General features: G+C 40.6%; 1 protein-coding gene across 1 annotated transcript; it reads right to left on the bottom strand.

Moving 5' to 3' along the window:
• Positions 1-8,663: 8,663 nt before the first annotated feature.
• Positions 8,664-79,500, bottom strand: LOC126473330 (DDB1- and CUL4-associated factor 10). Its single transcript, XM_050100316.1, has 7 exons — positions 79,420-79,500; positions 78,712-79,183; positions 78,521-78,634; positions 37,062-37,259; positions 36,726-36,897; positions 33,676-33,891; positions 8,664-10,841 (listed from the first exon to the last, which is right to left on the bottom strand). The coding sequence occupies exons 2-7, from the start codon at positions 78,912-78,914 to the stop codon at positions 9,591-9,593; spliced, it is 2,154 nt and encodes a 717-aa protein (XP_049956273.1). The 5' UTR covers positions 78,915-79,183; positions 79,420-79,500; the 3' UTR covers positions 8,664-9,590.
• Between the last annotated feature and the right edge of the window lie 48,546 nt (positions 79,501-128,046).

Below are 128,046 nucleotides of genomic sequence, written 5' to 3'. Positions count from 1 at the left end.
TCTACCCCTTGACATATGTGGGGAGTTAACGGTGGAGCCATCAGCAGAGCAATCCCTGTTTGGTCAGGGGGCTACAACCAACAGGGTACATGGCGGCCTCACCACAATTGGCTCGCTCTTCGGGAAAATTTTGAAGAAGGGAGGTCGGACCCTACAGGGGATCATCACATAAAGGCCAAAATGTGTGAAACTCCTTTTAGTCCGACTCTTAGGACAGGCAGGAATACCTCAGGCCTATTCTTGTCCTCGGACCTGCAGGTGGAGACAAGGATGGGGAGACATCCGTAAATGTCAAACTCAGGTTGTAAGGGAGGAGATGACACCTCCAGGGGCACCTCGTCTTGGGATTTATGTTTCTTCTTCTTCTCTTCCTGAGGTGCAGGAGGGCAGGTTACAGAGGGAGTACATGCTTCTGCAAGATCTGGAACCTAAAGAGAGTGGGCGATCTTGCGGAGCATAGATGGTGGGCCTTGTGACCAAGTGGTGCTGAGGAGAGGGAGCCCAATCACCAGCAGATGCTGAAGAAAGGGGGCACTTCTTCGGCTGGGGAGTGGGAGTGGCTCACTGATGGGAGGTCGTGGGAACTACAAGAGAGGGGGAAGGGAGAGAGGGACAAGGCTGGGTTAAGGACAAGAGAGGCAAAAGTTGAAGACAGTGATACTGATGGAGTCTCTCATACTTTTGGCAAGCCTCAGCAGACGACAGGCAATCCAGGGACTTGTAGTCTTGGATCTTCTTTTCTCTCTTGTAAGCCGGGCAATCCAGCCAGCAATGGGAGTGGCAGTCAGCACAACTGACACACACAGGTTGCAGAGCACAGGGGCTTCCCTCATAGAGTGGGTGTCCAGAGTCACCACACAAAGGGTCTGCCGTACAGTGGGAAGACATAAGCCCCAAACACAAGCACCAAAAGCACTGCATAGGACGGACATATGGCTTCACGTCACATCTGTAGCATAACCTTGACCACCTCTGGGAGAGAATCCCCCTCGAAAGCCAAAAAGAAGGTGCCAGGATCGGTGCAGTTGTCTTTGCGACCCTTTGCACATGTCGAACCAAATGAACACCATGCCGCTCCAGATTAGCCCGCAGTTCCTCATCAGTTTGCAGGACGAGGTCCCTATGAAAAATTACTCCCTGAACCATATTCAGAGATTGGTGAGGAGTGATGGACACTGGAACATTGCCAAGATGATCATAGGCATGAAGAGCTGCGGATTGGGTGGCAGAAGAAGTTTGATCAACAGGGAGCCTGACCTCATCTTACTAAGAGACTCCACTTCACCAAACTTGTCCTCTATATTTTCCACAAAAAACAATGGCTTTGTTGCAGTGAATGTGCCCCATCTGCCCTAGTACAGATGAGGTAATGGGAAAGGGTTTCACCCCAAGACGGCAAGCCTGGCCCTCCTCCCATAGCGTAGCCAGGGAAGGGAAGGCAAGGTTGGCAGCATTCAATGATCCTTCATCATTCGAAGAGATGGCCATTTGAAAACGGTCCGATTTTTGCAGCTTGATACGCTTCATGCGCCAAGCATCCACCCTGATACCACCCACTCCAACCATGGGCTCTCCCCATGGGCTCCACCCAGCCACAGCAAGAGCTGTCTGGCACGGTGGCCGTTGCTGGGAGTTCCGATGCTACAAGAAGATAAGCAACCACTACTTGGCATACATGGGGAGGGAACAGCTCAGGTACCACTTGATCCCTATGTTGTCAGGGGGCTCAACCATACGGGTACATTGGCCCCACCACACGGACTAGCTGCATGTGTTGTTGACCTAGCATGGTGGAGGGAGCTACAGTGGGGAAGGGAGACAAGAATGAAGGGTGGAGAGGAATTCCACACCGCAGATGCTAGGGAGGGATTTCTCCCCCATATGGCTCACACTAAAAACAGGATATTTTGAAGTGGAGGTCAAACCTCAAGGGGAGACCTAAATGCCAAAAAAGATGAAAGAACACGCAAAAGGAACAAAATTGCAACCAATACAGGAAACCCGTGGATAGCCAGGTCAATATAAATCGTAACATGAGGGGGAGAGGGGGGGGGGAGGAGGTGGCAATGGGGAAGGATCAAGGATAGAGAGGGAGGGGACGGGGTGAGGGAAATGCAGCCACAGAATGAAGAATGGGCTGCAATAGCTCGGGGCCCCGTGTGCGCCACGTATGACTCACAAAAGAAGTGAGCCCTCAGGGGAGGGGGGGGGGGGGGGGGGGGGGGGGGGGGGGGAGCTGATGCCTGGAGGAGTGTACATCCTCCCCTTATTCTGCATGCTAACCCACTCACCCTCAGCATAGAATCAGATGTCAGAAATCTGAAGCTTTTAGGCCTGCATCCCCAAATGTCTAGACAGACCCAGCATCCTTTGCCATCAAACAATACTGTTAACTAAGTTGTTTGACACACGTGAGATGACCATCACCTTATCAAAATTTATCAACAGTACATTGCAGTAACAATATTACAGCCAGAAGCAGACAATACCGTCTTTTAACAATGTATTATGTCTGCAGAATTGTAGGTGACGAAAAGGACTGAAAATACTGTGGTGAAATAGCAGCCAAAGCTTCATTCTCTAATCTTTCACTAATTAATTCATTTTAGTATGCAGAATAATTTTAAAAGCAGGAAAAACATGAGTGTCCATTAGGAATTCTTATTTTAATTCTTCACACAATGAACAAGATAAATTTTTTATACTGTGATAAACGATATGATGTAAATAAAACAGACAACTAATCTATTAATTACTTGATGCTCATAGGGGTAATAACACTAAGGAGATTTATAAAGTATTTCATTTCCAATTATTTGAATATTTAAGGATTAATTAGCTCCAGATGTTAAGAGAAACTATGATATAAAACAGAAAATATACGTCCTTGTTCCCCACAAATAAAAATGATAACAGAGAGAGAGAGAGAGAGAGAGAGAGAGAGAGAGAGAGAGAGAGAGAGAGAGAGAAGACAAAAGTAGTGGGAATAGAAGGAACATGAAAAATGACCATTAGTGTACCCTACTGTATGAAGGTTGAAACTTAAATTGTGGCAACTATTTATTCACAACCGATACAAAAGAGTTACATGTTTGCACCTGTTACTGTCCTTCAAAGTAGTCACCAACGTTGTGTAGAACACATTGCCAGCTATGTGGAAGGCACACTATACTGTTAGCAGAGCCCATTCTGTTGATGGTGCGAATGGAGCAGTCTACTGCCTGTCGAATCTCTGGAACAGTTCTGAAGTGAATACCACAAAGTGGTTCCTTCATCTTCAAAATCAAATCAAAGTCACAAGGACTTAAGTCTGGGGAGTATGGTGGATGGTACTGTACTTCCCAGTCCCATCGACCGAACAGAGCAGCCACAGCTTGTGCTGCACGCGCCCGCACATTGTTGTGCAAAATGATGCGTAGGTTGCACAGAAAGTGTCGCAGCTTCTTTCACAAAGCTGGTCGCAGGTGATGTTCCATAACTAACAGTAATACTGTGCACTGACAATCTGCCATGAGGAATATAATGCGTTAGGATAACGCCATCACAGTTGTACACGAGAATCAAAATAACTTTCACCATACTGGGGCTCTGGCGCACTTTCAACTTTTGCGGCAACCCATAATGACACCATTCGTCGGATTGACGTTTCAGTTTTGGCTTTTACGGTGTGGCCCATGTCTCATCCAGAGTTACGAAACGGCGTAGAAAGCCTCTCCTTAGCACACATAGCGCTCCAAGTGTGTCTGAGCAGTGTCGTAATGCATCAATTTCTGCATTTCTGTCAACACATACGCAACCCATCATGATGCAATTTTTCGCATGCCCAGACATTCCTTCAGGATGTGAAGCACAGTCATACGCACTAATTTGGTTTCCTGGGTGAGCTCACGAATCGTATGGTGTCGATCACTGTCCACTAATGCGGCAACAGCATGCCCGTCTTCTTCAGACACACTAGGATGACCTGCCTGATGCATGTCTTCCATAGTTTGCTGACCTTTGTTGAAGGCTTTTACCGAAGGTGTCACTGTTCTGTAAGGCAATGCCGATTCCCCACACAGCTCTTGAAGACCTTGATGACATTGTCGTGCTGTACGATCTCTGGCACATTCAATCTTGATCCAACTCCGTTGATCCCGTTTAGAAAACAGTGACACCAATACATTAGACTGCTTGCTCACAAGTGATTGTGTTTCCTTCGTTTGTGCGCACACTGGTGACGTGGGACAGGTGAGTTCATTTGCTCAGAGTTGAGGTAGGTATGTCAACAATTTGTGCTATCAGTGACAATAGTAGATTCCATTGCATAGTGTCTCCACAGCAGTGTTGCCACTATTTACGTTCCAACATACGTATGTTAATTGTCCCATTCTGAAGTATATATTGGAAACTTCAGTTACTGAGGAGTCTATTGAATCGATGACAATTCTCCACAAATATTTCACTCGTGTTTTCCTTCATACAGACAATTTTTTGTGAATCTTCAGTATGGCATACACACTTAATCCAGTCTTCCACTGTAACAGTATCAACGGCTTCCTTTTTACAAAAATGTTTCATATCTTTGAATATGTAGTTTCAGGAGATAACTGTTTTTCACTTGGGTCCATGTGCTTTTTCTTGGCAGAGGAAAGGGAAGGGAGAAGCCTCACAAACTTTTAGTGTATTTCTACTGCTGAGCAGTCTAATTCAAACTGTTATAAAAGTGCTTGTGGCAACTGACTTCCTCCAACATATCTGCTTTCATATAGCAGCACAAATGTACAATTTTATCTCTCTTTTAGCCTCTGATCAATTTCTACCTTTATTGTGTCTTAATCAGGAATTTTATCTATTTCTAATAGTAACACATTACCCACAACAATTTCACAACTCTTCTATAAACACATAATAAATCAAACACCATTATTTAAACTCATCGTTATTCATCTGCTCATCACTGCATTAGCTTTACACTTTTGATGAAGTCATTTTCTGATAACCCTACATGATATATAAAAAGTCTGTTTCCTTCATAAAACAGCTACTGCAAATTGCCTCAGCCCATAGAATTCTGTCAAATGTACTTTCTTATATGATTTGAACTGAGGCAGGTCTCTTCAATGTAAATGATAGGATAACAATGATTTCTTTCTGATGATTTGTCAGCAACATCTTCCTTACTCAGCAGTTACAATATTGGATATCTCCGTCAGAATCCACCTTCCATTTTCTGTGTGTGTGTATTCCAAGATTTCAGAATTCTACTTGTGTCCACCTGTGGAATTAATCCAGTTGAGTGAGACATGTACCCCATTTCATTCAAATCATTGACAGTTGTTATTTCACAAAACTTCCAAAAAGCAAACATTGATTCGTTCCAACAAAATTACAAACTGTGCCACTGGTAACACGAATGAAACAGTGTTTCCACACACAAAAAAATCTACAAAAACTATTTGTATGGTAGTATTTGGTCCTTACAATGCTACCTGGATGGCAGCTATGGAATGATGATTGAGCAAATTCTTCTCGGTGGCTGTTACAAATGAAGGGGAGACAATGGTTTAAAATCCTGACACTCCCCTCTGAAATGCCAGTTTTGTAAATTCAAAGTACTATACCAAACACAAAATGAAATCACTCATCAATTTCCAAACCCAGGCAATCTGAATCCTGCTGTGGACTATCAGTAGGATCCAGTCACTTGATTTAGGCCCCCACAGTGAAAGTCACATTGCACACAATATAGTTGGTCATACCCCAAGAGGATTACTGATATAATTAAACCATTGGTCATACCCCAAGAGTGCTATTAATGTAATTAAACCATTATCACACTGGGCTGCTACTTTTTCAGAGGGGTTCAAAATTCAGGTACTATATAGCATATTTATGATAATTGAAATTCACTGGTAGAAGTAAACAAACATACAAAATTAACTTACCTGGAAAAGAATGATTCACCAAGATTAATAAAATCACCCAGACTTTCACTCTCTCTCTCTCTCTCTTTTAGGTTGTGCGTGCGCACACGCACACACACACACACACACACACACACACACACACACAATCAATGAACTGAGGGAAGAAAGGAAAAGGAGAGTTCAATGGTAAATGCAAGGGGGTAGGTGTGGCGAGTGGTGAGGGATTTAGAAGAGTACGTGGGGAATCCTCAGGGGGCAGAATGTAACATGGGTAGTGCTAGGGTCCAGACAGACAAAATGTAAAGTACGATAGAAGCCGTGATTGTTCACTGCCTGCAATGGGCACTCAGCAGCACATGTAATTCACTTCTTTAAATAGCCGAATTCCACAGTTTATGATGTTGTGGCAAAATATTTAGCTTCAAAACTGGTGAATAAGATTTAAGTGTGCCATTGTGAGGACAAGCTATTTGAAAGATTTGATTGTGAAATGCCCTATAGTTGGTAAAAGAATTCAATTACTGATTTAGGGAGGCAATCACTGGTGAAGATTATTGGCATAAGCAAAACTGCTACACAGAGAATGGCCTAAAAGGATCTTACACAAACAAGGTAAGATAAATACTCTCCAGAACTGCAGCAAAGCGGGTTAGTAACTGACACTCATTCTTGAGTTTAATGAAAAACAATGCTGTGCAGCAAATCAGATTCTTTTCTGACAAGAACATTTATATACAAGATCAAAAATCAACCAGAAATATGATTTCTGGTTCCCACATTCCAGACCACTTCCCGCTATTGCTAGAACAAAATTTCCCACTACTCTTCATGTGCAATATGTTATTTTGTGTCCAGTGAGGAACAATCCATAGCCTCTCATTTTCTGAAACAGGAAAACTGTCACAAAATAAGCTTATTTGAAAATAATTTCAGATACTGTGAAGTTGTGGATGGAACAATGGCGTCTTAGAATTCCTCATATTTTTCAGCAGTATGGTACACTGGTCAACATGAGCAGTCAGATACAAAACTGTATGTCAGATAGTTTTGATGTTTTGGTCTAGAGAATTCTAGCCTCCTAACAGCCCTGATTTAAATTCTCTAAATTAATATGTATGGAGTGTAGTTTTAAGGTCTCCAACAAATCTCTACATCCCTATGTGACGCCATTAAGGCAGCACTCACTGACACAGAAAGTAAAGCCTGTAGCAGTCAATCATGACCAGACTTCTGATCTAACTGCAGATACAGTGCAGCCTTTCGTTCACAGTGGCTCTGGTAGCAAAAGGTTGGTAAGCCAATCATCCTGGCCACCTTCAACACCCAGGAAAGAGCCCAGGTTTGCAATCTAATAGCAGGCTAAGTGGACCTCGGGCCATCCTGCAGGAACTAGAACACAGAAAAACCTCACTTCGACCTGAGATGGAGCCCAAGACCTCCAGGTTGAGAGAGTAGTGCTCTAACCACTAGACCACCTCAGCCACTATTCAGTGACAAACAGATATATTACGAGAGCTAGTAAAATGAAAGCCAAACACCTGTCACAACACGACCATGGAACGGTCCCATTAAAAAGTAATCACCATATGCATTACGACATTTTTCCCATTGTGGGACAATACGATCAATTCTAGTTTCATAGAAAGAGTTCGGCCGCTGACGGATCAACAACCACACCTACTCTTGCAGTTTCTCGTCCTAATGTTTTTCTTCATGTTGCCAAAGATGTGAAAAACCCACAGTGAAAGATCTAGGCTGTAAGGAGGATGTTGCACTATTTCCCAACTACATCACTGAAGCATAGCCTTTGTCCAATTGGCAGTATGGGGGCAGGTATTATCATGCAACAAAATTATTGCAGCCAACAGCATTTTGAAAGACAGAGGGCAAACAGCAATATTAACAGTGGAAACATCCCACATCTCTCCCAACTAAGAAATCCAAAGCTGTTCACACAAGTTCTGGTATGATCATTATAGCTTTCTTCTTCAACTGCAGGAGCCCCTCAGTTCATCGAGTTACTCAAGCGTGGAACCACAATCAACACGCAGTGCTATGGAGACATTTTGCAGAAACTGTGATGCACCATAAAGTCAAAGATCCAGGAATGCTTTTGGACAGAACCGTCCTACACAATAATGTCGATCCCCATGCTGCAAATTAAACAAATGCTACATTTCAGCAATTCAGTTGGGAAGCGCTGCAACATTCTCTGTACAGCTTGGATCTTTCACTGTGCAACTTTTACATCTTTGGCAATATGAAGAAAGAGAAAAATGTACATCAGTTTCAGTCAGACAAAGTGCAAGGGTAGGTGCAGTTGTGAATCCATCAGAGGCCAATTGCTCGTCTCGTCACCCAGTATGATAAATGTCTTAATACATGAGCTGATTACTTTTGAATGTAAAGGGGGACTCACTGAATGATTGTGCTCTATTGAAGTTGTCCACATAAAGTGTGAAAGGATATTACATAACATTTCATGAATAAAATTTTGTTTAAAGAAACTTAAAATTTGTCCAGATTTTGTTCTCTCCTCCAATCATCGCACTCTTATTCACCCAGTCACACACCTTTTTTCCTCTTATTTCCAACCTCCAAACTAACTACACACACGGAATCAGAATCACATTCAGTTATATGCATTCTGACCACGTCCACTACTCAAAGTGCACATTATGCTCAATATGTGGTCAAAGTAAACTTTCACAGAGAATAATTTATAACAAGTTCACTGATTAATGACACAAACATACAGCATTTTCCGGTATATTACACTAAATTTATTTTGACGATATTTATCTGCAATGCCTTTCATATTACATACTGTTACATTGATATCTACACGATCAAGTGCATTTAATATGATTTGTTCAACTGCTGATAGCAATCTCTGGTGTCTACAGTAATACTCATGCACTGTTTGTCAATTATAAAAGATTTAACTTGAGATGATCCTCTCTTAGAGATTCACATTACAATAAACATTTTTTAATGAAATATGCCCACTACTCTTTAAAGATGCTTGGAATAAAATGTGTGATATGAGGTTTACAGAAGAGGAAAAATATGACTTCAGTAACAACAGTGTACCTTGGAAAGAGCTAAAATTCTCATTAATTTCTTACACACGCACACATCATAATTTTAATCAAGAATAAAAACCTGTTTAGAAACAAGAATAATTCCCAGACACAGTAATAAGCACTCAAATCTGGTTTAAATGGTAACTACTTTCATACATATACATTAATGCATAAAATGGAGTGTGCCTTGGAACACAATTGGAATTTAAATACGCTGTCATCATGCTCTTTCACAAATGAATTTTACATGCAGCTGAAAATATACATATATATAAACTAAATAAAGTCCTATCTCCTGTAGCATGGGAATTTTAAAAGATAAAAAGGAAATCCTGGAGCAGCCCACATTAATTTTGGAAATTACTCCAAACACAAATGATAAAAAAGTTATCACTGAGATTCTTTTTACAGTTACACTTGTTAAGTATTGTGGTACATCAAACATCAAATTTCAGTTCTACGATTACAGTGCCAAGCCAAGCTTATCATAACATCAACTATATCACCACATTTACGAAACATGTCCATACACATATAAACATTTTAATTGCTTTCTGCAACAGACACTCCATGTTTCACTTGAAGTCTAGTGCAATCACACCACTGGCTGATGCCACACAATTTTTCCCGTCAAACAACCTGACACGAGTAAACAGTGCTGAGGTGAAAACTTTGTACTAACAACTATATCTGTATGGCATACATGTGAGGCTAACTCATACAAACGCACAGGGGGAACAGCAGGAACACAAGACGATAATTCAGCACAGTCAGGGGAGAATGCCAGTAGCCGAACACCATAACCGTAAGGAGAGCAAATAAGCCTGCCATCAGAAGAGAAACACAGCTCCTTTATAAAACCCTTTCCTACATTTGGTTCCTCTATGTAATGAGTAAGTCGCTGCATATTCTGATGTATCTGACGATTGAGTTTGCCTGGATGATCTGGCTTTATTGTCCCTGTATTTACTCTAAACACTCTTGTAGGTCCTACACGCCTCGTCTCAGATGAAGATGAATTACCTGAAGAGCGAGACACGTCGCGATGATTTACTATAAGAATTGCACCAGAGCCATTGCTTCCATGTGGACGTATCAGGACTGCTGGACTGTTTACAGTGTTCCCTGAAACAGCAGGCCTACTTCTAGATGAGGAGGACACTTGTGCATCAGGTGCATCACCATTATCTGCTTGATTGGAATTTCTGCGAGGTGATGATCCAGGCGCAGGTTCGTCATCAAAAGTCCTGTGGACTAATATTCGAAACCTTGCTGCTCTTCCTTCAGGGCCATGAGGCACATCACTCATGCTTGCATCATTTGCAACTTCTTCAGATATTATTCGTCTAGCTGCACTAGCTGCAGAAGACAGCCGGAACTGGAAGCCACGAGGCAGAGAATCTTGGTCCAAAGAAAACTCATGCTCCATACGTTCCCTTTCACGTTCTCGCTCGCGGCGTATTCTTGCCTCCCTTATAGCAACCAAAGCTTCCCACACATCAGCTGAAGAAACATGAAGCTCGACACTAGCAGCTGAGAAACCACGACTAACACTCAATTCTGATGCGCGTGCAAGCAAATCGTCTGCATCACGTCTTAAACGTGTTTCGAATGACTCATTTTCTGTAGATGATGCAGTCTGAGATGAACCACTAGAAGCACTAGCACTAGCACCTGCACGAGTTGAAGGCGCAAAACTACTCTGCCCTGTGTCGTTATTGCCTCCACTATTTTGACTGTGCCCAGGTCTCAACAAGGATGATTCCTCTTCCTCAGCTTCTTGAAAATCTACTTCACTCTCCGTGTCAGGATAATCTAAATCCTGAATGTCATGAACACAAGTCCACTGAAAAAAGAAAAGATGGTCAGAACTGTAAATCAAAACATGAACACAAAAAAAAAAACATTAAAATGAAACAAATTTCAGCTTGTGAATAGCATCTTTTGGTTTTAAATCACAGAATATTAAACAAATCCGCAAGGGACTGTAATCAGTTCTCATATTTTTTTAAATAAATGAACATTTTATGAGTCCTGCTTCACATAAGAATCAAGAAGCGTTTTTAAACCGTTTTAAAGGAATTTCCCAAGAAAATTTGCCATTCTTCTGAGAGTTAAAATATTTTGGATTAAGAGTAAATACTAATCTTGAGAATTAACTGTTTGGATATAAAAATTACCAAAGTAACATTTATTTCTTGTCTGTATTAAAGTAAAGGCAATTTTAAAACCCAGGCTTTGAAATGCCCTTCCTTTTTGCTTTATATGACAGTGCACTACTACAGAAGTTCCACACACGAGACTGTTGGAAAATGCACCGAGATGACACATCATCATGAGACAGCAATACGCACATATGCAGATGGCAGTTGTATCGCATACACATGGCACAAAAGGGTGCCACATTGGCAGAACTGTTATTTGCACTTAGGTGATTATTCATTTAAAAAGGTTTCTGACACAATTATTGACACATGACAGGAATTACCAGACTTTCCCGTGGGATGATATGAGGAGTTAGACACAGCAGAATTCCATTTTGGAAATCATGAAGTAATTCAACATTCAGAGATCGACAATGTCAAGAGTGTGTAAAGAATATCAAATTTCAGGCATTACCTCTCACCATAGACAACACAATGCCAATGGTCTTCACGTAACAGCCGAGGCCAGCAGTATCTGCATAGAATTGTATGTGATAATAGACAAGCAACACTGTGTGAAATAACCACAGAAATCAATGTGGGATGTACAATGAACGAATCCATTAGGATAGTGTGGTGAAATTTAGTGTTCATTGCCTATGGCAGGAGACAACAGTCATGAGAGCCTTTGCAAAGGTAAGTCCTGATTTCAGCTGGTAAGAGACGATGGTAGGGTTCGACTATGGTGCAGACCACACAAAGCCATAGAATCAGGTTGTCAACAAGTCACTGTGAAATCTGGTAGTGGCTTCATAGCGGTATGGGCTTTGTTTACATGGAATGGACTGGGTCCTCTGGGCCAACTGAACCAATCACTGACTGGAAATGGTTACATTCAGCTACTTGGGACACCGTTTTCAGCCGTTCATGGACTTCGTGTACCAAAGCAGCAATGTAAATTTTATGGATGGCAATACACCATGTCATCAGACCACAATTGTTCCAGTTGGTTTGAAGAACTTTCTGGGCAATTCGAGTGAATGAGCTGGCCACTCACTTCGCCCGATATGAATCCCATCAAACATTCATGGGACATAATCGAGAGGTCAGTTCATGCACAAAATTCTGCACCAGCAATACTTTTCGCACTTATCGGTGGCTATAATGGAAGCATGGCTCAATATTTCTGCAGGGTACTTCCAACAACTAGCTGAGTATATGCCATGTCAAGTTGCTGCACTACTCAGGGCAAAAGGAGGTTCAACGCGATATTAGGAGATACCCCAAACTTTTGTTACCCCAGTTGAGCTGTTATGGCTGTGTACTACTGATGCTCCCTAGATGCAGAATTTGTGATTAAATAGTGTGTCATATACCCTGTGTATGACTGATATGATTTGCAGGGCCTTATGAGTCATCTTATATGGGAATACTAATTCAATTTAGAGGAGGATGTAAGAGTAAGTGAAAAAGTATACAAAAGTGATTTTTGAAGCCTTTCAAAGCCATATTCTTAGCCTGTGATGAATCACTATATATCACACCGTGGACAAACACATGCAAGATCATCTTGAGTAACTGCACATGGGATGCAATGTCCAGTGTCTACAATTTTAAAACAGGTAAAAACTGACTGTTTCTTATTAATTTTACTTTACTTACAAATCACTGTTCCCAATAATGTTATCTAAAATTATGTCTACAATTTTGTTACAAGATTAAAGCCAACTGTTGTTTGCTCTCAGTGGTATCTTTCAGTGATGAAACTGCATTCATTTTTCAGAATCTGTACCTGTGACAACAATAACTACCCCCAAAAAGTGTAATTCACATGACAGAAGTAAAATTTCAGTGCCAACCACTGAGATTCTACAAGATCCCTTTATTATAATCCTATATTCTAATTATAAGCTCTACAGTGTGTCCCAGGAGGAAAGGTCAATATGACGGGAATCACCATTCAAAGCAAGAAAGTCTAGTAAACATAGGTTCTAAAATGCATCCCATAAGAGCTATGAGCACTACTACATCTTCAATACCATGAAATAAATCTATTTTACCACATATTCTTTCTTTTTCATATATTGTACATCCCCCAAAACACACACACACACACACACACACACACACACACACACACACACACAGGCACAGACACTTCCCTCCATTACCAACTTAGCTGTTCCTTGATGTCTCACAAGGGTTCCTAGCCACTCATCCACTCTTTTAGGCAAGTTGTGCTACAAATTTATTTTCTCCTCGATTCTATTCAATACTCCCTCATTAGTTATCTGATCTATCCATCTAATCTTTGGCATTCTTCTACAGCACCATACTTCAAAAGCTTCTATTCTCATCTCGTCTGAGCTGTTTATCATCCACATTGATATCTATACAAGGCTACATTCCAGACAAATACCCTGAGAAAAGACTCCCTAAGAGTTAAATTTATATTCAATGCTAATAAGTGCTGTTTTAGAAACGTTTTCCTTGCTATCACCAGTCTGATTTCATATCCTCTCTACTCTGCCCATCATCAGTTATTTTACTGTCTGATATTAGCAAAACTCATGTACTACTTTTAATATCTCATTTCCCAATCTAATTCCCTCAGTACAGTCTGGTTTAATTCAACTATATTCTATTATCATTGGTTTACTTTTGTTGCCACTCATCTTTTCAAGATACCAGAAGGTTATAATTAAACTGACAGTGTTCCTAGTGCTGCAATGTTGGCTGTATACATCGCAGGACATTAAAACATTGTACGTATATTCATCAATCAGTGCACTCATGGAGTATACCGGAAAAAAATAGTTCCATTTTCTGCACATGGTGAAAATATAGTGCTGTGAGCAGTCATAATGTGAAATGTTTCCTGTTTTTTACATCAGTACACCGTTTGTCACTTGGTGACAAGTGCTGATTTCTCCTGTGAAGTGACTGTAAGTGTAAAGGGTTGAGAAGGTGAAGTTTTCCACACAAAACACATTGGCTATTGAGAAGAAAGACTATGCACCGCTGGTAAAGTAGTTTTCTCTGAACAGCAGCAATAGCAGTGCAGCACTGCAGGAATATTGTCGACAGAAACACATGCGAAGAGACCCCATGTCAACAAATGAGCTCAAGAATATGATCAACAATTAATTTGAAGAAACTGATGAATTAGGTGATGTAGCAGGGAGAGGCAGGTGGCCCATTCCCATGTTGTTCAAATGGCTCTGAGCACTATGGGACTCAACTGCTGAGGTCATTAGTCCCCTAGAACTTAGAACTAGTTAAACTTAACTAACCTAAGGACATCACACACGTCCATGCCCGAGGCAGGATTCGAACCTGCGACTGTAGCGGTCTCGCGGTTCCAGACGGCAGCACCAGAACCGCGCGGCCACTTCAGCCGGCTGTTAGTTGTTGATACAGTTTCTGTAGCTACAGCTGACTGTGCAGCACATGGCTCAAATTCTGCAGCCAGTGCTCGATCTGTGTCAAGGGAATTGGTTTTCAACAGTTCAAAAGATTTTGCAATGAATTTTACACTGGTACCCCTACAAAATTAAGAATGTGCACCACACGAGCTCCAAAGAAACGCTACAATGCCGTTACTTTGCCATTCATTTTTTGGCGTGCATGGAAATGGATGACATGTGGTGGGGGAACATTTTACTCTGCACAGTGCCACGAATGTACAGAACTGTCGCAAATGGGTTTATATTTCACCAAATGCCAGGCAGGAACATCCTCTGCACTCCAATTATGTGACTGTGTTCTGTGGTTTCAGAAGCTCCTTCATTCTCGGTCTATTTTTCTTTGACGAGATGACATCTCATGGGTCTGTTAAGTGTGCTGTGACATCTGCACATTATAGTGATCTCCTTGTACAACATGTGATCCCATCTTTGCAAGAACACAACTGTGTCCACAGCACTATTTTCATGTAAGATTGGGCAACACCACACATTGTCTCCCAAGTGAAAATTTGCTTCAAGAAACCTTCAGTAACAATCACATCATCTACAGGAAATTTCAGGATGTGAAGCCTTCCAGATACTGTGACCTATGGAACGCTGTAAACATGGCGGCGAGTGAGTGACGTGCGTTAGCTTTGCTCGCAAGTTTACGTGAAATCTGGAGGTGTTTTAAGCAGTTAGGCTAGTCTACATATACTAAAGCCGTATATCTACTGCCGAGTGTCGTATTTTATATCACATACTGAGCACCAATTACAAGGAATCGCACTAAAAATGGAAAATCGCCGAACAACGCGCAGTGCAGCCAACGGCCAGGCCGACGACAGCGCAGGCGTGGAGTCTACACCGGGAGCTGCGGCCGCTCCGCCCGGGATCGCTGACATCGCCGCACTCGTGAAGGCTGAGGTGAGCGCCGCGCTGCAGGCTAAGGAGACGCTCGGGCTCGTTGTTCAAACCATCACCGATGCTGTCACTGCAGCAGTGACGGACAAAATACAGAAAACTCTAGAGGCGAATGCGAGCGAGATCCGTGCACTGGACACATCGTTAAAAGCAAGTGAGGAGAAAGCACGACTGCTCGAACAGAAATTGATCGAGAAGACGGACGAGCTCGAACAATATCAGAGACGCAATAATCTCAGACTGTTCGGCATTCCAGAGAGCAGCAGGGAGAACACAGATGAACTTGTGATAAACCTTGTCCAAGAACAGCTAGGCGTGCAGGTGACTGAGTGACACTGACAGAAGTCATAGAGTGGGTCGTAAGTCGCCAGGTTCTACAAAACCAAGACCTATAATAGTGAAATTTATGTCGTATAGGAAGAGATCTGAAATCTCAGAGCAAAGAAGAATCTCGCGAAGTCGGGTCTGACAGTACGCGATGATCTGACCTCTGAAAGACTAAACATTTTGAAGAGCGCGATTTCGAAATTTGGGCTACATAACGTATGGACAAATGACGGCAGGATAATGGTTAAGACCGAAAACGGAAAGAAAACAATTTGCAGTGTTAATGAACTCGAAAGCCTGTGCTTTAGAAGCTAAATCATGTCTAATCTTGCTGCCACTAAGCTGTATGTTTATATTGTTTACACTGTCAACCATATCGTAACTAATGTATTATCAAATTGTTCGTTTCTCTAAATAACTATTTTTTTTATCTCTAATTATTTTTTGTCGTGTAATATTTGTTATTATTTGTATTATCAACTTTTCGTTTCTCCACATAACTATTTTCATTTTTAATTGTTTTTCTCAGGTAATTTTGTTAATTATTGCATAAGGTAGTCTCACTTCCATCCTTAATTAGCAACCCCCCTTAATACTTTAGTTGTTATCCTCATAAGTGCAATTAATATCACACTCTGTCATAACGTGCAGATTACTCCCATTGTATTTAGCGAAATTCCTTCCCCTGCCAGCCCACGGCTACTTCCATAACCGTTGCAGACCTCGCTGACCTTGGCCGCAGATCCCGTTGTCTCCCCGGGGACCTACCTCCTCCCCCTCCCGGCCGCTTTCACTGCACAGAACTGGGAGGACACTCCCTCACCCCCCTCTCCTTCACACGCCTTCCGCATTCCTCATGCCAGACCCGCTTGTCACCGCCAACCACGACCCGCAAACATCGGTCGGCAGCCTCCTCGGGCAATCAACACCCAAACGCACCAAGCTGCATATTGCACATGCAAATGTCCAGTCTCTGCCAGCTCACTTCGACGAGTTCAAATGTATATTTCAAACTGCTGATATACATGTAATACTTTTGTCAGAGACTTGGCTCAAACCAAGTATTCCTACAACTTCCGTAAACCTAGATGGCTATATCTTTCTCAGGCACGACAGATGCAACAGACGAGGGGGCGGAGTAGGGGCGTACATACGCTCTGATTTGTTACCTACAGTACTACACACATCCGACAACAATGTAGATAAACAAGTGGAATATATGTTCATAGAGATCAAATCACTTAACAGAAAGTGCTTAATATGTGTCCTTTACAAACCTCCTAAAGTAGATGGGTTCGCCTGCTTCGAAACTGCCCTCTCTAGTCTCGAATCGTCATATGAACATGTAATTATAGCTGGTGACACTAACACTAATTTTCTGTGCAATAGTCCTTCCACTGGGAAATTTAAGAGGATGCTTTCTTCCTCAAATATGACGCTACTTCAGCTGGCACCTACTCATCACACGACTACCAGTCACACTTTCATAGATATATTCGCAACAAAATCTCCGAACAGAATAATCCGCACTTCTCAAATATCTGCGCCTGGCATGTCTGCCCATGACATCATTTCCATTACGTATTCACTAGAATGCCCTGGAAAGAAACAAAAACTGTCTACATACCGAGACCTCAAACGCATAAATTTGCCTGAACTCGAAACTGAGGCACAAGAAATAGTTTGGGGGATGACCTCTACTCCCCTCATGGACATAAACGACAAACTCCACGATTTCACTAACAAAATTACTCAACTATATGACAAATATGCTCCAATAAAGACCAGAAAAGTAAAAAGGCAACCTGCACCTTGGCTGACTGATGAACTAAAACAGCTCATGAATCTCAGAGACACTGCACATCGAGCATACAAGATACACCCTACACCTGAAAATCACGCTGTATACAAGTAGAAACGAAACAAAGTCAGTCAAGCGGTGAGAAACGCTAAGCTCAGACATGCCCGTACATTAGCTGACAATAGATGTAGACCAGCTATCCTGTGGAAAAATCTCCGTAGTCTCGGTTTAGGCAAAATAAAAGTTGCAGAAAATCCCATGGTCCCAGCTGAAGAACTAAACCGATTCTTCACATTACCTGCAACCAAAATTGATCCGCAAAAAAAACAGAGAATCATTGACTACTTCTTTGGGATGAACGACTGTAGCAAAGAAAAATTCTATCTACAGCACGTCACTTGCAGTACTGTCAAGAAAGCCATAATGCGGATTAGATGAGCATCTACTGGACATGATGGTATCACTATCCAGATGATAAAACTTATTATTGACCAACTACTGCCCTCTATAACAAACATTTTCAACGATTCATTAATCACAAGTGTTTTCCCTGAGGCCTGGAAACTGGGACAAATTAAGCCACTGCCTAAAAAGGACATCGCCACAGCAGCCTCTGACTACCGCCCCATCTGCCTTCTTCCTGCACTATCAAAGGCCTTAGAATATATAGTTCATGACCAGCTCACCAACTACCTAACTACTAACAACCTACTAGGCGAATATCAATCAGGTTTCCGTAAACATCGAAGCACAACATCCGCTCTGATAAAGGTGACAGATGACCTGAAACTTGCCATGGACAGACAAGAAGCGACTATCATTTGCTTCTTAGATTTCAGCAAAGCATTTGATACTGTCGACTTCGACATCTTACTAGCCAAACTTAGCGGTCTAAATTTCTCACCAAGCGCAGTGCAATGGTTTCGCTCATACATGACGTCTCGTCAGCAACGCGTCCTGTCTGGGGATATAAAATCACAATGGTGGCAGGTAGTGTCAGGCGTTCCCCAAGGCTCAGTATTAGGTCCTATACTATTCTCTCTTTATGTCAATGATGTGTCATCGGTCCTGACCTATTGCAAATACCATATGTATGCTGATGACCTTCAGTTGTATCTAAGTGCGAAACCAAGCAATCTCAAGAAAGCTATTGAAAATTTCAATACTGACCTCGATGCACTGTCAAAATGGGCACAGGACATAGGTCTAAAACTAAACCCATCTAAAACCCAAGTGGTACTTGTTGGTCACTCTAAGCTCATTAGCCCAAAACATCGGGAATCCGTACCACCTCTTATCCTAAATGGAACAAATACTAACTTCTCGCCCTCAGCAAAGAGTTTGGGAGTAATAATAGATGAAAATCTAAATTGGACAGAGCACGTAACTGCAGTGTGCAAAAAAGCATCAGCATCCCTTCATGTCCTACAAAAATATAAAAAACTCTTCCCTTTCGATCTGAAAAAGAAATTAGTACAAACGCTTATACTCCCAATCATTGACTACAGCGATATTATCCTACAAGGCCTCTCTCAGGAAAATTCCCAACGTCTAGAACTGGTCACGAATGCCTGCGTCCGATATATCTGTGACGTTCGACTTTTTGATCACATTTCACCAGCATATGCAAAATTGTCCTGGCTGCGTGCAGACAAACGCAGAGATTTCCATACACTCTGTCTCGTCTACTGCCTTATAAATGTACACTGTCCCTCATATCTCTCCTCGTCCCTAACACTCATGTCAGAACAACATGACAGAAACACACGTTCCCATCATAATAAAATCCTCTCCGTTCCACTGCATCGCTCAGTCACCTTCTCCAAGTCCTTTACAGTAGCGGGAAACCGACTCTGGAATAACCTCCCTCGTTATGTTAGAGAACTTAAAAACATGACCGGCTTCAAAAAACACTTAATGACGTATCTACTTAAGCAACAGTAATGCCTTCCTCTGTACATGAGTGCACTTCACCTCATTACTTCCTTCTCACCCCCTCCTTAAACCTCCCTTACCCAAAACTCGCTATACTAGTAAACATCTACTTTACACACTAAAATATTAATGTACATCTGCACAAACCTTCATTACTATTGCCAATCTTTCTCATGTTTGTCATTATTATTTGATTTTTTTACTGTTATTATTATTGCTTTCACCATAATCTGTATGTATAGCACATGATGTAAAAATACTGCCAGCATTTACTTTATTAGGTCTTAGTCGTGTTTATCATTATTATTTGATTTTTTGTTTTACTGTTATTATTATTGCTTTTATCATAATCTGTATGTATAGCAACTGTTGTAAAAATACTTCCGCATTTACTTTATTAGGTCTTAGTCACTACTCTTTATTCATATTGTCACTAGAGTAAGTTAATTTTCTCATTTAAACTTTGTTCATGATGTAACTCTGATGTGTGAAATGCTGCATGTGTGGAACACTGGTCCGATGTAAGAGAGGGCCTGATGGCCCTAATCTGATCAGGTTAAATAAATCCATGTGACTTCTGGTCATAGGGATATCTGAAACATTGTGGCTATCAAGAATATATCCAGACTGTTCCTGATCTGAAGGATAGAATAGGATGACATATTACTAGGACTACATCAGATTTGCTGCGAGCAACTGTCGACTGTGCTGTGTTGCGGATGCAACATGTTGCTGAAATGGGAGACCATATTGAACACATGTTGTAACTTGTGACCATACCCTATTAAATGAGCCAGAACTACCATTATCATAGATTTGATGATTCTCCCCTCTTTTTGCACCCACACCACAGTCTCACTGCTTAAGGAACCATGTTTTCACCTGGTGGCACAAAATGGAACTATCATTTGTTTCAGCATACTCCGAATGCATTGTTTAATGAACATACCTAATTTTTTTTCAGCATCCTGCGATGTAAACAGCCCACACTGCAGCACTTGAAACACCATCAGTTTAATTAAACTACCCAGTACCATCAATCTGTTACAATTACAAAGTCATTGGCAAACCTCACAGCTCTTCTCCAAGAGTTTTAATTCCTTCTCCAGAGCTTTTGCTGAGTCCCTTCATTGCTTGCTCAATGCACAGATTGAATAATACTGGGGATAGAATCTAACTCTGTCTGATTCCTTTCTCAACTCTTGCAACTGCAGTCTGATTTGTGTAGAAGCCTTTTAAACTTTCATTTCCTGCATTTTACCCCTGACATATTCTAAATTTCAGAGACTGTAGATTGGTCATCACTATCAAAACCTCTCTCTAAATAAACAAATGCTATAAATGAAGGTTTGTCTTTCTTTAACATTCTAAAATAAGTCATGTCACTATTCCACCGTGTTCCTACATTTATCTGGAACCCAAACTGTTAACACCGAAGGTCAGGTTCTACCAGTTTTTTCTATTCTTCTGTAAATAATCTGAGTCAGTATCTTGCAACCATGACTCATTAAACTGATCGTTTGGTAATATTCACACCTGTCAGCACCTGCCTTCTTTGGAGAGATTATTACACTCTTCCTGAAGTCTTAGGATATTTTTCCCATCTCATATGCCTTGCCCACTGGGTGGAAGGGTTTTGCCATGGCTAGCTCTACTCCATGGGAATTGTTTCAACTTCGGTCTTTAAGCGGCCTGTCAGATTCTTCTCACAGTATAAAATTTCTCACTTCATCTTCATCCACTTCCTCTTACCTGTCTTCAAGTTCATTTCCCCCATACAGCCCTTCTATATGTTCCTTCCATGCTTCCCCCTGTTTGCTTAGAACTGGTTTCCCACCTGAGCTCTTGATATTCAAAAAGCTGTTTCTCTTTTGCACAAAGGTCTCTTTAATCTTCCTATAGGTGGTGCCTATCTATCTCTTAGTCACACATGAATCTAAAGTCTTGCATTTGTCCCCTAAACATCCCTGCTTAATCGTTTTGTACTTTCTGCCAACCTAATTTTTAGACATCTGCTTTGTTTGCTGCATTTTTGTATTTTCTCCTTTAATCAATATGCAGAATATCTCCTTTGTTGTACAGAATTTCTACTAGGTCTGCTACTCATTCAAGGTTTCATATCCTTAATTTCCAACCTTTTTGCAGTTAACTAACAGTTCATAACCAAAATATTAGTCCACACCTGCTTCTGGAAATTTCTTACCAGTTAAAAATCTGATTTCTAGATCTCTGTTTTATCATTATCTAAACAACCTGAAACTATCTAATGTATCCATGTAGATTCCATAGATACAATCTTCTTTCATGGTTCTTAAAGCAAGTTTTAGCTCAGGTAGGTGTGTTTACTATTCCTTTCCTCCAACCTATATTCTCCCACTATCTTTCCTTCCCTTCCTTTTCCAACTGCCAAATTCCCAGTTACACAACACATCTAAATTTTTGACCACCTTAACCATATGAATAATTTCCTTTACCTCCTCTTACATTATTTTAACCTCTTCATCATCTGCAGAGCCAGTTGGCAATTTGACATTTCACCAGGCCATAATTGTTCGTGATTGGTTTGAAGAACTTTCTGGACAATTTGAGCAAATAATTTGGCCACCCAAATAACTCAACATGAATCCCATCGAATATTGATGGGACATAAGCAAGAGGTCAGTCTGTGCACAGGACAAGTACAAGGCTATAGAAGCATGCGTAACTAGAGGAAAGACACACTGATCATCCACAACTTTACGAACACTGCCCACTACAGTGTTTGATGCTGACAGGTGGCATTGCAGGCTGTGATGCAAGTATGTAAGCAGAGCAGACACAGATGGGGGATCACTCTAGCAAAGATAGGGCCTGCAAATGGGAAAATTCATTGAGATAAGTGACTCTGACAAAGGGCAGATTATCATTACACAGAGCCCGTGAACAAGTATCTCCAAAACAGTGAAGCTAGTCATATGTTCACGTTCTACTGTCGTGAGCATCTACAGAAAGATGTAGGACAGTGAAACTACAACCATACACTAAATAGTTGGATGTCCATGACTCTTCACAGAATGTAGGGTTTGGAGCCTTGTCTGCTCTATAGAGCAAGACAGATGGTGATCTGTGGCATCTCTGCCAAAAGAGCACAATGCCAGTGCACACCCAGTGTTTCGGAGAACACCATTCATCGTATATTGTTGAACATGGGAGCTCTGCAGCAAACCACCCCTACATGTTCACATGTTGACCCAATGACATCATCTATTACGACTGCAGTGGGCATGGGACCATCACGATTCGACCATTGATCAATGGTCATGTGTTGGCGCTTTGGGTAAATCACATTTTTGCAACACTAGGTTGATGACTGTTTCCACAAATGCTGACTTTGAGGTGAACAGTGACTTGAAACATGCAGTGCACCATAGTCATGTGCTGGTGGGAGCAGTATTAAGCTATAGGAGACATTCTTCTATGCTCGTATGGGACCTGTGGTAGTAATCGAAGACATGTTGACAGCTGTGAACCACCTGCATTCCTTTATGCTTGATGTCTTCCCTGATGACAAAGTCATCTTTAAGAAGTATAATTGTGCTGTCTCAGAGCCAGAACAGTGTTACAGTTGTTTAAGGAGCATTATAGTGAACTCACATTTATGTCTCAGTGACCTAATTTGTCTGATGTAAATCATGCGGAAACCATCTGGGTCCCTAATGGGCACCATCACTGCATACACAAATCAGTGGCCTCTTATTTATGTGAATTATATGACCTGTGCATAGACAACTAATCCACAAACCTACCAACAAACTGCCAGATACCAATAAGCCAAATCAGTGATTTATTTCATTCCAAAAACTGACAAACAAGTTATAAAGCAAGTGGTCATAATGTTTTGGCTCATTAGAGTGGATGCCACCTACAGAAAAATTAAAGAAATCTTTGGAGAAAAGCAAGAAGGAAGGAAGTTGTTTAACATACTAAAGACAGTGTGGTCATTAGATTATGGAAGTATGGTGAAGAAAATCGGACACGCCCTTTTTGAAATAAATCATTCAGATAGCTGCCTGGAGCAATTTAGAGCACTCATGGAAAGTCTGAATCTGGATGACTGGAAGGTGTTTGAACTTTCATCGCCCTTTGAAGAAAAAAAGAAGCAACTGTATGAATACGAGGAACTCTGACAACAAGCCAGTACTACGCAAAGAAGGGAAAGCTAAAAGGTGTTAGGAACATATAGGTGTTAGGAATATATAGATAATCTATATAAGGATAATGAACTACACTATACAAAGAGAAGAGGAAGTAGGTGAAGACGAGATGAGACATTTCATACAGCGAGTAGAATTTGACAGAGCACTGAAATCCTCAGTAGAAAAAAGGTCACTGGAAAATACAACATTCTCTCACAATTATTGAGATCCTTGGGAGAGCCAGCCATGGCAAAACTACTATACACAGTGCGAGGGATATATAATACAGGAGAAATACCTACAGACTATGAGGAGAATGTAATAATTCCAACTCCAAATAAGGCAGTGCTGACAGGCGTGAATACTACTGAACTAACAGATTAATAAGATATGGTTGCAACAAAATGGCACAAATTATTTATAGGAGAATGGAAACATTGTTAGAAGCTGACATTGGAGAACATCAGTTTAGGTTCCACAGAAATGTAGGAACACGTTTGACCCAACGAATTATCCTGAAGACAGGCAAATCTACGTTTATAAGCATTTGTATATTTAGAAAAAGCTTTTGACAATGTTGACTGGATTACACTCTTTGCAATTCTGAAGGTAGCAGGGATAAAATACAGGGAGTGAAAGGTTATATACAGTGTGTACAGAAACCAGGCTGCAGTTATAAGAATTGAAGGACACAGAAGGAAAGCCATAATGAGACTTGGTTATAGCCTATACCCAATGTTATTCAATCTGTATGCTGAGTACGCTGTGAAGGAAACCAAGAAGAAATTTGGGAAGGTAATTAAAGTCCATGGAGAAGAAATAAACATTATGAGATTTCCTGATGAATATGTAATTCTGTTACGACTGCAAAGGATTTGGAAGAGGTGTTGAGCACATTGTATAGTATCTTCTAAAATGAGCATCAACAAGAGTACATAACGATAATGGTATTTGGTCTAACTAAATCAGGTGATACTGAAGGAAGGAAGGAAGGAAGGAAGGGTGGAAGATATGCAGATGATCCATTTGGACAGAACCTGGAAATTTTTTTTTTTTTTTTTAATATTCTGAATTGGTGTTTTTGGTTCAATTAGCTGCTTGTTTAGAGAACACTCTGACACCCTGTGTGCTGCTCCAGCACATGATGCTGGGATAAGCATAGTTCCCACAGTAAGGACTGCTGACCAATGGATGCCTTGGTGAGTGTCTTCGCAACCCTCTACCACTGGACACCTAGGGAGAGAATCACATGAGGACTGTGATGCAAATAGCAGAGTGGCCTACCAAGTTGGGCTTGTTCTCTCTACTACGGCTTCTCAAACTGACAATTTGTCCTTTCCTACCCTGTTATTAATTATTCTTTACTTTGTGTGTAATGGCCTTCCCCAATGTTTGGTGTCATTCACAGGTGTGCCTATGTACCCATTTTCATACAGAATATACCTCACAATTGCCTGGGCAAATCTTCCTCTTTTACTTGTAAAAACCTGCATTGTATGCCTGCTCCTAAGCCTAGACATTCCCATATGTACGTCTGGCACCAGAATCAGGAGGACGACCACCAATTGATCCAATAATTACTGTCCTCTATGGCTGCATATTGTTATGAGACTGCTGTCAAAGGGTGAGGGTCATAGTCTTATTAGTAAGCAGACTTTAGCCCTTGGCTGTATCTGGCTTTTGTAAGACAGCACTGCGAGGCATGGAGTTTGTCCGTGACATCTGGCACATTTCATTCTTGCCGGGCATCTAGCACTAATGTGTGCTGCACATGAGCGCACAACGACGAATCCCACTGTCTTCAGCCACGCAAAGTTCTGCTGACTGCAGGCCTCCCCCAATGCTGCCCCACTATGCCTGTCCAGTTCATCTCCTGTCGCTGTCCTCTTGACATCCAATGCTGGGACAACCTTTCTGCTGCTGTCTCCTGCACAGTCATTTCCATGAGGGTCTGAGTGCCAGCGATGGGAGCACCTTCACCTGGTCATCATGACTGCCGCAGTGCCTTCTCTCTGAGGGTCATGGGTTCTGTCTGGCTTTGCCACTACATGATGTGCTGCCATCTCTGCCTCCACAGTGCACATACTGGTCATTCCCTTTTCGCCACTTCTCACCAGTCTGTCTGCAAATTACTGGGTTGGTGTAGCTGCATTGAAAACGTGGGAACTTTCCCTCTTTCTATGAGTTATTAATCACTTTGCTTTAATTTTATTGTTTCTAGTGCAATTGATAGGCCCCTCTGTTTATAACCATGTCTTTGACATGATTCCTGCAGGAAAGCCCTGCTTAAGGGGATGGTGGTGACCCCATAAAGGCTCTATCGAATCAAATACAGAAAATCGTACATAAAAGTTTACAGTTGGAGGCAAGATTTGAATGTGTGCAGCCACATCAAAATCAGATTCAAGTGACCAGAAAGCGAGGGCCTAAAGTGGTCAAGGCACGTATAATTGTCCCATCATCTACTGTTGTGAGTAGTTTCCCAATGGTAAACTTTATTCCCTCATTCTCAGGAAAATCTAATGAAAATTGATTACTTTCTTGCAAAATGTCTGCAATGCTGGCTGCATTTGTTCTTGCCCAAACAGTTTTTTTATTAAACGTGGCACAAATAAAGAACACGGGCATGCACACACGTACATTGAATCTGTTGATGCATAGAAGAATAGAGAGGGATCTAAAACTTTGGCAAAGTGTTTAGCAGAGTGGTATTCGGATAAATGGGGAGTCACTTACTGTCGCGATAAACAATTCATTCTCTGACAGAGACTGAGGGAGAATTCCAAGACAATTACTAACTGGATCAGAACTAATTCCTGTCAGACATGCACCCTCAACAGGAATACATTTCATAATTAAGTACTAGACGAAGCAGTTTGCTTCCCACTGTTATGTGAAAAAGCAGGGCAACTTGTTTCTACCACTTCAAGCCATAATGAGCTGTGTTGTGTATTCACTAATGAAACTAACTGCGGACAATGTGGGAGAGCAGGTCATAACACCCACAACATCAGATTCCCTGCTGCCCCATTTATAGAGAAGTAGGATGCGGGCATAAACTGCCCTCGGAAGCAGAACAGGTCAAAATATGGTGAAGATAGCTTTCAAAGTTACCAAAGAAATGAGAGCTAATAAGGGAAATGATCAGGGGGTGGGGTGAGGGGTTAGTCGTAGCCATCCTGCCCCCATTAAGAACTGTACACCCCATCAATATCCGTGGGGTACAAGGGGTGGCACCAAGTGATTGTTTCAGAAACAATACGAGGAAGACAAGCAAGAATTTTAGTTGACACGCGCAATAAAGCAGGCACTGAAGCCACCCCACTGCTGTATTAAATGTTGAGTATCTGAAACAATTAAGCCTACGGGAATTTGTTTTGTTGGGCCAATAATGGATGAAACCACTTATAAACTCAAGATTGTGACAGTAGGAAAACAGAAGCAGGATTTTGATGTTATGCAGGGGAATGATTTTCTGCACCAGTCCTTAAAGTGCGACTGACTACTGGTCACATACTGTTGAATTCAGTGAAGCAATTAATCTTTTCAATGGCAGTAGTATGCACACATTCGAGAAACTCAGAGGGATGGGGGCAACATATCTCCCAAGTTTCTATACAGCTAGGTATTTTGGTGTTGAAAGCCAACATCAAAGTAACTATATGTAGCAGAAGAGGGAAAGTCCTCTGGGTGACAGTTGGAATCCAAGAGCTTGGCAGAACTGTCTGTCTGGTTGATCAGTTCATCAAGAATAAGTTTCTCTACCAGCTACAAGACATATGAAAGAGGGTCTCTGTGAAGTCAAGGTAATAGGTGAGAAATTGTATGTTCCGGTTGGGTCGGATAATTTTGGGAAGAAAGATGCCTTAACACCATGTGGAACTATACTGGCCAGTAAAAAGAAGATAACTACTGATGAGTTACTTCCAAAGGGAAGAAAACAGCTTCAGGAGAGTAAGAAGAAGAAATCCTTGCCTATAACAGAAATTTATACAATCACTGCATTGCTTAAAAGTTGCTAGTAGGGGAAGTAACTACACTCATCCAAGTTTAAGCGAGGTTTTTTGTATCCGGTCTTAGAGGAATTTGTGTTGTTCTCCGAGGAGAGGCAACATTTGCCAACTACCTCAAAATTGCAACCATGGATATCACACCAATAGCACAAAAACCTTAGAAATCCATATCTCTTGCGGTCAGTAGTTGAAGAGTGTTTTCAGCAATAGCTTGAAGTTGGAATTATACAACATTCCTCCAGTCCCTAAAAAATCTGTTAATGGAGGAAAGACTTACCATCTACGTGAGGATATGACTGCAGTAAACAGTCACTATGCTTGATACCTACCCATTGCCTCGTATCAGCAAAACTCTGGATAAACTAAGGAATTAAAAAGTCTTTATCACTTCAGATATGAAATCAGGCAGGGCTGACTACATCCCAAGACAGGCTGTAAGTATCTTCCAGGCTATATGAGTTTTTAAGGATGTGTTTTGGCTTAAGAAATGCACCCACCACATTCCAGTGATTTGCAAGCTTATTATTGGAAGCTTTAGACCCAACTGTGTGTTTGCTCTGTCTGGATGACATTCTTGTATTTTCCCAAATGATTGAGAAACATACTACAGAGTTAGAAAGTCTGTTAAGATTACAAGGCACACATTTCAGCCTGAATCGGAAAAATGTTCTTTTGCAAAATCACAGGTTCAATATGGGCCAAATTATTAGCTCGTCTGGTGTAAAACCTGACCGATAACTAACAAAAGCAGGAAAACTGTCTAATTTTCCTGCCCCCACTAATGTGACAGAATTACAGAGTTTTCTGGTTCCTGCGAATTATCATCATCATTTTGTAAAATACTGCAGTAAAGTAACAAAGCCATTAATAAAGCTGTTGGAAAAAAGAAGCAATTTTTGAGTGAACCATGGAATGCAAAACAGATGTGCTACTGAGTCCCAGAGTATATGTAACCTTTAAATAATATTAGGTGTTGGGACACCTGATTACGAACTGAATCAGGGGCTGCGACCACGGCAAGATGCTGAAGCAGTTCCCAGTCAGTGAAAGGTTCAAAATATGATTCGCCTGGGTGGGGAGTGAAACAAATGCAGATTTCTTCAACTTGTCATTTCTGCAGTAGAAAGGTAGCTGGATAAGAAGAGGCTGCTGATGCTTTCAATGTGTATCACAAGGTTTTAAGTAAGAACCGATGCATCGGTACAAAGACTAACCTGAAGCTCAAGACCTGGAACAGCTGTTGATCATTTGCAGCCCAGAAGAATAAGGACCTTGCTCCAAACCTGGGAGGAAGAGGCATATATCCTCTGGGAGGAGACTCAGCACTCCCAGAATTTCTTTTTACTTTGTTTAATTAAATAGCAAGACTTAACATGAAGTCGCTTAAAAGTGATACAGTTGGTCTGCAAAGGATGTCACTTAAAATGACGCAGGGCTGTTCGGTTATCCTGAGAGCTACTGCAATGTCTGTGGTCCACAACAACACCAGCCAGAGGTAGAGAGGGCCTGCAGAAAGGGGAACAGTAGTTATAGCGGCGGCGTGGGTGATTGCATCGGAAACGTCTTGCACAACTTCGTCAGTGCAATCTGGTCAGTCCATCTGGCAACGGCACGGAAGTGACAGAATCACTGGAAAGTGGTCACTGTCACAAAGATCATCATGTAATGACCATAGTGATCAGTCAGTGAAGCCACATGACAGTAGGAAAAAGATTGTTAGCCCAATACGTGAAAAGACGCCACAGGCAGCACTGAAGTGGGTAGGAGTACCATCACTGAGAAAACGCAGATCATGGTCAGTATAAAGCCTGCCAAGTAAAGGCCACTACCAGATGAAGCGGTACTCCCCCACAGGGATGATGCACATCCCCAAGTAGCAGAGAAGGGGGGAACATTGTTGGATTAAAATGGTCGACTCTAGTACGTAGCCTGTCTGGAGGTATGTAAATGTTGCAGATGGTGATTGCTGAGTTGGTTTGCACTTGCACCACTATTGCTTACAATGTGGTATGAAGAGGAATCCACTCACTGAAGGCATTTTGGCGAACCAATGTACAGACACCTCCAGATGCCCTCTCAGGGCCAGCACAGCTTCAGCAGAATGCATGATAACCATACAGCATTGGGGAATGGCCACCACTGAAATGCATTTCTTGCAGGGTAATGCATAATGCAGAAGAAGAGGAAATGAAGTGTTGTTGTTCTAGCTTGGCTTTAAGCACTATGGGACTTAACATCTGAGATCATCAGTCCTCTAGACTTAGAACTACTTAAACCTAACTAACCTAAAGACATCACACACATCCATGCCCTAGGTGTTGTAGTTCTGGCACATGTGGTAATAACAATCACAGTTCCACTGAACGAGCACATTACTTGTGTCCAGGTTAGGAGTGGAGGGGCCAGGAGGACAGGTAACACCCCAGGATCGCTCACTGCCTGTCACGAGCATTGGTTCAGATTCTCATGGCATGGAGGAATGTGGTGCCTGCAGAGTCATTGGATTAGCCTCATCCCAATTCTTCTCCTTCACATTGTCTGGTGGCTGGGATCCTTGTGAGGGCCTACCTGCAATGAGCATGTGGACAGATGAAGAGCAGCAACCTTGGGACCTACAGGGCAAAGTTTCCTCAGCCACTGTCTGGCATTGGGCATCTTATCTGTGGTTTCCAGCAAGAGGGTTCCCAAGAAGAAGCCTTGTCACTGGTAGATGCCGAAGGAGGAAACTGCTCCCCTGGTCGAACATGAGAAGTGGTTCCCGAATACGGTGCCAGGAACTGCAAGAAATGAGGTGGGGTGGGAGAACCAATTTCAAAAAAATTCAGGTACTGGCAGTGACTGCCTTGACTTTCACATAATTGGACATCATTTCAACAGGATGCAAGCATTCACATTTTATTACATGCCTCAATACATGACAGACTGTCAATAGGTTTATTTTCCTGTATATTCTTTTCTTTCATGAAGACTGGGCAAACCAGTGAAATGGAGAATGGTGTTTGTACAACTGACACACGGAGGTGGTTGTTCACAAGGACTGCCTCCACGGAGTGATCATTCACAGTTATCACATTTTGGGTCTGCTGTGCAACAGGACAACATATGACCAAAGTGCAAGCGTCACAAGCATCTCGTGGGCAATGGGCATGAAGTTTCACATCACAGCTGTATGTCATGACTAATTTTTTTCAGCAGACATTCTCTTCAAAGTTAAAGGTACCTGTCTCTATTCTATTATCCTTGGAACTTTTTTGGGCATGTCAGACAAAATGTACACCTTGCCACTCAAGATTATTTCAAAGCTCCTCGTCTATTTGGAGCATTAAGTCTTGTGGAAGATGATTCCGAGGACCATATTCAAAGTCTTGTGTGGGGCAGTTGTCACTGGTATGTCATCCAGATGTTCACATATTTGAAGAGCTGTAGACTGTGCAGAAGAAGGGACTTTAATCAATAGTGATCCAATGTGCATTTTTCCTAATGACTCAACTTCTTCAAATTTATCTTCAATCTGTTCCACAAAAATAATGACTTTGTCACAGTAAAAGTATCCCTATCAGATCAAATACATAATAATATAATATGTCTGCTTGTGTCTGTATATGTGTGGATGGATATGTGTGTGTGTGTGCGCGAGTGTATACCCGTCCTTTTTTCCCCCTAAGGTAAGTCTTTCCGCTCCCGGGATTGGAATGACTTCTTACCCTCTCCCTTAAAACCCACTTCCTTTCGTCTTCCCCTCTCCTTCCTTCTTTCCTGACGAAGCAACCATTTGTTGCGAAAGCTAGAATTTTGTGTGTATGTTTGTGTTTGTGTGTCTGTCGACCTGCCAGCACTTTCGTTTGGTAAGTCACATCATCTTTGTTTTTTGACAAATACATAATAATTATTGTATAAATTGTTTCAATCCTAGCCGTTAGGCTTGTCCCTCTTCCCACAGTGTAAACAGGATAGGAAAAGCAGCAGGGTTTTAACTGTCAGCATTGAAGTTTTGATTCCTGTCTAAAGAGAGGGCCAGATCGAAATGGCCACTGTTCTGGTGTAATTCAATACATTTCATAAGCAAAAACTCTGTGATGCAACCTACTTCAATCGAGGGTTGTCCCCATGGGTTCCTCCTAGCTGCAGCAAAGGCCACCTGGCACGATGCCCACTGTCAGGAGTTCTGATACCTCAGGAAAACGAGCATCTACACCTTGAGATGTGTGGGGACCTAGCATTGCAGGCTTTATCAGTCTGATCCCTGTCAGGAGGTTCAATCAAAAGGGTGTGTCAGATTGGCTACAGTGTTACCTTTGAAGTGCAAATAGCAGCCTATGCAGGTATTGTGCTCAGATGATCTTTAACATTGTACGCAGTAGGCACTATTTACATTTTTCTTCACCAGTTAGTCCGCACTACAAAAAAATTTGGAAAATGAAGGTCAAACACAGAGAAGAATTCAAAGTTACTTCAGCCACAAGAAGGTGAGTGAAAGAAGATTCCAAGATTGAAAGCAGAAATTCAGGAATAGCTGGTCAACATCATAGCTGCCACCATGAGAAAGTGAGCAACAAGCAGAATGGACAGTCAGAGATGAGAGACTACAGCAAATGAAAGGAAAGATGTATTCCAATAGTTTGGGGGCCTGTGCTCAACAAATCAGGTACTCATGGAACAGTTATGAGGCCCCAGAGGGGTACTGGAAGCAAGTGTGTGTAGGGGAGGGGTGGGGGCGGGGGGGTGGCTGCAACAAACCAGTCTTTGGACTGTGGACGACAACAGCAGTAGCAACAGCAGCAGCAGCAGCAGCAGCAGCAGCAGCAGCATCAGCAACAACAACAACAACAACGACTACAGCAGCAGCAAAATATCAAAGCTGTTTCAAGTAAAATCCACTAAGGCTAAATCCTCTTCCCCCTGAGTACATCAATTGAAAAATACTTTCAAAGTTATTGTAAGAAATAGTATGGAGTTACCTTCCAAACCTAATTTTGAATCTGTCATTCTCCTCATGTTTGTAATTGAAGATATGAAGGTTACTTAACCAATATCTAGATTCAATTAATTCCATGCTTTTAAAGTTTTCTCACCATAGTCTCACATCTGCTATGTCTACATCTATAGCCATACTCTGCAAATCATCGTGAAGTGCATAGTAGAGGGTACGTTCATTGTACCAGTTATTAGGCCTCTGTGGGTGCAGTAATTACTCTAATCTTAATCTCCTGATCATTGTGTAAGCAGTGCATAGTGGGTTGCAGTGAATTCCTTGAGTCATCATTTAAAGCCAGTTCTTGAAACTTCATTAACAGACTTTTTAAGGATAGTTTATGTCCATCTTCAAGGATCTTCTAGTTCATTTCCTTCATTATCTCTGTGACACACTCATACAGATTAAACAGACCTGTGACCATTTGTGCTGCCCTTTTCTATACACATTCAGTATCCCATCAGTCATATATGGCATAGGTCCCACCCACTTGAGCAATATTCTAGAACTGGTTGCACAAGTGATTTGTAGACAATTTACTTTGTGTACTGTTTGCCCTGCCCCATTTCATGAACTCATTTATTACTTATAGGGTGTCTATCGTGTGTTATCCACCCGTAGGAACAGTTTGTTCTCTGCTCTAGCTGATTTCTCTATACGCATTAGAACCAAGGTATCTGCCACTGGAGAGTTTACAATTCACTAAAAGTGATGCACTATTTGTCTGCCTTTTCAGGAGATCTGTGTGCCTTCAAATATCCATACAGGTGAATTGTAGCTCCCATGAATGCTGATTCATTCTGTACTTCTGAACATTTGAACACAATGAAAGGTTCAGTATTAATGAAAATTATCAAAAAGTATTCAGGACTGTAAGTACCACAACAGCAATAATCAAAATACATACAATGTGTAATGAACCTGTACCAATTTAGTGACCCACCTCAGATGTTTCATTATTACTGATGTTACGAGAAAGTGCACACCATCCCTGTGGATGAATCTGGAGTGATGAAACAACTTCTGCATCATCACCCTTTGGAAAGTCTGCGACAATTTCAACCCTATTCACCTTGCGACTCTTTGAAAATAGGTGTGTGTAAGTAGCAGCAACAGGAATTGTAGTCTGACTTAGTTGCATTAGGCGGTACATGTTGGGCTAAAACAAAAAAAATAAGGTAACATAGTGAAATATTTTGTCAAAAGCTCTCAGATAATTAAAGTATTGGCACATGAAGTTACTGAGAGAATTATCAATTTTTATCTTCATAACACAAATAAGACTGACTAATGAAGTATACACATCATCAATATTAACAAACAGGGATGAGGACAATTCGAGCATACAAATAAAGAGAGTATATAACATACAAGATGACTTAAGAATACACTTTTACTATAGCGGATTTTATCTACCACTACTAGGTGTGGTAGTAAAATATTACTTTATCCCTTTTTTCCGTAAAAAGTGTCACGTAATAACACCACTTCATAAGTAAAATAAAACAGTAAGCAGATGTTGATATTTCAAATTTTATAGCACTGCTTTACTGTTGCCCATCAGTGTAAGTCCAGTGTCTTAAACACCACAGAATTTCACATTTTGTTTGTTATTATAAAGAGCAAAATTACAATTTATATAAAGAAAAAAATGGCAGTCTTAATCAAAAGGTTTTGAGTCACAATGGAAACATATCACCTAATAAAAATACCTGCAACAAACATGGATATGAAAGAGAATGCCCACAAAAGTTCAACTCGAGTTAAAGCTACTGGCACTATTGAATACAATGGTGTGAGGTGAGAACCGTAGCATGTTGAAGTGGACTGTTTCACAAAACAGTTAAGAACCTCATTCTTGAATACTTCTTGCAAGTGGAATATATCTACTAGGTTGTCTTCTCTCTCATACATGATCCATTTTAACCACCAGCAAGGTCGATGATAAACAAACTCTATATTTGTTTTCACATGAAAGTAATGAACTGAATATAAACTTGTCAAAAACATTTACATACTTTCCTCTCACGAAATTCAGGAAAATCAGAGAAAAACTGAAATAGGATAGTTCCAAGGAGCCAAATCTTTCAGTTCTCAATATTTGTAAACTGTAGGTTGATCTACTTTTTATGGCCAGCTTTCTACTGAAATAAGACGAAATGACAATAATTGATGAAATGCCATGGTCTCTTACAGTGCTCATGCGTCAATACCTCTTTCCTAATATCCTCCAGGTCACAGTAGCTACCCTGCATACCTTGTGGAACTTATACCATTGAAAGAAAGAAAATAAGTACAGAATTGCTTAAGGAAGCTTTCTGATAGATTTCCACATTGCGCAAGATGTCAACTATTAAAAAAAATTTGTGCTGATGCAAGATTTGAACTGTGGCTTTTGTCTTTCATGGATAATGCTCTATAGACAAACCTACCCAATCACAATTCATGATCTAATTCCAGAAGTTCAGCCTGCTAGCTCTTTTCCACTGAAAGTCAGTTTCCTAATGGAAACAACACTATGCAATTTTCAAGTTTATCCTTTCTTATCAGGATTATTATCCTATCAAAGTATGCTGACATATCCTTGCCATCCAGATTTATGTTGTGTTGTCTTGTATTTTAGAAGGAGGAAGGAAGATTGAGTTTAACATTCTGTCGACATCAAGGTCATTAGCAAGTAGCACAAGCTCAGGGATGGGGAAGGAAATCGTCCATGCCCTTTCAAAGGAACCAGCCCAGCAATTTAGGGTAGTCACGAGAGATCTACATCTGGATGGCCAGACATGAGTTTGAACAGTGATCCTCCCGAATGTGAGTCCAGTATGCTAACTACTACACCACTTTGCTCAGTTGCATTTTACAACTTTCTCAGTTTTCTTATTTGTCTTCATTACTACTTTCTTCTTCTTCACACCACTTTTGATCCACTTGTACTTTTAGGTTTACACCATTCTTTGATTATCTTTGACTTAGCTGCCAGCCCCTTTTTAAATCCTTTTTGAGGAATTTCATTTTTTATTTTCGTATTATCCACTTCTCATGTGATTCACTTACATGACCACAAGTCCAACAGAAACAGAGAGGATGTGGGACAACAATCCTTAATACTTGGAAGAAGCCCTGAAACATACACTTCTAATAATACAACACTGAATGTAGTCATTCAACTTAAGGCAGTTAATATCATAATCTGAATGAATACAACCAATAATTACACAAAAACATAAAAAATATGATAACATGTAAGAGGATGGGAGTGGATGAACAGAATCATTCAGCAACTGTGTTCTACTGACTGGACTGTAAATAAAAATGGTCTGCATACTTACGGTTTATAGGGTGCTTCTGAATGTACACGCATGCTAAGACACAATTCTTACAATGTTTAAAAAATGAGGATGTCTCACTTACCTGACCAAGGTGTTACATTACAGTAAGCCTAAGCCTAGCAACAGCAGTGTTGAAACTCAACAACCTTACAGCTACAGCACCACTGATTTACATATGCAACTACTTTCTGTTCTGTCTGTTCTTGACAGACCTTATTTCTCTTCTGGTTGTTAAGAAGTACAATACTTTCATTTGCCTGCAAGGAGTACTACAGAAGACAAGATTACTATTTACAACGGGGCTGTGAACCTTACTCAGAATACACTACTGTCACAAAAAATTTAAGAATAATGCATAAACTTAAGAAAAAACAACATACACCTTGAAACAAATGCAAAAGTTTGTGCATATTTCAGCAACAGTTCCAAAAAATCTTCTTTTTACAAATGTAACTAATAAGAATTTGAAATATGTAGTACTTGTGAAGAAAAATCTGTGCAGCCTCTTATTCACACAATGAAATTCCCAAAACCAAACTATCATGCCGCAAATACCTTTAAAAACTACATCACTGCTTAACACTACCAAGCAATGTCACAGTCATTCATAAACAAAATGAGAGTACCTCTTGAAACTATAAACAGATAATAATAAATAATATACCTTAAATCCAGCCAAGTCCTGTTGCAATGTTGTGAGATCAAGGTCATGAACAATCATAAGGTAGCCACTTGTTGTACAAATTACCATCTTTGTAGCATCCGGGTTAAGGCGAGTTCTCATTAACCCATTTGTATGAAATACTCTGGTGTACACAAAACCAGTTTCTGTGTAGCTGGAAAGAAATTGTAAGTTATCAGTGCAAGGCAATACTGTGCCCACCATTTGACAAGGTCCTATATTTCTCTCTAAAAAGAAAATGCCACCCAAGGGTGGTTTCAAAATGTTCAGTATGTGTTACATACATTTGGAACTGAACTTGAAATAAGATGTTCTCACCTGTTGATGTCCCAAGTGTAAATGCTTCCATCAAACCCTGATGTAACAAGAAGACCATCTCGTGGTGAAAATTCAATATTTTTTACCCAGTTTGAATGTCCATGCAGAGTTCTTATCTGTGACTTTAAATTTCGTGCATCCCAAAGTGCAACTGTGCTGTCATCACTGCATGTTGCAAAAACTCTAGAATCCAAAAACCTGTAAGAAAGTATCAAAGACTTCACTATACTGGTGAAAGATTACCTTTCTTCTCTTGACTGACATCATCCCTTGCACAAAGATTTTTTAATTAATACTGCCTCCCATTACCGATATGGCAATATGTAACTACCACAATGCAAAACATGTCATTGTACAGGTTGCACATATTTAACTGAAATTCACATACAATTGTACATTAAATCTTAGGTGGGAGAGAGGAAGAGGGGGGGGGGGGGGGGGGGGGAGGGGCAGCCACATACAAAGCTACAAATATCCAAAAGAATATACACAAGATTGTGACTTCGAATTTACGAAGATTACCGGTATGCCAAGTTGGAAAATTACACTGTGTAAAGAGAACATCAGTGAATTAAAATCGGAACACTGGAAATAGCAAAGTCTCATTAGAAAGGCAGTGGGCACTTCAGAACAGCTAATGACAATACAGTATATTTTTCATGTAGGACAGATAATTCCACATTCATAGTGTTGCGTTGTTAGTACACAAGGGATGGACCGCAATGATTGAATAAAAGCCTGCCAGTAACCAAATAGTACTAGTGAAATTCAGTACTAATCCTTGCAAGTTAAATGTTCTACAGGCATATGCATGAGCTTCAACATCTTATAATGAAGGGCTAGAAAAGTTTCACAAGTCTCTTTTCAACCGCCTTGAATTGATAGTCAAAAACAAATTTAGAATGGTTCAAGGAAATTTTAATGTTAAATTAAGAAAATGTGCCTCATCGAATGAAGTACTTGGCTATCATGATTTAGACAAAAATTGATGGAGATAAACTGATTCAGTTCTGCCAGGAAAATAAGTTTATAATTACCAACACCTTCTTTAACACCATCCACAAAAACTTTGCACCTTGACCTCACCTGATGGAACTCACTATAATCACACTGACTATTTTTTGATTGGCTTGAGATTGAGATTGTCCATTAAGAACATTAAGATGCTTCCAGGTGCCGACTAGGGTTCTGATCATTGACTTCTTATGTCTTGAACTGAGAATGAAACTGACAAAATGTAAGTGGACACTTCCAAAAACAAGAAGACTATCGCAAAACGCTGAAACGGAAATTTTTGGATATCAAGTCCAAGAAAAACTTTCATCGAATCAGTCACGTAATATGACATCTGCATGGAAATCCAACCTCATGACAGAGATGTTAGTTGAACCTGCTGAGAAAGTAGACAGGAAAAAAAGAAAACCTGACTTACTGCCAAGATTATACAAATCACTGATGACAAACATTACTGAAGATGAAGAGGTTGCAGGGAACTCTGCAGTACTACAAGTTATCTGCGTTAATACAGAGAAACTGCTACCGAGAAAAAAATAATTACATCAACAAAACCAGAAAGAGAATCGAGAAGTCCTGAGATGAGGCACACATTCAATAAAGTAAAGAAACTAGCAGATGCTTCAAACAAAGAACATGGGCTCTAGAAGACAAAGATAATATACTGCTACCCAACAGTAACTGGCTGCTGATCAGTGGAGAACGTACTGCAAGATGCTGTACAAGGATAACAATTGAAAACTTGGTCATGTAAACATTCCAGTGGAGAGGAATGCACCAACTCAAAAGAAGTAGTCTGAAAAGTTATAGCTAAATTTAAAAATGACAAACCACTTGTACCTGACCTTATTACTGTCGAAATGATAAAAGCATCTGAAGATCTTGGTTTGTAAATCAAATACGAAATATGTAAAAGCACATGGAATAACGAAACTTGAATAGAAGACTGGACCATGTTTATAATAATTCCTTTTCATAAGGAAGGACAAACACAACACTGTGGGAACTACAGAACTACTTGATTGAACAGTCCATGGGTGTACTAATGGTCCATAGTGTCCTACAGGCATAATATTTCAGCGATTCGGTATGGCACCATCATCAAGGGCATTGATAAACTGAGCTCCTGAGGGCACATGGATGACTTGTATCCCCTCCCACCACAAGTCGTTCCATCTGCGGATCGTGCCCAAGGGCACACTTCAGCACTCAGGGAGAGGTGCTTGCGTTGGCGTCTCTGGTAGCATCGATGTAGTTCCTCTGCCCGCCTGGTTACCAGATCATTGTTTTTTTCTGCGTACCATCTTAATTTCACCTAGTGCTGGTTCCCAAGCTTTACTGAGATTATAGCCACAATCCCAATGGATAAGGTTACCATGGTGCAAATTTCGATGGGTTCTCTAATGACGCTGTCCCAGTATTTGGACGCATGCACTAAAATCCTGGTATGCTCATACTCCATACCATTATTCTTTGACAAACAGTGCTACACAGCCGCCGACTTGTTGGGGTACATTTGTTGAGTGTGCTACTGGTGCTCTTAGCATTGACCTTCAGAGGTGTGCACTGTTTGTCAAATATATGTCATGTCACACTGGCACAGAAACTGATACACCCTGGTCTTCTGCAAACTGAGGTCATATCTGACACTCTCCAATAATGCTCATGGTTTACCAGGCAGGGAAAAAACAGTTCTTATGCAATGCTTTTTCAGTATGGGCAATGCTTTTTCAGTATGGGCTTGACATTTCCCAGCAGTCTGCCAGTCTACAATATAAAGGCTGTGGCTACATCTTCTCTCTGATATCTTCTGTCTTCACAGCACGTACTGCAGTGATGGGGCAAACAGCATTCCTCTGCACAAGGTCGTGGCAGCTATTTGAGTGCAAATACAGGCCAGTGTGCATTCTCTTTCGATACATGTTGTGCAGAGGGTGCCATCAGCTCTTCTCTTGACCATTACATCCAGGAGTGGTAGTCTTCCTTATTCTTCTGCTCCACAGTGAATTTGATATTGTGATATATTGATTTCAGATGTAGAAAGAGGTGACTGAGTCTGTTTCTTCTGCAGAGCCACATGATGAACTTGTATTCCACATTTATGTTATAACATGAAAAGGAAGTGGGTTTCTATTTGAATGATGCCAGGGCCTTCCTTGAAGTGCTCCATATACAAATTCAGAACCACTGGTAAGAATGGTCAGCAACTCCCTCCATTTGCTCATAGCATTCTCCATTAAATAGAAAATATGTGCATGTTAGGACATGCCTGTAAACGTCAAGAACACACAGCAAGTAACGATCTGGTGACACAGTAACTACATCGGCGTTATCATTGATGTCAGTGCAAGTGTCTCCATGAGTGCTGACGTGCCCTCAGGTGTAGATCAGAGAGAGATTGGCTTGTGATGAGATGGGATCGGATCCAAGTCAGCCACGCACCCTCCAGAACTGAATTCATCAATGCACCTGACAATGGTGAGATGTCTTGATTGCCGAAACATTGTGCCCTTTGGACACTATGGACCAGCAATACACCTGTGGACTGTTTGATCAACAAATATGCTGGGAGAAACTACAGAATCACAGAACTACTAAACTGATTTCAAATGCCAGTAAGATTCTTCTAAACGTCATACATGAATTCCTAAGAGCCTGCTTAAATACAGAAATATCATCAAAGCATGCTGTGTTTGTGCATTATACAGGAACACTCAGTAATGTAGAGGATTCAACACCCCCTCCGTTCTTTACTTTCTTGGACTGTAGCTAGGCATTTCACTGCTTTTTGTGAAAGAACTGTGGAATGGTGCTAGCAGAAATTACTCTTATCAGAAACTTTTACTCTAATAGCACGGCAGCAAATCACACTAGGTAAGTCCTTTTGGACAACGTAAAGGAGTTAGACAAGGGTGCATCTTATCACCAGTTCTATTTAGTACCAATGGAAAACGTTATAGCTAGACTGGTAATTGGAGGATGAAGAATCATTAATTTAAGATTCACTCGCAGCACTATGCTGTGGGAGAATCGTAAGTGGAAATGAAGGAACTACTACAGAGAGTTAGGAGTGAAAGAGAGGAGGGGAGGTTGGCGAAGAGGGGGGAGGTGGTCGGCAAGTGGGGCTAAAGAGGGAGACAGGTGCACGACGAGGGAATGTCGTCAAAGACATGGGGGTCCAGCGAGGGTGGAGGCCAGTCAGGGCACCGGGGGCCCGGAGAGGGAGGGGAGGTCGATGAGGGCCACAGGAACCCAGTGTCAGGGTCGGTGAAGGAAAGGACAGGGGGCGAGCGGAAGGAGGCAGGCAGGTGGAAGCAGGAAGGCGGAGGCAGGCAGGCAGGCGGAAGCAGACAGGCAGGCACGAGATGGGCAAGCGGAGAGAGGCAGTACAGTACAGAAAATTGTGAAAATAGTAGGGTAGAAGAAGTAAGTGGGAGGGTAGTTGGGAGTGGGCACATAGAGAAGGGCAGTTGAGGGATAGAGTGGGAGGACTATGGGTAGAGGAAGTGGCAGAATGGTGGGGGGGAGCAGAGGTACCGAGGGGGGAGGGAAGTCGGAAGGGCGGAGGGGCCGAGGGGGGAGGGACGTCGGAAGGGCGGAAGGGCGGAGGGGCAGAGGGAGGAGGGAAGTCGGAAAGGCGGAGGGCCCGAGGCGGAGGGGCCGAGGGGGGCGGAGGCGGAGGGGCCGAGGGGGACGGAGGCGGAGGGGCCGAGGGGGGCGGAGGCGGAGGGGCCGAGGGGGGCGGAGGCGGAGGGGCCGAGGGGGGCGGAGGCGGAGGGGCCGAGGGGGGCGGAGGCGGAGGGGCCGAGGGGGGCGGAGGCGGAGGGGCCGGGGGGCGGAGGGGCCGAGGGGGGGCGGAGGCGGAGGGGCCGAGGGGGGGCGGAGGCGGAGGGGCCGAGGGGGGGGGGGCGGAGGCGGAGGGGCCGAGGGGGGGGGCGGAGGCGGAGGGGCCGAGGGGGGGGCGGAGGCGGAGGGGCCGAGGGGGGCGGAGGCGGAGGGGCCGAGGGGGGGGGCGGAGGCGGAGGGGCCGAGGGGGGGGGGGCGGAGGCGGAGGGGCCGAGGGGGGGGGGCGGAGGCGGAGGGGCCGAGGGGGGGGCGGAGGCGGAGGGGCCGAGGGGGGCAGAGGCGGAGGGGCCGAGGGGGGCGGAGGCGGAGGGGCCGAGGGGGGGCGGAGACGGAGGGGCCGAGGGGGGGGGGCGGGCGGAGGGGTCGAGGGGGGTGGAGGCGGAGGGGCCGAGGGGGGGGGGGGGGGGTGGGAGGCGGAGGGGCCGAGGGGGGGGGGGAGCCGCAGGGGCCGAGGGGGGGGGAGCCGCAGGGGCCGAGGGGGGGGGAGCCGCAGGGGCCGAGGGGGGGGGAGCCGCAGGGGCCGAGGGGGGGGCCGAGGGGCCTAGGGGTGGGGGGGAGCCGAAGGGGCCGAGGGGGGGGGCCGAGGGGCCTAGTGGTGGGGGGGGGAGGCGGAGGGGCCGAGGGGGGGGCGGAGGGGCCGAGGGGGGGCGGAGGGGCCTAGGGGTGGGGGGGAGGCGGAGGGGCCGAGGGGGGGGGGGGAGGCGGAGGGGCCTAGGGGTGGGGGGGATGGCGGAGGGGCCGAGGGGGGGGGGGGGAGGCGGAGGGGCCTAGGGGTGGGGGGGATGGCGGAGGGGCCGAGGGGTGGGGGGGGAGGCGGAGGGGCCGAGGGGTGGGGGGGGGAGGCGGAGGGGCCGAGGGGGGCGGGCGGAGGGGTCGAGGGGGGTCAGAGGCGGAGGGGCCGAGGGGGGGGGGAGGCGGAGGGGCCGGCGGGGAGGCGGAGGGGCCGGCGGGGAGGCGGAGGGGCCGGCAGGGAGGCGGAGGGGCCGGCAGGGAGGCGGAGGGGCCGGGAGGGAGGCGGAGGGGCCGAGGGGGGGGGGAGGAGGCGGAGGGGCCGAGGGGTGAGGGGGGAGGCGGAGGGGCCGAGGGGTGAGGGGGGAGGCGGAGGGGCCGAGGGGTGAGGGGGGAGGCGGAGGGGCCGAGGGGGGGGAGGCGGAGGCGCCGATGGGGGGAGGCGGAGGCGCCGATGGGGGGAGGCGGAGGCGCCGATGGGGGGAGCCGGAGGGGGGATGCGGAGGGGGGGGAGGCGGAGGGGGGGATGCGGAGGGGGAGAGGCGGTGGCGGGGAGGCGGATGGGGGGGAGGCGGAGGGGCCGAGGGGGGGAGGCGGAGGGGCCGAGGGGGGGAGGCGGAGGGGCCGAGGGGGGGAGGCGGAGGGGCCGAGGGGGGGAGGCGGAGGGGCCGAGGGGGGGAGGCGGAGGGGCCGAGGGGGGGAGGCGGAGGGGCCGAGGGGGGGAGGCGGAGGGGCCGAGGGGGGGAGGCGGAGGGGCCGAGGGGGGGAGGCGGAGGGGCCGAGGGGGGGAGGCGGAGGGGCCGAGGGGGGGAGGCGGAGGGAGGGGCCGAGGGGGGGAGGCGGAGGGAGGGGCCGAGGGGGGGAGGCGGAGGGGCCGAGGGGGGAGGCGGAGGGGCCGAGGGGGGAGGCGGAGGGGCCGAGGGGGGAGGCGGAGGGGCCGAGGGGCCGAGGGGGGAGGCGGAGGGGCCGAGGGGCCGAGGGGGGAGGCGGAGGGGCCGAGGGGCCGAGGGGGGAGGCGGAGGGGCCGAGGGGGGAGGCGGAGGGGCCGAGGGGCCGAGGGGGGAGGCGGAGGGGCCGAGGGGGGGAGGCGGAGGGGCCGAGGGGGGGAGGCGGAGGGGCCGAGGGGGGGAGGCGGAGCGGCCGAGGGGGGGAGGCGGAGCGGCCGAGGGGGGGAGGCGGAGCGGCCGAGGGGGGGAGGCGGAGCGGCCGAGGGGGGGAGGCGGAGCGGCCGAGGGGGGGAGGCGGAGCGGCCGAGGGGGGGAGGCGGAGCGGCCGAGGGGGGGAGGCGGAGCGGCCGAGGGGGGGAGGCGGAGCGGCCGAGGGGGAGGCGGAGCGGCCGAGGGGGGAGGCGGAGCGGCCGAGGGGGGAGGCGGAGCGGCCGAGGGGGGAGGCGGAGCGGCCGAGGGGGGAGGCGGAGCGGCCGAGGGGGGAGTCGGAGGGGCCGAGGGGGGGGGCGGATGCGCCGACGGGGGGGAAGCGGAGGGTCCGACGGGGGGGAAGCGGAGGGTCCGACGGGGGGGGGAGGCGGAGGGGCCGAGGGGGGAAGGCGGAGGGGCCGAGGGGGGAAGGCGGAGGGGCCGAGGGGGGAAGCGGAGGGGCCGAGGGGGGAAGGCGGAGGGGGCCGAGGGGGGAAGGCGGAGGGGCCGAGGGGGGAAGGCGGAGGGGCCGAGGGGGGGACGGAGGGTCCGAGGGGGGGGAGGCGGATGGTCCGAGGGGGGGGAGGCGGAGCGTCCGAGGGGGGGGGGAGGCGGAGGGTCCGAGGGGGGGGGAGGCGGAGGGTCCGAGGGGGGAGAGGCGGAGGGGCCGAGGGGGGAGAGGCGGAGGGGCCGAGGGGGGAGAGGTGGAGGGGCTGAGGGGGGAGAGGAGGGGGGAGAGGTGGAGGGGCCGAGGGGGGAGAGGCGGAGGGTCCGACGGGGGGGGGGGAGGCGGAGGGGTCGAGGGGGGGAGGCGGAGGGGTCGAGGGGGGGAGGCGGAGGGCCGAGGGGGGGGGAGGCGGAGGGGCCGTGTGGGGGGAGGCGGAGGGGCCGAGGGGGGGGAAGGCGGAGGGCAGAATTTGGAGGAGGGTGAATATGGCTGAGTCTTCGAGAGGTGGTGTTTACAGAATGGTGGTAAAATTTAAAGGAAGGGGCAGAGCTAGATGGCGGGGGGCAGAGCTAGATGGCGGGGGGCAGAGCTAGATGCCGGGGGGGGGGGGGGGCAGGGCTTCATGGCAGCGGGGGCAGTGCTGGACTGTGGGGGGGCAGGGCTAGATGGGGGGGGGCAGGGCTAGATGGAGGGGGGGCAGGGCTACATGGAAGGGGGGCAGGGCTACATGGAGGGGGGCAGGGCTACATGGAGGGGGGGGGCAAGGCTACATGGAGGGGACAGGGTAAAGACAGGAAGTTAAGGGTGATATTGGGGGGGGGGGAGGGTAAGGATACAGTGAGTGCCTGAAAGGGGACGTAGGTACAAGGGCTGCACTGGGGGTCACCAGAGGGGAGGGATGAGGTGTTAAGTGAGAGCACCTGGGAGGTCAGGTAGGAAGAGGGTCACTTGAGGGGTGATGGGACAGTGGTGTGACTTGGGTTGGGGTGAGGGTGTGAAAGAGGTTACTGAAAGGAGTGTGGTAGGGGCCAGGCTGTGGGCAGCACAGGAGGGTCCCAGAGGTGGCTGGAGGAAGGAAAGAGGGAAGTCACATGGAAGAAGTGTGTTACAGTTGGGTGGGAGTTGTAACGGTGGGAGACGGGGTACACGTGGTTGGCAGGGGATTACTGGAGGGTGGCGGTGTTGGGTGTACTAATGCTCATGGGGGTAGTTGTTGGTGGCCAGGTGTGTTTGGAGGTGGTATTGGTTGCTGGATGGAGGAGTGATGGTATTAGCAAGGGGAAGAGGTTCCTACAGGGTGACAGGAGACAATTCTGGAGGGAGGTAGGTGAGATCTGCAGGGAGGTGGGGTGAGGACAGTGAATAATAGAAAGGTTGGATGTAGAGGCAGTAGGCGGAGCAAGCACTATGCCAGTGTCCTATGTCCTTATGTTACACATAAATAATTCCCAATGGTTCCCAGCCTGATACAAGCCTTATTACGTGTCACCAGTTTGGTGACTGCATGTCAATTCCACTGCTTCATGATTCAATCACCTTCTTATTTGGTCTGCGGGGCTGAGTTGGCTGCACTACAGGCATTTTCACACAGGAAAATGTGATGTGGATACTGAAAATTTAACCAGGTCTCTCTGTGCTATTAGCTTATAATGCTGACCGTTAGACCACAGAGACAGATTCATCCTGAACTTAATACAGATTCTTGATGTGGGATTTTGCAGGATAGTCAATATTTTCAAACATTTACCAATTCATGTTACTTAGCATTTCTGTTACACTCTTCCACGAGTCATTCAAATCTGTCAATTCAAAACCTGACTGCAATGTTTTGACAATGGCAGTATTTCAAGACGAGTGCCACAGCCACTGTTTACTTCATTTAGTCTGATGAGGAAAAATAAATCAATAATGATTGCTGACTTTGCAGATGCAAAAAGCTGTTAACTGTTCATCTCAAAAGTGAAATTACTGCATTTTAAAAAGAGGTTTTTTAAAGAAGTATGAGATTACATGCTATTTTTGTCGAGACTACAGTATAATTCTCTGCAAAACAATTTATTGTGTTAAGTATTTTCACATTAAACAGTTTTCAATGTATTTAATACCCCTAAATACTCCTAAACTTGAGCAATATTGTAAGACTGGACACATACATGATTTGTAAGCAGTTTCCTTCGTAGACCAACTGCTTTTTCCTAGTATCCCTCCAAAAACTCAAGTCCGCCAGTAACTTTCCCTACAACTGATGTTGTGTGACTTACTGATAGTGTAGTCATAGTTTGGATTTGTTCAAGAGCACATTTTACATTTCAGGGCAGTAAAAGAAGTTGTCAATCTTTTAACCACTATGGAATCTTATCAAGATATGAGTTGATATTTGTACAGTGTTTTTCATACAGCATTCCGTTGTATATATCTGTACCACCTGCAAAACGGCTGAGGTTATTATCACTATCAGCCACGTTATCAATCAATATACATCATGAATAGCAAAGGTCCCAATACACTTCCCTAGAGTACATTTGGACTTGCTTCTGCATATGTCAAAGTCTCTCCATTAGATATAACATTGTGTGCGCTCCCTACCAAAAAAGTCTCAATTCTGATACAAATTAAACTTTGAACTTCCATTAATAAATATTGGCTTGATACTAAGCGAAATAATTTTTCAAAAAGCACACTGCTTATAATCAACTGTCTTTATCAGGATACTGTGTGAGAAAAGTGTGAATTGGGTTCACATGATATGTCCATAGAAGACATTCTGAGTTGGCATGAAGGGGGTAATTCTGTTCATTTGACCTCTGAATTCAAGACTGTACGACAACTGGATGTCAATGAAACTGGTTGCTCTGTTTTGTACCACTTACTGTAGACAGATATGACCTGTGCCTTTTCCCAATCATCAGGCATATTTTTGTTTTGATTTTATGACTACAGTACACAGTATGGAGGCTAACTCAGATCCAAATTTTGTAAATAACCTGAGTGGAATTATATCAGGTCCTCAAACCTTGCTTAACTTTGTAAATCTCAGTGGTTTCTTACATCACTGCTTGTATCATTCCCACAGTGGTGCAATAATGAAACCGAGACAGAACTCCTGTATCTGCCTTTATAAAGGAACATTTGAAAACTGAGTTCAGCATTTCTGCTTTTGGTTTGCTACATTCAATTTTAGTTGCAAATATTATGAGAATTCCTTTGGTCTTTGTGAGAAATCTTTTGACAGGATTATGCTACAACAGTCACTGTAAGATCGACACACTGCCCATTTGTCATCAAAAAGGTTGTATCACCATCTCTCTATCTATAATCCAATGCTTTGTTTTACATTTATCATGCAATTAAGCTGCAGTCACCGTATCTTTGTGACTATCTTTACCACAAGTGAATACAATGAAGAGCTTTCTTTTTAAAAAAACCTCACACAGTCACTAATATGCCCCATTACTGATTACGGCTACTGTATTCAAAGGATATTTGTACGGGAGCTCATGATGCCTTGAACTGGTGATAAGTGCTTGTGTACGAGACTTTTGTGACACACACTATTTCAATCATATCACTCTTGCCTAGAAACAATTACCATGGCTATGTGCTGATATGCTTAGAGATTACCATACCCTGTGTTTGCTCTATGTCTTCTCAATCGTTGCCCTCTCTCTCATTTTTCTTCAACCATTACACTACCATCTCAACAGCACAGCAGCAATACTTGTTCTCAACAGAGCAAAATCCTCTCACTATCACAACACAGTCATGTTCTCTAAATCATTTTCTGAATAAGGTACCTGACTTGTGAACAATCTTCCTCAAAATTTTTGATTACTTAGCCAGTAATATATATAATACAGTAGAGTCCCATTAATCCGAACTAATTGGGGCCAGACCTTGTGCCGATTACTGATTTGTTCGAATTAGCTGGATTTATGGTGATGAGTTTCTAGAATGAAGTATACCAAGCAGATAAGTAGGTACACCAGGGTAACAAATGGGAACAAGTGTGAGAACAATGGCTCACTCTCACTCCCTGCCCTCATTGTTGTGCATTGTTGAGATCTTTGTAGTGTCTGAGGTCAGTGCACTGCCAGTTGGCTCACAAAGTGCTTGGTTATGTTAGTTATTGGTCGCTGGCACGCGTAACAGTTGTACTGTATTCGTTCAGGTGTACATATTTTCGTCATGAGTAAATGGAAATATACAACGTTAACTCTCAAAGAAAAACTGAATGCCTTGAAGCAGATAGACAATGGTGAGAATGTATCTCAACTGGCAATGGAACTGGGTGTTGGTAAAGCAACCATTTGTGATTGGAAGAAGAACTGAGTGAAGCTTGAACAGTCCTGCGTAACGTCTTCGGGAACAACACTCTAAATTCGGCAGACTGAAACACTCCCAGTATGATAAAGTGGATGAAGTGCTTTTCCTTCGGTTTACACAGGAAAGAGAAAGGGGAACTCCTTTGAGTGGAACAATGGTTCAGGAGAAGGCTGTTTACCTGAACAAGTTAACGAATGGTGATGAGTCTTTTAGTGCGAGTATGGGTTGGTTGGGCAGATTCAAAAAACATCATGGAATCTGTCAGCTAACAATTACTGGAGAGAAGCTTTCTTCTGACTGTGATACAGCAAGGGAATACTTGGGCGAGTTTGAAAAAATGATAAGAGAGGGAAAGTATTCTCCCCAACAAATTTATAATGTTGACGAGACTGGCCTTAATTTTAGGGCATTGCCAACAAAAAGCCAGGCATCAAAAGCAGAAGACCATGCTCCTGGTTTTAAAATGTGGAAAGATTTGTGTGACTTTATTAGTGTGCAGCAACACTGCTGGTAATCACAAGCTGCATTTAATGTTGATCGGCAAAACTGCTAGGCTCAGAGCTTTAAAAAACTGCATAATGAAGTCCCTGCCTGTATATTATCGCAATCAGAAAACAGCATGGATGGATGGTAAGCTGTTCAAAGAATGGTTTCACGGCCAGTTTGTTCGTTCTGTTTGGCAGTTTTCTAAGGAAAATCACTTTTCTCCCCATGCAATCCTTTTTATTGATAACGCGCCATCTCACTCCAGCACTGAAGAATTGCGAGATGAAGATATTGTGGCAAAGTTTTTGCCGCCGAATGTTACACCACTTCTACAGCCGATGGACCAGCCCATACTGCAAAAATTAAAACTGATTTACAAAAAACAAATTTTAAGAATGCTGATCCAAGATGAAAGCATTCCTTTAGTGGACAAAATAAAAATGACCAATGTGAAGGATGTTGTTTATTGGGCCATTGAGGCATGGTAGAATATTTCAGAAAATACTCTGAGAAAAACCGTGGAGAAAACAGTGGACATCTCTTGATTTTCAGGACAGCCTAGTTGAAAATGAAGAGGAAAATATACTACAAATGATACAGACAATCCCTGGATGTGAAGAAGCTAGTGAAGGAGACGTAGATGATTGGATGACAGCAGATGGAGCATGTGTGGAGAACCTTATTACTGATGCTGTTTAGTTGCTGCTGTGACTCAAGACCAGGAAGAAGTAGACTGCTGTGACGGAAGTGACAATGAGACTGAAAGCGACAAAGGAGATGCAGCAGAAGCCCTTGATCTCACACTACGTTATTTGGAGCAAAAGCCCACTGCTACACCTGTTTATTTCATGTTTATGAGACGATGGCGTAACTATGTGTCATATAGCAGATTGTCTTCATTACACCAAAAGACAACAACTGAGTTTTTGTCATCTAAAAAATAGCGATAAAATATCCGCTGTAGTTTAGTAAGTTTGTCAGCTTTTCTTTCATTGTTATGCAGTGTTTAAACCTAATGTTTCCTCGTCAATTTTTCTAATACATGTTTACTGTACTGTGTAAATTAAAATAGTGTGTATGTACAGCAGTTTACCGCACAGTTTTCCATATTTAGACTAGCATTTTTCATGTTCAGATTAACTGAACGTTCAGATTACGGGGACTCTGCTGTACTTATAAATGATCAGCACACACGCGTATTTACAAAATAATTTGTGATGTGAATATAAAATGTATTATTGTGATTGTTATGTAATATCTTTTGGGATTTTTTGTTTTTGATGATGATCATGATCATGATGATTTTGGATGCAAGGCACTCAACAGCATGGTTATCAGCAAACAGACAAAATGTCAGTATGTCATTCTCATGGGGGAGGGGGGGGAGGGGGGGGGGGGCGGGCAAAGGGTGTCTCCATATTATTAGTACTTTAGAATATATTAAAATCCGTCTCCCCTCCCCAGCAATTTAGGGATCAGGCCTGACAGTTCACAAAATTTTACAACCTGTCCTAACATGGTGTCTGTATCAGTGAGGATGATGGGCATATCTCCAGACAAACCAAGGGCTGTTCCCGATGTCAGTACACAAAACACACATCGCCAAAACATGCTGAATCAAAAATGTCACTTCAAAAAGCGGCAGATCCTACTGTGGAGGAGGAAACCATGTGTTACACAGCTATGGCCTATGCGAAGTCTGGTGAGCAACACTTTCTTCAAGCGGTGTGGTTGGCATGACATCAGCCATGCCCGTGTGGTCAACTTGAGTGACTGGTTTGTTCTCTGACACTTCCAATCATTCAGTTTACCACCGACACATAATTCGTGTGTCAGTGAATGAGATAATAGCAGCACATCTAAGTACAAAACAATCCCAACAGGTGTCTTTGACTGCTTTGTTAGCTATGTCATTTCTCTGTATTCCAATGTGTCCAGGTACCAAGCAAAAGATCACCTAACTGGCATGGTGTTGTGTCACTGTAACGAGTCATGAATGAGCTGAATCAAAAGGTCTACAGAATACATTTGATGGTCTGCTTAAAGCAAACTGCGCGAGCCAGAGGAAATGAGAAACCTTGTACTCTGATCCACTCCAGTGCTGCCACAATGCCATACAACTCCGCACCGTAATTCGTAAGTTGTTCCGGAAGGTGCACTTTGAAAGTCCTGTCAGGGAAAACAGCTGAACAATTGAGAGCATTCACTTGCCTGGATCCCCCTCTACAAACAACAATAAAACTGTGGTATGTACTTAAAACTGAAGCACATAAGAGTTGTAAAAACATAATCTAGAGTACAAGTTTTCATGTAATGTACCAAGCTTAAAATCACTTTAGGCTTCTGAAGACACCAAGTTGGAGTTTGTTCCACCTCAGGCTGCATGATCATGGGTCTGATATATCCAGGTCCTCAAGACAGTCAGCAGTGTGTTTCTCAAATGGCTTGGTCAGATGGGCCAATTCCTGAACCATCGCTCAGAGTTGGGGTGGATCACTGCACCAAATGACAATGACTGTGACAATGCTGAAATTTTCAGGACCTGTCAACCAAAACAAGAGGTGCCACCAAATCATGACTGGTGGTTCATCAGCCTCAACACACAGACTCTGAACTGGGAAGGTCTGAAGGGCTCCATTCAATATCCAAATACCCTTAGGTTGACAGTGTCCAACATCCCAAGGCAGGAAACACAGACTCATCCATAAACCACATTGCTGAAATTTAGCCATGATGTGGAAAATAGCCTATAAAACAGCGGCGGGGGGGGGGGGGGGGTGAGATACCTGTCAGCTTACACGCCTTTCCACTGCAGCATTTTAAAATATTCAATGATTACAACTCCTCCGATAGGCACATCTTTCGGGTGTAGTAGCCAGGTTAATTCAGAATCGAAGAGTAGACCCAAAAACTGCACAGTGTCCTTAAAAAGTAAAATGTTGGCACCCACTGTGAGCTCTGGTTGGTTAAACCTTTGAAGAGCATGGTTAAAATTCACACACAGTCTTCTCTGTAGAGAACTGAAACCCCGTTTTATTACCCCAAGCTTCCAGCCTCCTGACAGACAGTTGTAGTTGCCTCATTGTCACTGCAAGGCCACAGGAAGAGTCGAGACCTAAAGTCATCCACAAACAAAGAGCATTTAACAAGGCTCCTGACTGTGGAGGAGGTGCCACTGATTGAAATTGCAAACAATGTGACACTTGAGTACACTGACTTGGGGGATTCATTCTCCTGAAATAGCCATCAGATAAGGCACCGCCAAAGCAATACCAAAAGCACCAGCCCTTGAGAAAGGATTGGATAAGAAGTGGCAGACATTCACAGTCTCCATTCCATGAAGCTGGTGAAGGGTGATGTACCTCCAAGTGGTGTCGTACGCATTTAAGAGGTAAAAAAATAAATAAAAAATAAAATAAAAAAACCAACACTCCAACCAGGCCTTAAAAGAAATATTGCATTGCAATCCCCAGTACAATTAAGATGTCAGGGGCAGAATGAAAGCAGCTGAAACAGCACTGGGAGCAGCACGGATGACCGACCCAGACGAGGCAGCAGATGACTATGAGCTCGAGAGTTTTACGCACACATTTGGTAAGAATGGCACTCCAATAACTGTTTCAGTTGGTACAGTCCTTGCCCGAGTTCCATAGAGGAATTAATATTTCATTCTTCCAAGTCAAGGGGTACTGTCCATCAAACAAGATCTGATTGAAACAAGATAGGATTTCGCCTTTGGCTTCTGAGCACAGATGACGGAGCAAGGCATAATGAATTTAATCTGGCCTGGAGTAGCATCTCTGGCTGCAGACAGAGCTGACTCCAAAACCCATGAGGAAAATGGAGGATTGTAGAAATTCCCTTTACGCGAGAAGAAGTGGAGCCTCCTGATCTCTGAAGTCCTACAAAACACTTAGAACGCAAGAGTGTGTCTGGATGATGCAGTGACGGTAAAAGTATATTCAGCAAAAATTAGAGCAATGTCTTTGCCGTGTCCATTAAGACCCCATTACTCAACAAGGTCATAAATGAAGGTGTGTACTTCTCTTGCCCAAACTTGGGCATTGGAAGCTGACTGATTATTGTTGGAAGCTGCGAACTCCTTCCAGGAGTTCTTCTTCAGATCTTTCATCACTCATCTCACTTGTGCTCTCAGAGGTCTGAAGGTAGAAAGATTTTCGGTGGTAGGATGGTGTTTGAAAGTTTGCAAAGCTACGTGCTTGGTTCTGATTGCTGAGCAACAGGGACAGAGAGCCGTCTGCCATGGTAGCTACATTGGTGAATGGGATCTGTGGCAGCTCACTGGACCTCACAGATGATGAGGTCCACTATCTTCTGAGCATAATCTTGTTAGAAAATGGCCCACTGACTGTATCAAGGCCAATTTTCCTTTTGAATCTGCCTTCTTTGTGGTCTCCCTTTGACAACCATCCGAGTCAGCAAATAAACACACTGGAAAGTGATCACTGAAATGCAAATCTGTGGCCATTTCCCACTGAACTTCGGTGTGACATCACGTGCTGGACTGTTATTCAAATCACACACCAATATTTTACAAGGTTTTAGACTCTAGATATTTATTTTAAAGATTTTTGGTGTTAATATTTGCTCTAAAAGTAAGTAACATATTAGTGGATCTTGATTCACCTCAATCTTCCTTTTTGTATCATTGATTTGAGTGGTCTGTTACTAGTGAGTGTGCTTACATTGTTCATCGAAGTCTCAGCAGTGTTTTTACATTTCGCAGAGTGCAGTTGCAGCTGTAGTGGTTCATAAGTTCCGATAAAGTTGTTTGTGCACTGTTATTCAGTTATTAAATTTAGCAGTTTTCAGCATTGCCTCGTGCTGTTTCTAGTAAAATAATGGTTTAATGAACTTCTGGAAACTTTCACTCACTGTGTTTTATAAAGTTGTTTGTGTGTTGAAGTCATTTATTAAATTTAGTATGGTAGTTTTCAACTGACATTTCTTGTTTGTAGCAAAATATTTCAGTAAAACTTTCATTTACTGTGTTTAATTTCATTGAGTTTTCCAGTAGTAGCATGAATTTTTGGTTTTATATAAGAAATTTTGTGAAGTTTTTGATGTATTAGCTCTGGTTTAGTAGCATTAATAAACGCAGTTAATTTCTTAGTAGAGAGCAAAATTCGAGATTACTGATGTTAGTTCTTGAAACAGTTCTACTGTAGTAATTGTCCTTAACCTAACACAGACGTTTAGTTTTTTCAGTAACTGTTAACATTTTGCTGTGAGTGAGAAGTGTGGGCTTTGCCGTAAGTTTGAGAGTAGTGGGTTACAATGTGATATTTGTTCAATGTATTTTCATTGGGGCAAATAGAGTGGGGAAGCCAGTGGTCATTCTAGCGAGATCCTCTCCTGGAAGTACAGAATTTGTAGCAGAAATAAGTTGAGAGAGGAGCAAGATCGTAAGATCTGTGCCCTTCAGGTGCAGTTAAAAAATGCAAAGGAAGAATTAGATAGGATGAGGAGGGCGAAGGGTGCTGGGGAATGGGAAATGGCTGCTGGTAAGATGGCGGCTAGGAGGAGGAGATATTCAGACAGCCGTGCTTTGCATATAACCAATAGACTTGACCAACTGTCAGAGTTTAGTGGAGAGGAGCTTTTTGTAGCTGTACGTGTAGGACACAAGCAGTAACCCTAATTAGTTAGGGAGCCTCAGTCAGTTGCAAATCCTAACAAAAAGAAGAAGGTTCTACTGCTAAGTAGTTCGCATGGCAGTGGTGTGCGGCAGCAGTTGCAGTAAGTGTTGGGGAGCGAGTACCAGTTCACCAGCATTGTGAAGCCTAGTGAAGGGTTGACTCAGATGACTTAATATAAGGGAGTTATGTAGGAACTTTATGAAAGAGGATCAGGTAGTGACTGCGGGTGGAGCTGAGGACAGTCTTGATGGAGACAGGTAATACACTACTGGCCATTAAAATTGCTACACCAAGAAGAAATGCAGGTGATAAACAGGTATTCATTGGACAAATATATTATACTAGAACTGCAATCTGGGTGCACAGATCCTGAGAAATCAGTACCCAGAACAACCACCTCTGGCCGTAATAACGGCCTTGATACGCCTGGGTATTGAGTCAAACAATGCTTGGATGACTTGTACAAGTACAGCTGCCCATGCAGCTTCAACACAATACCACAGTTCATCAAGAGTAGTGACTGGAGTATTGTGACGAGCCAGTTGCTCGGCCACCATTGACCATATGTTTTCAGTTGGTGAGAGATCTGGAGAATGTGCTGGCCAGGGCAGCAGTCGAACATATTCTGTATCCAGAAAGGCCCATACAGGACCTGCAACATGCGGTCGTGCATTATCCTGCTGAAATGTAGGCTTTTCCAGGGATCGAATGAAGGGTAGAGCCACAGGTCGTAACACATCTGAAATGTAATGTCCACTGTTCAAGGTGCCGTCAATGCGAACAAGAGGTGACCGAGACTTGTAACCAATGGCACCCCATTCCATCATGCCGGGTGATACGCCAGTATGGTACTGACGAATACACGCTTCCAACGTGCGTTCACTGCCATGTCGTCAAACACAGATGCGACCATTGTGATGCTGTAAACAGAACCTGGATTCATCCGCAAAAATGGCATTTCGCCATTCGTGCACCCAGGTTCGTCACTGAGTACACCATCGCAGGTGCTCCTGTCTGTGATGCAGCCATGGTCTCCGAGCTGATAGTCCATGCTGCTGCAAACGTCGTCGAACTGTTCATGCAGATGGTTGTTGTCTTGCAAACGTCCCCATCTGTTGACTCAGGGATTGAGACGTGGCTGCATGATCCGTTACAGCCATGCGGATAAGATGCCTGTCATTTCGACTGCTTGTGATACGAGGCCGTTCGGATCCAGCACGGCGTTCCATATTACCCTCCCGAACCCACCGCTTCCATATTCTGCTAACAGTCATTGGATCTCGACCAATGCGAGCACCAATGTCACGATACAATAAACCATAATCGCGATAGGCTACAATCCGACCTTTATCAAAGTCGGAAACATGATGGTACGCATTTCTCCTCCTTACACGAGGCATCACAACAACGTTTCACCAGGCAACACAGGACAACTGCTGTTTGTGTATGAGAAATCAGTTGGAAACTTTCCTCATGTTAGCACGTTGTAGGTGTCACCACCAGCGCCAACCTTGTGTGAATGCTCTGAAAAGCTAATCATTTGCATATCACAGCATCATCTTTCTGTCGGTTAAATTTCGCGTCTGTAGCACGCCATCTTCATGGTTAGCAATTTTAATGGCCAGTAGTGTATGATGTAAGTGGTGAGCTGGTAAAGATAGCTACTCAAACTGGGGGCTCTAATGTGCACTTTGTGCAAACATTTCAGCATCATGATAGGCCTCATCTTAATGCTCCTGTCAGGTGTGTTTACAATGGACTGGAGAAGGCACTTATGGTGGAGGGCATGGCTCACATTGCAGTGGTGCCAGCTGAGTCTATCAATAGATTAGGTTTCTCTAAGCGTGGCCTGTAGCTCAGTAGGTATGGGAAGGGGAGGATGACAAAGCTTATTGGCGACAGTGTAGTTGGACTGGTGGGATCACTCATGGAAAAATTCCTGTTGTATTTGATGTTAGAGCTGCACCGTTTTTACACTGAAGTCAGCTGATTGGTATCCCTGGTCAAAGGAAGTCCCTCTAACAGAGGAATCACCTTCAAAAGGGGTGAGGTATTAAAGTAGTGAAAGAATTACCTTATTTCATCAAAATATAAGAGGTATTAGAGATAAAGTTAGGGAAATGCTTATAGATGTTGGCTCTGACATAATTGGTATATCAGAGCACCACTTGAATAATTTGCAATTCAGAGGCTTTACCAGGATACAGATTAGCTGGGTGTTTTTCAAGGAGTTCTTTGCGGACTGGGGGAGTGGCAACGTACGTAAAAAAAAAAAAAAAAAACACCCGTATTCCACTTGAGTCTGTAGACATATTACAGCACTGCACAAGTATTTGAATGTTAAGCAGGGGCAGTCGAATTTAGTGTAACTAAACTTCCAAATGTTGTTATTTATAAGTCCTCTTACTCTGACTTCAAAGCATTTCTGCTCAAGGTATAAGATTCTTGGTTCACTTTATAGGAAGTGCCAAAAAAAGAGTTACATGTAGTGACTTCAATATTAATTTTGTATATGACTGTGCAAGAAAAATGATGTTGGAAGATCTCCTAAATTCATATGATCTGATGCAGACTGTGTTTTCTCCAACCAGGGTGCAGGGAAACAGTAGCACAACCATAGACAATATTTTTATTCATTCAGGTTTTTGTGCTCAAACAAATGTTATAAATAATTACAAACTATGTAGAAAAACTACTCCAACGGCGAAGGAGAGTTTTTTAAACGTCGTTATGAACATGAGTGGCAGGATGTTTACAGTGCGGATAACAAAGATGACATGTACAACGCTTTCCTTAACACATTTCTCATGCTCTTTGAAAGTTACATTTCATTAGAACATTCTGAACAAGGTACTAGCAGTAAACAGCGGCCTGGGGGGCTGACTAGTGAGATAAGGATATTACATAGAACAACGTGAGAACTACATCAAAATGTTAGACGTAATCACAACTGAGCTACAATAGCTCATTACAAACAGTATTGTAAGGTGCTTAAAAGTGTTACTAGTAAGGCAGAGAGTACATGGTATGCAAATGGAATAGCTAATTCACAGGACAAAATTAAGACAATTTCGTCAGTCATGAAGGAAGTGTCTGGTCAGCAGTACAAGTTTAACAATATAAAGTCAGTTCGTAGCAAAAATTTTTCTGTTACTGATAAGTCTGATATATGTACAATATTTAACTATCACTTTCTGAGCATTGCAGGTGAATTAAATAAAAACTTACTTTCCACAGGGAATCGTGTTACACTCTTGGAAAATGCCCTTCCGAGATTGATGTCTGAAATAATCCTCTGTGATACTGACAAGGGGGAGACTGAGTCAATAATTAAATCACGAGAAACTAAGGATTCTCGCAGATATGATGGAGTACCTAGCAGAATATTAAAGTACTGTGCTGCACATGCTAATCTTGTACTTACCCATATTTGTAATTTTTCCTTTCAGAATTGTCAGTTTCCTGTACGATTAAAGTACTCAGTAGTAAAGCCACTTTTGAAACAAAATTTTTGAATGCTAGGTATCTTTTCTGACTAAATTAAGATATTTGTTTGAGTTGATCACAAAATATCGCTCCAGGAGTTGGAGCATTATGGAATATGGGGAGTAGCTTACAATTGGTTAACCTCTTACTTTAATAACAGAAAGCAAAAGGCCATTCTCCACTGTGCTGGGAATGGCTATGATGTGGGGTCTGAGGAAGGCACAGTTACATGGGGAGTGCCCCACAGATCAGTGCTGGGGCCACTAATATTCCTTATTTATATAAATGATATGCCCTGTAGTATTAGAGGAGATTACAAAATATTTCTATTTGCTGACAACATGTTGTGCGCAACGTCAACACCGTTTCAAATAGTGCAGTTCAAGAGAGAAATTCATGGCTTGTAGAAAATAAACTAACACTAAATCATGGTAATACTCATTTTTTACAGTTTCTAACACACAATTCAACAAAACCAGGTATTTTAATTTCGCAGAATGGACATGTGATTAGTGAAACAGAACTGTTCAAATTTCTAGGTGTTCATATGGATAGTAAACTGTCAGGGGAAGTCCACATTCAGGACCTTGTTCAAAGACTCAATGCTGTCATTTTTACTATTTGAACAATATGTGTTCATATACCATTCAAAGTAAGTGATAGTGCAACACAAAAAGTACTCTACTTTGATTATTTTCATTCATTTATGAAGTATGGTATTATGTTTTGGGGTAAATCTTCCCATTCTCAAATGATATTTTTGGCTCAAACAGGCAGTTCAGGCAATAAATGGTGTAAGTTTGCAACCATATATATATCCAACCTGCATTTGGATTGCACCTCATTGACTCTTGTGCAGAAAGGCAGGCAGTATACTGCTGCATCCATTTTCAATAAACTACCACAGAAACTCAAAAATCTTAGCAGTAATCCACACACTTTCAAATCAAAACTGAAGAGTTTCCTCATGAGTAACTCCTCCTATTCTCTCGAGAAGTTCCTTGAAAAATTAAGCTGATTCTTGTGTTACATTATTGATTGTGTTTACTTAAACTTATTGCTTGTCTTTTTTTGAATTCATAAACTTTTATTTGTCTGTTACCACTTTTTTGTGTTGTAATTTCATGTACTGACATGTTCCAGGACCTTGAGAATTGCGCCTCAATTTGGTCCTACGGAATTAAACATGTAAAATAAATAAAAAATAAAACTCGGTCTGCAATAGCTGGGGAGCAAAAATAAGGGGATATTCCCAAAAGATGATCCTGTAACTATGGAAAAGTGTGTCCCATTACGAGAGCTCAAAGGACATGTATTGTCTAAATGGGCAAGATCCTCGAGATTTCGACCCCTGGAGCAAGTGGTAGCTGAGACCCACAGCGCATTGTGTGCACCAATATCCTGCACGAGGAAGAATGGACAGGAGAGTGTCCATAAAAGGTCTGTTGTTAGTGCATCTGCATTCATCTCTTCATGAGGTGGAAGATATAACAAACACACTGCAATTTAACTGCAGTGTGAGAAATTCCACTGCAGCTGCTTGTATGGCTGTGATAGGACAGTAGAGGAGTGGCATCCGACATCAATGGAAACAGCCACACCACCCTAGGCCAAGTCTCCAGAAACACTGTACTTTCTGTACAGGTGGTAGCCCCTTTATGCATGTATAACAGTAACTTTAAAATGATTTTCTTGCTAGCAGATGCAGAACAGTCTCTACTGGAACAGTAGCTGTAATTCTTCCAAATGTGCCTGCAACGTGTAAGACCCTGCGGGAGATGATTAGCACTGGTTGTCCTCCTTAGTCGGCACAGGCAATTTACCCAAAATGTCAGAGGGAATGTTAGGCAGTCTCCAGCTCTCCGGTTCTTCCATGTGGATATCAAGATCGTTGACAGTAATATCACATTAGAAAGTGAGGGAGCTCATCAATCTGAAAGTTTAGCCCATACTTAATTCAATTTGGTTTGACTTTTGTATGATGTCTTCCCTTACTTATGGGAGGAGTTGCTCATATTGGTAGGGGGGACAGCTTAGTGGCCTTCTGATGGTGTGCAGTGGTAGGTGACTGAGGTTTCAAGTCCAGTGTCAATGGATTCTGAAAGATTTCAAATTGAAGTATAGCTTTCCCTCCACATGTACACCGCCAAGCGCAAATACTCATACTTGAATCTGTGGTATGGGTTTGTGTGGAGGCATCACACTTAGCGACTTGTTTCTTAAGGGCCAAAGCAAAAGCAGTAGCAAATATACTAGAGATTGTATAGCTTTAAAAGCTTTTATAGCTTCACCATAGCGTATGCATCTCATAACTTTCAACTCCAGAATTTTCCTTTCCTTGTTATAAATCCCACACTTTCTGCTCCATACTGAATGAGCCCCTGAGCAGTTTCTGTACTTTGAAGGAAGTGTACAAGAATCACCTGATCCACGAGCTGAGCTGCCACAATTTCCACGTGTGGCTCTCATTATATACCATAGCTGTATGATAAAATTGTTGACTTTTGAAGCATCACGTTTGGTTGAGAGCAAACAGTCAAACCTCAACATTAATGTAACCTGCAAGGATATGTTCAGATAAACCCTGAATGTTAAATATTAGAACAAACATTGCAGAGTTTTCCAATGTGCAATTGACTTTCATCTTATAGTTCTGCACTTCCATCTTTCATGCAACTCCACTGGGTCCACTGCCTTTATATCAGAGCATGTAACTATGCCTTTCCAGAAGTTAAGGATGTCATGTAACTCAGCCACCTCGGAGTAGCCACCCAAGGCCTAGCATCCCAGAAGCTTAGAGACTTGGTTTGATGTTATGACAAACTTATGCCCCACTACTATAACTCAGATTTTTTCACAGGAGGACTGACCAACCTAGCTTGATGTGTACCTTTCTCATGGTCCAGATGGTGAAGCCATCTGAAGCACACAACATACTAACACCATGCCCAATGATGGTCTCTGAAGTATGCCCTGAATTCACAGCAGTCGCCAGCTGTGGAAACCCCACTGCTGGTGGGGCTCCCTGGGCAAAACACAGCCAACATTTTCCTAAGTCATGGAACACTCTTTGTCAGGCCCCTCTGCTGAGGCCTGTCTAGCTTAGGTGACCCTAACAGTAGACATGCTACCACCAGAATAGTCCTCAGTGTCACTGAGGCACACAAATCCTCCCACCCAGCACTAAAGTTAAGGGTGCCTTCGGTAAGGTGGTGTCCCCAGGAGGGTGGTTGTTCCTGGTCATATGTAAGAGAGGGCCTTAAGGCCCCAATCTGATCAGGTTAAATAAGCAATAAATAAATATTATTTCCAATTATGATCCGTTCTATAACATATGTATCCAGTGCTTTGTCAGCTATTTCTCTAAGCTTTAGTCGCATTTCTTTTACATGCTCCAGCCAAAGCTACATATTTCTTGTTTCTCCCTAAAATTTGACACTACTGCCTCTTCATATAGTTTACTGAACATGTTAATATTACTTGTCTGTCTCCTACAATGACAACAGGTGTGACCGGGAACATACATACACTAGTGAGATGAGGTTTACTCGAAAGTTTAGGGTTACATCTGAGCGAAAGTCTGGTGATCAATAAAAAAAGTCCAATAACAAAGCTTATGCCCATCCTTGCCCAAATAGTTTCATATGCAGCTTCAATTTCTACCTTGGTGAACCTCAGTTTTTTGTCTGCCTCCTAGATTTCCCATTAGGCTATTCTTTCAATATAAACTTACTTTACTATAAAAATCTCACTGCTATCAACTTCAGATTTCAGCCGTCTTTCTGTCCTACAGTCGAGTTGGTGTAAGATGATCCCTGACAGCTAGCAGCACTGTTGTCAGCTTTCAACTGCGAAATGCAGACAACTACTTTAATACTGCAAAGAGAAGAGGAGAATTGGTGGTGATTGGGGGGTGGGAGTGCCTCCTACAGCTATCATGGTGAGTCACCTAAGTTAAAAAGACCTTGTGTGCAACGAACAACCAGACTGCTACCTGAGTATCAGCCTCTGATGAGTATTGCCCTCTGAAGCCTTTAGGTGACCTTAGAATTCTCAATTCTACGATACATCTAGCATTCCGCAGCCAGCCTAGTTCGTCACAAAAACTTTCAAGTGTGATTCTGACAGTTAAACCAAACGGCATCCACACTGGCATATGAAGTGCACTAAACGCAAATTAAGTTTAAGTTTTGTGAGTTTAGATCCTTTGTTGGGTCAGGGCAATCAGCTATTCCTTCATTACTGTTTCAGCTACAATACTGGCAGGTTTTTTCCATTATCTAACACCTTAGCGTGTCTGTGACAAGCTTAAAAGTGTGAGTCGCAAGTTTGGCATATAATATATATCTCACGCCTTGTCATGTAAGTAAAATTTCTCTAGTTTAGTTTTTCTACTTTCAGTAACACAGCTGCTGTTTTGTGTATGATTTTGTATAGAAGTGGTCTGTACAGTATTTTTTAAGACTTCTTTTCCAGAACACATAAAAACATCACAAATGACAAACTTTATGAACTATCCTGTACGAATTCTGAAGCTAAAGTACAGTCTTCAGATGGTGATGATGACAATTCCAACGAAGAAGATGACACCACTGATTATACTAAGCATGATTCACAAAGTGAGTGATGCTTATGGGTGTTCAACAGCGAAGTTATCATGACCCTTATACACATTAAAAGAAACGAATGTGAATAAAATTACAAGGGTGATTTGAAAAGTTCTCAGAACGGGAAAAAAGTACTTACATCACAAACTTTTTTTATTTTTCAGTGTGTCTCCTTGTAGATTAATGCACTTGGTCTAACACCGTTCCAGTGCCTTGATCCCATCTCGAAAATGAGTTTCCTTCAGACCTGCAAAATAGTTGTCAACTTCGGCTATTAATTCTTCGTTTGAAGTGAATCTTCATCCACCAAGAAAAATTTTCAGTTTTAGGAAGAGATGGAAGTCTGACGGAGCCGTGGCAACAGTTCATACCTTAGTTCATGTAATTTTGCCTGGCAACGGCATGTGTGGGATCCAGTGTCGAAAGTTGCAGCACCCACCTTGCAGACAATTTTTTCATTTCTAATTCTTCACTTAAAATGTGAACACCCTTTCAGATGACATCTGGAAAACACGAGCAATTTCACACACTTTCAATCAGGGATCCTCCATGACCATTTAGCGCACTCTTGCAATGATTTCTGTAGTAGTGACACATCTTGGCCGACCACTGCGCGGATCATCATCTAAGCTCTCCAGACCAAATTTAAATTCATTTGTCCACTTGGCAACAGTTGAATATGAAGGAGCAGAGTCCCCCAGTGTATTCTGGAAATCAGCATGAATGTCGTCTTCTTTCATACCTTTCTTTACGAAGTACTTAATCACTGCTCGAATCTCAACTTTTTCCATCTTCACAAATCACTACCCAGGAACAACAACAGAGCCACAGCTCGCTTCCATGAGCACTAACGTGGCACGTGTTTACAGGCCACAGTCCAATGAATATCATGTGAACAACTCGTTGCACTATCGTTGATCTCTCGTGGTGATTAAAAGAGCTTTTCAAACCACCCTCGTACTAAAATGTGACCATGCACGCTAACAAAACAGGAAAGAATAAAATATGCTTTACCGGAGACTAAAACACAAGTAAAACGACAAAGGAGCTAAAAGGAACAGGAAAATGTCACTGGCTGAGCCAGTCACTCTGTTAACCATTAAAACCGTCTCCCTAAAATCTTGGAAAAAACATTGGACAATTCACAAAACTGTATAACTCACATTCGTTGGAATGTTATCTAAAACATATTGCAGACTCATTAGCAAAACAGTCACAGCCCACTGGTCAGAAAATAAAATGCAGTCCAATAAAACGTATTGCACAGTGATCTGTACAGCAAGAAGTCATGCACTAGAGGGCTGCGGCCTATACGAGGACAAGTGAGGAGAACCTCATCCTATCGATGTGGGTGGAAGGAAGTACACCACGGACACATTGTGGACTTTAGTAAGTGGAGCTTACTGTCTGTCACTTCCAGCCATTCACCCCCCCCCCCCCCCCACACAGATGCAAGACACTGGAACTCAACAGCAAAGTTATAGCATGCAGGAGGATGGTATACTGAAATACTTGAGAATCATGACACACCATGTTGGCTGCTACATCCGTCCTTTCATTCCCTGTGATACCCATGTGCCCTGGTACCCAGCAGAAAGACACCTCCTCCCCTAGTTGTCTTGTTGGAGGAGGGCATCCTGGATAGTTTGGACTACTTTATCTGAGGGGCACGAACATTGTAGAGAGTCACGAACATTGTAGAGAGTGAAGGGCACTCAGAGAATTGGAACAGACAAGATATTTAGTACTGGAAGAACATATTTAGCTCTGCCAGCATCTAAGCAATATCTCCAGGTTTTGTTTGGTGAAACCCTTGTTTCAGAATTGCTTTTATTGGTAAATGACTGTTTACCAGAAATCCTCCGGATGGCTTCCCATACATGTGTAGAACAAGTGGAATAGTTTATGGAGTTTAAGAAGGTCCACGATGACCTTTTCTTACTCTCCTTAATTACACGTCAAGCCTTGGCTCTGAGGTTGTCTGCTGTAGGGCAGCACTTAAATTGTCAAACAGCCGCACACCTGCACTGGGTTGCTGAAGTACAGGTCTCCTCTTAAGATGACCTGAGGACTTTGGGATGGTTAAGTCAGCGGCACGATGGAACTCTCATGTGACACTGTTGCGAAGTTCAAACACAGCCAGGTGGCTGAACAGCGTCCAGTTAGCCCTGCTGACCATCCATTTTGGTGGGTTCTGATGAAGCAATCCTCCATTCAGTAGGTGAATGCAGATTGGGAAGTGGTCACTGGAATGAAGGTCGTCAATGACCTCCCAGTGAACAGAGTCGGCAAGGGCTGGGGAGCAGAGAGATAGGTCGACGGCCAAGAATGACCCAGTAGAAGCACGGAAATGAGTGGGAGAACCAGTGTTTAGGATGCACAGCTCTTCAAATGTCAGGAGGCTCTCCAAACCTCGACCCTGAGGGCAATTAGAGGTCAAGCCTCAAAGGACATGATGAGCATTGAAGTCTCTAGAAGGGGAAATGGTTGAGGGATTTGTTCCATAAGATCTGTGAAAGCCTCAGACTCTACTGTATCTAGGGGAGGTAATTACAGCGAGCAAATTGTAAACCTCCAATGTGCATGAATTTCAACTGCAACTGCTTGCAGGTCAGTAGCCAGAGATAGAGCAGAGGAGTGGTGCACATTGTTAGCAAACACAGTAACTCCTCCCTTGGCCCTTTCCCCAGTCAGGTCATCCTACGATGGAGTGTACTGCCCCATAGGACAGATGCCTTAAAATGTATTCCCTGCAAACAAAAATTTGCAAAGAGGACACACCTGCAAAAACATGCAAAGGGGGCATACCCGTGCCAGGAGCTTCAGTTCTTCCACGTGTCCTGAACCCATTAATATTCCACTGGAGGATGAAAACCAACTATCACAGGGGTAGCACTTTCATCCTGACTTCCTGCTGTGGAGGGGAGCCCACAATGGGCAGAGGGTCTCTCTTGAGGCAAGATGACTGTCTCAGTTCAACATCCAGGTTGCTAGTCTCTAAAGAAGAATCAACAGACATATGAGAGAGGTTGACTGAACATCATCAGGCTATTTACTGCCCAATTCCAACTGTGGTGGACATTTTGCCTTTGATTTTTTCCCCTGCATAGAGTTTGCAGCCATAACAGTGGCTGTGGTTGTGGTAGAATCAGACAGCATACCAGATGGAACTTTTGGAGGGGCAGGGAGCTTCACAATATTAGCAACCACGGCTTTTTCTGAAGTTCTGGGGGAGAAGGACAGGCTTAGAAATAACTGCAGCAGCACAAGATCATGGACAAACATAGGTACTAGTGCTGATACTAGCAACTTTCATTCGTGTAGCAGCCTCAGCGTTCGGCACTGACTCTTTAACAACTGAAGTGAAGGAGGCAGCAAAAGCTGGGGGCAGCATGGCTTTATACATTTTTTTGCCCTTATCATATGGGATGCATTTCAGTTTTAAGCTGTTTGTATTTTCCGTGCTTCCAGATACATGCTGCAGACTTGACTCCACACAGGGTGAGCTCCAGAGCAATTTACACACTTCAGTGGAGAGGAACAAGAGACACTGTTGTGGGCTGCCTTAACGCATTTGCCACAAGTAGCTTCTACATGACACCCAATAGTAGTATGCCCAAAGTGCTGGCATCTGAAACACCGCATTGGGTTGGGTACATAAGGGCACACGCTTAGGCAAAGGAAACCTGCCTACATGCTCAGGAAGTTTCTTGCTATTAAACATCAGGATAAAGATCCCTGTCCACCCTCCTCATGATATTTTGCACGTCAGTTACTCCTTCTGGAGTCCACTCATCTTAAAAGTTCCTCACTGGAAATGTCCACCAGATTCCTGCACATCACATCATCTTGCTACAACTCAAGCTGGTGTGCAGCTATTTCAATGGCATATTCCCCCAGGTACTGCGCATTTCGTAGGTTCTTTACTTGTTGGGAACTAGCAGTTTCTGCCACCAGTGCCCAGATTTTAAATTGTCAGCAATGCCTTCCAACCCTCATTGAATATAAGAAGGAGAAACTTTCATGAAGCTGCTCTCTTTCCTCTTGATGATTAAAGCGAACACTCTCACTGCCAGCATGTGTCCTGTTACTAGACATGAAACACTTAGATTTCACTCCTGAGTCAGGAGGACTGGCTATATGAGCCCTCTTACTTGATTGGGTGTCAGTACCCACCAGCAGTCCACCCTTTATGCTGGGAGGAGGAAAAGAAAATTTCGGAGGATCCATTTTGGTCTAACAAGCAGCTAGGGAAATAACGGTCCACTCGGACAGAGCCCTGCATGCCTGAATAAGCCTTACACAACTGACATGCAGCAAGTTCCCCACAGATTGTCTGCTAATGACTGTTCACCCTTAACAGCCATGCATCTCACCAGCACGCAGCACACCTTGAGATTGACATGTTTTTTTTTAGAAAGGTTTATTCCATCCTCGCTATCCAGGCAATGAAGCCAAGATCCCCATTCCCTGAGATACACAATGTTGCACCACTGTGCCACATGGTGGTTGCTGAAGAATGCTCAGAGCTTACAGTGACAGAGGACTGACGACACTTACCAGTCCCCAGCTCAGGAACCCCAGGGACGCAGAGCTTTACTCGGCAAATTAATCCTTACCTGGGGGGGGGGGGGGGGGGGGGTAGAAGTAATAGTTAGCTTAAAAAATTGTGTGTCTTTCCTAAGCTTAAAAATGACATGTCTTTCCTAGGAAGAGACGAACAGAGTACATGGACGAAAATCTGCATTGTCAATAAAACCGAAACAAAACAAATCATGATAACACTTCCATTTATTACAATCAAGTTATAAATAGTGAGTCTTAACACAAACATCCATTTAATTTACAAAATAAAAGAAAAATGCTTATATCAAAGTCAGCATACTTTTATATTTTAAGGACCCCACACACAATTCCACTAGAAGCAACCCATCTGTAGCAAATGTTGTCAATTACACAACTTTAAATAATAAAAAAATGCGAATAAATGAGATAGTACTTAAACATGGCTCCATTGAAGTGCTCAATATGTGGTAGATAGATATGGAGTTCAAAGTACACTGCATGCCCACCAAAATAAGAACGGAAGCAGTCACTCGAGGTGTAACGTATATTTTGTCCCATTCCACATTGCTGAATGCTCGCTTTCATTATGGAATTTACAGGACACTGTGTGTGTCTATAAAAGAATGAAAATGAATGACTGGGAAGGCAATCCACGAAACGTCCATCTACATTCAAATACATACAACTTTTATTCTTGAATGTCCAGTTTTAACACTAATGGTAATACTAAATGCATTTTAACTTTTCTACTATAGAGACACCTGAGAGTGATCTCAGAAATCAATACAAGACAAATGCTTAGTAAGATCCATCATATCAAAACAGCGAGTGATTTGTGTGGGAGGAAGAATGCCGACTTCTTTCCAAGTAACCTTCCATTCGTCATATTTTGTTGTTGGCAATTCACAAAAATATGCCTGCTTCTAACTTAATGTACAGCTTTCATCATTCGACATACCTTCAGGTATTTATGGAACATGAGACTTGAATGGCTACAGACTACTAAACATGAACTAAGAGAAAATGAAATAAGCCTTTACACACACACACACACACACACACACACACACACACACACACACACACACACACACACCTGAACATGAGGGTTGGGTAGTGGCAATAAATGCTGACTACAAGATGAAACCAAGTATCCTATGGTCAGTACAACATTGCGACAAAAGAATTTTAAGGGGGTCCAGTCACCTGACTCTCAGACAACTAGTTGTTTTAGAAGAACTTTAAGTCCTCTCAATGGCAGTTATTAAAGAATTAGTTACTGGTGAATCTTCTGAGTTGTATGGTTATTCATGACATTTTACACAGATCTAACAAGGAAAGGTCCCCAGAGGTGGGATCAACTTTTTGAAACCAGCTATACGATGATGATGGTTAAGGTCTGACGTACAACACTCTGCAACCATTCACCCTGGTGGGCCCTCACTTACAAGTAATCAACAAAAAAATATTGGTATTTCACATGAAGCTCTACAGCTTTAAAAAAGTAATGTTCTACAGTTTGGTAGCATTGTATAACGATTAAGGTGCAGTCCTCATATACCAAAGCTGTGGGTTTGTATTGCCTAAGTTCCTTTCAAATATTTTATATTTATTTTATTTTTTATTTTTAAATCTTTATAAGTTGTGGATCATAATGTTGATTCAGTTAATTAGTTTAAATGTAACTTTTTATTTCTATCGTCCATCACATCATTTTAATCACTGTATTAACTTTTTCATTTGCTCTCATTTTTCTTCCTATCAGTCTTCTTCCACTTGGAAGCTTTATTCGTGTGACTTTAATAATATTTATAATATTATATTTTTGTCCATGTTATTGCATTCATTATTTCTCCTCCCCATTTTGCTTGAATTTAATTTTACTTATAACACATTCTTTCACTTAAATCTTCATCTGCATTACTTTGTCCACATGTAATAAGAATTTATGTTTTAAATGTTTGTATGGCAATTACAATCCAAAAAATATGTACATCTTGTAATGAAAAATACATGTTTGACAACACTGCGCAGTCAATATACATAAATAGACTTTTTTCAGCTTTTGCTCCCAAAGTAATAGATTGGTATTATCAGATGTTTAAATATTATGACATAAATAAAGATAATTAAATTCAATATAATGGAAGGAAACATTCCACGTGGGAAAAATTATATATAAAAAACAAAGATGAGGTGACTTACCGAACAAAAGCGCTGGCAGGTCGATAGACACACAAACAAACACAGACATACACACAAAATTCAAGCTTTCGCAACAAACTGTTGCCTCATCAGGAAAGAGGGAAGGAGAGGGGAAGACGAAAGGAAGTGGGTTTTAAGGGAGAGGGTAAGGAGTCATTCCAATCCCGGGAGCGGAAAGACTTACCTTAGGGGGAAAAAAGGACAGGTATACACTCGCACACACGCACATATCCATCCACACATACAGACACAAGCAGACATATTTAAAGACTTTAAATATGTCTGCTTGTGTCTGTATGTGTGGATGGATATGTGCGTGTGTGCGAGTGTATACCTGTCCTTTTTTCCCCCTAAGGTAAGTCTTTCCGCTCCCGGGATTGGAATGACTCCTTACCCTCTCCCTTAAAACCCACTTCCTTTCGTCTTCCCCTCTCCTTCCCTCTTTCCTGATGAGGCAACAGTTTGTTGCGAAAGCTTGAATTTTGTGTGTATGTCTGTGTTTGTTTGTGTGTCTATCGACCTGCCAGCGCTTTTGTTCGGTAAGTCACCTCATCTTTGATAATTAAATTCATATACACAAAGATTCAGAGCGGAAAAAATGTCAAGAAGGAAAAAAGTGAACGCCATTGAAGAAAATAATACAGTGATAAAATTATGTGACAAGGGAATTTAAAAAAAAAAAAAAAACCTTAACTGAACAAAAATAATGATCAAAGTCATTTCAATGAAGATTTAAAAATTAAAAAGTTGATAGCACCAATAGCACCTGTAGAGATCCAAACCCACAACCTTAACTGTTATGCAACACAACCAATCTGTACCACATTACTTTTTTTAAAGCTATAGAGCATGACATGAAAATCAATTTTTTTTTTCTCACAAACACCTCTCGTTGTGAGCTGGACACATTTAGAAATGCTCCTGGAGAGCCCCTACAACTTAGACAAACCATGAGCATCTCTGAAGATCTCTAATGCAACTCTGGAAGAGATGTCAGAAATGAAAACGTATCATGGACCAAAATCATACAATCTGGAAGATTCACCAGCAGGTAAGCTGCCCAACTGGGAAAGGCTAAAGTGTGTGCTATCAAATAATTCCCTTCTGCTAAAAATGAAGAGGACAAATGTAAAAATATTCAACTCTATGATACTACAAAAATACAGCCATCCCTGTTTCACACAGGCAAACAATTAGGAATCATTATAAGAAATGGACTGCAGGGACTGTTTTCACAGCAAGGGAAGAACTTAAAACGAGATATGAATATTACCAGATTAATGAATCTCATGTTATCCACATAGCGCTGAAGATTGCTTTTACCAAAATGAAGTCACAACTTCAAATAATACCTCTAAGGCCATGTGGTGCCACAGAAATGACAACAGGGAAGGTTCAAATTCCAAATAAATGGACACTTTCTTCAACAAATTATCTGAAGTCCTTTGAGACGCCCCAAAACTATCATCATAATGAGTTGAGACATGAATATTAACACAGGGGTTGAAGGTGAAATTAATAACTTCCTAAACATTTTAAGCACTTTTGCTAACTGCTGCATGGATATCAAAAATTTCACCATCAGTCTTGGACCAAGTACTTACAGACACTGACTCCAAATGTTGCAAAGTATTTATAAGAAATCTTGGCCTTTCTAATCACTACTGTCAAATAATACAGTTAAATACAGGTTTGGTAAAACCCACAAAACAGCAGTCTTCTACAAGGATCTTCTTAGAAGTACATACTTTCATAGGGCATTAGCAAAGCAAACCTTGAATGAAGCGTATCTGGGAAACAATGTAAATGCTAAGTTCTCTAAATTCTGCATTCTGTTTAAACTATTATTGTTTTATTATTATTATTATTATTATTATTATTATTAGACATTTCCAAAAGTAGCCACAACATCAGCAGCAGCTAATGAGAATATATAGATGATTGTGGGTATTCGGAAGTCCTCCAAGAAATTCAAATTTCTCAGTTCTTTACAAAACCACTACAATAATTCAGTTTCTAAATTAGTATCATAGGTATAAAAACTGTACAGGATGGTATTACTTGCAAAACACACACACACACACACACACACACACACACACACACACACACACACACCATGACAAAACAATATGGCAGAAACTAAAAGCAAAGTAGTATGGGATGTCATGAAACATGAAACAGAAAAGACAAACAAGTACAATACATTATAAATCAAAGATAGGCGTAGAATAGCAGAAAATCCCCAGAAATTGGGAAATTTTGTAAATTATTATTTCTGGTATTGTGGAGAAGTTCCAACAAAATCTTCCTAAAATACATGTAGCACTCACACTGACTTACACAGCAAGAACAATAGTGGTCTTTTCCATATCAGAGCTTGAAGTCAGGAAGATAAAAATAAGAAGTCAGCAAGCACAGATGATGTTCCAGTTTCTGTTCGACCTAGAAGCCCCATTGACAAACATAATAAATAAGTCCTTCAGCTGACATTTCTCCAGAGCATCTAATACTTGCATGTGTTGTGCCCTCGTTAAAGAAGGGTATTAAAAATAGCAGGCAACTCTACTACTGTATGTGTTCTTTAAAAGTAACTGAATCCATCACCCAACAAAAAATAATGAGTTACATGAATAAATGCAACCTTTCTAACAAATTACAGTTTGGTTACCGAAGAGGGACAAGTACAGTACCGGCCATTAGAGACTTCACTAAAGTGCTACTCCAAGGTCTTGACACAGATGTCTGCGTTACATGCATGTTCTTAGAACTCATTCAAGACTTTTGACACTGTTGAAAATAAAATACAATATAAGCTAGTTGAAAATAAAATACAAGATAAGCTAGAAGCACTAAGTGTAGGAAGGATTCCAAATGAATAGTTACAATCTTACCCGAAAATCGGGGTGCGAAAGGTACTTTTACTAAAACAGCTGTCAGACAAGCACATAAACATAGGTATTCCTCAGGGTAATGCAATGGACAATGCTGGGCACAATATGGTGCTGAGCACTACAGCATTTGCTGTGCTGCATCTTCATCACCACAGGGTCTTCTGTATTTATTATCACTAATAAGATCCTAAAATAAATTTTAGCTGTTGAAGTTCCCAAAACCAGATAACATTACAAAGAATCACATTTCAGAATTTTTTTGTGTGATCATTTCGAAACAAGGCATTACACAAAGTTTTGCATCACACTGTTTACAGCAGTAATGCAACTGAGTAGTCTCCTCACAAGTACGTGTTATTTTACTTATGATTTAACAGTACTTGGAAAGTGCCTTGCTCAGAGCCACAATGGATTTTCTTCCACTGATCAACAACCTCCTGATGCTTTCCTTTCTTGGTGATATGTCTGCAAAATCTCAAATTAGGCCGAGGTGAAATTCGGTGAGTGAAGAATTCTTTTTGGCATGAACCTTGTAAATAATGTGGGAATTTAACACACACATATCTAAGGAGTGAAAAAACAGTATTTTGTACCATTTCAGTGTTTTGCGAACACATTCTGTTGACATCTTTGCCCACTGCACACTTGCTGTAATCAAACACACATTTCAGATTAAATTTTTCAGTGTTAGTTTGGAAGTCCACTTTCATAGCTGATTTCATTGCAGCTTTACATATGTCATCAACATACATACATCTCTCCTGTCACGCCACTTCAAAACCATTGTAATGTTTATTAACCCAAATTCCATCTCACTACAGTTTGGCTTCAAGTTCTGGCATACCTTCACTGTGCATGCAAACTGTACCCATTGTAATTTTTGTTCCTTACTGCAAATAGCTGAACAGAGATGGACTTCTGTACCAGTAGTCAACATATAGTGTGTGCTTTATAGCATACACTTACGAGAAATCTCGAAACATATATATACAACATTAGCACTCCAGGCTTGCTTAGCTTCTGTCGCACGCATGTGCTGTTGGCACTGAAGCCATGACAACTGTGGGCAGATATGTATGTTGCCAATAGTTAAAGTGTTAACACATATCAATGACCTCCCAGAGGGTATAAGACATGGAAAAAAATTCTCTTTGCTGATGGTAGCAACATCATAGTCACTGATAAAACACCTTATCTCCTATCAGCTAAAGCAAATAAAGCTCTCAACAATGTTTACAGCTGGGCACTGTGTAATAAATCAGCGGTGAATATTTAAAAAAAAAAAAACAGTATGTACTTCAGCATGAATAGGGAAAATAATTCTGTCACATCAAACGTAGATGAGAATTCTACAGATTGTGTAACAAACACAAAGTTTTTAAGGGTGAATATTGCTTCTCAATTAACTTGGAATGAACACACAAAGATACTGGGGAAAAAAGTCATCTGCATGTTTTGCTCTTAGGATTCTATTATCAGTTTGTAACTGCCAGTGTTTTGTGACGACACACTCAGCTCTTCGATAAAGGATAATTTTCTGGCGATTGAAAGACACAAAACACGACAATTTTTATGCTACAAGTGCTAGGCAGGCTCATTCTAAGGAACTGTTTAAAAACTTGGATATCCTTATTGGACCCTGCGAGTATATCAACCATCTGTTGCGCATATATGGAGAAAAAAAAACATTACTACCTTCGCTAACAGTTCTACACAAACCATGGAACAAAAGCCAGTTTGGACTTACATATATCAAGGAAAAACAAAAAATTCAAAACATCATTTTCTATTAGGGAATAAAATCTTACAACAAATTTCCCACGGAAATCACCTCAGTCATCAGTTTTTTTTTAGCTGGACCTAGGAGAGGCCATTAAGATGTACACGGGGTACAATTGCATGCATATGAGCCAGGAGTCAGTTTTCCAAGCAAGCTGAGTTAGTTCTAAGGGCATAGCAGTGTGTTCATTGTCCAGAAGTCACCAGCAGGTGTCTTAGTTTATGCAGCAAGGAAGAGCAAAATTAAGAATTATTAAAAGTTATCTGGAGCAAATTGTGTGTGAATCAAAGAACATTGTAGAATAGGGACAAACCGACTGTGAAAGTGGACTTGATAAGACAATGACATAATATTCGGGAATGCGAAGTTTGCATCTATCTGGCAATCTTGACTTAGGTTTTCCATTATTTTTCTAAATTATTTCAAGTAAATGCCAGGATGGTTTCTTCATCAAAACCATAGCTGACCACCTGCCCTATCCTCATAAATGAAAATTATATACTCTGTGTGTGTGTGTGTGTGTGTGTGTGTGTGTGTGTGTGTGTGTGTATTTTTGAGCTATTTATTTCCATTTTATTACCACAATGAATCCAGTATCATTGTCAGATCTTTGTTGAATAAATAAAGAGGGCAGATTGCAGTAAAATAACACTGCAAAAGGGAGGAAAGGAATAGAGGGATTCATATGAAGTTAGTAATATTTTTAATTAGCAATGTGCTGAGGTATTACACAAACTAATGGATAATACAAATCTTATAACGAGAAGTTCAAACAATATTCCCAGTTTAACAGAAAGTATTTTCATATTTCTAGCAAGTGAAACGGAGTGTAGGTATACAAAAAATGGTAACAGAAAATGTTAGATGAATAAAATGGAAATTTTTGGATGATTTCTTGACCTAATACAAAAAGTTAGTAATTATATAGGCCTAATGTGTGAAGTTGACGTTATGAGTCCATAGTTGAAAAACGGACTGATACATGAAGACAAGTTATATAATATTAACAGTTATGAAATGGATATATTGCTACTGATCATGAAAATGAGTTGCAGACATGCACAATGAAGAGACTGTCTCACACACTAAGGTTTCAGCCAAAGCCATCTTCATAATAGAAAGGACAGCTTGAGTGACCAGTTATGAGGAGTGCCCACTTGTGTGAATGTATGTGTTTTCCCTTCTTTTCTGAAGAAGGCTTTGACTGAAAGCTTAGGTGCGTAACAGCCTTTTTGTTGTATCTGTCTGCAACTCAACATGTCATCTTTAAGGTGAGTAGCAATCTACCCTTTTCATAACTGTTGTTGCTCCAACCTGGACATTAAACTGTTAAAATAATAATATGGACAGTACTCTGAAACAATAATGCATTCGAAATTAAATTGTCCTATTTTGCTGACCAAGAACATAACATACCAATACAACATTTATGAATGATTACCGTATACTTTCATCTAACTGAAAGTTTCCCAATAAATACTCTTTTACACAAACAACACCGTAAGATCATAAAAAACAGATCGCTACTCGAAAATAAATGAAAATGTTATGATAATTTTAGCCAAACAGTACTAAAGATTATATAGAAATTAGACATTAACCTTCCAAAATAAAATTAAGCAGTACATCATTCAAACCAAGCAACTACTTATTGTAGGTTTTTGCTGGCATATGAGAAAATTTCTGTGATTCTCTCCTCTCCCCTCTTCACATCAACTTCCTTCGAAGCATGGATTAGTGCAAATCACATTTTAAAAAATCGGCGTTTACATTTCATATAAAACTGCTTCTGAAAGTGTCTTCAGTGTGGCAGACCTTTGTGACTTTTTTGTATATGACTGCTTTGCTTATGTCTATGACAGTGTTATTAATATTGGTTGTTAAGTAGTTATCTGTGTAAAAATAAGCATTTTAGTACTTGAAAACAGTTTATATATCCCCTTGTTTTCCCATACCTGCAGATAATTTGTAAGACAGAAGCGTCCGATCCCACGTGTCGGCTTTGACCCGTGACGTAAGGGTGTTGTCGTGTGTGACGTCATGACGGCGCGGAGTTTGGTTTGAGTGTGGCTGTCTCCAGTTCTGTTTTATCTTATTTTATTTACTTTTCTGATCTGTTCGTTCTATCTCGTGAGGGTTTTTTTTTTTTTTTAAATTTAGAAACACTTATTACTTATTTTAATTATCTGTTTCCTCGAATTTCTGTTTTAGTTTATTATATTTATCTTTCTGATCTGTTCGTTCTATGCCGTGAGTTTTTTTTTTTTTTTTTTTTTTAAAGACAAAAAACACTAATCAGCTACTGAAGCATCTTTATCTTCTATGGGTTGCAGGGGTTACGACCCCTGAGGAGGTGGGTGGGTATTCATGCATGGTCGTCTTCACTTACACGTTGTAGCTACGCAAGGCGTCTAAATTTGTTTATATTTAGTGTGCCCCCCACCCAAAACACCCCATTTCCCCTCGCTTGTCCCGTTAGTGTCATTAGGCTTCTTGTGGAAAGTGTGTGTGTGTTTGTTTTTGTTTCCGCCATATTTGTGACGTCATGGGTCAAAGCAGACGGGTGGGATCGGACGCTTCCGTATTTCCACAAACTGTATACATTTTGTTTAAAACAGTATTAATGTGACTTGTCTATGGACAAATAAACTACACCTTCCCTATCCTCATATACTATATTTCTACATTCTATGTGTTTGCATCTTTTGAGCAACTAATTTTAATTGTATTACCATGAACATTCTTACATTGTTATTAGATGATCTTGGATGAATAATTACATACACTACTACCAACATTACTATTACTAATGAATGGGGAAAATCGACGAACCAGCCTTTTATGTCGCGTTCTTAAGGTGGCGGGCCATTACAAACTAACTTATATTACTACATTAAATGGTGAACAACCGGTTTAGTCATATGTATGCCTAAAAACAGGCTTACATGTTATGAGGTCATGTTACAGTAGCTTCCTTAGCAGTAGTCATACAAGTTTCACACTTTTGATCTAATGTCATTTCATTCAATTCTGTTCAATTTTATTCACCCCTTACATCATGATCATACAGTTCTTGTGCATATGATACAAAATATGTCAATGCGATTAAGTGATCTTCGGGTTGATTTATGAGACAATCAATGAATACAGCAAATTTAGAAACTATGTGGTACAATGTTTTAACTACATTTCCAGACAAAGTAATTTTATGCTGATACAAAATAACTTATTTGATTGTACCAGAATTTCAGTAACATAATGCATGTACCCACAATAAACATTACCTTTAGGAATGTACACTACAAAGCTCATTCCCATGCATCTTATGATTTATAAAATGTAAAAGATATGTGGCGTAGAAAACACACCAATGATTCCTGTCAGAGTATGTTTTTGCTTTATAAAGTCATATCCAGGAATCTTTCACCAAAATAATGTCTTTCAAACTAATAAAACAACGCATCTCGTCTCACTGTCAAGTTGCGATCCTCAAAAAATAAAACTCTTCAAGAGAAGAATTTCTGATTGTATACCTTGAAATGAGTTTGGCAATACACTGTATACTCAATCTACACAAAAAACACACTACATCCAATGATATGACAAGACGACAGAATAAGAAAGTACATAAATGAAATTTCATAGCATCTTCACATAAAAGTACCACAATTACAGAAAAATATCCTGAATAACGTAATCCAACACAGTTTACATGTTTTGTGTAATGAATGAATGTGCTCTCAGGTAGCTAACTGAATAATGCTTCTGAACCATCATTTGATTTTACTGATGTCAACAAGGCTTACAGACAAAGCTCATTGCAAATGAAACCTTCATAAATTACTTGAGAACATAATGATAAAAAACTGGAATGAAAGCATACTATGCTGAAATTTGTTTATAAACAAGAAAAGCCTGCATCAAAACATTATATAGCTTACAGCTCAAACCAACAGTAGGTCATGAACACATATATACAGAAGAATGTCTGATTCTAGCAATCAGAGAGAGTGGAGTAACAAAATTATCTGAAACATACAAAGAATAACAGGAAGTAACAATCAGAAGTACTTAATGTGATATTGTTACATTCCTTCTTGGATAACATAGTGGATAGTTTTAATTTAAAAGAAAATCAACAACAGAACTACATGTATTGCAATTTAGCACCTTAATGTGCTCCATGATACTCGACAATAAAAACAAAATTCATGCAAATTTTAAAGTGATACTCAATGCCTACATTTTGATCGAAATTCTAGACGCAAGGCTGTCTCACCTGACACAGTTGACGCAGTCACGATGTGCATTGTCCACTGCATGTATTAACTTTCTGCACAAGGGATCAAACATTAAAATGCTCTTCTTCTCACAAGCTGCCACGAGTAGGGAGCTGCAAAGTAAACTAATTAGTTTCACTTAATATGGTATTTTACTACGAAGTTACGTCGAGCGATAAGTTGCTCCTACCTATCGGGTGAAAACTCCAAATTAAAAACACCACCGTGCACAGCATTTCTCAGATGTTCACTTTGGTCCCAGCCATTACAAGGCATAAGAGAAGAGTACAGTTCTTTCGAAAATCGGTCACTGTGTCCCAGTGGGAAACGATGACCAAGTTCCCTATGGTGTAACCATGAACTGTGCAAGCCTCTTGCCTTAATTTTTGGCATTTTGGAAATTGTTGTCTAATTCACTATTATCACTACAGCGTTCTCCCTACAGGACGCACATTTGCTTACTGGATTCACAGACTGTCAATAGGTCAAGTCTTGACTCCACACTTGCACAGTGAACTATAGACAATTTGTTGGTACCATTAATTTAGTCTCCTCTCTATAACACATGTTGACAATTCCGCTCCATGTTTGCGTCAGAGATCTTCCACAGCCAGTTGTTTGAATCACATATGGTCAAATGTATCGATAACTGCAACTGTCACCTGAAAGCGAAAAAGCTTATAAGCATTAAAACACACAAACATTCAATATTCGACTAAATCGACGATGATAATAAAGATGTGAGAAGCTGTCATTCATAAAACGGATTGGATAAACTTAATTGCACTGCGTAGAAAGTTCGGAGAAACACTTTATCTTGGCGAATGGCGAGCGTTACCGTTTGTAAACATACAATAAATGAAGAAACATAAACTTATTACAATGATTTTCAACAAACATGGTTGTGGAAGCGTATTAGCATTCGAAAGCGCGATAAATGCCTGGGATAATACACAGAGCTTGGGTATATCCAATATGAAGCGTGAGACCACACAACACAATTAAATACTATCTGCGAATAATGAATACTGTCGAAATATTGTATTATGTTTACTACCGAGTATCGGTTGTTAATTAGGTAACATGATGTCGGATGTACACTTAACGAGCGTATTATTTTATTGCAGACATGAAAGTGGCTTGTGTTCGGCACTAAAGTAGAAACACCCGCAAGAAACAGAGCTAGTGGACTTTATGTACATGTTACTAATGGATTGTAAAAATAAACAAAATGATACGCATACTTACGAGCGTTTCATGCAGAAACACCGTGGTGGAATAGCATTTTGCGACGCGATAGATTACGCATCGCCCTAAGCTGCGTTACTTTAAAAAGACTAATCTCTTTTGGCGTATTGTTGTACTTATGTTTTAACAAGACTTCCAGTGTTCTGTTTCAGGCCCGTGTATGTCATTTGTATAGTTCTGATGTGTGAATTGTAGTGGCAACGTATTATATTGTAGTAGCTACTTATAAAAGTAGTTGTGACTCTCACCTGCGGTAACGATGATAGCCTACTTTAACTATAGGAGTTTTTCTGTTGCTGTAATTACGAATCCCTAGTTGGCCTACTCAGAACTATAGGGGCCTACTTTTTTTTGTGGAAGATACTCATTACTTCGTCACAGAAAGAATTTCCCAGCAATCTGCTTTTAGAACTTAGGAGTAAATATGTTATGTCATTAATTCTATGGATTAGAAGAGTTTTCACAGTAGTGATTTAGATCAGCTTTGCAATTATAGGAAATTTTAAAAGAATTCTTCATTTTACAGGTTTTTTTTATATATATTTTTTTATATCACTTATCTCAGAACAATACCTGCAAAGTAGCTCAAACGTCTGTATCACATTTGGGAAAAAAAAAAAGACTTACACCGTCTTACATACCGACTGATTCTGCTTTTTATTTTATTACGCTGACACACTTGGTTAACGTTCCTAAGTTAATTTCGCAAGAGCGTTGTGGTTCACAAGCCCATACTAAATATTCTTCTGTAGTAATACTTGTCATTACAAAGTGCAGTACTGAAACATCACTCCTTATTTCCAATGGATACATATTGTGATTACATTAATTAACTTACACTTTGGTCTCCTGCTGACCACTTCTCTCATAGGCCTACAAGTTTCTAAATTCTTAATAGTGGTTCAATATCATATCAACACTCACTAAAGAAAATGTTTGTATTACGCAAGTAGCTAGGTTTGGAACTGGATTAAAGACTTTTTAACAAGCCTACGGTATAAGTCAGTTCAGATAGAAAGTCATTCTAAGATACGCAGATAACTTCGGATCATCTCAGTGCTGTCACTTTAAATCTGACATATTGTTGACTTACTGGATGGTGATAGGATATGAGGACACTACAGATTATGATGTAGCATCAGTGTGATTAAAAATTCAAGAGCATAAACATTAAATCTTAAACTGACAGTTCAAATAATGTAGTAAAAACATTTTTGAAGGTGGTAAGAAGGGGACTGACAAATATTCAGAGGATACAAACAGTACTGAAGTGTGACATAATGACAGCATAATAGATGAAGATAAAATGGTTGCCAATATCTTCAGCAGTCGTTTTTGACAGGACAATAGCTGTTCAGATTTGTTATAAGAGATCTGTAGTTGAAGCCGTGAGTCTTCTCCAGAAGTCAGTGCAGAACAAAAGTAGTCCGTTGCATGTACCCTTATATCACAACAGAAGAGATTAAAAAAGTGATAAGACAAATGAAAAACAAAATGCCACTGATGTGGACAATATATATGTATCAAAGTTCATATACATCTGTACTATGCAAACCACCTTGAGGTGCATAGCAGAGGGTACTTCCCGTTGTACCAGTTATTAGGGTTTCTTCTCATTCCATTCACATATGGAGCACAGGAAGAATGATTGTTTGAATGCCTCTGTGCATGCAGTAATTATTCTAATCTTATCCTCAAATCCCCTTGTGAATGATACTTCAACAATTGTAATATATTCCTAGAGTCATCATTTAAAGCCAGTACTTGAAATCTTTTTAATAGACTTTCTCGGTATAGTTGAAGTGTATCTTCAAAATTTTTCCTGTTCAGTTCCTTCTGTATCTCTGTGACACTCTCCCATGGATCATAGACCTGTGACCATTCGTGCTGCCCTTCTCTGTATACAGTTCATATTCCTATTTGGTGCGTGTCCAGCACACTTGAGCAATCTTGGATAACCAGTTGCACCAGTGATTTGTGAGCAGTCTCCTTTGTAGACTAATCACACTTCTCCGATATTCTACCAACAAAGCGAAACCTACCACCTGTTTTATTCACAACTGAGGCTATGTGATCATTCCATTTCATATGCCTACAAAGTAATATGCCCAGTTATTTTGTATGAGTTGGCCAATTCCAGTTGATATTATATTCATTGATATTGACATTATAGTATAATATGATTTTGTTTTTCTTTTTGTGAAGTGCTCCATTTTTCTTTTCTGAACATTTAAAGATGTTACCTTTCTTTGCACCACTTTGAAATCTTATCGAGATCAAACTGAATATTTATTCAGCTTTCAGACAGCACTTCATCATAGATAACTGTGTCATCTGCAAAAAGTCTGAGGTTACTATTAATATTGTCTGAAAAGGTCATTATTATACAATATGAACAGCAGCTCCCCCCCTCCCCAACACACTTCCCTGGGGCACACTTTAAGTTACTTCTGATTATGACTCTCCATCCAAGATAACATGCTACATCCTCTCTACCAAAAGGTCATCGATCCAATCACAAATTTAACTTGATACCCCATATGATCTTACTTTTGACAGTAAGCGTAGGTGTGGTACTGAGTCAAATACTTTTTGAAAATCAAGAAATATTGCATCTTCCTGACTGCCTTGATCCAAAGCTTCCAGTATGTCATGTAAGAGAAGTGAGAGTTGGGATTCACATGATTGATAATTGTGGAATCCATGCTGGTTGGCACTGAGGTCGTTCTGTTCATGTTACCTTATTATGTTTGAGCTTCTAATATGTTCTAAGGTTCAGTATCAAGCATATGGGATGGTAGTTTTGTAGATTACGTCTACTACCCTTCTAGTAGATGGGTGTGACCTGTGTTTCTTTCCAAGAACTGGGCACTTTTTTCCCGTGGGATCTACAATACGTTATAGTTAGAAGAGGGGCAAACTCAGCCACAAATTCAGTGCTGAAGAACTGCTATAAATTTATTCTTAAAGTTCTCCTTCTCACATTACTGAATCTGTAAATCAATGTACTGTCCCTAATAGACTCAAATATGCTTGTCAAACCACTCTTCAAAAAAGGCAAAAAAAGCTGAGGCTTCCAATTACCAGTTATTTTCATTGCTACCAACTCTTTCTAAAACTCTGGAGAAGTTTATGTATGTGAGGATTATGTATCATGTTAATACACACAACATCCATAATAAAAATCAGTTTGGATTCCAAAAGGTTATTTTAAATGAAAAAGCCATGTTCTCATTTGTTAACAAACTCATCAAATTAATCAATAAGAAAATGTGACTAGTTGGAATCTTTTGTGATCTTTGTAGAGCATTTGGCTAAGCACAATGGCTTAAATGGCAAAGTAGGGGAGCATCACAAGTCATAGTGTAGTGGTGAATAATTTTGCAGTGGCACCTGACAGGCACAGTGGAATGAGGAGTACCAAAAGCATCAGTGCTTGGACCCTCACCATTCTCAATTTGTATCAATAACCTGCCATGCTGTATGTGCCACAAAACACACTTCATTCCATTTGCAGATGATGCAGCCATTATGACTGACAAAATACCAGACTGCAGTCTAGAGATCACTGTGACCACCATATTCAAAGAAGCTCAGATTGGTTCACTTCAAATGATCTGTTTCTCGATGTTAACAAGACGCAGTTCGTTCAGTTTCATACACCACATAAAAAAGGAAGATGTTGAAATAAAATTTGGAGACAAAAAAATATTGAGAACTGAGTCTTCCAAATTGCAGGGATTACTTATTAACAAGAAACTAAGCTGGTCAGTTCAGGTCCTGGACATATGTAAAAGACTGAATTCAGCAGCCTTTGCAAATTTGCTCAGTCGCACCTGTTTCTGACTTGAAACCACTCAGAGCTGCATACCTTGACATTTATATTCACTATTTACAACTTGTACAAAAACCAGACTGCAATAATATGAATTTAGGGGCATGGAAGGGAAGCAGTGGCTGAGAACAGAGTGAGACAGAGTTGTAGCCTCTCCCCAATGTTATTCAATCTCTACACTGAACAAGCAACAAAGGAAACCAAAGAAAAATTGGAGTAGTAATTAAAGTCCGATGAGAAGAAATAAAAACTTTGAGATTTGTCAGTGACGTTGTAATTCTCAGAGACAGCGAAGGATTGGAAGAGCAGTTGAACGGAATGGACATTGTCTTGAAAGGAAGCTATAAGATGAATATCAACAAATGCAAAACAGGGACAATAGAATGTAGTTGAATTAAATTGGGTGACGGTAAGGAAATTAGATTAGGTATTAGATTAGGAAATGAGACAGTTGAAGTATTATATGAGATTTGCTATTTGGGCTGCAAATTAGCTTGTGATGGCCGAAGTAGAGAAGATATAAAAAATAGACTGGCAACAGCAAGTAAAACATTTCTGAAGATGAGAAATTTGTTAACACTGAATATAGATTTAAGTGTTAGGAAGCCTTTTCTGAAAGTATTTGACTGGAGTGTAGCCATGTATGGCAGTGAAATGTGGACAATAAATGGGTTAGACAAGAAGAGAATAGGAGAGAAGTGTGACGGGTAAAAATCATAGAGGTAGACCAAGAGAGAAATACAGGAAGCACCATTGAGAAGGATGTATGGTGTGATAGTTATTGGGAAATGAAGAGGCTCACACAGGATAGAGTAGCATGGAGAGCTGCATCAAACCAGTTAGTGAAACTATTTTATGTGAATGGTAGCAATTACAGTTCTACATTGAGAAAGTATCACTGGCTGAAAAGTTTGAGGAGAGGCCCACTGTTATTAAATGGTTTAAAAAATATGATAATCAAATTCAAAAACACAGGTGAGTTTGGTGTGGCACCTGGAACAGGAAGGTGTCCTATCCCGATGGAAGTTATTGACGAGGTTGCTTTTGCTGTAACTGACCTGTAGCATGTACCTCGGGTAGCATTAATGCTCATACAGTATCACGAGAATCATTCATCCCATGGAAATTTTTAAAGTCTATTTTACATTGGTATATGTACAAGATTCAGACAGTGCAGCAGCTGAAACCTCATGATCTGCAACAACATTCTGAACTTGCTCTTTGGTTTCTGGCATGGATCAAAGTTGATGACATGTGGCCAGGCAATATTCTGTGGAGTGACGAGGTACATTTTACATTACAGGGTGCAGTGAATACACGGAACTGCCAAATTTGAGGTGCTGTTAAACTCCGTGTTGTGCACAGAGAACAGTTGCACTCACTTTATGAGACTGTGTGGTGTAGATTCACGAATACCTTTGTTTTCAGTCCATTCTTCTTTGGAGAGAAAACACACAGAAGTACTGTCAGGTGTGCCATGACCATTGCACATTATTGAGACCACCTTGTACAGCTTGTGATTCCTGCTTTGGAAGAGAGCAACTGTGTGGAAATCAGTTTTCATACAATATGGGGCAACACATCATGTCTCCTGCCCAGTGAAAGAGCTGCTTAATACTACTTTCCATGATCGTGTTATCTCCTGAGCTTTTCCAAATGCAGGGTCTGCAAGATCACTTGATCTGAATCAATGTGACATTTGATTCTGAGGATATCTAAAGGAATGTGTTTACCAGGGACACCTGAAGGTCAATATAAAAAAAAACCTGTTGCTCAGTTTCCACCAGAACTATTGTGAGTAGCTGTCGATCATGTCATTTTATGGATTCAGCATTTGTTGTCTCCGGTGCTCATATTGAAAGAATTATGTTAGCGGCAGTTAATGGTAAAATAAACATTATATCTTTCTCACCTGTTTGGCCTGTTCTGCCTATGTCCTGTACCAGATCCATTACCTATGGAAACATTTCTATATATCTTTCTTACATTCACAGTGTCAAATTTGCACTGATGGCCAAAATTGGAACTAATTTTTTTCCAATGTAAATCATTTCCACATTGGCACACCAACCAAATTTCACTGACATTCGATATTTACAGACCACACTGGACCTCAGTGAGTAGTTGCACTTAAATTGTAATCACCCAGTAATTCCCAGATTTCACAGAAGCCCAACAGCGTGTCTTACCAGACTAGCATTCCTAAAAAAAAAAAAATGATACTGTGGAGAAATAGATAAGTCACACTCTAATAGCTGTTTCCAGAACAAAACTTTCACTCTGTAGTGGAGAGTAGGGAGCATACTGTTTTGAAACTTCCCGAGTGATTAAAACTGTGTGCTGAATTGCAATTTGAACCTTGATCCTGACCTTTTGTGGGAAATGCTCACATAGTTGTTCAGGCACAAGTCACTGTCTGCCCTCACAGCTTCAGTTCTTCCAGTACTCTCCCATATCCTCCAAACTTCACAGGAGCACTCTTGCATATCTCGAAGTACTAGTGGAAAATGAGGGAGAGGTCCCAGCAGAACTGAAGCTAAGAATGGCTATCAAGAGTTGTGCTCGAATAAAGCAAGATACTGGGTTCAAGACATAGTCCAGCACACAGGAAGTTTCAAAACAACTCAAAGTCCACTGCAAAGTGAAAATCTCACAAACCAGAGGTTGTAGCTAACCCATTTTTTCAACAGATCATTTTTCCAGGGTCTGTGATTCACTCTTCACCTTCATTTTATTATGAAGTTACAAATCAGAAGTATGTTTAGGATGCCACATATTATTATATGATTTTAAATTCTTTGAAGTTGGTTTCTTCTAGCGACTAGCTACTGTAAAATAGTGGAAATGACCTATCGTGAATTGTATGATTGCCTTTGGTAACACCATAGTACTTCTAGACTCAAAAGGTGCTAATGCATTTAATTAAATATTTTAATGTTTCCCTGTTCTAAAATCTAAAGTCACTGTCACCAGCATATCCATTGAGAAATAATTTAAGAATAATTAGAAACTTCAGTGTCTTAACTTACATCTAAAAATAAATTCTTTGTCTCATTGTACAAAAATGAGGCTCTAGTGTAAAATTAAAAGTGTAACTAATATCTGATGTATTGAAACTGTCAATTACTATCAAATTTTACTTGAAACTGTGGCACTGCACTGTCCATTTTCGTGTGGGCAGTCTAATATTTTTCCTGAAATTAAAACTAAATTTAAGACACAGGCACTGAAAAACTCAGATTTTAAGCTATAGTGTTATAGTCCATCAGAAAGTCAAATAACCTAAGGTAGTAATAATATTTATTTTTGTTTATTTATTTATATGACTAGTTCCATGTGACCAAATTGAGGACGACATCCTCTTGTTCATGGAACAAGTGTATACATGAAATTAACATCACAAACATTAATAATAGATAAAATAAACTTTAAATGAATCCTATTTAGATAACAAACTGCTGAGTATGTTTCAGCATAATCAACCATATAATACAGGTATTAGCTCAATTTTTTCCAGGAACTCTGCGTCAGAGTACGAGGAATGTACCATGAAGAAATTATTCAGTTCGGACTTTAAAGTGCAAGGAATACTGCTAAGACTTTTTAATCCTTGTGGTAGATTATTGAAAATGCAATTTTTGCAATGTCTGTATTTTACAATGGCTATATAGTACATGCATGCATGACTGAAGGAGCAGACACTGCTGACAGTCTACAGCTGTATGAAATAGAAGAGATGTATTCACAGATTACAAATAAAATTAGACATCAGCTGTACAATTTATTAGTGACACATGAAAATTTGTGCTGGACTGAGACTCAGACCCAGATTTCCCACTTAATGCAAGCAGTCACCTTAACCACATCAGTTATCCATGCACACTTCCTGGACTGATCGAAACCTGCATGAGTGACTGTGTCCACATCCTGTGGTGATCACACACTTTCTGTGATTCCCACACAAGGAGAGACATTATTACTATCATATTTTTGGCCTGTATTGGCATGTAATACAATTTTTGCAATGTTTGTATTTTACAGTGTTTATATATTAATATGCAGAGTATTTCAGACATACAAGCATGTCTGAAAGAGCAGACGCTACAGCCATGTGAAATGAAGAAGTGTATTTGCAAACTGTCAGCAGTACAATTTATTTGTGACACATGAAAATTTGTGTTGGCCCAGGACTCAAACCTGAATCTTCCGATTAATGCATGTGACTTGTAGATCATCAGCAGTGTCTGCTGCTCCTGTGTCAACAAAATGTTGAAACCAAAATATCATTATTATCAGTGTTTTGGTGTGTCTTGGCACATAATACAAATTTTGCAATACCTGTATTTTATAGTGTTCTATAGCACTATGCAATGTCCTTCAGGCAAGCATGCATGTCTGAAGGACAATGCATAGTACTATCTGAACACTATAAAATACAGACATTGCAGAAATTGTATTCCACGTCATGACACACCAAAAGGCTGGTAATTATGATATTTTGGTTTCAACATTTTGCTGACACAGGAGCAGCAACCTTTTTAATATTTCATGAAGCATTTATTAACAATCTGTCACAGTTCTGTACATGTTTGACAACTAGTTTCAAACCAGCTGGTTCATTCTCAAGCCACACCTACTGAGGCTGGCATATTCTTAATAATAAACTACAAAATGGCAGTATGCCATATGTCATGGGAGACTAATTTTCATGTTGGAGTGTCACTTATTGTAGATGCTATTCTAATAATAAATAGACCGAGCGAGGTGGCGCAGTGGTTAGACACTGGACTCGCATTCGGGAGGACGACGGTTCAATCCCGCGTCCGGCCATCCCGATTTAGGTTTTCCGTGATTTCCCTAAATCACTCCAGGCAAATGCCGGGATGGTTCCTTTCAAATGGCACGGCCGACTTCCTTCCCCGTCCTTCCCTAATCCGATGAGACCGATGACCTCGCTGTCTGGTCTCCTTCCCCGAAACAACCAACCAACCAATAATAAATAAATCCACATTCAGTTTTTGAACAAGACCGAGAAAATTGGCTTTTCTTGACAGCTTACCAACTAGCTGAAAGCCTAGGAATTTGCATTATTTATATCCAGTAACCACATGCTCATTCTGTATAATTACAATTTTGTATTGTGTAATAACCAAGTAATACACGAAACCAATCCAAGTAACACAAAAGTGACTTTGTTCATAAAACCCTGAACAGTAACAGAAACAAGTCTCTTCACATATAACAAGACAAAATAATCATACAGAAGATGCAACATAAGTGATACACAGAACAACTGATTTGAGCAGTACAAACTACAAGAACATAGGGAGGGTGAGGCAGCACTGTTCCGCATGTATGTTAGTGCAAGTCGCTGGCAGCCTGGTGGAGACCATGCCATGTGCACACTTACAACAAGTGGCCTATAGTGGCTGGCCTGTGCTGACACATTTGGAAGTTGACTTAAGTACACACGCGTGGCCAGACTACACTTGGTGCAACCACATTCACATGCACTAATGGCAGGATACAGTACACTTCTCACTCATACGAAGAGGGCACCAAGGCAACAGAGGAGATGCCAGCGGCCTGATGGCAGACATATCCAAGTGGTGGTAACTGGTGCCAACTGTAGGGACAGGATGACGTGCCAGGTGGTCAACAGAGCATTGGGCTGGAACGCATGGAGAAGTGGGCACCCGTGAGGGCAGTGGCCTATGTGGAGCCCAATGACAACACTGGGGAGACGGATGCCATTGGCATCTCTGCAACGTCATCAGCAGGCAAGTCACTGTGTGGAGAGGACAGGTCTGGGCCAACCAGTGACAATGGCTGAGGGGACGACAGTGAGGGGGCTGGTGGAAGTGGCCTGAACAGAACAGCAGGCTGCAGCAACAGACCTGTGGCCGGAGACGGACTGGTTCCCAGCACTGAGAAGCTGAAACCCCAGGCACCACACATAGAGGAGGCAGCCAATGGGATGGAGGTGGAGGCACCTTCATAGCAGATGATGATGGGCTGAAGGTGGAGGGCAGTGAGGCAGGCTGTGGTGATGGGGGCCGCACCTGCAATTTGGTAGTTTTCGGTGGTGAGCAGAGGCGCATCTGATGAAAGTGTCCTCTGTGGCACACAACAATGGCCAGTATCCACTTGGGCCAGTGACCAAATCCTCACTCCCACACCTGCGATCCCGGCATGAAGAGGCCAGGTGAACCCAACTGCGGCATGTACGGTGCAGGCCATAGAAGGTGGAGGAGCTTGTGTGGTTGTTGGCCATGAAGCAGTTCAGACATGCTCTGATCCCCTGTAGACATGAAAGGATAGGTGGGGATGGACGTCATCCAGTGAACAATCCACAATAAACTTTTTCATTTGGGACTTGAATGTACAATGTGTTCCCATGGTTTACATGGAATGGGCCAGGGGGACAGAGGCACACTGCCAGCTGTCTGTTGTCAGGCACGCTGCTCACAAGCCATGACAAAATGGACAATTTTGTCATCAGTCTCTGGCTATAAAACATGTCTCCTAACTAACAGTTTAGTGCATGAGACTCCCCAATAGCCATGGTGGAGAAGGCGGAGAACCTCGCGCCATAAAGTGGTGAGAATGACGACTCTGGCAAAGAGGTCTTCCATGGACAATACCAAAACTCTGTCAAAACAAAGAGTCAATACCGTAAGGTAAAATAGTTCCACAGGGAGTCCAAAGCCTGACCCAGTGGTTTATCTCACCAGCCCTGTTGAACAAGCTGAACCACCTGGCGGAGAACTATGTCGATGCCAATGGAAGCTGCTATGCATGAGCTCGTAATTGGGAAACCCTCAACTGTGGCCTGCATTTCAGTATCAAGATAGGAGCAAAGCAATTCTTCATGATCAAAGTCGGGATCAGCACCCACAGGCAGGCAGGATAAGGTGTCCACATTGGCATGCTTAGACATAAGTTGAAAATGGGTTTCCGAATTGTAGCAAGACAAGAACAGCACCCAGTGTCGTGGACAGTGTGCTGCCTTGTCAGGCAAGGATGCTTGAGAGTTAAACAAGGAAACCAAGGGTTTAAGCCAGTAATAAGGTGATCCTTGGAACTCAGTAGTAAGTATGGAATTTTTGGTGAGTGTAGACTATGGCAAGAGCCTCTTTTTCCATCTGAGAGTATCGCTGCTGGGTCAGAGCGAGAGATTTAGAGGGGAAAGCAACAGGTCATTCAAAGCTATCAGCACATCACTGTGCTATGACCATGCCAAGGCTATACTGTGAGGCATTAGTCATCAAAATATATGCTGAGCCAGAGAGAACGTACCTAAACAAGGGGCTGAGATTAGTGTGGATTTTAATATTTGAAAAGCACATCCACAATTCGGGCTGCAGAAGAAAGGTACATTCTCACATAAAAAGGAATGCAAAGGGCAGGTCACTGCAGCTGCCTCTGGCAGGAGTTTATAGTAGTAGGTTATCTTCCCCAGGAAGGACTGAAGCTCCTTCGTGGACAAGGGGTGAGGCACAGACATAACAGTGGAGGGTGTGGTCTGGCAGAAGGCAAACCCCATCTCACGAGACCTCAAACCCCAAATAAAGAATATAAGGTCGAAAAAACTGAAATTTTTTTGAGGTTGCATTGTAAGCCTGTGGACAGAAAACGAGGCACTCAAATTTTCAAGTGATCAGCATGGAGGGGCCCATGACAACAATATCATCCAGATAATTAATGCAACCTAAGACAGACGTAGTCAATTATGTTAAAAATCATTGGAAAATAAAAGAGGCTCTACTCATACCAAAAGGAAGGCATAAATGTTGATAGAGACCAAAAGGAATATTCAGAACCAGAACTCGCCGAGATTCTTCATTCACAAGAACCTGCAGATATGCTTCACACAAATCAATTTTAGAAAAGTACTGACCACATGCATTTTTGCCGACAGTTCCTCCTGGCATGGGAGAGGATATCTATCAATGATTGACTGCACTCTGACAGTGGTACTGAAGTCACCACAGAGGCGAAGTTTCCCCAATAGCTTCCAAACTACAAATAGCAGAGATTACTATTCACTAGCCATAACAGGTTGCACCACTCATAGAACTGAAGTCTGCCCAATTCTGCTTTCACTTTATTTTTGAAGGCAACAGGAATAGATTGCACACAACAAAAAGGTGGCTGAGCCTTGAATTTCAAAGAAATATGAGGAGAAACACGCCTTCTGAAAACAAGTCCAAAACTCCTCAAACAGTGTTTTTTAGGCTTTGGCTAAAGGTGTGGGGATCATTTGCATCTTTTATTTCTTGTGGTAGTCTGCTGTACAATTTTATTCCATAGTATAATCCACTACTTTGAGTTTATGGCTCATTTCTTCTGTTTAGATGTAAAAATGGTCTGGATTTGGTTCCATGGTCATGTATTGTGCTGTTTGTGGTGTACAGATTAAGATTTTTTCTTATATACATGATATTTTGATAGAAGTATTCACATGGAACTTTCAGAATTTCCAGGTTTTTGAATAAATCTTTACAGTGTGTTCAGTGACAACTAGTTGTTACTATTCATACAGCTTTTTTCTGTATCTTTAAAATACTCTTTATGTTCCCAGCACTTATTCCCAAAAACATTATCCCATAACTGGGGACTGAAAGCATATATCCAAAGTAGGCTACTTTGAGGCATGAAATGCTGTACACAGTTGTAAGGATTTGCAGGCCATAACATTCTGATAGCTTCTTTGCTGAAATATCACATGTTCTGTCCATTTCAGCTGACAATCTATATTCATCCCCAAGAATTTGGTATTGTTTACACAATCTAGTATATCATTGTATACTTTAATATAGTATCATTAGGTTTTTTATTTAGTTAGAAGTTTGTACATTTAGCCTTTTTCACATTTAAAGTTACTCTATTCCTTAATGACCAGTTATGGATGTCTCTGAGAGCTTCACTGGCTTTTTCTGCTAACTGAGTTGAATTTTTGTGTGTAATCACTACAGTGCTGTCATCGGCAATAGTATTTTTTCTCCATACCTAACACTGAGAGGGAAATCATTTAATATATAAGGAGGAGGACTGAGCCCAATACACTTCTCTGGAGGACACCTATATTAATATATTTCAGTTCTGGTAAGTGGTTTACTACTAAACTTTTATAAATATGTGAGATTTCAACTCTTTGCACCCTGTTTTACAAATATGACTTAAACCAATTCTGTGCCATACCCCTCAGTCCTAATCTTTCTAATTTGTCTAGTGAAATTCTGTGGTCAACTGCACTGAATGACTTTGATAGATCCAAAAAGATGCCTAGTGTGTTTTTGCCATTGTCTAGTGCTTCAAGCACAACTTTAGTAAACTGTGCTATAGCTGACTTGCGTACTTCTTGTGGGCCTGAAACAGAATTGTCCATTACATAGAAGGCTGTATTTATTTAAGGACTTTATTAGTCTATTTTTCATTATGGTTTCTATTGTTTTGGAAATGGGAGAAAATAAAGAAATTGGTCTGTGGTTTTCTACATTTTTGGGTCACAATTTTTTAGTATTGGTATTACTTTTGCTTGTTTCAGATATTCAGGAAAGCAGCCAGATCTGAAAGAATAATTGATTATTATTGTTAAGGGTTTTTTTATGTTGTTTATACATTTCTTAAGGACACTGACTGGAATCTCATATAACCCTGTGGATTTTTTATTCTTTAATTGGTGTGTTACCAGTGCTGCCTCTTCCTCTGTTACTGTAAAGAGCACCATTGAGTGTGGTGGCTGATCCTAGTGGTGTAGAACATATGCATCTGGAAATTTCTCTTGCAGTTTTTTAGCAGTGCCGCTGAAGTATTCATTCACTAAGTTTGCTAGTTTCTTTGGGCTATTGATTTGAACATGTTTGTATTTAATCTGTGTTTCCAGGTGTTTTGGCCCAACATTTGCTGTCTCCTGTGTGATTGTGTTTCAGATTTCTTTGCTTTTGTTATCTGCCTTCATTAATGTTTTACTGTTTTAAAGCTTTTTTGCAGCTACTAATACCTTTCTAGCCTATAAGTTCGCCTGTATTTTTTCTAAAATTCTGAAAACACTGGGTCACTCTGTTTATGTGAGATACCTTAGAGTTTCAGATGATTTTTCAATATCTCTGGACAGCCATATACCATTTTTTGATGCTCCAATGGAATGAAATACTTTGGGGAATGCTTCCTCAAATTTTAGTTTAAACATTTTGTTTGTATTTGAGCTTATTAAACATTTTGTTTATATTTGTTTCTGTATACACTCCCCCCCCCCCCCCCCTCTTTCATGTTGTAGCTGGAATGAAAACTGATACAGGTTTGGTTCTGAGAAGACCCTTTTGTATGCGTTCAATTTATCAGACTTTTCAATATAAATATTTGCTTTTAATATCTGACAGAAATGATCTGATAGGCCTAGATTTTGAACAAAGAACCTGCTGTGCTTTCTCTCTATGTCTGTTGCCACATGGTCTGTTATTGAGGAAGATTGTTTAGCCACTCTAGTTGGACAGTTTACAAGTGACATTATGCCCTACTAATATCATCTGATTTCATTGTGTTGATATGTAAGTCCCCACATGTGAGAATGTTAATTTTTGGACTAGATATCTTGTCCAAGCTCTAATTGAGTTTTGAGAAAAAAATGTCCATAATACCACTAGGGGATGTATACAAACAAAATACAAATGATATTTTTGAAATGCTCTTTTCTAATATTCCAACTGCCGATAATTCAGAAAGTTTGTCTTCACTTAATGCTACAGGGTCCTTTTTGATTTTAAATGTAATAACTTTTTTCACACAAATACGTGAACCCCCACCTTTCATGAAATTTCTGCTGTATAAATCGGCCAGATCATATGGTTTTAATGCAAAGTACACAATTTCATCTTCCTTACACCAATGTTCAGTGATACATACAATGGTACTGTCCAGTGTTTGCAATTCTGATTCTAGTTGCTGAACTTTATTCTTTATGGGTTGTATATTTTGATGAAATATTGTTATTCTGCAAGTTATATCGGTTTTGATGAAAGAGAAAAAACAAGATGCAGTACCATGAAACAATTAGAAAATAAAGTAAATACTTTTGTTGATGATTAGGGGGCAAAAGAGAAAAACAGTTTAAAGATCAGTGCAAAGTCATTGTTGATGATTTTTGCAATGGCTGACACAGAAAGATACAGAAATCAATGACAGATTAAATTCCAAACTCAGATGAGTTACGAGTGAAATGATCACTGCCACTGTGTCAAATTGTGACAATTGTGGTGAATCTGTTAAAACAGAGCTCGAACAGATTAAACAGATTTTAAATAAAGATTTACTAGGCTGACATGGCCAGATGATTATGCAGATTTCTGGCATGTAACAAGAAATATCTGCAGCCAAAGGTTTAATTGAATGCACTGACTGCGAACCCAATATGTAATGAGTGCATTAATCATAATGTTCTTCCTAAGCCATAAGGTAATGCTATGTCTTTTTGTGGTTTGTTACTGAGTTCTATATGAAGTACCAGCAACACATATTGGCATAATGTATTACATAAAGAGAACCTGCTCAAACACAAACAATTCCAGTCTTTTATAACGGAAAGGAATACTTCTCACTCAATTGTGTGCATTAAGGCCTTCAAATATGTGTTGCTGCCATCCTGGCCAGAGCAGCAAAAGATATACTTCATGGCAGGATATATACAAGGTAATGGAGCAGTAAGGGTGACACAAACACCTGAGTAGTGTAAAATTTATGAACAGTTCGAACAAGCCTTTTTCTCAAAATATTGGTCTTGAGTCATCAGTGTAAACCTAGAAAACAGGTTTGTAACCAAGAACAATTCCATTCTAAGTAAGTTTGTTTTCATTTTTACTTTGAAAAGTATTTAAACAAATCCCATTATTGGGACGAGCCAGTCGTGGACAAAGCTATGCTAAGAATTTTGCAGGCAAAATTGTCATTAGATATTCATAAAAAGTTTGTACACCTACTGGAAGATGACATACAACACTTTTTGTCAGTTCTAGACTTACTGACCTTATACACAGAGTTGTGAAGGCTAATAAAAATTACAATAACATCTACAATAGCGTGCTACTGCCGAGTCAGCAGCACAGCAGTAACAAGCGATCCCCTTGTGACGTCGCAGCTGATGTCACCTGTGTACGATGGGAGCCACTCTGATCATCGCCTGCAGAACCTGAACAGTAATAATAATCATGGAAGGTATAATGACAGTAACACCCAGTATCATCTTGGGTATCAAGGAAATTTACATCTACATATCTACTCCGCTAGCCACCAAACGGTGTGTGGGGTGTGTGGCAGAGGGCACTATTTGTACCAACGTCATATTTCCCCCCCCCCCCCCCCCCCCTGTTCCACTCGCAGATCACGCAAGGGAAAAATGACTGTCTGAACACCTCAGTCCAACCTCTAATTTGCCTTATCTTTGAATGGTGATCAACACACAGTTTGAAAGTTGGTGGTAATAATATATGCCCTACATCCTCAGCGAAGATCGGATTTTGGAATTTAATGAGCAGCCCCTTCTGTTTAGCGTGTCGCATGTTTGCAGGTGTGTCCCACTTCAAACTTTCTATGAGATTTGTAATGCTCTTGCAATCATAAAAGGTACCAGTCACGAATCTTGCCGCTCTTCTTTTGACCTTCTCAATCTCTTGAATCAGATCCAACTGGTAAGGGTCCCATACAGACCAACAGTACTCTAAGACTGGATGAAATAAAGTATTGTAAGCAATTTCCTTTGTTGAAGAACTGCGTCATTTCAGGATTCTACCAATAAACTGCAATCTAGAGTTCGCCTTACCCATTACTTGTGTAATCTGATTGTTCCATTTGAGATCATTTCGAATAGTCACACCCAGATACGTGATGGATTTTACCACTTCCAAAGACTGGGCATTTATTTTGTACTCATACATTAATGGGGATTTTCGCCTTGTTATACGCAGTAGGTTACACTTACTAATATTGAGAGATAACTGCTAGTCATTGCACCATGCATTTAATTTCTGCAAATTCTCATTGATTTGTTCACAACTTTTGCCTGATACTACTTTCTGTAGATTACAGTATTATCGGAAAACAGTCTAATGCCACTGTAAATTCCATCAACCAGATTGTTTATGTAAATCATAAAATGCAGTGGGCCTATTATGCTGCCCTGGGGCACACCCAACGCTTGTTTCTGCTGAGGTCTCCCCACTCAGGATGACATACTGCTCTCTGTCTGTTAGAAAACTTTCTATCCAACTGCACATGTCATCAGATAGACCGTAAGTGTGCACTTTTTGGAGCAAGTGACAGTGAGGAACTGAGACAAATGCCTTTCAAAAGTCGAGGAATATGGCATCAACCTGGGAGCTGGTATCTAGAGCCTGTTGTATATCATGCACAAAGAGGGCCAACTGTGTCTTGCATGACTGCTGCTTCCTAAAACTGTGCTGGTTTATACAGATGAGCTTCTCAGAGTCCAGAAAAGTCATTATGTCTGAACACACAACATGTTCCATGATTCTACAAGAAATCGATGACAATGAAATTGGCCGGTAATTATGTGCATCCAATTTTCTACCCTTTTTGTAGCTTGCTATGACCTGGGCCTTCTTGAGGTCCCATGGAACTTCCCACTGTTCCAATGATCTCTGATAGATGATGGATAAGAATGGTACTATATTTGTAGCACAGTCAACACAAAATCTTACGGGGATACCGTCTGGGCCAGATGCCTTCCTGACTTCTAAGGACCTTAACTGTTTTACAATCTCAGATACACTAAACACTATGTCAGCCATCCTTGCATTTGTTTGATAATTGAAAGGGGGAATGGTGCTGCAGTCCTCTACCGTAAACGAGTTTTTGAAAGCTAGGTTTAGAATTTCGGCTTTCTGTTTATCATCATCCGTTACATTACGCATACTGTCAGCAAGAGAAGGTATTGAATTATTTTGTAGCATTCATAGGTTTTACGTAGGACCAAAATTTTTTGGGGTTATTTTTAGAATCTGCAGATAAAATATTGCCTTCAAATTCATTAAAAGCATATCTCATTGACCTTTTGACAACTGCTTTCATTTCGCATAATTTCTGTTTGTCAGCAGGGCAGTGACTATGTTTAAAACAACTGTGCAAAATCCTCTGCTTTCCCAGCAACTTCCTAATATATTTGTTGAACCAAGATGGATCCTTTCCCTCCTCTATATTTTTGCTAGGCACATATTTCTGTAGCACATGGTGGACAATACCTTTAAATTCCGACCAAAGATGCAAAGATGCTCAATATCTTTGTGTCCCGCAGTGAATGCTTGGAGCTGACTATGAAGATATTCATTAATGACACTTTTATTTGCTTTCCAAACTAAGAAAACTCTATGTTTTTTCTTTTTTTTTTCAACTTTTGACATAGAAGCCACAACAACATTATGGTCACTTCTAGATTAACTTCCTCAAAAAGGTCAAGTCTGTTTGACCTGGTGGATGGTGGATGAAATTACAGAGACAATAATAATGGTTACTGGCATGAACACATTGCAAATCAGAACCAGAGAAATGAAAATAGTACTTACTCACAACAGAGTCAGGTGCCGACTGGTCTGCCTGACAACAGGTGGCCAAATCGAGGCCATTCCGTGAACATCATTGGAGTAACAAATGAACTGCTGCCACCTGCCCCTGTTGAAGATTCAATAAAGTAAGTATTGACATCACTAAGCCCTTGAACACTGGTTGTAGTGCAGGATGGGGGGAGTGTTGGCAGTCACATAAACATGTTACACTATAATCAAGATAATGATATTAGAAAAGAATTTTGCAATGAGCAGCATACAGATTCGAATGAAATGCAAATTATTGTGCAAGCATCTGTAAATGCTATTGTAGGAATAATCACTACCATTATTATTCTAGATACTTGTGCCTCTGTGAATGTCATGTTGCAAAATCTATTTAATAAAATTAAAGAAGTAAGCAAAGTTCCAATATGCCCAGTACACAATTGTCAGATAATAGGGGTCCTTGGTGCAAGAACAAAGCCTGTCAAAAGCCAAACTCTAGTAAATATTTCTGTAGGTAATGGAGTAACTTTATGCCCATTCCCAATTTTAAAGAATGTTGTAGTTGACTGTTTGATAGGAACTGAGCTTTTAATCCTTTTCAGGGATTTCAGGCTGCCTGTTTTAGGCATCAGAGAGAGAGGGTCAAGTTGAGATTGATATGGTCAGTTTTGCAAGTAGAACTTTGTCTGAATATGAACATGGATATGCAGCTCTACTGAGCTAAAAGTTCTAGCTGTCATTTGAGCTCTTAAGAAATGTAATTATTACAGTTATGTAAACAAATCAAAGTATACTGTGATCTCCAGGAACTTAGCTTTCTATTAACATGTGTAGACAGTGATGTGAATCAGCTGCTAATATTTCATGTGTGCAATGTATACTTTCTGATTCTCTGCACTGCCTCTGAACAAAAAGAAAGTATAGATACATACGCTTCTTGCAGTCTTAAAATTTTTGGTTCCTTATAATTAATTAGTTCATTGTTATTTTGTGTGAATAAATAAATTGCATTACATGTGACATTTGGTGACCCAGAATTTTCCAAATTATGTGCCAGAACAGTTTCACTGTAGGCTGAAAAATTAAATCACTAGCCAAACTGATTAAAGGCATAATACTTAAGTTTTTGCATGCAGTGCACAGAATTCCATGAACACCCACGTTATGTGATCAACACCTGCCATGAAAAGCACTGACTTACCAGCGGCGGACATGATCCTTAACCTAAATGCAGTAAAACCCCCACCACTGGGGGTCTAGTTCTATGGTTCGCCCAACTTGAGAGCCAATTTGTCTTGGCACACATCACCTGAGATGAAACAAAATATAGTTACACGCTGGCTGCACTTAATGAGCAAATGGCTACAGAAGTACAAGACATCCTAGCTTCACCACAAGTACTGAAAGATGTGACTCTATCAAGCACGTGTTTGTAATGCACCAGTCACTGTCAGAAGCAAAGCAACTTGAAAAATTGCTCTGCTGTGAAGAACTCAATGATCATCTACTTCATCATCTCCACACACTGGCAGTTGATGCAATTAATGATGATATTCTGTGGAATATATGGCTGGTGTGCTTTCCTGAAGATACACAGAAAATACTAACAGTTGGCACTGGTGATCTCGAGACTCTCACTCAAACTAATGACCAATTGATTGAGATGAATCCATCAATGGGCATGACAACTGATTCTGCCAAAACACACACTTCTCTGTAAGCAGTAAAAGCACATGTGGTTGGACTATCTAAACAAGTCACAGCCCTACAAATACAGCACTCCACATACGCACAGCGACAATCTTCCAGCAGAAAGAAGCATTCGCCTACCAGGGAGAATATCTGCTGGTATCACAAAAAATTTAGAGATGAAGCACAGCAGTATCAAATACCCTGTGACAAGGGACGTGCCACCGGGAATCAGTAGCGATGGTGACAGATTTCATGCTGAACAGTGATCGGCTATTTATGACAGAGAATACTACCAAGCTACAATTTCTTGCTGACACAGGTGCAGATCTCTCATTTTATGCTTCTTCTTGTCTCCCATGACAGAAAACTGATGGGGCATTTATCTGTATATTGTAGATGAATCTCTCGCTAAGACTAATAGCTACATCAGCTTACATCTTAATTTCAATCTTCAACATGAATTCATGTGGAGATTCATTGTTGTCAATATGCTGTACCTGATTGTTGGAGCGAACTTCTTATCTTTTTATAGTCTCTTCCCAGATCCTTGCAATCAACACCTGCTTGATTCTACAACACAGCCATCTAGTCATAGGCATTTATGCCATGCTAATCTGTGATTACGGATGATTCACCATACAATGACCTACTTCATCAGTTCTCTGCAGTCACCCTCCCACGAACTACTCCAACACTGGTAAGACACTCAATGGTACACCACATTGTCACTACACCATTACCACCAGTTCATAGAAAGCTTCATTGTCTGCATCCAGAGAAACTTAGGACCACAAAGCAAGAGTTCTCTTTTATGTTAGCCCACGGTATCTGTTACTCCTCAAATAGTAGCTGATCGTCTCCACTCCATATTGTTTTCAAGAAGAATAACAGGTGGTACCCATGTGGTGAGTATCATCAGTCAAATGCTAGAACAGTATCTTACCATTATCCTATGCTACATATCAAAGACTTTGCTATGCACATTCAGGGAAAGACTGTTTTCTCCACAATAGGCCTCATCTGTGCTTTTTACTGTATACCAATTGCACCAGAAGATGTACCCAAAACCACTATCTGTAGCCCATTTGAGATTTATGAATTTGTCAAAATGCCTTTTGGACTATGCAGTGCTGCCCAGACTTTTCAGTGCTTCATGGAAGAAGAAACTAGAGGTTTAGATTTTTTTGTGCCCACATTGCTGTCTTGCTTGTAATGTCATATAAGGAGCCAGAGAATCTAGCACACCAACAGCAACCATTCACTAGACTACAAGAACATGGTTTAATGAATAATCTGCAAAAATGTTTCTTCATTGTGACAGAAGAGTAAAGTTCCTAGGATTCCTTATCAATGCACAATGGATACTGCCACCTCACAAGAGAGTGGAAGCTATTTCTCAGTTTCCTCAGCCCACTACAGTATGAGAATTATGTTGTTTCTCAGGCTTGACCAATTTGATAGACATTTTGTAATCATGCATTGTTGGCAGCACTTCTCAACAAAATGTTAAAAGATCCACCTAAACTGGAGATGCACTGCAGTGGACTGATGAAAGGAAACATTCTGGGCCAAAGTGAAAGCTGTTATTGCAGGGGTCATATTGTTAACTCATTCTCTTCCTGATGCACCCCTCTCAGCTATGGCACCGAGCGAGGTGGCGCAGTGGTTAGCACACTGGACTCGCATTCGGGAGGACGACGGTTCAATCCCGCGTCCGGCCATCCTGATTTAGGTTTTCCGTGATTTCCCTAAATCGCTTGAGGCAAATGCCGGGATGGTTCCTTTCAAAGGGCACGGCCGACTTCCTTCCCTAATCCGATGAGACCGATGACCTCGCTGTCTGGTCTCCTCCCCCAAAAACCAACCAACCAATCTCAGCTATGGCAGATGCATGATGAACGGTAACTGGAACTGTGCTACAACAATGTGTCAACACAACTGGCAACCCCTAGCTTCGTTTAGCAAGAAGTTATTGCCTTTGCAAGCAAAGTGGTCAACACATTTCCATGAGCTCCATGTGACATGTGTCTCAATTAAAAAAATTAGGCACATGCTTGAGGGTAGAAATTTTGTGCTCCTCTCATACCATAGCCATTAGTGTTTACTTTCCGGCAGAAGGCAGACAAGGTGTCACCACACCAGTTATGATACCTGGACTTCATTGTGCAATTTAGTATTGACATTGATGGTGTGCAGAATGAACCAGCAGATGCACTGTCTAGTATTGATACCATTGTGAAGGAACTTGATTTTGTAGCACTTGCCAACACCCAGAAAGATGACAGGGAATCGAAGGCATACCCTGAAGCATTGTCAGGCTTACAGCTTCAGTACATCTGGATACTGAGCTCACATCAGTGCCACAAGTGCGACCTTTCAGCAGTAGATTTTTGCAAGCAATCTCTGCACAGCCTCTCTCATCCAGGAGTGAGGGCTACTGTACAACTGGTGAACAAGGCATTTATCTGGCCAAATATTGAGAAAGATTGTAAGGCATTTGTTCACTGGTGCTATACCTGTCAGCACAACAAAGTAACGTGGCATGTAACAGCTACACTTGGTACCTTCGCCCCGCTGAACATCTCCACATTGACAGTATTCAACCTTTGCCGCCATCAGAAGGATACCAGTACTGCCTTACAGAAATTGACTGTTTCTCTCATTGGCCTGAAGTGTATACTATGAAAGATACACAGTAGCAACTCTACCCACAACCTTTCTCTGTGAGTGGATCCCACACCTTGGTGTTCCTCTCCATGTCACTACTGATCAGGGCAAGAAATGTGAGTCAAATCTCTTTTAAAGTTCTCTCAGCATTGCTTGGCATGAACTGTATTTGAACCTGTGCCTACCACCTGACAGATAATAGTCTTGTGGAAAGGCTTCGTCAACAATTAAAGGCATCGCTCAGATACCATGCCACTGAACATTGGACTGACAGCCTACCTACTATTTTCTCAGGACAGTCTTTAAAGACAACTTCAATGCAACAACAGGTGCATTAATGAATGGGCAGATACATCAGTTGGTGGGAGAGTTCTGTACCAATGTAACAGATAGTGTTCTAAAGAAGCCTTGGATTTTGTGCAAGCTCTTCACACACAGATCCATAAACTCCATCCTGACGTTTCTAAAGAACATTCTTCTCACTGACCACTCATTTTCTGTGACTTAAAGTATTGCAAACAGATTTTTGATTGACATCATGCTGTAATAAACCTATACAACCACCATATAATGGCCCACACCCAGTACTGGCATACCACAACAAGACGTTTGATTTGATATCAATAATACTTCCTGTCATAATACCCATCGGCAGACTCAAGCCAGCCTTCACCTCAGCTGACTCCAATATGCTACCTACATGTAGTTCTATAAGGATACCAGACACAACTAGTCTCCCAGCACCACCATCCATGCTTCCAAATGAACCTCAAGTCATGACTCTTTTGGACATTGCATATGTTTCCACCCCAAATATCATTGACACTTGTGAAGGAGTGATGTAGAGAGTGATGTGAATTCTCTGCTAATATTTCATGTGTCCTGTGTAGCCTCTATGATTCTCCATGCTGCCTCTGAGCAAAAAGAAAGTATAGAAGTAGATGCTCCTTGCAGTCTTACAACTTTTTGTTGCTCATTTCAAATAATTATTATGTTTTTACATTGTGTGCATAAATAAATTACAGATACAGATGAAATATGTAAGTCACAGCACCCTATAATTGCTACACGGATGATATTTCTTCAAGAATACAACTTTGAAACATCACATATATAAGGTAAGTACAATGCTTTTGCTGATGCATTATCATGGCTCCGACAAGGAGCAAGTAAACTTACTGATCTTAGTTAACACTTCTGATGAAAGACACCCACTACATGCAGTGTTATTTAGACACATGTAATAACATTGCAGGATTCAGATCCTAGGTGGCATAACATAAAAACACTTCTATCAGACAACCCATCTGAGGGAATTTGACAAAATTACAAGATTCACAGTGACATATTTTTCTGCCAATACAATGCCACTAGTTATAAATGGTGTGCATATATCCATAGTGCATGTAGACAATCTTTAGTCTGGCATACTCACTATGCTTGAGCTAACTACAGTGGCACTAAACGTGTGAAAAAACTTAATTTATTTTGCTATTCCCCAAATATTTGCAGATACACTGAACAGCTTTTAAAAACCTGTCTTGTGTGCCAGAAGACTAAACCAACAAATAAATGCTGTAATATTGAACTACACCCAATACTACCAACAAAACCATTGCATCTAGTATTTGTCAATGCAGCTGGGCCAGTGCCAACTGCATGAGGAGGTGTTAAATATTTACTAGCTTTCTATGATCTGTTCTCCAAAATATTATAAATTAGATGCCTTGAAGTCAACAGCAGCATCTACTATAATAAGAACAATTCACAAACCATACATGCCATTGGTTGGCAAACCTATTTCATTTCTTACAGACAGTGCATTGAACTTCACATGTAGGAAATGGAAAGATTTTATGAAAGATAGTGACATTAAGCATGAATATCTCATTCACTCACAAAGTAATGGTGCCAAATGCATTTCTAGGGCATTTAGCTGATTTATAAGAACATATGCAAATATACAATACACATGATGGGTGGAGTTAATTGAACCTTCTAAACAAGAAATAAATAATCTGACAAGTTACACCACACCATACACATCTGCTGGAATGAATCACTCTAAATGAAAAAGTAAGACACACACTAATTGCACCGACAGAACATGCTGGGTTTATTTATTTATTTATTATCATCCCAATGATCACATTTGTGATGTAGGATTTGTCAGGATACATTTTAACAACTATATAATATCTTTACAAAAAAATTTTCTATGCTGAATTCATATGAATCTATCTTATGTTTAATACAATATACAACTAATAAGTGTTCTTATAACATAATTTCTTATGTGCTTGACAGACCTATTCCTTGATGTTGTGATTTCATTAGTCACATTTATGATATCATATATTCTTATACAGTTGAGCAGAGCTATTCACTTATACTGTAGTGACATTTGTCAAGCATGTGGTTCTTTATATTCTAATACAGTTGAGCATAGAAATTCACTTACACTGTAATAACATTTGTCAAGCATGTGATTCTTTATAACAGTTTTAAATTTATCCTCATTTTCCAGCTCTTTGATATGTTTTGGTAGTGAATTAAAAAGTTTGATGCCTTGATTACATAGATGTTTCTGACTTCGGGTCCTTGTTACAGCTTGTAAGTAGAGATGTTTACATTGCTGCGTATCGTAATTATGGTAGTCTGTATTGGTTTTCATTTTGTTCTGATTTGTTTTGATCACCAACAGACATTTCAGAATGTATAATGATGGAAGTGTTAAAATTTTCAATACTTTAAAAAGGGGCTTACAGTGTGTTTGAGGTGGGCTGTGGATCATTATCCGAGTAGCGCGTTTTTGCAATTTGAAAATCTCATTTAGACGACAATTTGTTTTTCCCCAGAATACTAACTATCCCATAGGATGCAATGGACTGAAAATAGCCAAAAAATACTAATCTGGTATAGTCATTACTACAAAATCTTGAAATTATTCTATCTACAAAACATGCTGAATTTAGTTTTAGTGCTAAGCTCACCACATGGTCCTTTCAGTTTATCTTCTCATCAATGTGCATACCCAGGAATTTTGCATACTGTACTCTTTCAAGTTGTTTGCCCTCCATGGTGGGATTTAGGTCATCATGTTCACTTATTTTTCCATATTGCACATAATTAGTTTTTTTTTCTTTTTGTGTTCAGTGTTAACTTTATTGCACTAAACCATTTTTGTATATCTTGTAGGACATGGTCCACAGTACTGTGCAATGACTGCTTCATATCACTAACTATTAAACTAGTATCATCAGCAAATAACATGATTCTAGCTTTTCTCTCTGACACCTGAATATCATTAATGTAAATGAGGAACAGCAAGGGGCCTTGGGGTACTCCTACTGTGACCTCCCTTGGATATGATCTTAGTTTAATTTTTTGGTTAATATTTGGTGCAGTAATTTCAACCACCAGCATCCTCTTTTCCAGATACGACTCAAACCACTTTTTTACTGGTCCTCTGATACCTATAGCTTCGAGCTTTTCCAAAAGTATGCGGTGGTCAACAGTGTCAAAGGCTTTTGACAAATCTAGATTTGTCCTGACTACACTTTTTTCCCTCTTCCAATTTACTGATTATTTCTTTTGTGTATTCCAGTACAGCTGTTTCGGCACTTCTCCCAGCTTGAAATCCAAGCTGATAATTGTTTGTCAGATTGTGGATATTAAGATAATGTGTGACACTATATTTCATTAGTATCTCTAAAACCTTAGAGAAAGTTGGGAGAAGTGAGGCAGGTCTGTAGTTTTCTATTTTAAACTTATCACCCTTTTTCAACAGGGGAACGACTTTAGAAATTTTCAGTTTCTGTGGAAACGCCCTCAGCCATTGATAATTTTGCTATGTGCACCAATGGTTTCGCTATTTGATTAGTTGTTTTCTTTACTAGTATTATTGGCACCTCATCTACTCCAGCTGACATCTTGGACTGCAGACTTTTAATCACTTTTGAAACTTCCTTTTCGTTTGTTGGGACTGCCATCATACTGCTGACTGCCTTGGGTGCTGCCATGTTAATCTGCTCCCCAAAATTCCTGCTTAATGTCTGGGCTACATTTAAAATAAATAACTGATGATGGTCGAAGTAGAGAGGATATAAAATGTATACTAGCATTGGCAAGGAAAGCGTTTCTGAAGAAGAGAAATTTGTTAACATCGAGTATAGATTTAAGTGTCAGGAAGTCGTTTCTGAAAGTATTTGTATGGAGTGTAACCATATATGGAAGTGAAACATGAACGATAAATAGTTTGGACAATAAGAGAATAGAAGCTTTCAAAATGTGGTGCTACAGAAGAATGCCGAAGATTAGATGGGTAGATCACATAACTAATGAGGAGGTATTGAATGTAATTGGGGAGAAGAGGAGTTCGTGGCACAACTTGACAAAAAGAAGGGACCAGTTGGTAGGACATGTTCTTAGGCATCAAGGGATCACAAATTTAGCATTGGAGGGCAGCGTGGAGGGTAAAAATCGTAGAGGGAGACCAAGAGATGAATACACTAAGCAGATTCAGAAGGATGTAGGCTGCAGTATGTACTGGGAGATGAAGAAGCTTGCACAGGATAGAGTAGCATGGAGAGCTGCATCAAACCAGTCTCAGGACTGAAGACCACAACAACAACACATTTAAAAAGTAATTATTTATATAATTAGGCATGGCATATTTATCTACCATCTACCATGTTTGAAAGAAAACATGCATTAAAGAGTTAGGACAGGTACAAACATACACTCTTGGTGAAACAGTTTTGCTAAGATCATGTCCAAAATCTTCTGCGCTGCATAAATGCAATGGTAAACAGCAACTGCTCTACACCGGTCTGTATAAGGTCATTGCTCCATCTAACCCTGGCAGTCATCTTTCGGCTTTTCCAAGATAAAAAAAAAAAAGTCAAATGTTTATAAGCCCACCAGGATCTGGAGAATTCACGAAGTTTTCAATCTGAGAAAAAAAAAATTGATAAATTGTGAAATGTCATGACAGTTTTAACTTTTTGTACTTGTAACTACATTCTGTGAAAACTAACCAGTGTTGGTATACCACGTATACTCAACTGTGTGAAAGACTAAAGAGCAATCTGATATCCAAACATGTATTCTGTATTTCTATAACTTTTTAGCATGAAAAGATATGCACGCATGTTTTGAGATAGCAATCTCAATTTAGCTGCTTATTTACATTTTCCAGAAACTAATTGTGGTGAGAAGTAAGATTTGTATGTGAAAAAGATTTATTGTTTCCATAATACTAATCTATAGCCAATTGGACACTTTGAACAAGACAAGAAATTTGGTGGCTACTACACCTTCATGTTGAAGAGTAAGATAAATACGTTTATACACAACTCTGTAAGTATTGCTGTGCAGTGTAATGCTGACTAAACTTACTCCCTTGACTTCATATGAATGAGCTTTTTTAGAGCAAGCGCCGAAGAAATTTTCTTTATGTATGTTTATTTATTTCTTTATTTATTTCATTCGTGTTCTGTGGACTCATTAGAGATAAATTGCTTGGGTGTAGAACGTGTCATTTACATAGATTTGAGACATTTGTTTATAATTATAGGTAGTACAATGAATAATATATTACATAGAGAAAAATGTTTACAAGAATTGTTTTTTGTAAAAAGTTACAAATTAAATTGAACAGACTTACAATAGATCAAAATCAATTCACATATTCTCATACATAAATTCGTCCAGTGAGTAAATGGTTTTGCTTAGAAGGTATTGTTTAAGTTGATCTTTAAAAGTAGGTGGATCAGTAACTGACATTTTTATTGCCTTAGGGAGAGCATTAAATATTTTTATGCAAGAGTAGTGTACCCTTTTTTGTACCATACTTAGATTCTTTTGTTTTACATTGAAGCAGTACTCTAAATTCATTTATTATGTTCTTATGGTAATTTGTGTAAGAAGCTTCAAAGTCTATTTAAGGCATTATTCTGACAGCTATATGCAGAATACTGTCCAGTGATGCTCCATGTTCGAGCTTATGTTTGCTCTGACTTATCTCATGTGTGATTTTAGTACATTTTCAGTCTCTCTCTCTCTCTCTCTCTCTCTCTCTCTCTCTCTCTCTCTCTCTCTCTCTCTCTCTCTTTTTCATATACAGATATATAACACTTTTGTAAACAAGGTTGGACTCATATACACAAAAGAAAACTGTTAATTTTTCTGAGTAGAATGTACAGAATAAGTAAAACTACACTGATGAAAAAAAAATCACAACACAAAAAACAAAAAAACAAAATTACTATAGAGATATGAAATTTCGGAATACATTTGTCTAGGTAACATATGTAAGTGATTAACATTGCAAGATCAAAGGTTAATGTAAGTGTAAGATAAACAACTGCAAATGTGGAATGCTGCTACATTAATGACCAATGTAAGTGCCAGAATGTTGAATGCAAGCAAGCAAACATGCATCCAGGTGCCAGATGTCAGTTTGTGGGATGGATTTCCATTCATTCATGATGGACTACATTGATCAGTATATGGTGTGTAATACCCTTTTATTTTTTCTCACAATATCAATTTATATGAATGTTTTTATTCCTCATTAGTAATAAGAAACTGGTTCATCGCCGCAGAAGATGGCAAAGATAGGATTTTAAAATAATCTCTGTAACAGGAGAATATTCAATTTTTTTAACAACTTTTGTGTGCGTGTGTGTGTGTGTGTGTGTGTGTGTGTGTGTGTGTGAGAGAGAGAGAGAGAGAGAGAGAGAGAGAGAGAGAGAGAGAGATTTCAGTATTGGTATGTTGCATTGTATTTTTCTTATGCTGTGAGGAAGATTGTTCAAGGTGCCAACTTACGCTGCAAGGAAGACTGTTCATGGTGCCAAATTTAGTTCCAACAAGAATTCATGCTTTAATTGCAGTGCTTCAAGTAGTAATTATCCCTCATTACATAAATTTCATGCTGATTCATACTCTTTGTGTTAGCTACTGGGCTGCCTCCCAGCATGGTTATTCCAAAATCGAACAACAGAACTAACACAACTGGCAACCATTACAGGACAAAGTCATAGCTGTTTGGCTGACTCCCAGCACGATTATTCCAAAATCGACAAACAGAACTAACACAACTGGCAACCATGACAGGACAAAGTCACAGCTAAACAAGAAGAGACTTTTTCTAACAAATGTTAAATGAACATACGAAAAAATATTGTCATTATTGTGTAAAAGAGAAAATAATTTTTGTCTTTTTCTTATTGCTTGAATACAAGTGCAACAAAAGTGATTATTATATGAAAATGAGGAGCAGAGAATTAAAAAGGACAAATTATCCACCAACGGGACACGTAAGTCAGCCACTTGACTACGCTGAGAAGGTAGGAAATTTGCACAGTAGCTTGCATGATTACACTTAGTAGTGCCTCTCTTGTCATAATTAACTTTCTTTCATTTTTCCTTGCCATTTCCCTGGTCGGAAGTTTATTAATCAAAAGGACTCAAAAGTCATACCAAACTTTGACTCATCAGCATAGTGTAAATTATTACAAAAATTTCAATCATTTGTGCCATAATACTTTTCAACAAATTGACAGGAACTGATAGAAATGTGATTTCACAAGAAATTGCAGGTTTCAGATGTAAGATTTATTTGCTTAAAAATTGTTCTGCTTGAGTTTATTAATTGTAGTTGCTAGCACAATCATAATGACTGACAAAAAATTACCCATTGTTGATCATAACATAGAACATGCAATTGGCCAAGATTGCGATGATTTGCTAGAACAGATAAATGAAAACGAGGTGCCAACTGCGCAGCTAGCACAAAGCCGACATACATCAGATATAGGTATCACATATGTAACAAATGACCACACAGATACACAGACAAACTATGACAATACCTTGATGACTATTAATGAGACTGTTTCACTCAGCTCCCAAAGTGATATATCACTGCTAAACATAACGGAGTAACATGAAACAGCAGTGTATTTTGACAACATATAGTGGACACTGATTATCAGTAATCCGAGTATTAACATGCAAAGTACAGCTCATAACAATGACAATAGTACTACCTACCAATGTGCTGTTACCACAATTACTGACAACTGTGAACACTAAATTCCATGATATGAACACGAATTTCAATACAAGTAACTTGAACACAGAATGTATCGATTTGTCACAAGGTTCCTCAGATTTCAAAATGGAATGAAAGCAGGTGTTGGAAGATTTCCAAAACAGTATCACACAAAAATTCAATGATTTGACAGAAACTTTACTTACAGAGATATCTGAAAACTTAAAAGAAGTGAAAAAAACAATTAAAACAAGAGATTATTTCTGAGTTTAAAGAAAGTATTGATGTTTTGAACGAAAAGGTAGGCTCAATTAGTGACAATCAGGAACATGTAGAAAGTGAATTAAAGAAAATCACGGACACAAATAATAGTATGAGAGCAAATCAGAACCAAATGAGTATTACTATAAAGAAAGTGATCACTACTGTCAACAAGCTACACAAGGACTATGAAGGTTTACCATTGGCAGTAGAGAATCTAACGTTAAGAGTAGAAAGCTTGGAATTAGAGTCTGAATGTGCCAAAAGAGAAAGAACTCAGATATGGAAAAATTTAGACAATGTAACCACAAGAACAGAAGCAGGTACCTTAGATCAAAGTAGCACATTAGTGAAAACCCCGGTAGCTGAGTGGTCAGTGTGACCGAATGTCAATCTTAAGGGCCCAGGTTCGATTCCCGGCTGGGTCGGAGATTTTCTGCACTCAGGGACTGGGTGTTGTGTTGTCCTAATCATGATCATTTCATCCCCATCGACATGCAAGTTGCCACAGTGGCATCAAATCGAAAGACTTGCACCCGATGAACGGTCTCCCCGACAGGAGGCCCTAGTCACACGACATTTATTAGTGCTAAAGGTAGTATCTGAATGCAAAGTATATGTAGATGCAGTAGAAGAGGTCATGAATTAAAGGGAAACTGAATCATCAACTACCTTTGGCCAAGATGGATGCATGTAATAGTTATCCACATCTTGTCACAAGCCCGATAGTGAGCGCAAGTGAAGATTGCAGAATTCGTAATTTACCTACAGCAGTACCTACAACACATGCGCAATTGCCACACAGTGCTCCACACACTTGTAACACACCAATGTCAGATAATACTGCATGTTTAACATCCATCTTTGCTGATGAAGGGTTGCCTGGACATAGGCAGTTTCCCATGTATTCAACAGATGGAAAGCGGATGAATCCAGTAGTTTTTATCAGATTGTTCCACAACATATTTCCATGTAACTGGACGGAGGCTCAAAAGATAAGATTTGTTGTTGATTACACTCAAGGTGATATTATTTTGTGGGCCATTGAAACGGCAGAACGTTGTCACAGTTACAAGCAATTTGAACGTGCTTTCTTAGACAAGTACTGGTCAGAAGCCATTCAAGAAAGATTAAGATGTGAAGTCTTTAACTCAGCTCCATTTTATAGCAAGCATGAAAGCTTTCAGTGTTATTTCAAAAAGTATTTAAATAAAACCAGATATTGGATCAATCCCATATCACAGGTGGATGTATTGAAGATATTAAAGAGCCGACTTCCGCCATACATAAGGGAAAAACACTGAGTACTTTTTGCCAGCTTTGGATTCTGTTGATTATGGCAACATAAAGCAGCAAATAAACAAACACCTCAACCCGTCTTTGCAAACCAATCTGTAAATAATAATGTTACTACACAACAAGCATGGCAACCATATCTAACACAGTACATACAAAAAGGGAATGGATATAGTAATGGAAATGGGACAAACAAAAGATTTGAGCAAGGTTATCAGAACAACAGGAACAATTACAACAGACAAGTGAACTACCGTATGCCAGCGCAACGCTATCCGCTGCCAATAAGTAGTAATAGTAGCTGGTGAAGTGGCAAGCAGTCGGCAACAATCAAATGCCATGTGCTGTGCTGCAGCCAACCTACAGACAACATAATAGTGTGAACTATAATTTCGCAACTACCAATATGAATTCTCATGGAGATGGGTCACATGCAGCCAATGGCACAAATTGGCGTATCACAACACACACTGTACAGCTCACTGAAATTATTGCGGTCACCGAGGTCAATGCTCCTCCAGTGGGGAAAACTTCAACCAGTTGCAGTGAGGCCCCACACTGCTGATCAGGTAGAAAGTGGGGGCAAAACACTTATAAACACATGTTTTCTGAGATACAATGAACAAGGTGATATGAAGGATGACTTATACTGACATGAGGAGTAAGTTCAAGAAATCTTGTATGAAGAGCAGACACAGGCAGTTCTAAAGGCAACAGTATTTGACACAGAAGTACACTTAGTGCTAGACACAGGTGCAATGATTAAGTTAATGTCAACTGAATTTTTCCAAGAGTTAAAGAAAAGAGGTAAAATTCCCATGTTCCCAGTAGAGAATTGTAGAATACAAACAGCCACTGGAAACAAATCAAAAGTAGTGAAGTTACAAGCATTTATTCCATTGAAAATAGAACACTTTACTGTCAAATGTAATTTCCTCATCATTAACAAATTAATAGTAAATTGTTTGATTGAGATGAATGCATTTAGGACTAGCAAATTGATGTAGGAAGAGGTAAAGGCTACATCACTGTAAATGAACAGGTATTTTCTGTCGATTTAATAAAAATGTCAGACAAGAAAGTCAAGCAGGAGGAGGTGTCTGATGTGACAGTTCAATTTGTATTTCCTGCTGTACTATTTGTAGACACACACTATAATGAACAAGTGCCAGAATCAGATGTAAACTAGGAAATGGTAGAGCAAAAGGTGAGTGAGTCCAGAAACGTAAATGAGCAGGATTAACATGATCTTACAAATCTGTTATTTAAGTATGCACATGTATTTGGAAAACAACTGGGAGTTATCAATAATTACACAGACTAACAATGGAAAAACTTTTGTGCTGAAAATACCTTATTCTTATGTTTTTCAGGGTTGGAAATCCAAATATGATACTTAAAAAACTGTATCACTCACCATTTCTTCACATTTTACAGTTAAATTTATTAAATTAAGCTATTTTTTAAAGAATTTAATAGCTTTTATATAGTTAAAATAATTTAAAAAGGAGGTGTAATGAGTGTAGATGACATTGGTAGCACTGCTGAAAAACATTTGCTGGCAATAAAGGTTGATTCTATTTTTGTGTTAACAGATGGCGTTTTGTTTACTGTCAACCTAACCTCACTTTCCCATTTCCTGTACATGTGCTCAGTGCAGTGTCTAATCATAGTTGTAAAAACTCTGCTGACAGTTTTTGTTATATTTGTGGTAAATTTGTGATTAAAAAACACCAAAAAACATTACAAACTTTGTGAAAAAGGTTTATCTATCATACGTTGCATCTAAACTTGGTGATAAAGATAAATCTTGGGCACTGCATAAAGTATGTTATGTGTGTATCGAAGATCGGAGAAAATGGTCCAAAAAAGAGAAAAAAAGCCTTTACATTTGTTGTCCGTATGATATGGAGGGAGCCAAGAAATCATTCCAATGACTGCTACTTTTGCAGTGTTGTCATTACAGGTCATAATTCAAAAAACAAGAAGGTACTGTAATAAGCTGCCCTAACCTTCCATCTGCCATCTGACTAGTAGGGAATGGTGTAGATTTGCCAGTTCCTGAACCACCAGATTATTTAAATTCTTTTCCAACAGAAGTATTTTCTGATGTACAATCTGATTTACATGAACCAGATGATGATGAATTCAATTGTAATACAGAAAGTCTAGAGCCCAAATTATTTACTCAGACTGAGTTTAACGATTTGGTTAGGGATCTGGGCTTAACGAAAAAAAAAAGCTGAATTGCTTGGCTCTAGATTAAAAGAAAAGAACTTATTGGCAGTTGAAACCAGCATATACATGCATAGAAAGAGAGAGCAGCAATTTTCCAAGTGTTTCAACAAGAAGGTGATTTAGTGTAAAAAAACTAGTTTAAAGGCTGTTTTATTACACAATGGTAACATGTATGCATCTATACCTGTTAGGCATTCTGTAAATATGAAGAAAGCTAATGAAATCTAGAAATAGTGTTAAATAAAATAGGCTATTCTGCTCATGGTTGGATGATATGTGGCGATCTAAAAGTAACATGCATGTTCTTTGGTCATCAAGATGGCTTTACCAAATTTTCATGTTTCTTGTGTGAATGGGACAGTAGGGCTAGGGATCAACACTGGTGCAAAAAGAAGTGGCCTGTGAGGGAGTCTTTAAAACTTGGTGAGAAGAACATTCTACACAAAAACCGTGTAAATCCAAAAAACGTTCTCCTACCACCTCTACATATAAAGTTAGTTCTAATGAAACAGTTTGTAATGGCTTTGCCTAAAGATGGACCATGTTTTAAGTAACTCTGCCAAAAGTTTCCACCCCTTTCAAAAGCTAATCTAAAAGAAGGCATCTTTGTCGGACCTGACACTAAAAAATTGATGTTTGATGGTAACCTCGAATCCACAATGACCTTAAATGAGAAAGAAACATGGGTATCATTCAAGCAAGTCATTACAAAGTTCTTAGGACATGAAAAAGACCCAGAATATGTTACTATTATAGCTACAATGTTAAACAAGTTTAAAACTTTAGGCTGTTGGATGAGCCTGAAAGTTCACTTTTCGAACAGTTGCCTTGAATACTTCCCGGACAATATGGTAGGTGTTAGTGAGGAGCTAGGAGAGCGTTTTTATCAGGACATTAAATTGATGGAAAAATGCTACCAAGCCCAATGTATTGCCTACATGATGAAGGACTACTGTTGGTCACTTCACCGAGAAGTTCAGCAGGCGACTCATCATAGAAAAAGCTACACAAGAAGATTCATTGAAAAAAGAGAAAGAAAATACAAACCAATTCCAGCTGACAAGTGAAACCTCTATTAAAACATATTATGGTTTAAAGTAGCTTACTGTAAATACAAGCCAGCTCATGTTGTGAGAAAGCGATTCATTAATTTCCCCATTTACATTGTTCCATAGGATTTTTATACTATATAATAAAAAGCATACTGCTCAAAAACTATGGGCGATACAAAAAAACTAAGGATAGATTAGGATTCAACTCAAAAAAATCTATAAAGATCAACCATCAAAGTAAAAAAAGATTTAAAAAATAAAAAAAAGTTTTGTTGGCCTGTGTTATGAGTACAAAATGGATGTTTACCCCCACAAAACATTTTTGTGTGTCATCATATCCCATTCCTTGGGTGAAAAGAGAGGCAGTACAAGAAGGAATCAATTGAATGATTGAATAGTGAGTAATTCAGCCTTCCTTTTTATCTTATTGTAACCCCGTAGTGCCTGTAAATAAACCAGACAGATCAGTAAGATTGGTTCTGGATTCACAAGGTATTAATAAGATCCTAGTACCAGTTTGAATCAGGCCTTACAACCTGCATGAACAACTGTTGAAGTTCCATAATGCCCAGTATTTTACTATATTGGACCTCAAAAATTCCTACTGGCAAATCCAACTCCATCCAGAAACTAGAAGGTATACACCTTTTGTATGTGGAGGTAGGAGCTTTGAATTATGCTTCCTGCCATTTGGTCTGAATATAAGTGCAAGTGTATTCATTGCAGCATAGCTAAAGCATTAGGACCAGAGCTACTAAGCAAGGTTACAGTCTATGTTGACGACTTGTTAATCACCAACCCCACTTGGTCAGAACACATTCAGCTGATTGTGAAAGTTTTACAACATTTTTCAGAATACAGGTGATAGTCCATTTAAAAAAGTCTGACTTTGGCAGGGCGAAGGTAAAATTTCTCGGTCACATTATCTCCAAATGAGGTATCCTCCCTGATCCTAGGAAACTTGATGCCATACGCAATTGTCCTGCACCTAGGAAAAAGGAACAACATGAAGTTCATTTAGGATTAAAATCATTCTTCCGAAAGTTCATACTCAAACAACTGATGAACAGTGACACCCTGCTCAATTTATTACGCAAAAGCAGACCATGGCTATGGAATGACAAGTGCCAAGAAGATCCAATAATATTAAAGAGGCATTAGTGAATGCAATTATATTTAGTCACCCCGATACGGAGTAAGACTTCTGTCTGTGCACAGATGACTCCTCACAGAGTCTGAGGGCATGTCTGTTCCAGATAAGAGAGGAAAGCAGTAAGATATTGCCAAAGGTAATTAGCTTTGGTAGCCACATATTAACTGAGGTAGAAAGATCATACTCTGTATCAGAATTAGAAAGTCTGGAAGTAGTCTAGGCATTCAAAAAATTTGAGTACTTTTTATGGGGTAAGAGTACAAAAGTATATTGTGATCACCAATCCCTTTCATTCTTGTTGATGTGTAGATTACTGCACAGGAGATTGGCAAGGTGGTGTCTACATCTGCAAGAATTCAACTTCGAAATTATTTATTTATTTATTTATTTTATTTATCCATCCGTTGACAATAAATATTGTATGGATGTTGTCAAGCCATTTCAAAGAAATGGACACAAACAATATATATGTAAAAAAAGTACAAAACAAAATAATACAATGAGGTTAATAATAATACAATGTAAGTAATATAGCCTATGTACATCCCTGCTTGTTATTTTAAATGCATAGTCTGTTTTTCATAAGGCTTTAGTTTTGTCCTCTCTAAACGGCAAGTCCTTATATACACCACACTGCTTAAGTATATATTTACATCACACAACAGCTGTCCTTTAAGTATGTAATGTAATGAATGATTAGGTAATGAATGATTAGGTAGGGCCTACATATTGAGTATTTTCCATTTTGCCTTTATAAATATCATCAGAAAATATTTATTGAGCTACATAGTCATTTAAACAATAAAAACATTGTTCTACTAGAAATTTTTTAAATTCTGTTTTAAATTTGTCATCATCTTCTAACTTCCTGATGTTGACTGGCAGTGCGTTGTACAGTTTTGCACTGATATGGCTCACATGCCTTTGTGTATTCGTTCTTTTTGTTCGCTGAGTATGGAGTGCTGCGCTATTACGGGTATTGTAGTTATGAACGTCGGCATTTGTCTGAAAATCTGCAATGTGGGTCCTGACATACAATACACATTTGTATATGTATAATGATGGTATAGTAAGTATTCTAAGCTTTTTGAATATGGGTTTGCAGTGTGTCTGTGGATGACTGTGAGTTATTATTCGGATGGCCCTCTTCTGCAACAAAAAAATTTGTTTTAGGCGCCCTGTTGTGGAACCCCAAAATATTATTCCGTATGTGGCAAGAGATTGAAAATAGCCAAAATATGCCATTCTGGCACCCTCTGAGGTACAAACATTTGCAATAATTCTGAGAGCAAAACAGGCTGAATTAAGTTTCTGTGCAAGTTTTATTACGTGGTCATTAAAATTTAAGTTTTCATCCACATGAATCCCCAGCAATTTTGTGGATGTCACTCTGTCTAAGGCTTTGTCACCCCACACCAGATCAAAATTTACATTTTGACATCTTTTCCCAAACTGCATATAATTTGTTTTATTTACATTCAATGTCAACCTGTTTGCATTGAGCCAAGAGTGGATGTTATTTAGTACTTTATCAGCAGTTGTTGGTAGCAACTGCTTTGGTGCACTTATTATCACACTGGTATCATCTGCAAATATTATTGCTTTGGCTGCATCATCTGAGGTGTGAAAATCATTTATATAGACAAGAAACAATATGGGCCCTAAGATGCTGCCTTGTGGTACTCCTATTTCTACATTTTTTGCCTCTGATACTGAATTTATTTTGTGGTTGGAGTAAGTTGATGTCAGTCCTACAACCTGTGTTCTGTTTTTTAGGTATGATTCAAACCATTTTTTTCCTATCCCATGTATACCCAACGATTCCAATTTTTCTAAGAGAATGTCCTGGTGCACCGTGTCAAAAGCTTTGGAGAGGTCTAAATTTACTCCTACTACACTATAATCTTTTTCCAGATTTTTGATTATTTGTTCAGTGTAGCACATTACTGCTGTTTCGGTATTTTTAAGTGCTTGGAAGCCATGCTGATTTCTGTTAAGTAAATTATGGCCGTTTGGATATGTGTTGATTCGGTGCTTCATCAGTTTTTCTAATATTTTTGAAAATGCTGGGAGGAGAGATATTGGGCGATAGTTTTCTACATTATACTTGTCGCCGTTTTTAAATAATGGCTTCACTTTTGAAATCTTCAGCCGTTCTGGAAAAGCTCCTTCACTGAATGATAAATTGGCTATGTGTGCAAAGGGCTTTGCGATTTGTGGTGCTGTCCTTGTTATGACTGACACAGGCACCTCATCTATGCCAGCCGACATTTTGAGTTTCAAGCTTTGTATCACTTTCAACACTTCACCCTCATTTGTTGGCTCTACCCTCATCCTACAAGCTGTTTTTGGATATTCAGGTTTTTCTTCATTTGTAAATTTTAAGCTTAATGAAGTTGTTGCATTTATGAAATAATTGTTAATATAATTTGGCAAATCTTGTTTATTAATATTGACATTTTTTAAATTTTTGAGGCTAATGTCCTGGTTTTCACAACTCTTCCCCATTTCAGTCTTCACGATACCCCATATGGCTTTTGATTTGTTTTCAGACTGTCTTATAAAACTATCATTACTCATGAATTTTGCTTTAGCAATTACTTTTCTATATACCCTCTTGTAATTCCTGACATATTCTATGAATTGTGGGTCTGTGGATGTTTTCGTTTTGGAAATTAGTCTCTTTAGAGTTCCACAGGAAGTTTTGATGCCTGCTGTGATCCAAGAACTTGGCTTTGTATTACCATGTGACCTGATTTTTGACAGCTTTTTTGGAAAACACATTTCAAAATATCCCATGAAAATGGAAGAAAATGTGTTATATGCATCATTTGTATTTGTTAGGGATAGTACTTCTGCCCAAGCCTCATTAGTTAGTATATTTATGAATTCTACACAGTTCTCTGTAGAAAAATTTCTTTTATACATGAAGTGTGTTTTTCTCTCTTTCAGTGGCCTTGAAGGGATTTTGAGGACAAGAACATTGTGGTCTGATAATCCCAAATCAGTATTTGTCACTTCAACTTCTGTGCGTCCTACATTTGAAAATATATTATCAATAAGACTGACTGTATTATTTCAATATAATAGAGGGAAACATTCCACACGGGAAAAATATATTTAAAAACAAAGATGATGTGACTTACCATACAAAAGCGCTGGCAGGTCGATAGAAACACAAACAGACACATACATACACACAAAATTCAAGCTTTCGCAACAAACTGTTGCCTCATCAGGAAAGAGGGAAGGAGAAGGAAAGACGAAAGGAAGTGGGTTTTAAGGGAGAGGGTAAGGAGTCATTCCAATCCCGGGAGCGGAAAGACTTACTTTAGGGGGAAAAAAGGACGGGTATCCACTCGCACACACACACACATAACCATCCACACATATACAGACACAAGCAGACATATTTAAAACTTTAAATATGTTCACATTGCTGTTATTACGAAAGTCAGTAGCTATGTTTTGCCCTTGGCTGTCTGAATATATTTCGATTTTTGTAACTGTTTTGGAGCTACAAAATGTAGGCCTAACTGAGCTGTTTATTTCCTCTTTCTTTTTCACACAAGCCAGTAATCCATCAGAACTACATAAGGTCAGCAGATGTTTGTTTACTAAATTTACGTCGGATTTCTTATTTTTCTGCATCAACGAATTCTTTTGCTCTGGCTTATCTACAAGATCCTTTTGCTTTTCACATGGTTCATGAGCACTATCACTAAACACTGCACTTCCACAATCTGTTGTGGAAAGTACTTGAAATAAGTTGTCGTGCACAAAGCTTACATTTATTTCACAATTCTCTTGATCTTGTACTTTTTGTTTGCGGCCGCTGCACTTCACCTTTGTCCACTTTTCGGAAACTGTCAAATTATCTTGCCGAAAACGTGGCATGTTCACTTTGGTTTTTCTTTCTTGAATTTTAGTAAAACCATTTTCAGGGCATTTATTACAAACTGTAGGCTTTTAATTCGTTCATTTAGCTTCATAATTTCGCCCTTGCAGTTTTCACACGATTTCTTTTTTGTCGCAAAATTTACGTTTTTATGGAGAGACACATTTCGAACTTTTACCTTCGACGCCATCTTACTTAAACTTCTAAGGGCAGTCAGAACATCATTGACAATACTCTATCAAGGTTACCTCAAGGTGTAGATGAATTTAGTGAATTTTTGGAACAGGATTCTGAAATAAAAACTCTTCTTATGCAAAGTAAAATACTGCAATCTGACTACAGTAAGTTTTGTAAACAAATGAAAACTATGCAACAGCAGGACCTAAGATGGAGCAAGGTCAGACAGAAACTATCACAGGAAGGCAATGAACAGGTAAAAATGTGGTACAGAGAATATAAAGGTGTTTTATTCCATCCTAAACATCCTGACTCAGAACAATGGTGTGCTTGTCTTCCTAAGAAGTACATTGAGGAATTCATAACGTACACTCATGAAGTGTAGAGACACTATGGGGTAAGTAAATATATAGAGAAGATAGGTAAACATTGCTACTTGCCAAATTTGACAAGACAAGTACTTCAGGTACTACAAAAATGTATAGTGTGTCAGAAGGCAAAACATTCTCTTCCAAACATATCAAGCTTCACCAAATTTCAACTAAGAAACCTCTAGATTTAGTATCTCTAGATGTAGCTGGCCCCTATCAAAGAGGCAAGGGTGGAGTAAGATACATAGTAGCACTATTCGACATTTTTACAAAGCATATTAAGGTGTACACTGTATATAGCACTACAGTGACCTCCATCAGGAAAAGGATTGAAGATTTCTTGAGGAGGACAGGAAAGCCACAAGTGATACTTACTGATAATGCCTTATATTTTATAGGACAGAAACGGATGCAATTTTTGACATCACAGGTTATAAAACATATCTTAGTATCTAGATTCCAAGGAATTTAATTGGTTCATAAGAACACACACACACACACACACACACACACACACACACAGAGAGAGAGAGAGAGAGAGAGAGAGAGAGAGAGAGAATGTGTCACACCATTCACGTAGGTCATTAAAAATCTTACAATAATAATAATAATAATACCCGTGGAGGCCCGGGAAAAGAATAGGTCTCTGGCATGTTCTGCCAGTCGTAAAAGGCGACGAAAAGAACAAACCACTAATAGGGCTAACCCCCCCTTTTAGTGTGATTAGTTGGTTCAGGACAGAACTAATGAAGCCTCGGACAAGTGCTGTCATGGTCGGGGACGATGCTTGAACCTTATGCCCGTCCACAATGGTAACGACACTGCTAGCCACACGGAAAATGATTTAAATCCAAATAGAGGTGTTTTGCAGGATATGCTTCCTGCAACCACTCTAGAAGGAAAACAAAGGCAGAGGATGGGATGGCCAGATGAAGTTAACAGGCACCTCATGTTCTGTTATTACCAAGCAACAAATGTAGGAACCAACACAACTGGATACAGGTCACAAGTATACACAACATTTATTACCAGATACCCAGAATTAAAATTTTTAACAGAACAATGACTAGCTGATCAGATCCATGTAATAATAAAAAATGACAGGATACCCTAGTCAGAACTAGAAAACATCAAACAACAAGTACAACAAATATTGGAACAAAATAATGTGCAATCAGAAGAAGAAGAAAATACAGTAATGGACTCAAACATCCCAGAGCAAACAAACAAAGAACAACACGCATCAATTAAACAATCAGAGGAAAACGAAGTCTTAAGACAGCCACCAGGACAAGCACAAATAGAACACGAAGTGACACACATGTTAGATATAGAAGAAAAACTTCAGTTGACATATATAGAATACAAAGACACAAATACAGACATTAGACCATTCTTGCATAGACCACCAAATATCCCACAAGTCAAAACAACAATAACAACTATCAACACAATCATACACAACAAAATAAATGAAAATACAACTATGGAAGAGTTACAACTACTGGTTTATATAGGAGCACTCACTACACTAAATATACACACTAGGCAGAGATCAGAACCAATCAACACACAGAAGAAACCCACAAAACCAGCATGGCAACACAGGCTACAGACCAGAATAGATAAACTGAGAAAAGACATCAGACAGCTAACACAATTTATAAGAAATGAAATGTCAGAGAAAAAACGAAAAAGGTAAAATCTCACAACAAGAAGCGATAGAGCAATCAGATGAAAAGAAGCAGAAATTACAAGCATTGGCCAAACGACTTAGAAGATACAAAAAAAGTGAAAATAGAAGGAAACAAAACCAAATATTCAACACAAACCAAAAGAAATTTTACCAGACAATAGAGAACACACATATTAAAATAGACAATCCACCAAACATAACAGACATGGAACATTTCTGGAGCAACATATGGTCAAACCCGGTACAGCATAACAGGCATGCATGGTGGATACAACCAGAAACAGATGCATACAAGATGATACCACAAATGCCTGAAGTGATAATTTTGCAACATGAAGTCACCCAAGCGCTTAATTCTACTCACAATTGGAAAGCCCCTGGAAAAGATAAAATAGCAAATTTCTGGCTAAAGAAGTTCACCTCAACACATTCACATTTAACTAAATTAATTAACAGTTACATTGCAGACCCATACACATTCCCTGATACACTTACACGTGGAATAACTTATCTGAAACCTAAAGATCAAGCAGACACAGCAAACCCAGCTAAATATCGCCCCACAACATGCCTACCAACAATATACAAAATAGTAACTTCAGTCATTACACAGAAATTAATGACACATACAACAGAGCACAAAATTATAAATGAAGAACAAAAAGGCTGTTGCAAAGGAGCACGAGGATGTAAAGAGCAACTGATAATAGATGCAGAGGTGACATATCAAGCTAAAACTAAACAAAGGTTGCTACACTACGCATACATTGATTACCAAAAAGCTTTTGATAGTGTACACCACTCATGGTTACTACAAATATTGGAAATATACAAAGTAGATCCTAAATTGATACAGTTCCTAAACATAGTAATGAAAAATTGGAAAACCACACTTAATATCCAAACAAATTCAAATAATATCACATCACAGCCAATACAGATTAAGTGTGGAATATACCAAGGAGACTCATTAAGTCCTCTCTGAACCCACTATCCAACATGCTAAATAATACAAATTATGGATACAATATTACTGGAACATACCCACACAAAATCACACATTTGCTATACATGGATGATCTAAAACTACTGGCAGCAACAACTCAACCAATTACTAAAGATAACAGAAGTATTCAGCAATGATATAAATATGGCTTTTGGAACAGACAAATGTAAGAAAAATAGCATAGTCAAGGGAAAACACACTAAACAAGAAGATTACATATTGGATAACCACAGCGACTGCATAGAAGCGATGGAAAAAACAGATGCCTATAAATATCTAGGATACAGACAAAAAATAGGAATAGATAATACAAATATTAAAGAAGAACTAAAAGAAAAATATAGACAAAGACTAACAAAAATACTGAAAACAGAATTGACAGCAAGAAACAAGACAAAAGCTATAAATACTTATGCTATACCAATATTGACCTACTCATTTGGAGTAGTAAAATGGAGTAACACAGACCTAGAAGCACTCAATACACTTACACGATCACAATGCCACAAATATAGAATACATCACATACATTCAGCAACAGAAAGATTCACATTAAGCAGGAAGGAAGGAGGAAGGGGATTTATCGACATAAAAAACCTGCATTATGGACAGGTAGATAATTTAAGAAAATTCTTTCTAGAATTAGCAGAAACTAGCAAAATACACAAAGTAATCACTCATATAAAAACATCGGCTACACCACTGCAATTTCATAACCACTTCTACAACCCTTTAGATCACATAACATCAACAGATACGAAGAAAGTAAATTGGAAAAAGAAAACACTACATGGCAAGCACCTGTATCATCTAACACAGCCACACATCGATCAAGACGCATCCAACACATGGCTAAGAAAAGGCAATATATACAGTGAGATGGAAGGATTCATGATTGCAATACAGGATCAAACAATAAACACCAGATATTACAGCAAGCATATTATTTAAGATCCCAATACTACAACAGATAAATGCAGACTTTGCAAACAACAAATAGAAACAGTAGATCACATCACAAGTGGATGTACAATACTAGCAAATACAGAATACCCCAGAAGACATGACAATGTAGCAATACAACATAAACTAATAAAACAACACATTCCCACATACAAGTATGCACCACAAAATGTACTGGAGAATGATGAATACAAATTATACTGGAACAGAACTATTATAACAGATAAAACAACACCACATAACAAACCTGACGACATACTCACCAATAAAAAGGAGAAATTACCACAACTAATTGAAATATCCATATCCAATACAACAAATATACAGAAGAAAACAGGAGAAAAAATTGAAAAATACATCCAACTGGCTGAGGAAGTCAAGGACATGTGGCATCAGGATAAAGTTGACATTATACCAATTGTACTATCAGCTACAGGAGTCATACCACACAATATCCACCAGTACATCAACGCAATACAGCTACATCCAAACTTATATATACCGAAATCTGTAATTATTGATAAATGTTCAATTACCCGGAAGTTCCTAAGTGCAATGTAACATATACTGTACAGTTAAAAGGAAGACATGCTTGATCAAGGTCCATGTCACTTTCCATTTTTGACCAGATATAACGTCTGAGAAAAGAAAGAAAGATAATAATAATAATGTTTTACACTAAACAAAAGGATGAATGTGAGTCACCCCTATCAAAAATAACAGCAGTGGAAATGTCATTAGAGGAGTAATCACATTGGTAAATAGGGCTGAATATAGGAGGAAAAATCTATGATCGGAAACAGAAGTGTTTTACACAGTTTACTGAAGGCCAACAAGTCCTGTTACGAACTCATCCTAGGTCAACAAAAATAGGAAAGTTAAACAAGAAGTGGCAATTGCTTTATACAGGACCGTATATAATTTTCAAAATCCCATATCCTGCAGCTTATTGATTGATTTGCAAGAAGACTGGTCGAGACAAAGGTGTTTACCCCCACAAGGACTTAAAGGCATTTGTGGAATAAAAATTTTGACACAAGTATTTTTACTGAAAATGACTGTAATACTAGTAATTTAATTTTTGTTTTCTTTTGAATACTTGTGTTGAGGAAACATGTTTAGATTAAGAGATTTTGCTTGTATTTTGATATATAAAGTAGCAGGTAAGTGAAATTGAGAGCGATATTAAACAATACAGCACTTTGCTTGATGCGAAGTGCAGCGAAGCAGAGCAGAACTTACAACACACACAGTGATGTAATCACAATGGTGAGCTACAACAGCAGACAAGATGAAAGCAGCAACTCATGCTCATGCGCATGTAAACAAGGTTGCAGGAGTTTTAAAAGAGTATTCCATGATGATCTGCCATGAACGGTACTAGTCTAGTGCAACAGACATCTAGCAGCAGAACAAGTGAAAATATGAAAATCAGCACACACATTTTCTGCACGCTGGAATAGAAACCAGTTCTAAACTACCGTCAATTTGCGCATGCACACTAGGAAGCATTAACTTGCCCATGCATAGAAGGGGGTGCCGTAGTGCTTTCTGCTTGATGTTTGGTTATTGTTACATGGCTAGCGGCTAATTTCAGGTTTTTGTGTTGGGGATTTTCTGCATTTTTTTCAGTAAGTAGGTTTTTATAAATGCAGAATTTTTTGTGGCCAGTAGACATTCTTTTATACTAGCTGTTTGTGAAAGCATTTTTTTTGTTGATTGCTTTGTAACAGAAATGGGGCAAAGAGGTGTTGAGCATCTTAATTCAGACATATAGCAAGGAAAGGTGTATGTATGATTCACACGACCTGGTGTACCATAATAAGGTAAGTCAGCAATTGTTTATTTCTGAGTAATATGCATGTAACATTACACAGTGATTTTCGATTTGTATCATAATGACTTAGCTTATGAAAGTTCATGTCTGATTTGATTGCATCTCTTGCTTTACTTTAGCATGCCAGGAAAGAGAGGAACTGCCAGTGAAGGTGAGAGAGTCCGTGCAGTTTTACCCAGTGCGACAGACGAGGGGTGCAAAAACTCTGACTAGCACATATATATTCCAAACACGGAAAAATAAACCGAGTGTACCTTTAAGTACTGGCCCTTTAAAGTGTTGCAAATTGCAGTGCGTACATCTCCACCAATGCTACAACCAGCCTACAATATAACAGGCCATATACCAGTATTTTATCAGTGATCTAGGTTGGTATGATCCCAAAACATATAAACATGTGACTTAATTCTTACTTTCAAGAAGGTGAGATAGCCTCCGTCAGGATTGGGTCACTCTTGCTAATTCCATCTTCTATCATAGACAGGAGCTTCTTGAAACAGGCCATGTCCATCCTCATGATATTCCGAAATTCTTGCAGATCTTTGGGCCTCAGTGCTTTCATAAGTAGTGAATATATCCCCCTGACTTTGTGCCTTCTTTTCAGCCAGGGTTGAACCCAACAACTTCTAGCTTTACATTTTCATCGTTGTTCTGCCCCGATCCAAAGATTTACTGTCACTGTCAGGGCAGTAGCTCCAAAAACAAGTGGGTCCTCCATGTGCAAAAGGCTGTATAAATGTAAATTTAGATATACTCGTACATACACTTGTGTAACCAAGTGTCATAATATAAAACTAACTGTTAAGTCTGTAATTCAGAAGAGTAGTAACCTACTTATGAGAATACCAATTACTTAATAAATAACAAAAAAAAAACAATTTCTTATAAAATAGGAACCTTTAGCTCACAGAAATAATTTGAGCAAATGATGTTCCAATATATCACATGTTCGCCCTTGTGATTCGCATGGTAGAACGAACAACTTTCCAAGAGATCAGACAGCTCTGTTTGCATTTCATGCGTTATTACCACCTACTGCGCATGTGCGCCGGCAGTATCCCATGTGGATGGTGTAATAAGTGGATGTGAACCAGCCTGTAGTTACAGATATGGTTGTGGAGTGCTGGTGCATAGATGTATGCTTTAGGCACATTGTGTAATAGGGCTTTAGTTATTAGACAGTGGACATGATAAACGGCCACAAGCTAACAAAATTAAACACAACCCACCCACATACATATTTAAAAGAATTATTTACATACAAAAAGTAAGAAGGAATGAAGGAATAACTATATTATAACTATAACTTAAGGTGGGAAAAAATATACACTCCTGGAAATTGAAATAAGAACACCGTGAATTCATTGTCCCAGGAAGGGGAAACTTTATTGACACATTCCTGGGGTCAGATACATCACATGATCACACTGACAGAACCACAGGCACATAGACACAGGCAACAGAGCATGCACAATGTCGGCACTAGTACAGTGTATATCCACCTTTCGC

This window comes from Schistocerca serialis, chromosome 4, assembly GCF_023864345.2.
Source record: "Schistocerca serialis cubense isolate TAMUIC-IGC-003099 chromosome 4, iqSchSeri2.2, whole genome shotgun sequence".
Classification (NCBI taxonomy): Eukaryota; Metazoa; Arthropoda; class Insecta; order Orthoptera; family Acrididae; genus Schistocerca; species Schistocerca serialis.
The sequence above is the reverse complement of the archived record's forward strand: the minus strand, read 5'-3'. Positions and strand labels throughout refer to the sequence as shown.

Excerpts from the sequence above, each read along its gene's own strand:
- LOC126473330 (XM_050100316.1), bottom strand. The coding sequence starts at position 78,914 with ATGCCAAAAATTAAGGCAAGAGGCTTGCACAGTTCATGGTTACACCAT. Across the intron at positions 78,635-78,711 it reads TTGGAGTTTTCACCCGATAG|CTCCCTACTCGTGGCAGCTT; the intron begins GTAGGAGCAACT and ends TTTACTTTGCAG. Across the intron at positions 37,260-78,520 it reads GACTGCGTCAACTGTGTCAG|GTTTTTGGATTCTAGAGTTT; the intron begins GTGAGACAGCCT and ends ACTTTCTTACAG.